A 131,885-nucleotide genomic window follows, 5' to 3' on the forward strand; every position below is an offset into this window, starting at 1 on the left:
TACGCATAGAAAATAAATCTTTTTTATTTATTTTTATTGCTGTTTCCCTCCCTGCCTCTCCCCTCCCCACTTCAACCCTCTCCCAAGGTCCCCATGCTCCCATTTTACGCCGGAGGTCTTATCTTTTTCTATTTCCCATGTAGATTAGATCTATCTATGTAATTCTCTCTTAATCTCCTCATTGTTGTCTAAGTTCTTTGGGGTTGTGATTTGTAGGTTGGTTTTCTTTGCTTTATGTTTAAAAACCACCTATTAGTGAGTATATGTGATAATCGTCATTCTGTGTCTGGATTACTTCATTCAAACTTATGTTTTCTAGTTCCCATCCATTTTCCTGCAAAATTCAAGCTGTCATTTTTTTCTGCTGTGTAGTACTCCATTGTGTAAATGTACCACATTTTCCTTATCCATTCTTCGATTGAGGGGCATTTAGGTTGTTTCCAGGTTCTGGCTATGACAGACAATGCTGCTGAGGTCTGACCTCCAAAATATACAAAGAACTCAAGAAATTGGTCATCAAAAGAACAAATAATCCAATTAAAAATGGAGTACAGACCTAAACAGAGAACTCTCAACAGAGGAATCTATTTTTAAATATTTATTTATTTATTTGTTATGTATACAATATTATGTATACAATATTCTGTCTGTATGGCCAGAAGAGGGCACCAGACCCCATTACAGATGGTTGTGAGCCACCATGTGGTTGCTGGAAATTGAACTCAGGACCTTTGGAAGAGCAGGCAATGCTCTTAACCTCTGAGCCATCTCTCCAGCCCCTCAACAGAGGAATCTAAAATGGTTGAAAGACACTTAAGGAAATATTCAACATCCTTAGTCATCAGAGAGATGCGAATCAAAACAACTCTGAGATTCCATCTTACACCTGTAAGAATGACCAAGATCAAAAACACTGATGACAACTTATGCGGGAGGAGTTGTGGGGAAAAGGGAACACTTCTGCATTGCTGGTGGGAATACAAGCTGGTACAGACCCTTTGGATGTCAGTGTGGTGATTTCTCAGAAAATTAGGAAACAACCTTCCTTAAGACCCAGCAGGGGCTGGAGAGGTGGCTCAGAGGTTAAGAGCACTAGCTGCTCTTCCAGAGGTCCTGAGTTCAATTCCCAGCAACCACATGGTGGCTCACAACCATCTGTAATGAGATCTGGTGCCTCTTCTGGTGAATATATGTTAACAGAACATTGTATGCATAGTAAATAAATCTTAAAAAAAAAAAAGACCCAGCAATAGCAGTTTTGGGTATATATCCAAAGGATGCTCAATCGTGCCACAAGGACATGTGCTCAACTATGTTCATAACAGCTTTGTTTGTCATAGCCAGAAAATAAATCTTTTTAAAAAATGTTTCTACGTAAATGTCAAAGTGGAACATAAAGAAAAGACGGGAGTGCAATGCTTCTTTAGCATGTGCAAAAAACCTAGGTTCAATTCTCCAGTAAGTGGGGTGGGGAGGAGGGTGCTTTACGAAGTGTTATGGAAGTGTAAACCATAGCTGAAGTCCTTATGAAAAGAAACTGCGAATGGCTTTGTCACATACTTCCATAGAGTATCACTTTCCCCGCGGTTGCCGGTGGGAAGTGAGATTGGAAAGCTGCATAGGAGGAAAGGGCTCATACTCATAGAGTCAGGGGCCTCTACTGTGCGAACTTTCATCGTGAACATACATTACTTAAGCAGTGGCAAAACTAATCTAATTGTTAATTAAAGCAGCAAGTGTTAAATACGCTCTTTTTAATATAAATAGCCATATCCTAATTCCATTGCCTCCAGAGAGAAGGTCGCATTTTACTACAGGAACGGAACTAAATAAGGAACTAGGGTTGTAGCTCAGGCGGGAAAGCAAGCACGCGAGCCGGGTTCGATCCCCAGTACGTGAACAACCGAAAGGCGCCCGCACGGAAAGGGCTACGTAGAATAAAAGGGTCAAAAAGTGTTCTTGGGAGCCCGGGCTCCCCCAGACCTCTCGGGAAAGGCTTGGGGACTGCAGGACCCTCCCCAGGAGGCGTCGTTAGGGGGCGCTAGCGAGGCGGCGGCGGGCATTCGCGCCTCTCCGTTACATGCCCCAGTAACCCCAGCGCCGGCGACCGAGAGTAACCTCGCGGTCTGGTGACGCCCCCGCACCCCCCCCCCCCCCCCCCCCCCGCCCCGACTCTCGCCTGCTCCTGTCTCAGCCAATGGGAAGGCAGCGAGCAAGCCGGCCGGACAGCCGGCCGACCCACTCCTTCCCGAGCCGTCCGGACCGAGTTATGCAGTCACCTCGCCTCGCGCTCCCGGCTGCTCCAATTGCAGCGGGGTCGCGATCGCAGGCCCCGCCCTGCCGCCCCGGCCCGTTTCCCTTCCCCACGGGTGTCACCTTTGCCTTACAAACGCTCGGCCCCGCCCTCTTCCTACCTTGCCGCGCTCGGCCCCGCCCCTGGCTGGCTCGACCAATAATTGGGTGGGTCTAGAGGCACTGGGCGGGCCCGCAGCCAATGCGCACGCCGTGGGCGGGCCCCCGGCCGGAATTGGGGGTGAAGCCACCGCGTTCTGCCCACATTCGGGGCGCGGAGCTGGGGGTCCCCGGGGGGCGCCCGCAGTTAAGATGGCGTCTGCAGCGGACGGGGACGTGGGAGAGGCGCTGGAGCAGATGCGGGGACTGTGGCCGGGTGTCGAGGATCTGAGCCTTAACAAGTTGGCGACGTCTCTGGGCGCGTCGGAACAGGCGCTGAGGCTCGTCATCTCCATCTTCCTGGGTAAGGACCCTCCTGTCTGCCTCTGCCCCCTCGCGGAGTCCCAGGGAAATAGGCAGAATGGGGACGGGACCTGCCTGTCTGCCCCGGACCTCTCAGGAGGGATTTGGGGGTGCGGGCGTAGGTCCTCAAGCACACCAGCCAGCTGTCGAGGGCAAGACACAAGTCTTGTCTCGAGTCTGGGGGCGCCGCACCACTTGCCATTCTCTTTGGCCCATGTTGTGCCCTTTGGCCCCTCAGTCATCTCCCGCCTTGTCATCGATGTGCCGGACCGTGGCGCGGCGACCTGTGTCTATCTGTGGTTCTCGAGAGTTCGACTCTGGCCATCAGAACTGCTTATCTGTTATTAACAGCCCCCTTCGTGCGCTCTTCTTAGAGTAGACTTATGCCCTCGAACTTAGGATATTTTAGCCCTACCGGCTTCCTCAGGCCCTTAGTCCATACTTACGTCTTCTGAGTCTATGTACATTGCCAGGTGTACTGTACTTTCATGTTTTCTGCCCGGTTTCGAATATTTTCTTATACCGTACTGTTTTTCCCCTTTAGCTACCCACCTGTCATTTGAAATGTGTTCTTATACTGGGTTGGGAAGTAGAACTATAACGCCCTTAAAAACTCCATGCTTGTTCCAAGTGACTATTATAATTCATATGGTTCAAAGGCTATGATGTGTCTGGATTTATGTCACAATCAGCCAAGTTATAACTATTTTATAGGCTTTTTTTTTTAAACCACAGTCTTGAGTGTTTTTAGTGTGTGGAGGTAGCATGGCATGATGAAAAAGGTTGACTCTGAAGTAAAGGAATCTGACCCACCCTTACCTCTGCTCACAGATGATGGGACCCCGGGCAAGCCAGTTCATCTCTCCGCATCTAGTTTTCTTATGTATGAAATGAGGACAGCTGTGCCTAGCACAGGATTGCTGTAAAGTCGTAAAACAATTCCTAAGTCAAGATCAGGGATGGCAGAGTCGATTCAGTAGATTTTTGAGTAGTTCGAACTTTTGGGGAAGGCTGTACAACTTTAACTTGAGAGAAAAGTAAGGGAGCGCTCGGCAAAAGGCAACTGGGGTAAGAGCAGAGAGCTAACTGATCTGAACTGTAGGAAGTCTGTGATAACCTGGGTGTGGTGGCTCCTGCCTGAACGTCCCAGCACTGTAGTGCTGAGACAGGAGACTTGTGAGTTTGAGCCTGGGCTCACGGTGTGAGAACTTATTTAAAAAGTTGGAGATGAGATTGGGCTGGTGCAGAAGGGTTTAAATTCCAGGAAGAAATTTGGAATTTGTCCAAGAGTCAGTAGAGATATTGACATATAATATCACCAGAGGGTGTTAACCCAATGTAGATAATGGCAGGAGGTTTAATTCATATTTAAACAACCACAGCCAATACCATCGTTATTTGCCTATTACGTCTCAGACCAATATGGCCTTCCTTTCTTCCGATAAAGGTTATCCTCTTTCTTGGTAGGATTCTAAGGTTTTAGAGACGGATGGGACCTTGACTTGTGCAGCGTCACTCAAACATTACCCAAATTTATCAGCACCCAGCATCTCTGGCTTTATGTACCATAGCCTGGTTCCTCTTTGAACCTTGCTTCTGACCCAGTTTGTTGGCGTGAAGATTGGCAATTAAGAATGCTTACATTCATTAGGTAGGAGGCCCTCCGCTGCTTTCTCAACTGAGTATTGGACGTCTAGGACAAGGAGCAACAAACTTTCAGGTCAGCCTGTTAAGTGGAAATAAGGTTGTAACTGGGACTTGGGATCTGTGTTTGTGTGCCGACATCAAATACTGCCCGGCGCTGCTTTGTACTGTTGTCGCAAAAATAAGCCGACGAGGACATCCTCTCCTTATCCTTCCCCACTTCTTTCATCTTCTGTCATTATGACACATAACCAAGTAATAAGTGCCTGGTACAGCAGCCACATTGCCAGCCTTGCCTGTCCATTCTGCCGTTCCCAGGGCCCCTCTTCCCATCGCCCTGTTTCCTTTGGTAACTTGGAGGCTTTCTCGTTTTTGTATCAACTTAGGGCTAGTTTTTTTCTTTGTGGTACTGGGGACTAAATCCAGGGCCTAAGTCATGCTAGGCAAGCACTATCCCACTGCACTGCATTTCCAGCCCAATTATGTGTCTGTCTATGATGGTGTTGTGTTTCTAGGCATAGGCTAAATATATACATATAGACACAAATTGACACGATTGGCCTGTGCGTGGAGGGTATGTTTCGCCTGTAAATACACTTTTCTTATATAGAAGTGATTTGTTTGTTTGGTTTGTTGGTTGATTGGTTGGTTTGTTTTTTGGTTTTTGGTTTTGGAGACTGTGTGTGTGTGTGTGTGTGTGTGTGTGTGTGTGTGTGTGTGGTGTGGTGTGGTGTGTGGTGTGGTGTGTGTGTGTAGCCCCAGTGTTCCTGGAACTCCAGACTGGCCTTGAACCCACAGAGATCCGCCCGCCTCTGCCTCCCAAGCGCTGGGCCACCACAACGCAGGGGCATCATGAGTTCATGGTCACTCTTTTTTGCCCTGAAAGTTTGAGTCCAACCTGGGCTGCATGGGACTCTGCCTCAAGGAACAGAATAAAAATGAACAAAATTGGGGCTAGAGAGGTAGCTCACAGGCTGGAAGTGCTTGCTCATATTCCAGAGGACGCAAGTTCAGTTCCCAGCACCCATATTATGGGACTCACAACTGTCTGTAGCAGCTCTAGGCGACCTGGCACCTCTGGCCTCAGCCAGCACCTGCACACTCGGCCAGCACCTGCACACACCCACACACAAGTACTCAGAATGAGAAGTAATAAAATCTAGTCTTATAAGGCCTCAGTGGTGAGGCTGGAGAGATGGCTCAGCGATTACGAGCACAAAACATTTTTAAAAAGTAAGAGGGAAAAAGAAAACAGTGGTGGGGTGCTGGGAACTAAACTCCAGCCCAGTTTTCTACACTCTCTACCCAAGCTCTGTGGGTTGAAGAGCAGTAAAACACTGGCTTTCTGGTCTCACCTATGGTGAGAAGTAATTTTTTCCACAGTGGATAATGTATTGGAAACAAGTTTCGGGAAATGGCGTTGGCCCTTCTGTCTTATTTTTCATATCCCTTATGCCCCTGCATTGAACTCGTGACCTATTAGTGAATACAGAGAGCAATCTGAAAAGTCCTACTTCAGAGAGTGTAATTTGGGAGAGGAAGGTGGGGAGTTTTGGGAATTGAACCCAGGGCTTCACACAAGGCAAGCAAGCGTTCTATCACCAGGCCACATACCCCAGCTTGGTTTGTTGTTGCTGTCGTTGTAATTTTTGTTTTTGAAGCAGGGTCTTACTGTGAGCCCTGAAACTCACTGTGTACCAGGTAGGACCCGAACTCACCAAGCTCTGCCCGCGTCTTCCTTGAGGTCTAGAATTAACAGTGTGTGCCATCATGCCTGGCTCACTGGTGGGCTTATAATTTTAATCTTCAGTGCATAAGGCAAGAGGAAGGCTATCTTGGAATACTTTGAACAGCCAGAAGGCCACTGATGCCGACGCTCGTGTTAAGTGTGGTTGCTATGAGCCCTGGTGCCGACACACGCTACTGGGAAACTCTCCTTCAACAGCCTGGGTCTCATCTTTCCTTCACATGATTTATACCATGAATTCTTCGATAGATTCAACAAAGTACACCTACTATGGACAAGCAGTGTTCTCTTGCGAGAGCAGTGAGAGCCGTGTGAGGCATAAAGCCGTGCACTCAGACGTTATGGACTGTCAGGATAGGGAATGGGCGTGAGATCACTGCACTGACCCCAATAAAAGGAAGAAACCTAAGTGCTATAAGAAGTACAAAGCATTAGGAGATTTAAAGATGGACTATTTCATAAATAATGAACTTTGGATATTGAGTCAGGTTTCTTCTTTAGGCTCAGGTGGTAAATGAGCACTTTGGAGCCTGCTGCAGAAGGATCACTGCTAATTCAAGGCCAGCCTGGGCTACAGACTGACAGTCTCACAAAAACAAATTTTTTGTTGTTTGATTTTTGAATGGGAATGCTGTGCCTGGAGCTATAACTGAACTGGGAAGGTGACCTACACAGTGACTGAAGGTGAGGGGCGGGGACAGTGTCCTGGGGCCAGGTGACTTAGAGGCAAGGTGGATCCCGTCCGCTGAGAGTAGAAGCTATATCTCTGACATTTGGGGAATGCAGAATTGTTTGAAGGTGGATTCTGAAAGTACTTTTATCGGCTTCGCTGCCGTTGCCAGAAACCAAAGAGTCCACCTCCGTCACTGAATTTCCACACCCCAGTCACCAGTTCCTATCAGTGCCATCAACAAGTCTCCAGTCCTCTTGATCACCACCCCTTTGTGGTAGGAACCCCCACCCCCACCCCAGCAGCTCCTAATTCTCTTCTTGCCCCTCTCCTCTCCAAAAGTAGCGGGAGTCATCCAGTCCTGTGTGTCTCCTGTCCCACACCACCATTCTGGGGCCGGTGAGTCCCTTCCTGCTGCCCCGCCTTGTTTCAGACAAGTACATAGCCTTTAGCCACACGGCCTCCCTTCAGTTCCTCAGAGAAGGTGGTAAGCCCTTCTTGCCCCTGAGCCTTTGAACACACCGACTCTCCTGACCAGGAAGCTCTGCTCACTCCCTCCGTGACACACCTATCCACCTTCTGGGTCTCTCAGCACATTGTTGCTTCCTCTGACTCGCATTTGAAGTCCTGTCCCTTGTTATGTTTGCTTAGGCCGAATGAATATCCTTCCAACCATATATTACGACAGCGTGCCCAGAGTTTGTAGCGTCGCACTTGACTCCATAAACAGTTGTTGGCTATGTGAATGTATGAAGGAAGGAGTGATTTGGAAACAGGTGAACTAGAAAAAGTAATCCCCCCTTCAAAAACAAGTTCAAGGCCAGCCTGGGACCAACAGTCTACAGCAGTACTGCCTAAGGTGCACACGGTCTTGAGTTCCATCTTCAGCTTAGCAAGCAGACAATGACTGACGGACCTAACTTTCATCTTCCGTCTAGATAGCCAGTCACAGAGATAAAAGAGAAAGTCGGGTGCTGTGTCAGTGCCAGGGTGCCATCTAGTTTGAGATTTAAATTCCAAAGAAATTGTAAAACCTGAGCATGAATTGGGGAGAGAAGTTCCGCAGGTTCAGGCAGGGCAGGGGTTGTGGCTCATTTGATAGGAGGCCTGGGTTTGATCCCCGGTCCTGCATAAACCAGGTGTGGTAGGCCACACTGCGATCCCAGCACCCAGGAGGTGGAGGGAGGAAGCCCAGGATCAGCCTCAGCTACCAAGCGGGTTTGAGTCCAGCCTGTTCTACAGAAGAGCCGGGTGGAGGAGGTGATCCTCAGGCACTTCTGAAACTTGCCAGTTCTCATAAGGTGACTGCACACTGCCATGCTTTCCCTTGTACAGACTGGAAACTGGGGATCTGGGTGAGTTACTTAAGGTCACCGTTCTTCAGCTCATGGTGGAGCAAATGTCCTCCAGAGCCTTTCTGTTGACTCTGTGGTAAGCCAAGGTGTTGTCAGCACGTGGAATAATACCTCAGCATCCAAAGCCCGAGCTGGCCAAATGGAACAGATGGCCACTCCGCCCAGCATGGGGTTCTGTGGGTGTGGAGTGGCCATAGCTTTCTTGACCAACTGCTCAGAATTGCAGTTAGGAGTAGGAATTCTTTCCTTGGAGGTTCAGGATTCGTATCTAATGCTAGTTACTGGTTTTTTTTTCTTTTTTTAAAGATTTATATTTATTTTTTATGTATAGTGTTATACCTGCATGTGTCCTTGCAAGCCAAAAGAGGGCACCAGATCTTATTACAGGTGGTTGTGAGCCACCATGTGGTTGCTGGGAATTGAACTCAGGACCTCTGGAAGAGCCATGAGTGCTCTTAACCTCTGAGCCACCTCTCCAGCCACCTCTCCAGCCTGCTAATTCTTTTTAAAATAAAAACCAAACGAGGCCCACAGGTTAGCTCCCTGTGGACCAGAGCCACACTGGTCCCCTCAGGGAAAAATCCATCATTCAGTGCTATCTTATTGGGGGTAGCATTGAAATCACAACATAAAGACATCAAAGCTAACGAGGTGGAACTTAAAACTGAATCACATTAGCTAAACAACAGGGATTTCTGACTGTGACACGTACTTCTATAAAACAGGAACGTTCACAGGCCCTGCCAATTCTAAATATCTAGGTCTCTCATCTTCTGTGTTCCTGAACTTTATGCTAATTCATAGCCACGGGTTTTACCAGCCCCTGAAACTTCTGTTTGTGACTGGCCAAGGATGACCTTGAACAGGATCCCGGTCCTGCAGCCTCCACATCCCAGGGGCTGGACTGCTAGATGGTTATGAGCTGATTAGGTGTCCCATTGTACCTCAGGCTGGCCTGGAAGTCACCTGGTAGCCCAGACTGGAAACGGACTCATAGGAATCCTCCTGCCTCAGACACCTGTCACACCTCTTTTGCCTCTTGCTTTCTGTTTTATTTGATACCAGCCTTATTACTTAACAGGTGCTAGACTATATTCACATCATTAGGAAGGCTTTGAATGGTCCTTCTCTTGCCTCAGCCTCCAGAGTATCTGGTCTCACAGACCTGCAACACCAGGCCCTGGTTGAGTAATCTGGGGCTGTTGGAGACCGCGTCTTGTCTTCAGCCCAAGTCCTCTTGCCTCAGCCTCCAGGTGCTGGGATCCCAGGCTTGTGACCACGCCTGTCATGATCTGCCTGTTCACCAGCCTTGCGGATACACTTGCTGCCCTAGAGCTTAAAGGTTGAGTATTTCATCATCTATTTTGTAATGCTTGATGTCTGGATTGTCTCCAGCTTTCTGAAATGTCAGTGTATAGTAAGATCTTTGGCAAAACAACTCTCTCGGATTCTTTATAGCTTAGTGTTCCCCACTGGCTAGCATGCCTTGTTCTTCAAATTCTCATTATTGAATCAATTTGCTAAAAGATCATGATCATCAGTGCCGTAAACATTATTGTTACCAGAGCCTCAAATGCAAGGGTCAGTTGCAAACTTCCTCATAGCAGGGTGGGGCCAGAGCTCCCCGCGTTCTGCTTTGTGTCTATCAGATCAGCCACCTTGAGCCACACAAAATTTCTGTTTCGTTTGTTTTTCTGAGGCAGGGTCCCTTTAGTCCAGGCTGACCCGGAACTCGTGACCTATACTATAGGCTTGCCTTGAACTCAAACCAATTCCTTGTTGTTCTTCAAATCCTGGGTTATTGAATCGTCTCTCAACTCAACTGATGTTACATGTATTAATGCAATTACGAAACTGACTTGTGGCTTTAACAAGAATTAGATCCCAGTTGCACCTGTCAGGGAAAGAAGTTCTGCTACCTGTTCTCAAGTCTAAAGGTTTTAGAAAGTGTGTAGGTGTGTGTGTGTGTGTGTGTGTGTGTGTGTGTGTGTGTGTGTGTTCATGTGTGTATCTGTATTTGTGTGTTTGTGTGTGTTCCCAGCAGTTAAGAAATCAAAGTCCAGGAATTTGAAGATGCATGGCGAGTTCTCTTGTGAAACAGAACTCCTTAGAGACCATGAAAGCTTATCTGTTTGTTGTTTTTTTGAGACAGGGTCTCATATTGTAACCCTGGCTGGCCTGGAACTCACTGTTGTAACTCAGGATGGCCGGGAACTCATTGTTGTAGCCCAGGATGGCCGGGAACTCACTGTTGTAGCCCAGGATGGCCTGGAACTCACTGTTGTAGCTCAGGATGGCCAGGAACTCACTGTTGTAGCCCAGGATGGCCGAGAACTCACTGTTGTAGCCTAGGCTGGCCTGGAACTCACTGTTATAGCCCAGGATGGCCGGGAACTCACTGTTGTAGCCCAGGATGGCCGGGAACTCACTGTTGTAGCTCAGGATGGCCGGGAACTCACTGTTGTAGCCCAGGATGGCCGGGAACTCACCGTTGTAGCTCAGGATGGCCGGGAACTCACTGTTGTAGCCCAGGATGGCCGGGAACTCAGCTCCCCCCTTAGCTTCAGCTGGGAGAGCAAGCATCAGACGTTACACCTTGCCCGTAACTCGTTTATTCAGAAAATGTCATAGCTGTCATTTTTCTCTCCCTGTTTTCAAAACAAGAAAGGGATATGGTGCCTAAAACACGAGAAATGAGTCATTTCTGGGCGGCAGTGTTCTTTTGGCTTGAAGTGCACTGGTTTTAGATCTCATTTCCTTCCTCTTCTAATCCCAGCCTTGAAGAACGAGCTCTGGGCACCTTGAATGCACTAGCTGTTCCGTGTCGAATCGCAGATACAGTCATTGTTAATGATAAAGGCTTCGGGTCCGCGTGTCATTGCATCCCAATTAGAGGGACGGTTTGTCAGAGGTGGGCAACTACCCGAGATAATCATACTCAGGTTTTAGTTTGGCATCAACACATGAAGTCTTTTGAGACACCAAGTAGCCCTGGCTGGTCTGGAGTTCCTGAAAATCCACCTGCCTCTAGCTCCAGCAGGTTGGGATTAAAGGCCTGTGTTACCACACCCAGCGAATAAGATAGTTTTATCACAGTTTCCAGAGCTCCTCCCAGGCCAGAGCTCTGCTTCTCTTGACTTGAAGAACTTAATGGACCTCTTTCTATTGTTAACACCCATCCCCACCCCACACACACCCTCTTAAGAGGTAACCCTAAGAACATTTAGGAGTCAGACCAGGGATCAGAGTCCCGGTGGCTTCTCTGGCTTCTGGTAAAGAGGCCGCCAAGAAACCGAAGGATGTTTCTGGCCTTTAGCCAAAAAAGAAACTGGTTCCTTTTCTTGGGGTCTTACCTTTCTAGTTTTTTATTTTAAGATTTATTTATTAATTATGTATACAGTGTTCTGTCTGCATATATGCTGCAGGCCAGAAGAGAAGAATTGAACTCAGGACCTCTGGAAGAGTAGTCTGTGCTCTTAACCTCTGAGCCATCTCTCCAGCCACCCTGATTGTTCTTAACTCCTGCTCTCATCTTTCCTCTGAAAAAGCAACCCTACCTGCCAGAGGGTGTGTGCATGTGTGTGTGTGTGTGCCAAAGTTGTGTGTGTGTTTGTGTCAGCCAAAGTTGTGTATATGCATGTGTGTCAGTCAAAGGTGTATGTGCACATGTGTGTCTCAACCAAAGGGGTGTGTGTCTGTCTGTGTCAGCCAAGGGGGTATGTATGTGTATATGTGTGTCAACCAGAAGGGGGTGTGTGTGTCTCATGGGATCCTCCAGAGCTGGAGTTACAGGTGGTTGTGAGCTTCTGTGTGGATGCTGGGAACTGAACTTGGATCCTCTGCACGAGCAGCAAGGGTTCTCGGCCACTAAGTACTCCATCTCTTCAGCCCTGACATGAAAAAGTTGTTGTTGCTTTTGTTTTTGTATGGTTTGGTTTGGTTTTTTGAGACAGGGTTTCTCTGTGTAGCCCTGGCTGTCCTGGAACTCACTCTGTAGACCAGGCTGGCCTCGAACTCAGATTCACCTCACTCTGCCCTCCATGCTGGGATTAAAGGTGTACACCACCACACCCTGCGTGAAAAGTCTTTAGTGGACTATTTAAATGTCTCACTCTAACTACATTTAAGAATAAAAAGCCTATGTCAGGCGTGGTGGTCCATGCCTCTAATCCCAGCACATGGAAGGCAGGGGCTAGCCTGGTTTACATAGTAAGTTCCAAGACAGCCAGAGCTACATAATGAGACCCTGTATCAAAAAAACAAAGAAAAAGCTAAAAGCTTTTTTTCAATTAAAGATGTTTTATTACCAAATATTCATATTGCTATGGTATTTTCATAAGAAAACCATAAAATGGGAGGGGGAGGGTAGAAACGTGACACACACCTTGGGAGTCAGTGGCAGGCAGGATCACTGTGAATCTGGGGCTAGCTTATTCTGTATATTGAGTTCCAGGCTAGCACGACTACACAGTGAGACCCTGTCTCAAAACAAACAAATCCGTATGTGGTCCTGTCTGCTACATAAAATTTATATAAAGTGAGGCGGTAATTTTTGGAAGTAATAAGAATTCACTATAAAAATAAAGGATTTATACACATATGCATATCTTGGTATTATCTTGGATCTGTTTGCATGCTGTCCTGAGAAATGGCATACTTGTAGCTCTTGAGGTTTTTGCTTTGCTATGACAGCAATTCCAAACTCAGATCAGCTGGACACCACTCTAGATTACACTCCGTAAATAGGAAACTACTGTTTCCAAGCCAGCAAGCAGAAGCCAGCAAGCAGAAGGCTCCTGGCATATACCTTGGACAAAACTGGCCAAGACTGATTGAAGCTGGAATATAGACACGGGACCTGACCAAAAGCACCGAACCACAATCGCCGCTAGAATGCTCATTCTTGTTTTTAACACAGTCTTTAGTTAAGGGATAGTCTGTCTCACTCTCTTTTTATTGATTGATTTTTGGTATTTTGAGACAGGGTTTCTCTGTGTAGCCCTGGCTGTCTTGGAACTCACTCTGTAGTCTAGGCTAGCCTCTAACTCAGAGATCCGCCTACCCCTGCTTCTTGAGTGCTGGGATTAAATTTGTATACCACCATCACCCACCAATGAACCTGGGTTTTCTTTTAAGACAGTATTTGCTAAGTTACCCAGGCTGACCTAGAATTGACTGTCTTGCCCAGTCTAGCCTCAAACATGCAGTGATCCTCCTGCATCAGTCTTCCAAGTAGGTGATATTATAGTCATGCATCACTAAACCCAACTGACTCCATTTTTAAATTCTTCATCGATTGCCCTTCTGAAAAATTAGGAAATAAAAGCAAGCGGGAACTCCTAGGTAGCTAGGAGTTTACTTTGGCTTTGTGTCCCTGAGGAATAGGACCTGGGGTCTCATTCTGAACAAGCTCTGGACCTCTGAGCCACACCCCCAGTCCACTGTTGTTTTGAAACAGCTTGGCTCTGTAGTCCAGGCTGACCTTGTACTCCCTGTGAGGTTTAGGGTGGCCTTAGTCTCACTAAGCCCTCCTTTCTCTGGCATCCTGCATGCTGGGGAGGCAAGCACCTTACTCCCAGCCATAAGCATTTATTTTTAAAATACATACAGCCAAAGTCACACATATGTCCTTCATCTCATAAGACGCTTCAGAGTTTGGGGTCTTTGTTGTTTTGTTGGGGTTTGGGACTGTTCTGGAATAGAGGATTGAATGCAGAGCCTTGCCTGTCTGTGCCGAGCAGGAGCTGTCCTCTGTCACTGAACTACATCCCACACTCTTGTTTATATTGAAATGTTATTGTACTAGTTTCTAAAATAAAGACTTCTTATACATTTTCTAAGTTTCTTTCCAAACCAAGTAATATTGAGACACTGGTATAGAAAGGAGCAAGTCATTTCTGACTGGGGCAGCCAACAGTTAGTTTGATGGGCTAAGTTAGTAACTCTTTTACATATGAAACAATAACACACAAAGCAGGAGAAAATATTTGTAAATTGTGTATTTCATAAGTGTCTAGTATATATCCACATACTCTTAGAACCCAATGAAGACTGGACAAAGGTTGCAGGTGCAGCAGCCCACACCTGTAATCCCAGCATCCAAGAAGCTGAGGCAGCAAGATTACCCAAATCTGAGTGAGAGCGTATGTCCAAAAAAAACAAGAGAAGGTAGTTGCCAAGCTGGTGGCACATATCTGAAACCCCAGTACTCAGGAAAATAAGCCAGGAGAATTACATCAGTTCTAGCCCAGCCTTTCGGTATATGGTAAAGCCCTGTCCAAAATAATAATAATAAAATAAAAGACAAGTGTGGTGTCATGTGCCTAAAAATTCCAGCACTTGATGTAATCCCATCGTTTGGGAGGTGGAGACAGGAGGATCAGGTTCCTGGCCACCCTCAGCTAGATACCAAGTTCAAGGTCAACCTGGGGAACGAGAAACTGCCTCAAAAAGGTTTTTAAATTATGGGCAAAGGTTCCAATCAGTACTAACAGCTGCATGAGGTGATAAAGCCCTATAACCCCAGACTCAGAAATCCAAGGCAGAAGGACCTGAAGACTGAAGCCAGCCTGGCCCATATTACGAGACTGTCTAAAGCAAAACAAGCAACCATGTGGACCAGCTTGAGCTGTATAGCTTGTGTCAGACAGACTAACAGAATGATGATGTCAAGGACTTGGAGACGTTGGACCAGTTTACACTGCTAGTAGGAGAGTAAAGTGCTATAGTCTGTGGAAAGTTTGGCAGTTTCTCAGAAAGTTAACTGCAAAAAGAAGTGCCCGAAGTCATTCTTACCTGTACTGCAGGTACCACCAGTTCAGTGCCTCTAGCGAAAGACCCAAGAGTGCGGAAAGCATCTCTTCACAGAAACCAAAGTGATTTATAGTAGCTGAGAAGTGGAAACAGTCCATTGCTCTACCAACTGATGAATTAATAAACAGTATTTTACTCAAGAAGTTGATAGGGTACTGACTGTGAGGGTGTGGTCAAAGTATATCATGTGTGTGTGTGTGTGTGTGTGTGTGTGTGTGTGCGCGCGTGTGTGTACGTGCTCATGTGCATCGCTCTGGCGCAATTATAAAAGAATAACTTTTTAAAAAGAGGGAATGAGAGACTACAGAGGTGGCTCAGTGGTTAAGAGCACTGGCTGCTCTTCCAGAGGGTTCAACCTAGCACCAACATGGTGGCTCACCCTGTCTGTAACTCCAGCCACAGGGGATCCAGGACACTCTTCTGGACGTGGTACATAGACATACTTGCAGGCAAAACTCTCATACATAAAATTTGAGAAATAACAGTAATAGTAAAAGGGATGAGAGAGCTATTCAGTTGTCTTTAACTTACTATATGAGATGTGAGAAAATGAAAAACAGTAATAATAGAATGTGTTCATGTAGTAAGAATAAAACGGTATTTGTGCTTAATGGGATAAAATAATCAGATAGAGCATCTCACCCCTGTGTACTCCACAAATGCCATGGTGGTGAAGGGGGAGCATTTTGTGCCACGTTTCTTTTGGAATCTTGTTTTAAAGCTGACAGGTGGTAGAGATTTTCCCCCCAGCAGCCCGAACCCACACCTGTGCATGTCTGCTGCTTCTTCCAACTGCTATTTTCCTAACCCTTGTGCTTAAACCTATATTTAAAATCTTTAGTAAGGGCCGGGCGGTGGTGGTGCACGCCTTTAATCCCAGCACTTGGGAGGCAGAGGCAGGCGGATCTCTGTGAGTTCGAGACCAGCCTGGTCTACAAGAGCTAGTTCCAGGACAGGCTCCAAAACCACAGAGAAACCCTGTCTCGAAAAACCAAAAAAAAAAAAAAAAAATCTTTAGTAAGGTCTTCCAGTCTGTTTCATTAAACAGAAGTTTGATGACAGTGTTAAATTGGGAGGATGCTGCTGACATGTCCTGGGCGATTTCTAATTAGGGCAGTTGCAAAGTTTTGGTTTGGTTTGGTTTGGTTTCTGGTTTTTCAAGATAGGGTTTCTCTGTGTAGCCCTAGCTGTTCTGGAATTCACTCTATAGACCAGGCTGGCCTCGAACTCAGAGATCTGCCTGCCTCTGCCTCCCGAGTGCTGAGATTAAAGGCGTGTGCCACCACCACAAGCTCATTTTATTTTCTATTTAAGAAGTAAGAGGAGAGTAAGAATCCAACAATTGGACAGTTCAGGCTACTTTTCCTCCTGGTAGCATCATAACTAGGCAACGCAGAGCTTACTATTTTATTGCTAAGACACCTGTTAGACATCTCACCTACCTCGTCTATGTTACAGAGGTCAGGCTTGGCCCCAGTAATGACAAGGGGGCAGTATTGGGACAGTTGGGAAGAAACCAGGTGATTCATAAATCCCAAGGCAGTGTGACCATGCTGGCCTTGAGCAGTCCTAGCCCAGAGCAGAGCGACGAGACCGGAATGGACTTTCTCTCCCCTGGAAACCAGGGCCTTAAATAAAGGGAGCAAGGCCTTGGTTAGGCTTCTTTGAGAGAGAACAATAACCCGTACAACCTGAATTGCAAAAATTGGGCACAAAAGCCGGGCAGTGGTGGCACACACCTTTAATTCCAGCACTTGGGAGGCAGTGGTAGGTGGATCTCTGTGAGTTTGAGGCCAGCCTGGTCTACAGAGAGAGTTCCAGGACAGCCAAGGCTACACAGAAAAACTTTGTTTTAAAAAAAAAAAAAAACTGGGCACAAAGGCCAGAGATGGGTCAGCGCTAAGGGGACCCAAATTCGGTTCCCAGCATCCACATTGGGTAGCTCACAAACTGCCTGTAACTCCTGCTCCAGGAAGATCTGGGCTTAGGCACCTGCACTCATGTGAATACACACAATTAAAACTAATAAGAGTAGATCTTTTAAAAATGGGATAAAGCAATTCCAAGAGAAAGAAAAGGCGGAACAAGAAGATGGGAGAGCGATGAGCAAGCAGATGTAGACTTGCACTGGCAAGTGCACTTGCTCTGTGCACTGGCAGCTCCACCCCCTTTTCCTGGGCAAGAAACTCCTAGGCTTCAGGAGTGCCACCAGTCTTTCCACTCCTGGCCTTTCTCGGTTCCTTGCTGCTGAAATTAGTCTAGGGAATGCAGCTTCCTCCATCCCGATGCCTTGTCCCTGCTCCCTGTCATTCTTGCTGAAGATGTCTGGATGTGCACAAGATTTGTTCTACACATAAACATGTTAATGACCAAGGAAGAGGTATGTTCCCTATACTAAGAAACTTTCCCATTCTGAGCCCCCTGAGCTAAAAGTAACTGTTTATCCCAAAGTCCAGCCAACTCGTCCTGCTGCCTCTCCCTTCAGATTTTCTTGGGAGGTGCCACCCACATCCCAGCTGGCTTCCCTGGGAGTCACAGTCCTGGCAGAGTCTTCTCAGCCTGGCCTCTTCTAGGGCCCGATACTGGCACAGACAGCCAGGATCCTTCCCCACCTGACACTACAGATTTATTGTGTGGTGGTCAATTTTTTTTAATACAGAATTTTTGTTACTCAAAGATTATACATAATAATCTTGGGGGGGGTTCTTTCTTTGTTTTGATTTTTAAGGAAAAAAATGTCACCTGGCATGGTGGCACACACCTTTAATTCCAGGACTCAAAGAGACAGAGGCTGGAGAAATGCTCAGTGGTTAAGAGCACATACTATTTTCGCAGAGAATCCAAGTTTGATTCCCAGTGCCCACATCAAGCTGCTCAAAACTGTCTGAAACTCCAGCTCCCAGGGATCTGACATCCCTCTGACTTCCTCCACACACACACACACACACACACACACACACACACACACACACACAAATAACAATAATAGGCATTTAAAAAAGAAATGACTTTAGAAGAAAAAGGCCAAGACAGGTGGATCTCTGTGAGTTTGAAGCCAGCCTGGTCTACAGAGTAAGTTGCAGGACAGCCAAGGCTACACAGAGAAATCCTGTCTCGAAAAACAGACAATAACAAAAGTCAGGCATGAAACAAATCAAATTTTATTTTTTGTTTGTTTTTTGTTGTTTTTTTTTTTTTTCAAGACAGAGTTTCTCTGTAGCTTTGGAGCCTGTCCTGGAACTAGCTCTTGTAGACCAGGCTGGCCTCGAACTCACAGAGATCTGCCTTCCTCTGCCTCCCAAGTGCTGGGCTTAAAGGCGTGCACCACCACCGCCCAGCACAAATAAATTTTAAAAAACATAAAATCCAAGGCAAACTGAGCATGGGAGTCACCAGGAGCTTTAAAACATTTCAGAGACTACCCAGTTTTTTAAGAAGTTGGGTATAAATATGCTTATATGAAATATTTGAACATTTATGAGTAGATATCGTCAAGTTATTTAAAGTATAATATTCTCCCATTAATCCATAGGGCTGCAGTCTAAGACTAAGTGAATCCCATCAAGCCTGTGTCTCCTGTTCTAGACATACACACTGGTAATGAAGCTTAATTGCTAAATTAGGTACATTTAGAATCAGCAATAATAAAGGAGCAATTATCAGACTGTACTGTGCCTTAGGGTTTTTATTGCTGCGAAGAGACACCATGACCATGGCAACTCCTATAAAGGAAAGCATTTAATTGGGGTGGTTCGCTTATAGTTCAGAGGTTCAGTTCGTTATCATCATGGTGGGGAGCATGGCGGCATGCAGGCAGACATGGTACTGGAGAGATAGCTGAGAGTCCTATATCTTACAAGCAACAAGAAGTTGACTGAGACACTGGGTGGTATCCTGAACATAGGAAACCTCAAAACCTGTCCCCACACTGACACACTTCCCCCAACAAAGCCATACCTCCTCGTAGTGCTACTCCCTATGAGATGATGGGTATGGCCAAGTCCATTCAAACTGCTACATGCTATACTATACAAACTACACATACTGTCATACATGTAGATACATAGAAAGGATGGAATGCATACAAGCACACTCACACAACTTTTTGTGCTGTGACTCTTCAGCCACCCGTAGTGGCTCACACCTGTAATCCTAGCTCTTGGAAGGCTGAGACAGGAGGACTGCCATGAGTTTGAGGCAGCCTTGGCTACATCGTGAATTCCAGACCAGCCAGAGCTACAGCATGAGACCCAGCCTCAATAAATAAGTAATAAGATCTCTGGCTACTCTTCCAGACGTCCTGAATTCAATTCCCAGCTACCACATGGTGGTTTACAACCATCTGTAGTGAGATGGGGTGACTTCTTCTGTATGCAGGTGTACATGCAGATAGAGCAATCATATACATAAAATAAGTAAATAAATCTTTAAAAACAGTTCCACTCCCTCGGTACCATCACACTGGGAACAAGCTTTCAACATATGGACCTTTGGGCTCGGTAATTTGCAAAGAATTAAAATGTGATTAAATGGCCCAGTTAGTAGCGACAGGAGAGCAGTTGGGCCCTCTGAGTGCCTCCAAGTCCTCTGAATGTCTGTTGTCACTCTTCTTCTAAGATGGGGAATGACTGTGTCAGCCCTTGTCTCTCGCTGTTGTAGGAGATGCTGTGCTTGTCCTCACTTTTGTCTGCTCAGCCTGGAAGCGCTCCTGAGGGCAGCCACAAGCTGATGGGGGAGTCTGGCCCCTGTGTCACCACAGTTTGCTCACTCGGCTGATACTGGTGGAGCCACCATTTCACAGATCAGCCATTAGTATTGGGGTGGAAAGCCTGGTTCCTAAGACTGCTTGGCTTGAATGGAAAAAGTAAAGAAACACTCTTGGTGAGGTTTTGGGGAAGTTGGGATTAGATTGTTTTGATGGGTTTAGGAACAAAAAAAAAAGTTCTTGTAATTGTTATTGTTTGAAACTGGGTCTCATGTAGCCCAGGCTGACCTACTCCTGTGTTGCCAAGGCTGGCCTGAAACTCCTTATCCTCTGCCTCAGCTTCCCAAGTGCTGGGATGTACAGATGTACACTATCTATCCTTGACTTTAAAAAAAAATAATAATTTTGTTTTGTTTTTCAAGACAGGGTTTCTCTGAATAACAACCATAGCTGTCCTGGCACTCGCTTTGTAGACCAGGCTGGTCTCGAACTCACAGAGATCCGCCTGCCTCTGCCTCCCAAGTGCTGGGACTAAAGGCGTGCACTACTATGCCAGGCTAAAAAAAATATTTTTTTTAACATTCACAAAAATGCTTTTTCTTTTTCACCATCCATTAGTTCATCTTCAGAATATTATTATCTTCAGCCCCAGATGTGGTGGGGCACACCAGGAGCCTCAATCCCAGCACTAGAGAGGCGGTTAGAAGTTTAGAAATAGTCTTGGCTACCTTGTAACTTCCAATTCAGCATGGGCTATATATACACAGAGATCAAAGTCATGGCCAGATCCTCCAGCCCAGAGCTGTAGCTCCGTGGAAGAGCTCACTGTTGGCCTAGCGTGCATGAGACTCGGGTTTCAATCTTCAGTCCTGGAACATAGCAATAATATCTCCTACTCCTTTTCTTCCCCAGGACGCTTGACTGCTTGTCCTAATTTCCTAGTCCCTTGTCATTGTTATCAAAATGCTGGAACTGGCCCCTGGGTATTAGAGAAGGGAATTGAGTACCTACTAATTAAACTAACAAAGGCTAGGAAAGCACTTTGTTAAGGGTGCATTAAAATGAAGCAACTTTGTTTTGAGATTGTGGGTCACTATATGTGTTGCCCACGCTGTCCTGGAATTCCTGGGTTCAAACTATTTAGCTTCCCAACTAACTGGGACTGCAGACACCTTAAAATAAGATTTTTTTTTTTTTTGGTTTTTTTCGAGACAGGGTTTCTCTGTGGTTTTGGAACCTGTCCTGGAACTAGCTCTTGTAGACCAGGCTGGTCTTGAACTCAACAGAGATCCGCCTGCCTCTGCCTCCCAAGTGCTGGGATTAAAGGTGTGCGCCACCACCGCCCGGCCTGTTTTTTTTTTTTTTTTTTTTTTTTTTAATGTTTGAAAACAGTGAGTTAAGCAAGCATAAAAATAGGGGAGGGGTGACCAAGTGTGAGAATACAGATTGTTGTCGGAAGACCAGAGAATATAGCTGTAGTGTTAAAGGAACTGTTCGTTATTACTGACACCACTCCAAGGTCACCACCAAGTTCCCAGACGCGGGCTAGAGTTTAGGTGAAGTCAGGTGCAGATTCTAATTTGAGCCTTGCTCTAGTAACTTCAGGACACCATTCATCCCCATTAGGGTTCTGTTTCTTAACTGTCTAATGAAGGGTTTAAGCATATGATTTCTAAGGTTTCTTCAGTTCTAGGAATCCATGACTCAGCTGAAGATATGCAGGGTTGCTGGAGTACGAAGGTACGGTGGCACCCTGCCCACACTACCAGGCAGGCTTAATCTGTTGATCAAAAAGCAACTGTTCTGAGCGTATCCAGAGCTGAGCTTCACCCTCTCCTGAAAATCCCTGGTCTGCCGTAACCAAAAGTAAACCAAAGAGCCAGGCTTGGTGCCTCCCTTTTCTTTTTGAGACAGGGTCTCTACATAGCTCTGCCTGTTCTTGAACTCACTATGTAGATTAGGCTGGCTTCAAACTCAGATCCATGAAGTGCTGGGATTAAAGACATGCTCCAGCAAGGAGTTAGAGGCCGGAGGATCAGGAGCTAAAAGCCCAACACAGCTATATAGTGAGTTTGAAACCAGCCTGAGGTGCATGAGACCCTGCCTCAAAACAAAAACATCAGTAGAACTTCATAAATTTCCAGCTCCAGCCTCCATGGGCATCTACACTCATATGCACATACTCCGGCTTCTACGAGTCCATTGCATCTTTATCCATTTATGTGTTGTGTACGTGGGTTTGTGTGAGCACTCGAGTGGCATGGCACGTGCGTGGAGCTCAGAGGATAACTTGTAGGACTTGGTTCTCTCCTACATGTGGGTCCCAGGGACTCCACTCAGGCCATTGGGTTACCCACTGAGCCATCTGGATGGCACCTGTAACATTTGAAAATAAAGTGTGTGTGTGTGTGTGTGTGTGTGTGTGTGTGTGTGTGTTTTGTTTGTTTGTTTTTGAGACAGGGTTTCTCCTTGTCCTGTCCTGAAACTTGCTCTGTAGAGCAGGCTGGCCTCGAACTCAGAGATCATCTGCCTCTGCCTCCCAAGTGCTGGGATTAAAGGTGTGTGCCACCACCGCCCAAATGAACATCTGAAATGGCCTTCCTTCTCACACACGTGGGAGCCTGGTTTGCCTCGTTTTTTCTGGGGGCTTTGTTTTATCCTAGGCTCTTTGGTTTCCAGTCCTTCAATGTAGGCATTTGCAAGCATTCAGCCTTTGTCTGCCTTTTTATGGTCTTGTCTTGGTGTTTATCTTTCTTTCTTGTTATCTATCACCAATTCCAAGGTAGCCAGCCAATCTCTAGCACTTTGAGTGGTACCACCTTCTTCCTAACTGCCAAGTCAAGTGACAGGGGACCTTGAGATAAGTAGATTCACGTCCAGGTGCGTTCACCTCTGTGGTCCTTAGCCCAGTGGGAGACTCCTGGGCAATCAGTTCACCTCTGTGGTCCTTAGCCCAGTGGGAGACTCCTGGGCAATTAGTTCCATACTTTTAGCGTTCGTCTGCGCCTTTCTCGGAAACTGATCTGTCCTTCCCATTCCTCTCCTGGAAAGGAAAGGACTAGACGTTAGGTGGTGCAAGACTTGAATATCAATTCTCAGGAGGCAGAGGCACACAGATCTCTGTGAGTTCGAGGCCAGCCTAGTCTGGTCTACAAAGTAAGTTCCAGGACAGCCAGGGCTACATAGTGATACCCTGTTTAAAAAAATAGGGTGATGAAGCTGGGGCTATTAGAATATCTGGGGAGCACACACAAGGCCATGAGTTCAATCCCAATCACCACAAAAATAAAGGGTGTTGTGAATTGCCTGGGCTGAAAAAGTATCCCAGGATACCACAGAAGTAAAGCAAACAGGAGCAGCACTGTGCATATGTGCACGTGTGCACATAATATATCTCTCCAAGTGACAAGCTCATGGGAGCCCTCTGCCTCATCTAGCCATCTTAAACTTGGATGCAGAAAGGAGAATATCATGAGAGAGTTATTGCAGTGTTCATTAGAACTGAAAAACACAGACCAGGCATACCTGTAATCCTGGCACTTGGGAGACTGGAGCAGGAGGATTACAAGTTGGAGCTCTATGGAGTTCCAGGCCAGCCTCAGCTAAACAACAAAAGTCTGTCTCAAATAAACAAACTTTTTTTGACATTTGATCAAGGTGACTGGTTTGCTGTGCAATCTGTCAGACAAAATTACCAGCAGTTTAGTTTGCTGTTTTAATTGCCTTTACTTTAGACTCAAAAGAACAGGGAAATCACATAGTAAAAATAAAGAATAAAATTATAAAAAGACTGGCAAGATGGCTCAGCACATAAAAGCACTTGGGGCTCAAACCTGGAAACCAAGTACAGGTAAAAGCAGAGAACTTTTCTCAGAGCACCACAGGAGCACACAGGTGTGCGCACCACCACACAAACACTCTAAACCACAGGAGCACACAGGTGTGCGCACCACCACACAAACACTCTAAACCACAGGAGCACACAGGTGTGCGCACCACCACACAAACACTCTAAACCACAGGAGCACACAGGTGTGCGCACCACCACACAAACACTCTAAACCACAGGAGCACACAGGTGTGCGCACCACCACACAAACACTCTGAACCACACAGGAGCACACAGGTGTGCGCACCACCACACAAACACTCTAAACCACAGGAGCACACAGGTGTGCGCACCACCACACAAACACTCTAAACCACAGGAGCACACAGGTGTGCGCACCACCACACAAACACTCTAAACCACAGGAGCACACAGGTGTGCGCACCACCACACAAACACTCTAAACCACAGGAGCACACAGGTGTGCGCACCACCACACAAACACTCTAAACCACAGGAGCACACAGGTGTGCGCACCACCACACAAACACTCTAAACCACAGGAGCACACAGGTGTGCGCACCACCACACAAAGACTCTAAACTGGATTTTTTTTTTCACATGGATTGTCTGGTTTATTTAACTGGCTGCAGAGACCCCTCTGCAAACGGAGGCTGGGGCGCTAAGCCAGGCAGGGAGCTGGAGGCGTCTGAAGGTGAAGAAACCAGCTGAGCATGAGCACCCAGAGAAGCACTAGGGACAGCTTCACGCTAGTGTCCAGGCCCCAGGAAGCCCAGCTCCACTCATGGCCTGGGCAGGGTTCAACCACATCTTGGTGCGGTGGCCAGCCAGCCGCTCCCTGTGCTGCGATTGTGACTTTTAGGAGTGACTCTGGAGTTCTTTGCACAAAGCAGGAAGAATGCAAATGCGAAAGGGCGCCAGGTAGTCCCAGGGGCGCTGGCTCTGCCCCGAGGTCCTGTTCCAGCCTTGTGCGATGCTGCTCTTGCACTCCAACACGGTCTTTTGGGGATTTATCTTTATGTTGAGGCGTCTTGTGCATGTGCAATGCACACCCCAATTTCCTTGTTTTTGGCTCTTCCTCCCTGGGTGTGCCTTATTCACCAACCCCTGCTCTAGCTATGATTGATGTCTTCTCTAAACCCTACGGAACTGACTTCCATACCATTAGCACTTGCCATAGAACACATCTGATTTTCTTTCATCTCTAAAGAGCAAGCTGCAAGCTCTTTAAGAGTGAAAAGTGCAGGGCGGTGGAGGCACACGCCTTTAATCCCAGCACTCAGTAGGCAGAGGCAGGCGGATTTCTGTGAGTTTGAGGGCAGCCTCATCTACAGAGCAAGTTCCGGGACCACCAGGGATACAAGAGATAAACCATGTCTCTTTGGAAAAAAAGGAAGAGAAAGAAAGGAAAAGAAAAGGTGTTTCTGACAATCTGCTGTATTCTTTTTTTTTTAATATTTATTTATTTATTATGTATACAATATTTTGTCTGTGTGTATGCCTGCAGGCCAGAAGACTGCACCAGACCCCATTACAGGTGCCTGTGAGCCACTATGTGGTTGCTGGGAATTGAACTCAGGACCTTTGGAAGAGCAGGCAATGCTCTTAACCTCTGAGCCATCTCTCCAGCCCCCAGCTGTATTCTTCTTAATGCTAATGCAGTGCGAGCCGTGTGATGGCTGCTTAATGATAGCTGCAGTAGGTACTGAGACTACTGTGTACAGTAAGGAACAAAGACTGAGAAATAACTAGTATGCAGTATGCTAACAGCAGTGAGTGCCGAGGGGCAAATTAGACAGAGCACTGGACGACTAGTGTGTGTTGCTGGAATGGCTACACGGACGGAGAGTGCATACAGTGTTAGGTAGGACACTGTTGAGGTGACTTTTACCAACATTTGAAATGCTGAGGAATCTTATGGAAAGATCATCCTATGCCGGGAACTCTTAATGTGAAGACTCTAAGGCTGACCCCATTAGGACATTCCAGGAAGAGGGCAGATGGGTGACAGGCAGGGGAAGAGATGAGTCAGAGAAAAAGGGCAGAGAAGGTGACTGGATGCTGCATGTTCTGGTTGGACAAGAGCCTTTGCTCTGAGATTGGCCTTCAGAGGGTTCCGAGCAGAAGATTTTACTAGCTGACTCAGCGCTGAATCGTCTGGGTGCTGCAATAGCATAAGGAGTCCAGAGCACAGGAGACCAGTCAGGAGGCGACTGTAATTATAATGGTGACTTGGCCGGGGGAAGCAGAAGAGGGGAAAAGAAGTAGGCAGAGTCTTGATTGACTTTAAAGGTAGGGCCTACAGAACGTGCTGGTTGTGAATAGGGAAGGACGCTAAAGATGATGGCAGGGTATTTGTTCTGAGTAAACAGAAGAGTGGGTTACAGTCTGAAATGTGGAGGAGCTAAGCATGGTGGTACACGCTTTTTAATCCCAGCATGGGAGGAGAAGCAGGTGGTCTCGAGTTTGAGGCCAGCCAAGGCTATATAGCCAAGGCCCCGAGAGGGGCAGGTTCTGCTATGCAGCAGCTCAGCTTGCACCTGGTGAGTCCAAGCTATTCCCTGGGCAGATGACAAGCAGGTACCAAATGTGAAATCAAGAGAGAGGGCTCTAAGTTAGAGAAGACATCTGATGAGGTAAACAACACACGGATGGGATTAGACTGTATAACTAGTTGAGATCACTGGACACGTCACTGTTCAGGCCGAGGTGACAGATGCAGCAGATGCTCATTTCACTAATGACATAGCACCTCAAAAAGACTGGCTCCACACAGCTCGAAGTGACAGGAAGCAGCAGGACAAGGATTCAGGTTGGTCTGTCACTCTAATGTCAGCTCCTCTACCAATGCAGTGCCTTAACTTAGTAAGCAGCATGCTCTTAGATGAAGTGTGACACAGAGCTGCAACCCCAGAAACTCCAGAGACTGAAGCAACAGGATCCTAAGCCAAGGCCAGCCTGGGCAGCACAGTGGACTCAAAAATAAAACAGGACTGCTGGGCGCTAGATGGCTAAGGGGTAAAAGCACTTGGCACACAACCTGCGTTCAATCCTTGAAACCTTTGTGAAGGTGAAAGTAGAGAACTGATAGCACCGAATTGACCCTTACCTCTGCACGAGCACTGTGGCACATGAGTGCCCACTTGCACACTCAACATAATAATGATAAGAGCCATGATAGAACGCTTGCCTAGCATCTGTGAGGCCCCAGGGTCAAACTCCAGTACCAAGAAAGAGGGAAGGGATATGGGGCTGGAGAGATGGCTCAGTGGTTAAGAGCATTGTCTGCTCTTCCAAAGGTCCTGAGTTCAATTCCCGGCAACCACATGGTGGCTCACAACCATCTGAAACGAAGTCTGCTGCCCTCTTCTGGCCTGCAGATACACACAGACAGAATATTGTATACATAATAAATAAATAAATATTAAAAAAAAGAGGGAAGGGATATTATAATTGACAAAAAGAAGCTGGGTAGTAACTCTGAAGGTAAAAGCATTTGCTGTGCAACCCTGACAACCTGAGCTTCATCCCTGGAACCTATGTCAAGGTCACATGATGTAGTTAGTGCACATCTAGTTCTGTTTGCACCCCCAGTGTGTATAAGGAAGCTGGTACAGCATGTGAGGGTCAGTAACTGTTGACCAAACACACAAAATGTGAAGTATGTGGGGCTGAGGAGTTGGCTCGGCACGTCAGTGTACTTACTGCTCTGCCATCCCTAACTCCAGTTCCTGGGGCTCCTGTACCCTCTTCTGAACTCTGTGGGCACGAGGGACACATGGTGCACATACATACATTCAGGCAAAACACTCACATACATGAAAGAAATCTTCAAACAATTTTATCTATATAAAGTACAGAGGCAAACACGTTGTCAGATCTCCAAAGGCATAAACTACGAGATGTAAGGCATGGTGTGCGGCATTGTGTAGTGACATGCCAGAGGAAAGTCTCAGCTCTGTGCCAGGCAATTAAGTCATGAGTCCATGATACATTAAGACATAAGTTCCCTACAGTCTGAAGGAGACACTTAACTGGGTTTTGAAGAATGGCCAGGATTTTGCTTTGTAGAGGTTCTTAGAAAAGCTGTTCCACACACAGGAAATGGCAGGGCCAGTGTACGGCCACAAAAGACCAAGAACATCTTTGGATAAAACCAGACAGATCTGCTTTAACTAAAGCAAAAACCATGGCAGGGGGTGGGGGCATAGGATATTAGTTAGAAATGTAGTCCAGGAAACAGTCCTTAAGAGGCTGGAGGTAGTTAAGAGTACCGCTGTTCTTCCAGAAGACCAGGGTTCAAGTCCCAGCACCCACATGCAGCTCACAGCTGTCTATATCTCCAGTTCCAGGGGATACATGTAGGCAAAACACTGATGCACATTAAATAAATAAATCATAAAGGAAAATGGCTTTAAATCACAGACTTTGGGGCCAATGTGATGGCTCAGTGGGTAAGGCACTTGCTTTACTTATGAGGAACTTCTAGGTGGCAGAGGCAGGCGAACCTCTGAGTTCAAGGCCAGCCTGGTCTACAGAGTGAGTTCTAGGACAGCCAGGGCAACACAGAGAAACCTTGTCTGAAAAAAACAAAAACAAAAAAATCAGTTCTCAGTACCCACATGGAAGCTTACAACTGTCTGCAACTCCAGTTCCAGGGATCTGACATTCCTCATCTGGCCTCCCCAAGCACCAGGCAGGTACATGGTACACATATGTACATACAGGCAAAACATTCACTATATAAAGTAAAATAATCACCTTTTTTTTAAAAAAAAAAAGTGGTTATAATAATGAAGAGATACTTTAGAAAGCAATAGGATTTAGTTTGATAACCAGATATAGGAAGCCAAAGAAAGCCAAGAGTCAGAGACCAGTCCAAGTGTTTGAATGTGGGTGTGTGTAAGAGAAGGTTGTTTTAGGTAGAAAATCAGCTCTAGTTAGATGGCATTTGAGATAGTATGAAATATCGCACTAAAAATATCCAGGGAGGAGCCAGGGCATATGGGACTAAAATAGGCGAAGTTAGGACTGGCTTGGTTTGGCATGAAGAGCATATTAAGTTGTGTGAACACTGAGGCACTATAGCAAAAATAGGTAAGCTTGGATGTTTTAGGAACCAGGAAAGCAGTCTTGGGGGGGGGGGGGCATGATTCAGCACTTAACGAGCATGTGTGAGGCCCTAGGTTCCATCTCCCCTCTCCAGGGGTGTGTGGGAGGGGGCTGTCCTGTAGAATGGATATCAGCAGCTGGCCCAGCAACACGTAGCACTTGAGCTCCATCTTCTTCCCCTCACTTGACAAACAGCTTATTTTCTTTAACCTGGGTCATGTGATCTACTGACTGACCAAATGGGGCCATATCATTCCTGCGGAGTTCATAAATGGCTGCTGCAAGTATGAAAGACAAAATGTATCAGATTTTATTGAAAACTGTTCACTTCTGTTTTCTTCAAATGAAGCCTCACAACTTTAGATTAATAAGTAACTGCACGTGTTGCACAGGAGATGCTAACATGGAGTGTGACTTCCCTAGTCTCAAGCACAACTCAGTCAGAAGCACACAGACAACTGTGACGAGGGAGCCCAGCCTGCCTGTGCTATTGGTCTGCTGTCCCCTTTGTCCCCACGCCTGGCTGCAGCCCTGGAAAGAGCAACACTGCTGTCTGTCCCAGCAGCCTGCCATACAGTGCACAGCAGGTCCTGGATGCTGCTCTTTTTAGAAGGAGTTTCTCTTCTAACAGATTCTTTGGCCTCAGGGCGTACATTAGGCCCTCAGGCTTCACCTCTGAAGGCTGACCTCAGCAGTCAGAAAGAAGAGAGACTTACGCTGCCAGGGGTGCTCAGAACCCTCTGGGTCAGCAGCATCAAAACCCACTGGGTGAGATTAAATGAAAGACAGTGGCTGTCAAACCGAGTTCAGTCTCGGCCATCTTTAGGATGTTAGCGAGGTGGTGCTGAAGCCGGGCTGCTCTAGGAATTGCTGGCAGCTCCTTTTCAAGGCTCTGCTGGGCAAACAGGTGCTGCAGTGCTTTGACATTTTTCAGCTGATTGTGATGTTGTGATGGTTGACGCTGCATTGAGCACAGGTTCCCACAAAGAATTAGGATTCAGAAACAGCTTGTAGGACACCACTCTTCCTAAAAACAGCTCTTCCCTGAAGGGATGACCCAGTCCCCAGGCTCCAAAGCCTGCTGAGTTGGGAGGCAGCCAAGGCCAAGATTTGGTGTTTACATACCCACCATGGGCCTGGGTTGTCACAGCAACGCATCCAGCACCGTCCATCCTCCCTCCCTTGGCAGCTCCTCACCGCTTCACCCTCTCTTGCAGCCTGTGTTTTCTCGGTGACCCCACTTGCTCGGTTCTTTTTATTTTCTTGCCAGTTCCTCAACTTCTTACGAGTTTGCGAGTCTGCAACAGTACTTGACCTGTGTGGGACTGAACAGCTTCCGCACTTCCCAAAGCTACCAGGCCTGTCTGCCGAGTCTACAAGAGTACACCCAAGACCATGGTTCTTGTCGTGTATCTTTTCTTGGTCTCATAAAATTATGCTTTCTGAAGCCTGTGGGAAGTTAGAAATAGGGAGAGGAACTATTCCTGGCAGGCCCGTTGAAAGCTCAAGAAGTGACTATTGAGCCCAGAATAGCAAGGGAAAGGACGGAGAAACTGTAAGAGGACTGTGCAAGAACTCAGAGTTCAGGACAGTGTAAGTCCTCTATAGTTGAGCAGCTTCCCACACTCCAGAGGGCAGAGAGTCATCAAGACCCTGCTCTGGAATAGCAGTGACCTGTATCATTAAGAAATGCTAAATTTGCTGGGCAGTGGTGGCGCACACCTTTAATCCCAGCATTCGGGAAGCAGAGGCAGGCAGATCTCTGTGTGTTCCAGGCCAGCCTGGTCTACAAAACAAGTTATCAGGATAGCCAGGACTGTTTCACAGAAAAAAACCAAAAAAGTTAAAAAAAAAAAAAAAGGAAAGAAAGAAAGGCTAAATTAGGGGCTGGGGGAGCGTATGTGCATAAAGCCCCAAGTATGATCCAGGCATAGAGGTGCAAGCCTGTAATCCCGGCTCGGGAGGTGTAGGCAGAAGAATTAGGAATTAAAGGCCAGCCTCAGCTACAGAGCAAATTCAGGCACCCTAGGATACATGAGACCCTATTTTTGTTGCCTTCTTTTTTATTGAGCTCTACATTTTTCTCTGCTCCCCTCCCTGCCTCTCCCCTCCCACCTTCAATTCTCCCCCAAGGTTCCCATGCTCCCAACTTACTCAGGAGATCTTGAGACCCTGTTTTTAAAAAAGAAAAAATATTAAATTCTCTTTAACTCAGGCCAGACAGTGGTGGTGCACACCTTTAATTAATCCCATTACTCGGGAGGCAGAGACAGGTGGATCTCTGTGAGCTTAAGGCCAGCTTGGTGTACAAAGCGAGTTCCAGGCAACAAGGGTTGTTAAACAGAGAAACCCTATCTCAAAACAACAATAAAAACTCTTCAGCTCTAGGGAGCAGAGTAATGTGTTATGTTCTTCAGATTGGGAGCATCACACGTGGTTAACGGTTTTAGTACTCAAAAGATAAATTCTCTCTATCCAGAAATGATGAGCGTTCCGACAATTAGAACCTCTTGGACTCAGCCTCCCGTCTGAATTCTGCCCCCAGAAACTGTGTAACAGTGGAAGAGAGTGAACGCCACTAAACACTCACAGCACCCATACTCTTGTGCACGCATATGTGTGTGCACACACAGACACATAGAATTAAGTACAGTTTTTAAAGTAAAAAGGCTTAAGGTATTGGATTTTCTTTCAGGCACATTTTCAGGCAGCACAGCCTGGCCTCAATTGCAGCTGTGCAGCCACAGTGTCCTTGAACTCCTGATCCTCCTCTCTGCCTCCCAGGTGCTGGGATTTCGAGTATCTGCTCTCTGTAGCCCTTGGATTGAAGAAGGGCTTCATGTGCTACCAACTGAGCTACATTCTCTTTTCCAACCCTACCCACCCTTTCCTTTTCTTTTATTGAGGCAGGGTCTCCTTATATAGTCTAGGCTGGCCTCAAACTCTGCCCCATCTCCTAGCCTCTGAGTGCTGGGACCAGTACCACCAGACTCGGCTCTGATTTGTGGCTCTTACAAGTACTTCCTTGCTGACCCATTCCTTCCCTGCACAACGTCTGTTCACATGAGACTTCATCTTGTCTCTTCACTTCACCATCTGACTGGTCTCCCTTGAGTTAGTAATGCCGTATCATGCCATCTCTGCCAATAATAAAGCGTCGCATGCCACCCCTTCCCATTAAAGCTCCATAAACAGAATGTCTGGCATAAAGGAAGCGTTGCATAAATATTTATAGAATGAGGGAATAGACCAGTAATCCTCAGGATGTTTATGGAAGTAACAAGAGCTGGCGCATGGGTTGCAGATGTGAACTGTACCAGTCCACTTATGTGCACACTTTGTGTTTGAAAGAAATTAAGAAAAAGGTATTTCGTGAGCACACAGACAGAAAGAACTGCATCTAGCTAGTAATTAGTTTTGTCATTTACTGTCACAATACAAGCCCTAGTACCTGGGAAACAGAGGCAAAGGGTCATGAGTTCCAGGCCAGCCTATACTATATAAAGACAACTGGGCATGGTGGCACCACCTTCAATCCCAATATTCAGGAGGCAGAGACAGGAGGATCTCTGTGAGTTTGAGGTCAGTATGATCTACATAGCAAGTTCCAGGACGGCCAGAGCTACACAGACCCTCTGTCAAATCAAACAGCCAACTATGTGGTAATCCGTTTGCTTAAAACAAGCAACTGGTGATGAAGCTACTCTGGGGGCTGAGGCTTACCAGTTCACAGCCTGTCACGGCTGCAGAGACTTCAGGGTCAACTTGGGCAGCTTCATGAGACCCTGTCTCAAACCAGTGAAATGTGAAGAGGGGCTGGAGATATAACTCAGTGGCAGAGGACTTTCCGAGCGTGGGAAGAGGGGCTGGAGATATAACTCAATGGCAGAGGACTCTCCGAGCGTGTGAAGAGGGGCTGGAGGTATACCTCAGTGGCAGAGGGCTTTCTGAGCGTGTGTGAGGCTCTAGGTTCAGTCCCTCATACTGCAAATAAAAACAAGCCAGGTGCTGTTGTCACACACCTTTAGTCCAGCACTTGGGAGACAGACAGACAGACGGATCTCTGCTGTGTTTGAGGCCAGTCTGCTCTACATAGCAAGAGGGCATTCAAGGACAGCCAGGGCTACACAGAAAAACCCTGTCACAGAAATCACAGAAAGGAAGAGAGAGGGAGAGAAAAGGAGAGAGAGAGAGAGGGAGGAAAAAAACATAATTAGGGGCTGGAGAGATGGCTCAGTGGTTAAGAGCATTGCCTGCTCTTCCAAAGGTCCTGAGTTCAATTCCCGGCAACCACATGGTGGCTCACAACCATATGTAATGGGGTCTGGTGCCCTCTTCTGGCCTACAGACATACACACAGACAGAATATTGTATACATAATAAATAAATAAATATTAAAAAAACATAATTAAGCATTTTGTTTGATTGACTCTTTAAAATATTAGTTATCACAAGCTCAAAACAAACCATATTGCCAACCATAAACTAACTGCATTTTATATTTTAAGTACTTTATTACATTTACTTATTTTGTTTGTATGTGTGTGTATATGTGTGTGTGTATGTACATGCATATGCAGGTCAGAGGACAACTTGCAGGAGTTGGTTCTCACTTTCCACTGTGTAGGCCCCAGAGATCAAACAAACTCAAGTCCTCTCGGGCTTACCAGCTCAGCCATCTCCCTAGCCCTACATTTTTTATTTTAGAAGCAAGAACCATGGCAGTTGTATCCTATAACCAGCTCAAAAACACTGACAGAATCTTAAGGTATCCTTCCAAAACACCAAGAGGGAGACTATTCTCCACACATGCCAGTACAAGCATGTCAGCTCAGCAGCTTGGTAGAATGTTGGGGATGAGTCTGCAGCGAAGCCATATGAATGTATGCTCCCTTTGGTTTAGGGATAACAAATGTATTGAGCCTTTAATTAAGTGAGCAGCCTAAGCTATGGAGAACTCAATGGCACTTTAGGAACACCCCCCCTCCAAAGAGTTTGCTTATAGTCCTTGGATCATATCCTGAACGGAATTGGAAAAACAGTTTTCTACTGTGCCAAAACAAGTTTTATAACTTGGTTGGTGCCCAAAGTTCGTCCAGCCCACTAGATAGCTTGGTATTAATTTATGTCTTATCTTCTCAGAAGTCTGAGGATGCTGTCCTCAGAGGACAGACCACAAGTGTAAAATACTTTTTCTGAGCATAACTGAGCATCTTCTCGTCTTTGGTTTGGAGTTTTTTGTATTTGTTTATGCAGGTTCTTTAAATAGGCTAGTCTGATCTCAAATTCAAGCTCTCTTTTCTTGGCCTCTCAACCTCCTAAGTGCTAGGATTGGAGACCTGTGCCATCATATCCAGTCCCTGTTTCTTTTTATAATTATTCAGTAAGGAGAAATTTTTTGGTGTTTTGTTTTATTTTGTTTTTCGAGACGAGACAGGGTTTCTCTGTGTAACAGCCCTAGCTGTTCTGGAACTTGCTCTATAGACCAGGCTGACCTCAAACTCACAGAGGTCCGCCCGCCTCTGCCTCCTGAGTGACGAGAGGAAAGGGAACACAGTGAGGAAATACTTGGCCAAAGCAATACCAAAAACCAGCTGGGCAACTCCTAACTCTGCATCTCTATTTCTGATATTAAAACACTCTTTAGATCTCAACTCTGTTCTGCTTTGTTGACTGTAACACACTTCTCTTGGGCTGTTTCCACTCACTGTTAGCAGCTTTCTTTGGCAGGCATCCCATGGCTCTGGCATCTCTAACATCTTGGGGTCTCCAAGGCAATACAGCTTCACGGAATGGCCTCTCTAGGTCTCCATTCAGAAACACTCCTGACACATACCTGACCTCACCTGCTTTCGTTAGTCAGGGAGGCAAATTCCATAACCCCTTTCTTGACTCTAAACTCAAAACCACTTGGCTGAAACTGCCAAGTTCTGCTGCTTGCTGGGGCTGGAACATGGCCTCCTTGTTCAAGTTCATATTCACCAGCTTTCTGTTTTTAGTGGTTTCCTTTCTGCCTGTGCTTTTGTTCTGGATCTTACTCTGTAGACCAGGCTGGCCTTGAACTCAGAGATCCACCTGCCTCTGCTGGGATTAAAGGTGTGCACCCCCACACCTGGCTCTAAACTTTTCCTCAGTTCCTTTCCACAAGTTGGAAGCTTAGCTTGGAGGTCTTGTCTTTATTCTGTCTATAATCAGGCTTTTTCTAATCTTTTCATCTTCTTGAACACAGGCTTTAGCTCCATTATACTTACTGGTGCCCCTTTTCTCCTCAAACTGTAGTTTGTAATTTTCCTTGTGAAGATTGCTCCTTCTCGTTATAGATCTGCATAAGACTGGCCACTGATAACCAGATGACAGCCAATGCTAGGCTCTTTCGAAATCCTTCTGCCAATGCTCTTAATCCATAGCTCTTCAATTTAGCCTCAGGCAGATTTTTTTGGACAAGGGCAGAAAACAGCCACATTCTTTGCCAAGGTATCACAAGAACAGTCTCTAGGCCGCATGCTAATATTCTTCTCCTCCGGAAACTTTGGAGCCAGGCCCCCCACACTTCAGACCACCACTGTCTTCCATGTTCCTAGTAGTATGGCCCATTAAGCCTCACTTAAAGTGTCCAGTTGTTTTCCTAGTCCAGGGTCCTAAGTGTTCTACTATTTCTCCAAACAAAAGCATGGTGTGGCTATGCCAGCAATACTTCACTCCTGGTACCAACTTCTCTCTTAGGGTTTATTGTTGTGAAGAGATACTATGACCTATGGGGCCATTTTCTTTCTTTTTTTGATTTTTCAAGGCAGGGTTTCTCTGTGTAGCCCTGGCTACCCTGGAACTCACTCCATAGACCAGGCTGGCCTCAAACTCAAAGATCCACCTGTCTCTGCCTCTAAATGCTGGAATTAAAGGCGTGCACTACCACCACCCAGTTTATGGGGACCATTTTCATTCAAACCAGCACACTAGGCAAGCATTCTACCAACTGAGGGAGATACCTAGTCCTTGTTAGGTTTCTTTAAAAAAAAAAAGAAAAAGAAAAAGTAGAATCTGCTATGGAGCCCAGGCCCCTGCTGGGTACCTGCTATGTAATCCACATCTGCCAGGTACTCACTGTGTAGCCCAGGGTGGCCTCGGACTTTCGGATTCTCCTGCCATAGAGCTTGAGTGCTGAGATTGCTGTTGACACTGCACTGTTTCCTCAGTCGTTGGTAGTGGAAATGGACTTGGTTTTCTATTGCCTCAATTAAAAATACTTGCGGTTCGATAGGCAGTGGTGGCACACGCCTTTAATCCCAGCACTTGGGGGGCAGAGGCAGGAGGATCTCTGAGTTTAAGGCCAGCCTGGTCTAGAGTGAGTTCCAGGACAGAGAAACTGTCTGGGGGAGGGGGGGAACCCTTGCAGTTCTAAATGTATATTTACAAAAAAAAAAAAGAAGAAGAAATTGATTTGTGTGAGTACTGTTTTGTCTTCTCTGTTGGCACCCATATAATGTATTTCTTTTGGAGGGTCAGGGAGATGATTCAGTGGGTAAAGAGCACTTGTCAAATAAGCCTGAAGACCTGGGTTTGATCCCTGAATCCTGTACCGACGTAAAATGAATGCAGGCAGATTGTAAAAAATATATACAGCTTTAATATAGAAATAGACTTACAGTACCACGGTTCCCACGGAGAAAACAGGAAGCAGAAGGGGCGTGGACTCCCACCCACCCGATTTATAAGTAAACATTCGCCCGAGGCAAGCCCGCCCCCTAAGGGGCTGGCTTAACCCTACAGAATTCCACTTACAGTGGAAGGAGAGAGCAGAGTCCACAAACACTGTGGTTTGACAGTGTACTCAGCAGCACAGATGTCCTCACACATATATATCACAACATAATAATAATAGTTTTCTTAATCCTGTATTTTTTCCTCTCTGGCACCAGGCACAAGTAACCCTTTTCCTGTTTTTCTCCCATCCAGGCTATCCATTGGCTTTGTTTTATCGGCATTACCTTTTCTACAAGGACAGCTACCTCATTCATCTCTTCCATGCTTTGACAGGCCTCTCAATTGCTTATTTCAACTTTGGTGAGTGGATTGAGCAGGACACTGCCCTAAGAGACCTGGGGTGGGAGGGGGCAGGGAGAACGGACCAAAACAAATCCTCTTAAGAGAAACTCACAAATTAGGAAGTCCTGGTTTTAGGAGGTTTTCATCTTTACAAAGGGAAGATTGAATCCATAGGAATGCACACACATGTATATTTGGGGGTCAGGAGAGATGGCACAGCAGTGAAGAGCACTTGCTCTTCCAGAGGACCCAAGTTCAGTCCAACACTCATGTCAGGTGGCTCAAAACCACTTGTAACTCCAGTTCCAGGGGACCCGGTGACCTCTGACTACATGGGCACACATACACACACACACACACACACACACACACACACATAAATAAAAATAAAGGTAAATATTTTCAAACATTCTGAAAAACAGTATATTAAATAATTCAAAATAAGGTACACTAATATTCTTCTCTGAAAACTCATGAACCAGGCCCTCTAGGTCAAATCATACTCAGTACCACATATATCAAAACATCACTGGGTACCACATAAGTATGTACATTTTTATGTACCAGTTAAAAAGTAAATTTAGTGTTACACACTGTGGCACACACCCTTTAGTCCCAGCACTCAGGAGGCAGAGAGGGCCAGTTTAGTCTACATAGTGAGTTCCCCACCAATCAGGGCTACATAGTGAGATCCTGTCTCAAAATCAATAATAATGAGAATACTTACCATTATTTAGGAGCTGCTGAGATGGCTCAGCTAGTGATGATCTTCTCACATGGAGGAAGATCACCAACTCCCTCTAGTTCCGTTTGACCTCCACACTTAGCATGGTACACTGTTGTAGAAATGTTTTTTTTGAGACAGCCTCAAAACAGTCTCAGGCTGGCATTGAACTACATAAAAGATGATCTTGATCCTCCCGCCTCTACTTCCCAAGTGCTGAGTTGGAGGCATGGAAGACCATGCCTGGTCCAGTGCACCTGGGGATTGACCCCAGGGCTTCCTGCATGCTAGACAGGCACTCTGCCAACTGAAGTGCATCCCCAACCCCCACAGCTGCTTACTGTGTTGTTTTTGTGTGGTTGGGGATCTCGGGAGGAATGACCCTAAGTGCTGCTCTCTTCCCTGCACCCAGGCCACCAGTTCTACCACTCCCTGCTATGTATTGTGCTCCAGTTCCTCATCCTGCGACTCATGGGCCGCACCGTCACCGCCATTGCCACCACCCTTTGCTTCCAGATGGTAAACTTTTCTCCTAGTAGCTCAGGCTGCATGGACAGCAGGGTGGGGAGGGGCAAGGCAGAGGGTGGTAGCATGGTGACCAGGACATCTAGTTTGTAATCCCTCCTCCTACCACAGAGCAGTCTGGCTGTGGGCAGGTCGCTGGTCACAGGCCCTGAGCACGTTGTAGCAGTAACTCTGCTGGCCTCTGGACTGTGCCATCACCGGGCTTCCTTGGTTCTCACCAGGTTTAGCCCAGCTGGCCATGAGGGCAGTCACTCAAAGGCAGGGCAGAAAAGTAATTTAGAATGTGCTGGAGAAGCTAGGCATGTCCATCTGTCTCCCCAAGCAAGCCCATCCTCACTGCGGTCTGAAAAACATTTGTAGGGTCGTCTTATTTCTATTTATTGAGGTGGGTCTCATTCTGTAACTGAGGCCAGATTCAAACTGAATAGCTCAAACTGGCTTCAGTCCCTCTCAAGTGCCAGGATTCTCAGTCTGCACCAACAGGCCTGGCTCATAAGACCCTCTTAATGTTTTAACTGATGGGACCAGGAGAAAGGAAAATGAAGGAATACAGGGGATTTCAAGTGAAGGGGAAAATTAAGAGGTCAAGCCTGGTGGCATAGGCTTGGAAGGCTAAGACCACACTATGATGTGACTGTCAGCTGGAGGTCAAAGACCATCCAAAGAAAGAGGGAGAGGAGGAAAAGGAAGAGCAGTACAGTGATGGTGGAGTAAAGACTTCCCCTCTCCCAGGCCTACCTTCTCGCTGGATATTACTACACAGCCACTGGTGACTACGATATAAAGTGGACAATGCCACACTGTGTCCTGACATTGAAACTCATTGGTAAGTGGAAGGGCCCTGCCTTCCTCCTCTACCTCACCCCCCCCCCCAAGCTAAAATAAACTAGACTGAGTTCCTGTCGGTCCTGGCTGGATGGTCTGTCCGTCTGTCCTCAGACCACACCCTCATGTCTCCTCTCCCCTTCCCCTCTCTCTGCTCAGGTCTGTGCATTGACTACTATGATGGAGGCAAAGACGTGGTAAGTGTGCACTCTGGCAAAGAGGCTAAGGATTAACCAGAGGGAAGGAGAAAGGCTACTGTCACCAAAAGACTGGACCTGCCTCTGCCTCACTCCCTAGCCTGTGAGCTACCTTTCAGGTAGCGACTGGGCAAGGACCAAGCAGGGTGACTTGTCAGAATCCAGCCTTTACACAAAGTCCAAAGCTCGGTGCCAGCGAGGCATCTGCCACAGCAGCCACAGGCAGCTGTTGATTAAGCTCCCCACATTTCTACATGGAGCAACCCTCCACCCCCGCCCCGCAAGAAGCCAAACTAAAGAATTCCAGGCAGTGGTGCAAAGGTTGGGAGTGCTCATACTGGCTTAGGGTAAGATTCAAGTCTGTTCTGAACCTTGCATTCTCTTCTCAACATAGAATTCCCTGTCCCCTGAGCAACAGAAATACGCCTTACGGGGTGTCCCTTCCCTGCTGGAAGTTGCTGGCTTCTCCTACTTCTATGGAGCCTTCTTGGTAGGGCCCCAGTTCTCAATGAACCACTACCTGAAGCTGGTGCAGGGACAGCTGACTGACAGGCCAGGGAAGACTCCAAACAGGTAACTGCTCCTCCTGGTTGAAGACCTCTGTGACTTCCGAAGTGACTTTCTTAAAGGCCGGCCCTAGCACATTGGCCCCACTACACAGTATCATGTGGGAGGTATCTACATGCTCCCCAGTGTACACTGCCCCAGCCATTTGCCCACCTTATGCCCCTCCCTTTGAAGCCTCCTCTCACATAGTAGGGAGACACTGTTCAATATATAAAAATGTATAATATATATATATACATAATATATATTTAGAACTCCTTCAGGGAACTTGGCACCTGGACTTGAGCAGGAGTGGACATTGCTAGTTGTTCTGTACATGATGCCTGGTGAGATTCGAACTCAAGCATGCTCTGAGGGTTAGGCACAAGCACCCCACACACGGCTCCCTCCGCCCTGCCCTCACTCCTGTAATGCAGGTTTGCAGTGGCCAAGCACACAGCTGTCTTTCCTGGAAACAGCTCCAGGCACAGGATCCTGGTGCCACTGCCTGCAGTAACCACACCCTGAAACACTCCTTTCCGTGACTGCAGGTCAGAGGGTGAAGGGCAAGGCTCTGCTGTGTGTGACCCCACTTGTTCCTTTCCAGCACCATACCTGCTCTCAAGCGCCTGAGTCTGGGCCTTGTCTACCTGGTGGGCTACACCCTGCTGAGCCCCCACATCACGGAAAACTACCTTCTCACTGAAGACTATGATGTGAGTGGCTGCAAGCATACCACTGTGACTACTGCCTCACCAAATGGGATAAGAGAGAAGTAGGCCATGCCATCTAGAGATGTGTGCTGGATTCTGCTCTAGGTCTGTGAGTTGACATCAGTGCCACCCAGGCCTCACCTGCACGAACAAACCTTCATGGGTCCGGGGCAGCACCTAAAACAGCCTCTGCCTTGCTTTATGCAAGAGTGCAGTGGCTGGTGGCTCTGCAGCCTGCTTTCATTTGACTGACGGGCTCAAAGAGGGAGGGAAAAGTGGCTCTTGCTCCAGTTCCCCTGAAAACCTCCCAGCAGTTCCATGTCCATTCTGGGTAGCTATCTGAAAATTAACACGGACTGTGAGCATCCAAGGACTGTGGACATCCCTGTACTGATCGTATAAATGCCCAGACTTTGCAAAGCTGGAGGCGGGTGGCTATTGGCGTCTCTCTGCTGCTTACAGATAGGTAGGGCTCTAGTGTCGTGGCACATGTGGCGTCAGGCACTGCTAGGAGCAAAGAAGCCAGCCCCAAGTTTGAGAATACCATGTAGGGGACTGTGCCGCCCCTGATGCTCATGTGCTCTCTTCTCAAGCACCACCCTTTCTGGTTCCGCTGCATGTACATGCTGATCTGGGGCAAATTCGTGCTGTACAAATACGTCACCTGTTGGCTGGTCACGGTAAGTAGGGAAGATAAGTCATATTTAGACAAGCTGGGGGTGGGGCTGGGAGGGTGGAGTGACAAGAACCCTAAGCCATCCCTCCCCTCAGGAAGGAGTGTGCATTTTGTCGGGGCTGGGCTTTAATGGCATTGAAAATGGGAATGCAAAATGGGACGCCTGTGCCAACATGAAAGTGTGGCTCTTTGAGACAACGCCTCGCTTCACTGGCACCATCGCCTCCTTCAACATCAACACCAATGCCTGGGTGGCCCGGTAAGCACTGAGGACAGCCCAGGCTCCTTCCTCCCTGAATGTGAGGACAACCATGCTTCCTATCACTCTGCTAAGCCTCTGTTCTCACCCAGGCAGCCCCACCCAAAAAAACTCTGTAAAAGTCCCTCAAGCCTTGGCTGCAGATCCTGGTCTTGCCCTTATTTGTAACCATAGTCTCTCTGTTACATCTGAACTATGGCAGCTTTCCTCCATCTCAAGCCTTCCTATCAGCACTGCCTCCTGTACCCCCAGTGGCCACAAGTGGGAGCCAGTCAGCACTCCTCTCCTGGGGCAGAGCCCAGAAGCAGGAGTCAAGTCTGAGGTTCATCCTTGCCCACCCTCTTCTCTAGTTACATCTTCAAACGCCTCAAGTTTCTTGGAAGTAAAGAACTCTCACAAGGCCTCTCCTTGCTGTTCTTGGCCCTCTGGCACGGCCTACACTCAGGATACCTGATTTGCTTCCAGATGGAATTCCTCATTGTTATTGTAGAAAAGCAGGTAGGACTCAAGGGTGGTAGGAAACGGGTTGGGGATAAGGACAAGACTAATGACCTCTACACTCCCTCCCCAGGCCGCCAACCTCATTCGGGAGAGCCCCACCCTGAGCAGCCTGGCCTCCATCACTGCCCTGCAGCCCTTCTACTACTTGGTGCAACAGACCATCCACTGGCTCTTTATGGGTTACTCCATGACTGCTTTCTGTCTCTTCACCTGGGACAAATGGCTTAAGGTAGCGAGGACCTGACTGCAAGGCTGCCAGAGTCACCAAAACCTCCAGTAGTGAGAGACAAGCAGGCTCAACTCTTTCTGCGGTCTGTCTCCACAGGTGTACAGATCTGTGTACTTCCTTGGACATGTCTTTTTCTTCAGCCTGCTATTCATATTGCCTTATGTTCACAAAGCAATGGTGCCAAGAAAAGAAAAGTTAAAGAAAAGGGAATAATAGATTTCCCTGGTAAGTAGTCTACAGGTGACGGCTTGGAATGCTATTGGAGATTCGGGTGGATTAGCATAGCTTGGCCACTAGGGAGCGCTCTGGGGTACTTCTATACTCGCTAGAAGGGACCAGGTGCTATTCTGACCACCCTTCTAACCACACACCTCGCCTTTTAGGTGGCCGAGAGCTGGACTGGTGCAGAAACTACTTGTCCCTTCTCACAGCACTCCTCACCCCAGAGCAGACACCGGGCACTGGACGTCACAGCACTCCCAGCCGTGCCTCTGCTACAGCCAAGTTCATCGGGCCAAAGGAGAAGCTCTTGTGGGAGGAGCAGAGGGGCTGCACCCCCTTTGGACTCCCCCATGCACGTTGCCTTATCTCTTCCCTCTAGCCAGGAACCTGTTGTTTCTCTTCTGCCAATCCACTACGATTGTATATGTGCCGATACCACCACCCCCCCATGGGGGGAGGGGAGGGTACAAGGCCCTGCCTGCTCCACTTTTTCTATCTTGGAACTATACCAGATAAATCACTTCTGTTTGTTCAGTTTTTCACTGTTAGCATTCCTGACTGCTTTCTTTCATACATGTTTGCTGTGCTCGCTGAAGCTGAGCTCATCGGGGTCTCTCCTCGAGAGCACAAGAATCTAAGATATCGGGAAGGCCTACCTTCAAAGTCCGGAACAGCAGAACCCAAGGGGGACAGTTTACACTACCGTGTACTGCTGAGTTTAAGAACCCTCAAAACAATCAGGTTTGCAAAAAAGAAAAAAGCACAGTCTTTATAGGAAATACAGTGTTGGCTCCCACTCTGCCATCTTGGTATAGAAGATGATCTTCCAGCAGACACATTAGGAGTCCACAGACGTAACACCAAGAGTCCTGTCTGAGAACTAGGCTCTGCTGCTCTCAGATGACGCCCCATACTTCTTCAAAGGCTGTGGTAAGTTTGGCACAGGTAAGGGCAGCAGAAAGTGGATAGTTGCTGATGGACACCATCTTCTCTGTGTACTCCACACTGACCTGAGAGAGAAGGAGCTGATCAGGCAATGCTTCCCTGTAGTGGGTTCAGACCTCATGGGTGAGCTACTGTCTCAACGGCAGTATATTTCAATCTCAAACTTCTACAAAAACTGGAGATTCTAGCTCTGTCTGTTAGAGACACAGCAGAAACATAAGAGAAGCCAGACTGTACCTTGCCGTGGGCAAAGGCCCCCACCACGAAAACAACTGGGTCACTGCTGGGTACCAGCTCTCGCACATCACTGACGTCTGCGATGGAGAAGGAAGTGCCAATTTTCATACAGCCAACTGGGAAGTGGTCAGACACTGGATTCTTAATTACCTAAGAAGAAAAAGCAAAGTCAGCCCCAGAACCAGCCCCAGAACCTACCAACAGGTTTCCCCAGCTCACCTTCAAAAGCTTCTGAGGGCCATCAGCTGCTCGGACACTGAGTTTGTGTAAAAGCTGAACTAGGAAGGGGAAAAGCGAAAGTTCAGAAGTGGGATGAAATCACATTCTCCCAGTGACCCGCGCAGAACACCCCCTCCCCGGAAACTAGGCTGTGTTTGTATGTCCCTTTACATCCGCACTGAATCCTCAAAGATGTTCCGAACAGACACTGTCAGGCTTGTCAACTTTATCCCTTACACAGAAACCGAACAGGAGTCAAATCTCCGTATATGTGGAAAAATACCAGGGGCCTGTTCTGGCAGTAGCTCCCCACTGCTGACGGACTGAGTATGTGACCCCTTTCCTCTCTTCACTTTGCCAAGTTCACTCAGAACTTAAGTCCTAAGGCTTCTCACCCATGAGGCCACAAAAGCGATCGAAGGTTCTAGGAATTCGCGTTTGGGGGTTCACTTCAATCAGCACGTTCTTCTGTGTATGGATATAAACCTGGAGCAAGCCAGCTCGGTTCAGGGGGCTGTCCATCAGCATCAGTAAGCTCTGAGAAAGGGAGACAGCAGGGCACTGTGAAGCCTGGAAAACAGCAGTATTGCTGCCTTCTGTAGACAGCTCAGAGGCCATTAGCTCTACCCAACAGTTACCTGGTGGGCGATGTCTGGTCTGACTTCCCCTGGGTCCCGTCCATTCTTCAACAACATGGACTTGTGCTTGTCACAGTTGAGTAGCTCATAAGTTTTCCCTACCTGCAGAACAGAGAACATGAGAGCAACGAGAATTCTATTATCTCGTCCAGTAATTCAAGGTGTGGTCCCTGAACAATCAGCATCAAGACAAATTCAAGCCCACTCTAGACCTAAGACAAAACACTAAGTAGGGCCAGAAAGCTTCTCAGGGCATTAGCATGTGGCTACGTTTAGCTTTATCTGTAAGAGACAGACACAGAGCCAACTATCTTACAGCCAAAAAGGAGGGGTATAAAGACACACCACATTGACTTTTTAAGGCCTTTGGCTATCAGGCAAGGTCACAGAAGTTCTAGAATCAGGAGTTCATGAAAAAGACTCATCATAAGAACAGTATGTATATGTATGTGCTAAGAACATGCCAGCCTGGGCTACAGCAAGACCCTGCCTCAAACAAAAAAACTCAATAAGCAAATCGTTGAGAAAAAGGGGTACTGTAGCTCAGTGGCAGAGGGCTCAGCACGGCCCTTATTTCATCCCCAGCACTACGAAATAAAATCATGGAAGTAAGTTAGAATAAAATGGGAAGGCGCTGGAGAACTAGGATTATATATAAAATTGCCCTGTAACCCAAGAACCCTCTCAAGCAAAGAGCCAAAAGTTCTAGTGTCAGAAGTATGTGACACCTGAGAAGTGCCCTGCATGTCCATGCATGCCATAAAAGGGGCAAGTGAGGGCTGCTCAGGGCTGGACTCTGTCAATTCCAGTTTAAAATCTCAAGGGACATGAGGATGGTCAGTAAGACCAAGTGTAGTCCTGGCTGGAGAGCTCAGCAGACAAGGAGGGAACCAACAAGCTGTCCTTTGACTTCCACACACACTCGAGTACACACACACCACATGCAAAAAGAAGTCTATAAACACGGCCATCAGCAGGTAAAGGACCTGTTGCCAAGACTGACCTGAGATCATTCCCCAGAACCCACACGGTAGAAAACCTACCCCTTACCCCCTCGGTTGTCAGTGAGTGAACACACTGGCTGGGAAATTTTTTGAAACAACCAAAAAACATAGTTATGTACAAACACAGGCTCTGCAAGATCGTGTATCACTAGAGCTTTTCATGTCTAAAGATAAAGTGACAATACATTTCTAAATATTTGGGAGAGTGAAGTTTTGAAATTAATAATCAAATAGTAGGAGAGATGACTCAGTGGTTAAGAGACATCACTCTTGCAGAGGACCTGGATTTGATTTCCTAGCACCTACGTCATGTGAGCTATAACTCCATCTCCAAGGCATCTGAACACTCTGGCCTTCAAGGGCACCCAAACACATGTGGTACGCACACATATGCAGTTAGAAATAAATAGTTTTATTTTTGTACATGCTTGCCTACATGTATGCCTGCACACCACATACATGCAGTGCCAGTGGAAGCTGAAAGAGGACACTGGATCCCCTGGAACTGGAGTTAATATGCAAGCCACCATATAGGTGCTGGGAATTGAACCTGGTCTTTTGGAAGAGCAACCACTGCTCTTAACTGCTGAGCCGTTCATTTCTCCAGCCCCACATAAGTTAGAGCAGGGACTGAGAGAGAGAGCACCTGTGGCACTTGGTCTTGCAGAGGACCTGGTTCAGTTCCCAGTGCCCACCCACAATCACCTGCTCTTGTTCCAGATCTTTGACTGACTGACCAGCTAAGGTGCCTAAACATGCAGTACACATAAACTCATGCAGGCATACACATAAATAGAATGTCAGAATAGGACCGGGTGGTGGTGGTGGTGTACATCTTTAATCTCAGCACTTGGAGGCAGAGGCAGGCGGATCTCAGTGAGTTCCAGGACAACCAGGGCTACACAGAGAAAATGTCTCAAAAAACCAAAAAAATAAAAAAAGGCAGAACAAATGATCAAGAACTTGTTCTTAGGATACCCTTAATCATAGAAGAAAATGAACCTTTTGTATGATCCAGTTTCAGTCCATTAGTATGATAAAACTGGAGGTTTTGTTCTGATTCGAGATTTACTTAGTTTTACGTGTATGAATGTTTGGCCTGCATGCCTGGTGCCTCCAGAGGTCAAAGGAAGGCATCAGATCCCTTGGAACTGGAGTTACAGATGTTTGTGAGCCGTCAAATGAGTGCTGGAACTGAACCTGGATCCTCTGCAAGAAGGATCTGCTTAATCAACTGAGCCATCTCTCCAGGCCCGGATTTTCTTTTAAAGAACCACAATAGAAAACATCAAGATGTTTCTTAAAGATACAAGGGAAATTTTGAAATGTTATAGTCTGCTCTCAGAGAAACACAGTAAACAATCACATGACTCCACAAGCTGTGATGAACAAAAATGGTTCCTTGATAATAGGAAGTATATAGGAGGTACCATTCTACTGTCACCTCTCAACTCCTGCATCAGCTGTGTGTGCACAGAAGGACAGGTTGGTGTCTGGAGTCTTCCTCTCTTCTGAGAGAGTTCCTTACTGAACCTGAGCGCACCAATTCGGCTGAGCTGGCAGGCCATCAAGCCCTAGGAATTCATCTGTTTCTCCAATGCTGGGATTTCAAATTGAGATGGACTGTTTTTCTTTTCTTTCTTTTTTGTGGTTTTTCAAGACAGGGTTTCTCTGTAGCTTTGGTTCCTGTCCTGGAACTAGCTCTTGTAGACCAGGCTGGCCTTAAACTCACAGAGATTCGCCTGCCTCTGCCTCCCAAATGTGTGCGCCACCAACCGCCCAGCGAGATGGACCTTTTTCTTTCTTTAAAATTTATTTATTTTTATATGTATTAGTATTTTGCCTGCATGTATGCCTGAGTGAGGGTGGCGGGTTCCCTAAAACCAAAGTTACAGATAATTGTAAGCTGCCACTTGGGTGCCGGGAATTGAACCCAGGTCCTCTGACCACTTGAGCCATCTCTCCAGCCCCTCTTTCTCTCTCTCTTTTTTTTTTTTTAAACAGGGTCTCTCTATGTAGCCTGGGCTGGCCTGGATCTGCCTCCCTATCTGTCTCAGCGAGAGCTGGAATTAAAGGCATACAAGAGCACGCCCAGCATGGACTGGGCGTTTTACATAATTGCTGGGGTTAGAACTCAGGTCCCCATGTTTGCATGGCAAACAATCCACTAACTAAACCATCTCCCAGCCTGTGATACAGCAGTTCCTTGGTCTAACCACTATGAAGAGGGAGCAGCAGCAGCACCAGTTAGATGTGGGAGCTCACACCTGTAATCCCAGCCTCCAGGAGGCCACCAAGTGCTAGGCTAGCATGAGGTAGAGGGTGAGGGCCTGTCTCAAAAAGTAAAACAGGCCGGGTAGTGGTGGCGCATGCCTTTAATCTCAGCATTCAGGAGGCAGAGACAAGCAGATCTCTGTTAAGTTCGAGGCCAGTCTGGTCTACTGAGCAAGTTCAGTTCCAGGACATCCTCCAAAAGCTACAGAGAAACCCTGTCTTGAAAAACAAAACAAAGTAAAGTAGAACAGCAACAGATACTCAATAATTAGCCGAATATGGTGTCCCATAACTACAATTCCAGCACTCGGAAGGCTAACGCAAAAGCAGAAGGATGGCAAGTTCTAGACCAGTCTAGGTTATATGGTAAGACCATATATCTATCTCAAAACAATAACAAAGTAAGTAGTAGTGATACAAAAGCCACTATAAAAAGAGTTTGCAGTTACCAACATTCAATATCCTTAAGGTAGAAGAGAACTTAATGCTTTCAAAGAACTTAAAGTGGGGCTGGAGAGATGGCTCAGCAGTTAGGAACACTGCCAAAATTAACATTAATAGGCAGTCAGGTGTGGTAGTGCACGCCTTTAATCCCAGCACTGAGACCCTGCCTATAATAATAATAGGGGCTGGAGAGATGACTCAGAGTAGAGAACCCGAGTTCAAGTCTCAGTACCCAATGGCATCTCACAACTGCCTGTACTCCAGTTCCAGGGGATCTGGCATCCTCGCACAGACGTACATGCAGGCAAAACCCAACGCACATAAAAATAAATAGGTGGTGTACCACTTTAATCCCAGCACTTGGGAGGCAGAGTTAAATGGATCTCTGTGAGTTCAAGGCTAGCCTGGTCTACAGAGAGTTCCAGGGCAGCCAAGACTGTTACACAAACAAACTCTGTCTTGAAAAAAACAAACAAACAGGTTTTCTAACTGCAAGTTTTAGTAAAGCACAAAGTTTTAATAAAGCACAAATGAAGCCGGGTGATGGCGGCGCATGCCTTTAATCCCAGCACTCAGGAGGCAGAGGCAGGCGGATCTCTGTGAGTTCGAGGACCAGCCTGGTCTACAGATCTACAGAGCTAGTTCCAGGACAGGCTCCAAAGCCACAGAGAAACCCTGTCTCGAAAAACAAAAAACAAAACAAAACAAAACAAAAAAAAACCCCACACAAATGAAGAGAAGATGGACAAGACTCACTTCAGTTATTAGGAAACACCACAGCTTTACAAAGTGAGGACACACTTTCCTTACCGTCACTAAGGACCAAAATTAGAATCCAGGTCAGGTCAGGAATGGTAAAAATCACCGACAAGCAATCATTACTAGTATTTTGGAGGCTGAGTATGGAGAGTTCCAGGCCAACCTTGGCTGCATGTCAAAACCAACCAATGTGTGTTTGTGTGTATAAACTTCTGGCCCTACACACTAAAGAAGTTTAGCTCTGAAAGGTGAGACACAAGAGATGGAATGAAGGGGCTGGAGATGGAGGTGGGTGGTGTTAGGAGTGAGTCATGCAGAGGACCAACTTGGGTTCCCAGCACCAATAGGTGCCTCACAATCAAATGCAGGCTTGCACACATAGATAGGTAAAAGTAAAATCAATCTTTAAAGGGTGTGTGTGTGAGTGTGTGTGCGCGCGCTATCATACATACACAAACACTACACAAAGTTTTTAGATAAGACTGCTCATTTGACTACGCTCAGGGTAATAAATAACAGATTAAAAAATAAAGGCGAAGGCTTATTAAATAATTGATCCAAACATGCTTCAAGATAGGCAGAAATGTAGAGCAAGCTGATAGAAGAGTCTTTTTACCAAAATAAAATACTAAATCCTTAGCAATAAAAGGCTGGAAAGTCATTGGCCTTTGGGATTTGAGACCTTAACAGGTAACGCCTCCCTCACTTTCCACTTTATATCACAGACTCCCTGATAAGTCAACTAAAAGGTGAAAGCGCGAATGCCTCAAGAAGAGCAAAATAAAAGATTGCCAGCCCAGGGCTCCAGCAGCCTGCGAAACTAGGTCATCCTTCACATTTCACTGCTCAGTTTTTTCCATCCATCCTGTGTCCCTGGTCCCTGGTCCCCACAGAACCTAATCGACTTACTACTCCACACTCTGTTCCAAACTACCTTGACTGTCTCCAGACTGGCGCCTTCCAGCACCACAATGAGTCTACGGCCTCCGCTCTTGCTTCCTGCCCCAAACCGGGGTCTTTTAGGCGGCGCATTATCCCAATCCTGCTCCTGCGCTGCAAAACGCCGTTCACGAGGTTGGAAACCACCACTGGGCGCAGCCATCTTGTAAGCAGACCGGAAATTGCGCTAACTTCCTTAAACCAGAACCTCGCGTCGGTCCTCACTGCCAACTTCCTCCCAGCTGCCATTTTGAACGAGGGCGCTTGGAAATGGCGATAGCAATAGTCCGGAACTACCGAAACCTCTCGAGAAGGACACGCCTCCGAAGGAGGCGGGACTTCCGGACGCGCTATTACTGTGCGCGAAGTTCGGGTCCGCCTAAGCAAAGGGGCGGGTTCAGGGGGAAGCGCACTTCCGGTGCCCTTTCTCCTGCGAGCACCACGGCCCCCAATCCTCGTGTGCAGGGCGAGGTCTGAAAACTGGAGTGGGGTAGAGGCTGGCGGGCACCCCCTCCTGACCTCCGGTGCCGCCGCCTTCGGGAGGACCAGACATGGCTCAGAACTTAAAGGATTTAGCGGGACGCCTGCCCGCCGGGCCTCGGGGCATGGGCACGGCGCTGAAGCTGCTGCTGGGGGCCGGGGCCGTGGCCTACGGCGTGCGCGAATCCGTGTTCACCGGTGAGCAACCTCCTTCGCTGGCTGCACCTCTTGGTCCCCTGCCTCACTGACCTGCCTCCCCAAGCTGTCGGCGCCTACCCATTCCCGCATCCCCGTCCCTTCTGCGCCGACCAGTACTTTCATCAACGCCTTCTCCTGATTCCCACCTCTCTTCCCACAGTGGAAGGTGGTCATAGAGCCATCTTCTTTAACCGGATCGGCGGCGTGCAACAGGACACAATCCTGGCCGAGGGACTTCACTTTAGGTAATGGCGGGCAGAGCAAACGGGCCCTGACCCTTCACCCTTGACGGCTGTAGCCAGATTTAACTGCAGGCTTCAGAGCTGCTTTTTCCCTTCCTCACTCACCCCCCCCCCCCCAGCTCCTAGGACAGTGGGTGCTCCGAAACTCCAGCAGTGCATAAAGGGCTGTTCTGCAAAGGGAAAAGAGAATCTCCTTGTCTGTGGTCATGGGGAGGAGCAGGCCCAAAGACTAGTGGAGGGGGGGAAACTGGTCAAAATCAATAAAACTGCAGTTTCCCAACTCCTGTCCCTGACCTCTCCTCTCCAGGATCCCCTGGTTCCAGTACCCCATCATCTATGACATTCGGGCCAGACCCCGAAAAATCTCCTCCCCTACAGGTTCCAAAGGTAAGTGTGGGCAATCGGAAGCTGCATGGCAGGTGGGGACACAAGTAAACAAACTGAGCCTGGCAAAGCCACCAGAAATGGTAATGTTTCTGAGGTCTTGGTTTCTGTATCTTCCAAAGAGCGAGCCTCGTGGCTTAAAACAGTAGTTCCAACACGCGGTATGCTGGCACGTTTTTGTGGGGTCAGCCACAGGTATGAACAGGTCACCCAAAGAAAGTTCTTTATTTCCAACCATTATCAGCTGCCAGAGTAGAACTCTGGCCCTCGATAAATTTAATAAGAGGTCTGAATCTCAGTAGTTTGAAGGAAATGCCTAACATTCCAACCACTGTAGATAGGACCACCTGCCAGCACACTCTCACCAGGACACCCCTAGACAAATGTCAGCCAATCAGGGGTCCTAAACCTCAGAAGCCCCTCACCCCCACCTTTACTACTATAAAAACCCAATTCTAATTGAGCTCGGGGCTCTCCGGTTATTCCAATATGTTGGACATGCGGAGAGACTGAGTTTGCAAACTTGATTAAAATAAAGACTCTTTGCTTTTACATCCGGGACTCGGTGTCCTTGTTGGCTTTAGAGGACTTCGCGGATTTGGGCAGAACAGTTTTGACGTACTTTCTGCCTAACATAAACTGGATCCTAGAATTGCCTTTCTTTATGGTCGTCCTTGCTCCCAGATGCAAGTCTTTTTAAGGCCTTTTTCTGTTGACTGGTTGAGTACATCCGCAGTGTATCTTGGCTCTGGAGGAACTCTCCACTCTTCACTGGCCGCTTCCTTGTAGACCATACTTAGGAGCCCTGCCTCATTCACGCGTACACTCAGAGGCAAGTGGCCCACAGCACTGTACTTCTTTGTGCTGTTTTTGATGTGTGTCGTGCATTCATTTGCTAAGTCATAGGCCTTGAAAATTGACAGCTCTGGTTCTCAAGTCGTTGGAGTCTAGGGGGAGACCCACAGTTGTGCCCACACTGGAGGTTGCACCCAGTACAGTAGCAAAAGCCTGGGGGTCCGCTGATGGGGAACTTGGCTTTAACCAGTCACTGTTGGCCTCGCCCTTAGACCTGCAGATGGTGAACATTTCCCTGCGTGTGCTGTCTCGACCCAATGCCCAGGAGCTCCCCAGCATGTACCAGCGCCTCGGGCTAGACTATGAGGAGCGAGTGCTGCCATCCATTGTCAACGAGGTGCTCAAGAGTGTGGTGGCCAAGTTCAATGCCTCGCAGCTGATTACCCAGCGGGCTCAGGTCTGATTCCTAGTGCTGTCTGCATGGTCCTGGGTACTAAAAGGGCATTTTATAGAAGTAGAAGGATGTGGGGGTGGAGCTGTAGTTCAGCTGGTGAGTGCTTGCCTAGCGTACATACACAAGCCCTGGGTTTAATCCTAAGCATTATTTAAACCAGGTGTAGCACACGCCTATGACCCCAGCACTCTGAAGGTAGCAGCAAGAAGATCATAGATGTTTAGGGTTATCTTTGGCTGCATAGCCAATTTGATGTGGGAAAGCTGTGCTGATTATCACTCTGGTAAATAAAGCGAAACAACTATAGAACACGATACCAGGTGTTAAGAAGGAAGCATAGGAGGAAACAATGGTTATAATAGTCTTACCCACATCTCAAGAAATTCTTTTCTTGTTTGGCAGGAAGCTAAGCCGATATATATTGCATGGAAGAAAGGGAAGATTAGGAGTCAGTGTGACATGGGGCAGTCATGCTACCTTTCTGGTCCTCTTCTGTCACATGAAGACATTGAATCAGATTTTTTTCTAATGAATGTGTGAGGACTTAAGAAGGGGTGGCTTTGCTGTTCATACTCGGGAGCTCTGGTATTCGGGTGGTTATAGCAATATCACCTTCCTTCCAGTTCTGATCCCCTCAAGCCACCCCTCCCTTCCCTGCTCTACTCCTGCCCCAGGTGTCCCTGTTGATCCGAAGAGAGCTCACGGAGCGCGCCAAGGACTTCAGTCTCATTCTGGACGATGTAGCTATCACCGAGCTGAGCTTTAGCCGAGAGTACACAGCTGCTGTAGAAGCCAAACAAGTGGGTAAGCCACCTGAGGAGTAGATCAATGGGCTCCTGGAGGTGGGGGAAGGGGACTGCATGTGGTTGGAGTCTTGCCACCCACAGCCATAACCTCATTCATTCACTTGCCACCACAGCCCAGCAAGAAGCCCAGCGGGCCCAGTTTTTGGTGGAAAAAGCAAAGCAGGAACAGCGACAGAAGATCGTGCAGGCTGAGGGGGAGGCTGAGGCTGCCAAGATGATATCCTTGTGTCGCAGAGAGCTTGGCCTGGCCTGGCCCCTGGGCTGCCCCGCCCCGCTTCCCATCCTCCCTCGTGGGCTGGCTGATGAGACCAAGGCGAATGCGACTGTGCCTGCTGACTCTTGGCTGGGGGGGGGGGGGGATGATGAGATCTGTAATCTTGGTGGGGGTACCTGAGACCTGACTTCCCGCTTTTAAACAGATCACTAGCATTGCTGGCCTTGCCTTCATGTCTGCTGCTACCACAGTTCTTGGCAGCAGCCTGCAGGGAGGCCCACAGAGGGGGGCCAAAGTGTGAGTGGCTTATGTGAGCTCAACCTTGAATCTGACAGCCCAGAGGTCAGGGCGGGTGGGGGGCGCACATTGTGGCAGGTGTAACCTGGCCTAGATGAACCCTTAACCCTGCCTGCTTACCTTGGAGAAGCACTGAGCAAGAATCCCGGCTATATCAAGCTCCGAAAGATCCGGGCCGCCCAGAACATCTCTAAGACGGTGAGAGGAAGGCCCCACTCTCCCAAGACTGCCCGCTGAGAGGGAAAGTATCCAGTTATACACAATCACACGATGGGGTTAGAGCTTGATTCTTTGGTGCCTTCCCCAAGAGTGACTCCTCAGACTTTGTGTTTGTGGGGTGTGTTACGGAAGTGTGACACCGAGGCTTCTCACTGCTGTGTCCTCTTGGTTACTGGGTGGGTCACTGAATGGCAGGGAGGCTTGAGGCCTCTAACACAGGATCCATTCCCTGTCCTGTAGATCGCCACGTCCCAGAACCGCATCTATCTCACGGCCGACAACCTTGTGCTGAATCTACAGGATGAAAGCTTTACTCGGTAAGAGATGTCGCTGTGCAGAGAGCAGGGTCCTTGGGTTCTGGAATCTGTTCATCATGGGGCCCTTGACAGTTTCCCTGAACACCAAGGTCAGAAAAGTCAGTGTCTGACTGGTTGGCAGTTCCTATGTTACATTCTCAAGGACTGACTTTACAAAACAAAATGGGATTTCTTGTGTAAAAGGCACTTTATTTATAAATACTTAGTGAAAAGTGGTGACCGACAGAGTTCCGAATTCTGGCTGGAGAACCTGAATGCTGCTTCATTGGCAGTGAAAGTATCAGGGCTGCAGAAGCCAAAAGGGCAGTCATGGGGGAGCTGGTATAAGGGTCAAGGGCAGCAGGGGCCTGAAGCTAACAATCATGTCTATCTCTTCTTTCTGTTTCCTGCTGACTCCATGCTGTGCTGGCTGTAGGGGAAGGTAAGGAACTGCATCCCTGCTGGGACATGGGGGCCACCTGCTCCCAGACCTTCCTTTGGGAAGGGGATAGTTTGGTGTGGTTTGCATCTCACATTTATGACGCCCATAACATCAGGAACATTTTTCCCTTTGTTCTACAGCGACAGCCTCATTAAGGCTAAGAAATGAGCTGTGGGCTGGAGAACTCCACCACCAGAGTGGATGCATTTCTCGCTAGTTTTGAGGAGCCAGCTAGGGAGGTCAAGCACGCCCCACCCTGCAAGCATCATGTGACAGAGTCCTCTGTACTTGGCCCTCTTGGATTAAGGAAGACTGAAGACCAGCTGTTGCTGAGGGCTTTCCTCCTCCCTGTCTTGGCCTGGGGGAGGGGAGAAGCAGTGTGATTCTCGGAGATTCCCTACACTGTTGTCCCACCCCCATGGGGGGAGATAACCACCATCCCAGAAATTCTCAATAAAACTTTTATTACTTAAACTGAAGCCAGGGTTTTGCCTGAGTGAGTTAGAGAGGGTGCACTCTGGGTCTCTGCCAGCAGGTGGCACAAGCAGTCTGGCAATACTAGTGATCTGGCCTTACAGCGGGTCCTCAGAGCCTGCTGGCTCCAAAACAGGCGCTAAGCTGGGTGGGAGCAGCAGATCTCAGTCAAAGGCCCAACTACACACCCCTTCACCGCAGCCGCCGTGTCTACCAAATGAACCTGCTGATTTAATAACATCTTTTGTGAGCTGGGGCAGCTGTGGCTTTGCTGAGCCAAACTGAAAATTTGATGACCCCAACGGGAGCTGCTTCCTTGGTTACCAGCTTCTGTGTAGCTATGGGGAGATCATGTGTGTTCTAAAGCCCAGTGGGCCATGCACACTGTTAGCACTGCTACTTAGTCCCCAGATACGATGAGCTATTTGCGTGTAGGGTTATCCCTACGGAGGTGGGCTGCCCGCCCCCACCGCCCTGGAGCCCAGCTGAACAAGAACCTATTTTTCCACAGATTGCCTCATTCTGAAGACACTACATCCAAGTACTGGAAAGTTGAAGCCATTGCTCATAACCTGCCCCTCACTAGAACCTTTGCCATCTTTTTCCTTCTGGGTAGATAAATAATGTGAAACTATCAAATGCAATAGGAGAAAAGGTGAACCTCAGACAGGGCTGGAGGGTGTGGTAGCTTCAGCTCCCTGGGTTCTCTCAGGCCGAAACCAGTATCCCTTGTTTCTCACAGACATTCAACGTTCCTAGGGTGGAAAAGCCTAGGGACCAAGTGTGTTTCCAAATCTTGCTGCTGTTCTGGAGGCAGCCATTTTGTCTCTTTCCCATTGTTCCCCTTTGCCAAGTGAGTCACACATACACACCCCATCCAGAAGGTTAAAGGTCAGAGGTTGTTGGTCTGGTGGCCTCCATGGTCTTCAAGGCTCCAGGAAGGTCACTGTTGAGGGAACTGACCCGGGGGCCATCTTTACCAGACAGTGTTAGGAGCTTCGTACTTCAACCATCCAACACTGCACTGGAAGATGGACCCAGAGCCGGCCAACGTAAAACCAGACGACAGCTGATCAGGTGCTAGAGCTGGCTGGCTGGGGGCTCTTGAGTGCGTGCTCAATCCCAAGGCCAAAGTCTGCGTCAGGTAGGTTCTCAGTCTACCAGATGACAAATCACACTGGGTTGGAGGAGGGGCCGGGGCCATTGTGTTCCTCCGGTGGGCGAGCAGCCAACCCGAGAACCATTTCTGCAGCACCCTTAACTCAGGAGAAGGGGCTTTCAGGGTATGTGGGGCAGAGGAAGGAGTTTGCTATCAGGTAGGGACCAGGGATCTGAAGCAATGGACGACGCTGACACGGGGACAGGGGCCTCCATCATTACCCGGCAGTATTAGAGACTCCCAACCAGCACCCAAACACTGCTGGGTAAGACGAGGGCCCCTGCCCAACCAGTCCACCTCCAAGATCAGTCCTGGCTAAGCCCAAGCACCCTGTGGAGAAGCCCCAGATCTCTGGCTCCCATCCCCCACCTCCGCGTCATTTGGGACACTTCCGGGTGAGCCTTGCTACTCAACACCAAGCGCACCCTGAGTTGCCCATCCTTGAGACCAAAATCAGCTTCAGCAGCCCTGCCCCCCGTACCCCTCTGCTGTCCACCTGAGAGCCAGCCCCCTACCACTCTACAGCCCGTCGCAGCCCCCAACACACATCAGTTCACTGCACTCTACAGCTCCTAGCGTAGCCCCAGGACCCCGTGAGCGGTGGCCTTTACCTGGCACCAGACCCGCCTGACCCCCAGAGTGGTGCAGAAGAAAGGAAGGGGTATCAAGGCCCGGATTCAACCGCCTAGAGCCAGCTTGGCCGCCACTCTTCCTCTTCCTTCTTCACCTGCCGGGCACCACTGGCGCCTCACCTGGGCCCCGCCCGCCTGCTGCCCTGCGCACAGGTGTGTCCTCCTGCCATAGGCTGCCCCCCTCTCCGCCTTAACTCCTTCCCTCCCAGCACCAGCCCTGGGCACCTCCTCTTCAGGCCTGGCCACCTTGCCAGGCCTCCCGCCCTTTCTGGCGGCCTTTCTTCTCCTGCCTACTCTTTCCCTGTTTCTAAAGGAATAAGGAGAGAGGCCATCTTTGGAAACCCTTCCAGCGGCTCCTTCCCCAAGCCAAAAGCCCTCTCCTCTGAGGCCGCCAACCGCGCCCTCGGGCCGAGTCGGAGGATCCTCTCTGAGGTCAGTGTGGGGTCAGCTAGGCAGGCATTGGTCTGTGTCCCTCTCCAGTGCTAAGCCAGAGTTGGAGAACTCCTTGAGAACTGGGAAGGACGGAAGCCCCACCAAACCTGTGGATCCCCTAGCCTCCGCAGCTAGCCTCCGCAGCCAGCCTCCGCAGCTAGCCTCCGCGGGTAGCCTCTGCAGCAAGCCTCCGCAGCTAGCCTCCGCAGCTTTGCTTTCCCCTGATGTTGGAGTGTCTGTCCCGATGACCTAAAGGCCCCAGCCCCCACCTAGGGAGGAAAGTGGAGACCTGTTCTTGCCCTACATTCGCTACACCCCAAGCGATGGTGCTTGCAACCCACCTCTCCTCAGAGCCCTCTTCTGTGCTGGCCCTCGAAGAAGTCCCGAGCAGTTAAGAATAGGACCTGCCTTTCTTCTGTGTGGCTCGGTGTTGCTGGGAGAGGGGCCCTGCGGTGCACAGGTGATGGCCCCACCCATTCACCCCCTGGAGGGCCACCTAGCTCCAGGGAGCTATCACGTTGCTCAATCCCAGATCCGTGGCTTCCCCCTCCTTTGTTCTCCATACTTTTCCGTTGTAATTATTTTTGTGGCCTAATTCTGGCTTGGTTTCCCAGACATCTCCCAAGTCCCAGTATGATAAGTTCACTTGTCACCTTCAACTGCCCCCAGCACGGCCCTAGAACCCGTTAACACAGGGGGTACTCAGGCCAATAAGCTATCCTTCGCCTGGTGGGAGCCAGCTCTTCCCAAGGTATGACTGGCACACCCAACTGCTCAGGAGATTCCAGTTATGTATAAAGAACCCAATTCTAGACAAAAGAAAAGGAAGGGGCACAAAAATCATAAAATGATCTTCAGTGTCCAGGACGATGAGGGCCTCAGCAATGGGATGTCCCCATGTGCTTTGGGGATTGCAGACCGGGAGAGGTTACACTAAGTCAGTCCTCCTGAAAATCTCCTAGCTGTTGGCTCTAGCAATCAACATCAGGCTGTGTGGCAAATCTGGGGTGGGCCCTGCTGAGTCTGTCAGGACATGGACTCTGGAGGCCAGGAGTCCCGGAACCTCGAGCAACCTTGCTCCTGGGCCTCACTTTCTCAGACTTCTGCACTGTAAAATAAGGATAATAGAGGTCCCCAGGCGAGAGCCAGGGGTACAGATAGCTCAGTGAGAAAGCTGCTCACTACCGGGCATGTGGGATGCTCTGAGCTTTGTCCCGTACGACAAAATAAACAAACAAATAAAATTTTTAAATTTATATATATATATATATAAAAAGAATGTATCTAGTATTAATTCATTCTATAGTCCCTTAAATAGGGCCCAGGCCTGTTGCCAGTGTGTAATGTAGTAGTGGCCACTGTTATTGGCACTCGCTATAGCAATATCTTCACTACCAAGCCGAGGAGGGCAGATGAGTCCAGATCACAGATCACCCTCTGCTGTAAGAAGGCTGGAGCACTTGCTAAGCACACAGGAGACCTAGGTGCCATCCCCGGCATGAGAGAGGGAGAACACAGAACAATCTAAGCCCTAGGAGGGCCGCAGGCATCTAGCTGTGTGAAGCAGCGTCCAGAACTGGGTCTATCTAACCCAGAAGATTGAACTTTTACACAGTCACACATGGCAACCCAGTCCCAGCCTGCCCAAAGCCTCCAGATACACGGGGCACACAAGGTTGGAGGCAACACACAGAGGTCCAGGGGCTTTATTTACAAGAATAGAAATCTGGCTTTGCCTGGGGGCTTGCTGGGTTATATACAGGTTCAGAGGATCATAGCCATTTAAATTACAAAATGATGGGGGTGGTCCCAGGGTCTGGTGTGGGCCACAGGTCTTGATCTGTCCAGTGGAGGCCTCTGCAGGGATTAAGGCTGATGCTGCAGATAAAAGAGAGGAAGTGGGTCAGAGGGTATCTGGGGCCCAGGGACACCCTGGCAGGGGAGAGTGAGATTGTGACCACCCCTCGCATGTCAGAACTGGAGCGGGGGGAAACGGGGGCAGGGGGAGAAGGGGCCTCACCATGGCCACCTGCAGATGAGTGCCCAGTTCACTTCCTCTTGAGGGAACCTTTGCTCTTCTCCTTGTCTGCTGACCGCTGCTTCTTCACTTTCTCTTCCTTCTTGTTCTTGCTATGCACGTTCTCATACACCTCCTCCTTGTGTCTGGGCATGGGGGAGGGAGAGAAGGCATCTGGACACTGCGCAGATCCCCTACTAGCAGCCCCTCCAGAACTCACTGTCACTTAGTGAAGCCAGGAAAGCCAGAGAGCCCGCTCACTGTCCATACACTAGACCCAAAGCTCCCGGGGGCAAAGACTGCACTCACAGGAGTCCACAGCTGGTCCTCAGCACAGGCCCACCCATAATCACAGTGGGCGCTTCAGAAAAAACTGAAGAACAGAGGTAGTAGGGAGAAGGTTGACCTTGAACCAGGGTCTCCCCAACCTCCACACTATTCCACTCCAGAAAGGACAGTCGAGACTGGGCAGGAGAAGGGGGAGATGCTGGAAGGACAAGCAGGATCACTCACTTGGAGGAGGTACGGGAGGCCTTGGCATGGGCACTCCTCATAGCGGGAGGGTAGGTGATATTCCCATACTCCGACTCCTGACCCTTCCGGGACTGTGGGCAAAGGTGTGGTGGGAGGATGGTGGTACGAGCAGGACTGGGTGATGCCCACTCTCCCCTCCCACCCATCAGCCCCACTCTGGACACACTTGTATGATCTCCAGCTTCTTCTTGGTTGTCTCAATGAACTGGGCAATGGCCACGTAAATGAACTTGTACTGCGCCTCCGTCTGCACCATGCCAGAGCGCTGTGCCCGTACCATCTGGATGGTCTTCTGAATGTCAATGTCACAGTCTAGTCCTGGACAAGGGTGGCCGTGGAACGTCAGGGTGGGCAAGGCCAAGGGACGGCTTGTCTCTCCCACACCTACCCACACGGCCCAGGGGTCCTCACCCTTAGTGGAGATGCTCTCCATGAGCATGTCAATAACGATGATCGTTCCTGTTCGGCCGATGCCGGCACTGCAGAGAGAAAGGATCACCATCAAAGGCGCAGCCCTTACTAGGAAATGGGAAGTCATGAAGAACCTACAGCACCAGCCACAAGGGTTAGTAATGTGTCCAGGTCATTAGGCCAGCAAAGTGCACCTCTGCACCCATTCTTCTGCCCCAGTCACAGGATGGACAAGCAGGTGCCTATTTGGGGGTACAGATACCCTTTCCCTCCTTCCCAGCATTTGTTCCCCACTTCCTGCTCCCACTCCTCACTCCTCCCAAATGATGGTTATCCTCATTCCTTGGAGAAACAGAATGTCACACCCTGCCATTGTCCTACCTGCTCCTCAGGTACCTGGGCTCCCCCCATTCCAGCCTTCAAGAGTTACATTTGGAGTGGACAGGTGGTAGTGCACACCTTTAATCCCAGCACTTGGGAAGCAGAAGTAGGCAGATCTCTATGAGTTCAAGGCCAACCTGGTCTACAGAGCTAGTTCTAGAACAGTCAAGGCTATACAGAGAAACCCTATCTCAAAAAACCAAATGGAAAAGAAATGAGTTATATTTGGAGCCAGGCGGTTGTGGGGCACACCTTTAATCCCAGCACTCGGGAGGCAGAGACAATTGGATCTCTCTCAGTTTGAAGCTAACCTGGTCTACAGAGTGAGATCCAGGACAGCCAGGGCTGCACAACACAGTGAAACCCTGTCTCAAAAAGCCAAAAAATAAATAAAAGAGTCACACTTGGAGCTAGGCATGGTGGCACATGATTTTAATTCCTGCACTCAAGAGGCCAGCCTGGTCTATATAGAAACACACACACACACACAGTTACATTTGGGATGGGTGTGATGGCTCAGTGACTATTATGACTATCAAACAAGCAAGTGGACCTCTGTGAATCTGAGGCCAGCCTGGTCTACCTAGCAAGTTCCAGGCCACTGAGCCACATAGTGTGAGACACATATACACAGACACATGTATGTGTGTGTGTGCACGCACACACATGAGTGGGTGTATATGTGTGTGTGCATGGTGGAGAGCCATAAAAACTAGGGCCTCTGACCTCCACGGACATGCCCACACGCATGCCCACACATACACATAGAGTTACATTTTGCTTAGGGTGTGCCTTGGTGGTAAAGCATGTTTTTAATATGCTTAAAGCCCTAGGGTCCCATCCCCAGCACATACAGAGACAGACAGACAGACAGACAGACAGAGAGAGAGGTGGAACTTTCTCTCTGTGGAACTTCATTTCTCTTTTCTTCAACATGGCAAAAAGGTAAGGGCTGGCCCAAGACTCAGGTGTGGAGAAAGTGCAGTAGTATGCTTCCCTTCCCCGCCCTCCCCCCGCCCTCCACCCCTACCCGTACCCCCCTCCACCCACTCTGAGCAGACAGATGATGCAGACCCCAGACCTGCCTACAGCCCAGTCCATGAGGCTGCTACCATAAGTCGAGCTGTCTAATTTCAAACCCAGATTGTCAAAAATAACCCCCCCATACCACTTCCTTCCTGTAATTTCTAAATAAAGGCTATGGGGATTTCAAGAAGTACGTGAATGGGGGAGGGGTGGCAGAGAGGTAGTTCTTGGGGATGAGCTGTCCCCAAGATAGTAGCGTGCAGAGCTTGACCCCAAGACAGCATGGGGGGTACCCCCAGCCCAGTTGCAAGACAGCTGCTAGTGAGGGAAGGAGGAAGTCTAGAAGCTTCCACAGGCCTGGGTTACAGGGACAGAGAAGGGGGGACAAAACTGGTTCCTGTTTCCTCAGGTCATACAAAAGAAGCCATCAATGGCTGGGCCGTGGTGGAGCATGCCTTTAATCCCAGCACTCGGAGGCAGAGACAGGTGGATTTCTGCGAGTTCAAGGCCAGCCTGGTCTACAAGAGCTAGTTCCAGGACAGGCTCCAAAGCTACAGAGAAACCCTGTCTCGAAAAACAAAAAACAAAACAAAACAAAAAAAAGCCATCAATGGTGTACACACAGATACACACATATACATAGACATACACACATACACGGTGAAATTTTTTTTTTTAAAGAAAGATCTTATGCCCAGTGTAGTGGTGCATGCCCTTAATCCCAACACTCCAGAAGTAGAGACAGGCAGATTCCTGTGAGTTCAAAGCCAGCCTGGCCTTCAAAGTGAGTTCCAGGACAGCCAGGACTGTTACACAGAGAAGTCCTGTCAAGGAAGGAAGGAAGGAAGAAAGAAAGGAAGGAAGGAAGGAAGGAAGGGAAAAAAGGTCTTAGTTATATGGCCTGGAACTCATGATCCCCTTGTCTCAGTGCCCAAATGCTAAACTATAGGTATATACCACCATGCCCAGCAATGAGCAGTGAGAGGTGAAACCCAAGGACCCACAAGCAGGTCCACCACAGGCCTGGAGTAGTGAGGGCTCAGAGGAAGCTGGGGTCCGGGAAGGCATACAGTAAGTCCCTAGCCATGTTGCTGGCAGCACTGCTCACCTGCCAGCTGCTGTTTCAATTTTACGTGTGCAGGTGTTCTGCCTGCATGTATGTCTGTATACCATGTGCATGCAGTGCCCTTGTAGGTTAGAAAAAGGTGTTGAATCCCCTGGGACGGAAGTTAGAGAAGGTTATACATCACTATGTAGGTGCTAGGAGTCAAACAAGGTCCTCCGAGCCATCTCTGTAGCCCCCCGCTGCTGCTTTGTAAACACTACCTTCATGTTACGCCTCTCACCTGCAATGCACAATGATGGGCCCTGCATGAGGCAAACGTTCCTGTCGCTGGTTGATCTGGTCCAGGAAGCTGAGGACACCCCCGGGCTCACTGGGAACCCCATGGTCAGGCCAGCTCAGGTACTGGTAGTGCCATATCTCCCGAACCAGGTCCCCCTAGGCCAAGGACACAGAGTCAGTGCCTGCTGCGTCCACACAATTTCCTAGTCCCACCCACCCACCCCAACTACAGAACAAACAGAAGGTGAGGCCCCTGGAGTGTGCAGGGGCTGGGGACACTCACATTGTCCAGCGGGGAGATCTGTAAAGTGCGAAGTTTGTATTCTGCTGTATCGTACTCTGCACAGTTGGTCACAGAGTAGAGCCCGTAGACTCGCTGAGTGCCCACCTCCGGCCAGTAAGGAACACATTTGTTCTGAAAGAGAGGGGGAGGGCTAAGGCACAGAGGCAAAGCTCTGGGGCTTTCTAAGCCCCAGACATAGTGAATTTTTTTTTTTTTGCACACGTGTATAGGTACATACATGGGGGCTGCATGTGGAGGCCTAAGAATGAGGATGGAAATCATCGTCCACCACTCTTCCACCTCATTCATTGAGGCAGGGTGTCTCAATCAAACCCAGAGCTCACCAATATGGCAAGCCTTGCTAGCCAACTTGCCCTGGGGATCCCCTGCATCCTCCTGCCAAAGCTGAAACTGTAAGCAAGTTTCTCTGCCCACCCGGAATGTACGAGAGCTTCTGAGGACCCCAACTCCAGTCCTCACGCTTTCATGGCTCGACGGCTGAGCCTTCTCTCCATCCCTGCCCTGGATGTCTGTTAAAAGAGGGATGAGCCAGCTCAAAATCAGACCTGGGGCCTGGCTTCAGGCTAACCACTACAAGATAGGAACTATCAACCATCTAATCTTACAACCCATTCAGTGACCACTGAAGCTGTAGCAACTGAGCTGTGGTTCAAACTCAAGAAAAACGCAGACAGTGGATGCAGTTTAGTGAGAGGACGTGTGCTTCACACATACAAAGCCAGAAGTTTCATCCCTAGCGCTACAAACCCCGGAAGACCAAGCCAGACACGGTCCGTGTCCTAGGACACAGGGTGATACACAGACAGGAGACACAGGTATACAGAGCATGTCTCAGGAGCAGGGCTAGGGAAGGAGCCAATTCTCCCACAGGGCTAAGAGGGCAATGCAGGATAGCCTCACAGAGTAAGCAGGAACGGAGCACTCCAAACCGGAGTCTGTGAGGCAAGGCGGTTCAGGGAGCCAGTTCCTGGCAAAAACTGAGCTAGTGCCTTCAAACGAGGTGGTGTGCACTACAGGGAGCCGTGAGGATCGGAGGGAAGCCACCAGGCTTGCAGGGACAGCTTTCCATCCCAGAAGCAACTGGGAGCCACAGAAGGGTTTTCAGAGAGAGCAACTGGATGCCATGTGCTTCTGAGAGGAAAACTTCCCAGTGCGCAAAGGGGGAGCAAAGGGGAGCCGCTGATGGCAAGAGGCTTGGGGCAGAGAGGACAGGGGAAGAAATGGATGTATGAAGAATGCTTGCCCTGTTCTGTGGTGCTGAGGATCGAACCCAGGGTTCCAGGACTGGGCATGCGCTCTGCCACTAGGCTATATCATCACACAGGGCATCTGGAGCTAAGGAGGGCTGGGTGTCCAGGAGTCACAGTGTATAGAGGAGACTATCTCAGGTCTCAGCTTCCCAACAGGCACTGGGCCTTTGCCACTGAGGTATGTATATGTCTGTACACCCATAAAACTAGATCTCCCTGTGAGTGTACATGTATGAACACACATGTGCATGCATGTGGCACTCAGAAGATAACTTGCAGAAGTCAGTTCTCTCCTTCTACCATGTGGGTCCCAGGGATTGAACTCATGGAGTTAGGCTTGATAGCAAATACATTTAAGCCTCTGAGCCTTCTCACCAGCCCCTGATCTTCCTTGTGTGTGGTGGTGAACAAGGACTGAGGAAGAAAATGTGAGGGACAAGAGGGTGGTGCTTTGCCCTACCCGGCCTTTCTCCACCTCACGGGTGGTCATGACGATGATTCGGGTGTTTTCCTGCCAGGTCATCTGCCAGAAGTCATTGACTGTGGCCTCCAGACAGCCCTGGCTGGCAATGTAGGTCTTAGCGTTCTCCTCTGGACCTAGCAGTTGGTTCTGGATGCAAACACAGAGAGACCCATCCCAGGACTGTAAGTGGGCATGGATGTGCTCATAGCACCATCAATCCTACCCAAGACACCAGCTCCAGCTTTTCCCAGAGGTACTGTACCCATGGACCCCAAGACACAGGGAGCTCTCAGAGACCAGAGCCTGTTCCCACATGGCTCGCCCAACTTACCTTGACATAGTTAGCGTTGATGTAGTCGGACCCAGGGATACTACTGTCTCGTCCCTGCAGGATCACTCGGCTGTGGTCAACTAGCATGGGTAGAAAAGAAACAGCTTGAGCCGGCCATACCCTGTGGCAGACCCTTCCCAAGCTAACAGATGCTCTTGTCTCCAAAACCATGAACTCATAGAGGACAGGGCAGCAGGCAGAGGCAAATGTGTCTGGGGTGGGGGCAGAGGCTTCGGGAGCAGGAGGGTGCCTGGGAGCTATGGGGAGGCTCGTGGAAAAAAAAGAGGCTTCCTGGGGGAGGAGAGCTCTGCTGGGCAGTGGGGAGGTGGAGTCTGTGGTGGGGGGGGGGGGGAGCAGTGAGGGGCAGAGGGGCGGAGCTCACAGGGAAGAATGTTCTTGTAGCGGTTCTTGCTCTTGTTCTCAGGCCGCTGCCCTTCCAGGCGCTGGTGCAAGTTTTTTACCTCCTGCTTTTGCAGACTCTGAAAGGTGAGAGAACTAAGCCCCCGCCCCAGGCACATGCACAGGTGGAGAGGTCAGAGCTATGTCACAGCACATAAAGAAGGCAAGGTGGCCTCATCTATCCCAGCTCCACTGTCCCCAGTACCCACCTCAAACTCCTCCCAGAAGCCAGCCTTGGCTGTGTCCTCGGACTCCTGCTTTTTGTTCAGTTCCAAGACCCGGTTCTCGATGTCGGCCGCGTTTACCCGAGTGGCGTAGTAAGGCTGGGGAGAGGAAAAGCAGGAATCAGAGACTGAGAGACCTCAGAAGCCCACATCTCCAACAGCTCAGGGGAAGGGAAGAGGCAGCAGGTTGGCTCCTCACCTGCCGCAGGTAGACAAAGGCACCTGAGGCCTCCTCAATGCCCGTCTTCCTGAAATGCTCCACCAGGTCTGTGAGGCTGTCAAAGGTCTCTGAGCCACCCACAGTATAGCGTCCACCCTGAAGGACACCAAGTAGGGCTACCCCTCAGGACTGAGACCCCGTCCTGGCACCCCCAGTCTTAAATCCAACCCCAGAAGACCCTCCCAACAGCTCTGGATGAAGTTCTGGCATGAGGCCGTCCCCACAGCCCAGCTGACTTACCTCACACATAACCTTGATGTGAGTGACCTTGAGGGGGGAACCAGGGCCAGCTTTGGGCTGGTCGTTGAGCACGGACAGCACGAAATCACCAGGCTGGCTGAGACTCTCACGCACAAGAAATGTCCAGGGCTCGCCTTTGGCCTGCAGCAGCGTCTCTGCCTGCCCTCCAGACATGTGGCCATGGTACCACCTAGGTACGTTGAAAAGATTGGTGACCAGGCCCGAGTGGGCACTGACACCTGCCAGATCTGAGCTATGAGCTTTCAAATCCACCGCAACATTGAGATCCATCGCTATCTCACAAAAATGCTGAGAGGAAGGAGCCAGGCTTGGAGCTCAGGAGATGTGAGAACAGAATGAACTGGAGGCCAGCATGGTCCTTGTAGTGGCGCACACCTCTAAACCCAGCACTCAGGCAGAAGCAGGTGGGTCTCTGAGGCCAGCCTGGTCTACAGAGTGAGTTCCAGGACAGCCAGGGCTACACAGAGAAACCCTGTATCAAAAACAAACTAACAAAAAGACCCACCTGCTTCTATAAATAAATAGCTGGGTTATGATGACTCACTTTTATTTTGTTTGGTTTTTCTCTCAAGATAGTGTTTTTCTGTGTAGCCGTAGCTCACATGTATAATCCCAGCATTCAGTAGGCTGGACTACCTCAGTGAGGCCAGCCTGCTCTACATGGTAAGTGCCAGGCCAGCCTGAGCTACAGAGTAAGACCCTGTCTCAAAAACAAAACAAACAGCCAGACATAGTGACACACACCTGTAATTCCAGCCCTGGGCTGACAGAGACAAGGGGATAACTGTAAGTTTGAGGGTAGCCTGGTCTACATGGTGAGTTTCAAGCCAGCCTGAGCTACAGAGTAAGATTCTGCCTCAAAAAAGAAAAAAAGAGCAGAGGCTAGCAGTGGTGGTGCACTCCTTTAATCCCAGCACTTGGGAGCAGAGGCAGGTGGATCTCTGTGAGTTCGAGGCCAGCCTGGCCTACAGAGTGGGTTGAAAGGAAGGAAGGGAGAAAAGGGCTCCGCGTGAGACGGCCGAGGGTAAAAATGTTTGCTATCAGGCCCCACAACCCAAGTTTGATCCCCAGGACCCACGTGGCAGAGGGAGATAACCAACTCCAACAGGGTGTCCTCTGACCTCTACACGTACAAATGTAACAAACATCGTTTAAAACAAAGAAACAAAACAAAAGCTGAGAGGTTGCCATTTTCCCAGAAAACAGAGGCTAAGCACTTGCACACTGGGCTTAGGTCCCCAACTAATAAAAGAAAAGGTTCCACAGAGTTCAAACCATGGAGACTGAGGTTATAGCTCAGTGGGACATGTAAGACCCTGGATTCATTCCCCAGCACCAAAATAAAGGGAGAAAGGAGGGAGGGAGGCGGGAGGAAGGGAGGGAGGGAAAAGGGAGGAAGGGAGGAAAGGAGGGAGAAGGGAGGGAGGGGGGAGGGAGGGAGCAATGAAGGAGGGGGGGTCCTAACAAAAACCTAGAGCCTCTTCTGTTTACAACAAACGGGCAAGCAATACCTAGAATATTTGGAGAAACAAAAAGAGGGGTCCCCGTGAAACACAGACTTGGACTGGGTTAAAGGAGGGACAGTAAAATGTAGAAGGACCCAAACCACAGATGGCAGTGGGTGTCAGAAGAGACTGATGTCAGGAAGGACCAATGGAAAATTCCTCAGGGATGTGGGGGCCCCAACACTCCGTTGAGGAGAGTGGTTTCAGGGTTCCAGGGAGCCCAGGATGGTGTGACTGAAGGGGCAGCAGGGGTCCAAAGGGGCTCCAAGGGGCTGCAGGGCAGAAAGCAGAACTAAGGGCCTTTCCGTGAAGCACCCCTTCCCAGGAGGAAACTGTAGCCCCACAATGCCTAGCCTCACAGGAAACCACGTGATGGAAAAAACACAAAACTCCTTCTGGGGAGAGAGTGAGAAGTGAGGTTGTGAGGGTTTCCTCAGCTCAGGGACAGGGGGGGGGCAGCATTTTCCAACCGCAGAGATGGAGGGGGAAGGAGAGCGGGGCTTAGTCCTCCTGATCCTTCTCAACTCTGCCAGGGGGACACCATAGCCTAGGGCCTGTCAGAGGCTTCTACCCCTACCCACACCTACCTCAGGGACAAGTCAGAGCCCCCAAGCAAAGTGAGGGGGTTCAGCTCCTTCCCTCAGGGACAGGATGAGGAAGTCTCCATGCAAATGTGAACTGACCACAGGCAGAGAGTTCACCATTGAGGGGACAAATGCAAATTTCCCTGAAGAGGCGGGGCAAGCACACAAGGAGTATTGGCCCCTGGCTGCCACTTACCTCAAGGTTAGGAATGAAACTCAGCTTTCTAGTTGCCCATCCAAAGTGTCTCTTGGAGTCATCTGCTACCCCCCTAGTGGTGCAGCATGCTTCCCCGCACCCCTTCTTTCTCCACTCTGTCCCATCCTGCTCCCCTGACACCCTTTCAGCTCCCACTTCCTCCCTATCCTAGTGAACATACCAGCTATGATTCTGCTATACCTCCATATTCGGCCTCCTCTAGGAGAGCAGCTCCTGGCTTGGGACAGCAACAAGGGAAGACGAGGAGGTAAAAGCGAATCTAAGAGGCCAACCCACCCTGAGAGTTGCAGGTCAGAGGGAGAAGAACAGACAGCATGAGGCGTGCCTCCCTTTCTGTCTGCCACCACATGGGAAAGTCTTCAAGGAAGTGTAGACCAGCTTCAATGAACTTGAACTCCTGGTCTTCCTGCCTCCGCCTGGGACTGCCACAGCACTGGGCTTATGCAATGCAGGGAAGCAAACCCAGGGCTTAATGCACGCTAGGCAAGCTCTCTGATCCGCTGACTCTAAGTTTTCATCAGTGACTTCAACAAAAATATTGAGCTAATGTGTAGGCACGAATCTCAAAAAAGACTAAAAACCGCTGGGAAGTAGCTCAGTGGCAAAGCACGCACTCAGCACGCACAAGGTCCTGGGTTTAGGCCCCAGCAGGGGAAGAGGGGGGTCAAGGTTCAGAATCATTTCAACAGTAAATACACAAACACAGAATAAAAACAAGTTGGCATGGCCCCAGAAGTCCAGGAGAAGCCCCTAGTGTTATTCCACTGCCCTTTACTTTAATGGGAGCTGTTACTCACTATGCTGCCCGGCTAAGATGAGCCATGGTGCGATGAGGGCATCTATCTGTGTGCCTTCTCTTGGTACACACTCTGGGGAGACCGCATGAGAATAGCCAGTCCGGTTATGGGGGCCATGTCTTTGCAGCACTAGTGGGGATGTCCGGAGTGTTTCCTGGAGCCAGGCGAGCCTGGACCCTCTACCCCTCTAGACCTGTGACCATGTCGATGACCTTGCTTCATCCAAACTCTGCAACCCATCCTCGCTGTGTTGCTGAGATAAAGCCCTGAGCATCCCAATAAAGTGATCTCTAAGGCCTTACTAACATGGGGACCTCAGAGGCCCAGACTGTGGAGAGCTGGGGAAAGGCAACAGAGTTCCATAGAAGTAAGAGCTTTCTAGCAATAGGGCCAACCTGATGGGAAACACCAGCCACAAGAAGTAGCCTTACTGTCGCTCCCAGGACTAGGTTGCTAGGCAGCATGAACCCTGCAGCAAAGCAAGGGGAGACCTTCTCTTGCTGCCTCGGGGGACCTGGGATGGGTGAGTTGTAGGAAAGAGTCTCAGAGCACTGAGCTGGAACACGGGTGGGAGAGTGGGGATGAGGCACAGTCTGTGAGTGAGCAGGCCACCTGGGCTGGGTGCCCACCTCCTTTACACTTCTCTCAAGGGCCTGGGCCAGCCTGCAATGCCCCTCACCTCTCGCTGGTGGGGTCCGAGCAGTTCAGTGGGTACTTGAGGTGGATGATGGTGCCGTCCCGGTCCTGGAGGATGCCCTGCTGCTGTGTGTAATACTCCACCAGCTCTGTCAACGTCGCAAACTTTTCCCCTCCGTACAGGTCATAGAAGTCCCCCGAGTTCTGGATCCGAATATGGGTCACCTGGTCATCCACCCTGCAGGGTACCAGGAAGTGAGGCCCCAGGTACAGGAGCAGAAGTGGGATGGGCTGGGGGACAGACAGGCTGAGGGGCCGGAATGCAAAGGCCCAGGAATGGGGTGGACACAGGCAGGGACACAGGGGGAGCAATACAACATAAGGAGACAATGCAATCCAGGGAACCGAAGAATGTGCACACATTGAGCTGCCAAATCGCAGGGAGAGCCACCCACCTGACTGAGAGGGAGAAATCACCCTGGTTCTTGCGACTGGGCCGAGCCAGGAAGCTCCCAGGGACTCCCCGGCCCTTGAGCAGGGTCTCTGCATCAGGTCCACTGAGGTCCCGATGAAACCACCTGAAGGTGCACAAGGTGGTGAGGTAACGTCCCCTGAGGGCCAGACCATCCTTCCTGCCTGCCTCCCATGGGTCCCAGGTCTTACCTCACCATCCTGGGGCTCTTGCTGAAATAGCTGCAGAGAACGTGAAGGGAACAGCCTGCCTGGGCAGGTGGGAAAACTCTAGGCCTGAGCCTCAAGCAAGGCTCTCCGAGCCCAAGCTCCTACAACCCCAACCTGCTGTCCTGCTACCGGGCTACTACTCCACTGGCCTGGGACAGCCAGTAGGGCGGAGACAGGAAGGGGCGCGGCCGACCCCTTGGGGGAACTCACTTGTACTTCTCTTTTCAAGAGCAAGGGAAGAGAAGCAGAAGGGTGGCAGGGTGGGGGAGGGCCCACTTGCCACAGTCTGCCATCAAAGGCACAGGAGTATATGGCACTGAACAGTCGCAACTCCAGAGACAAGGACACACATGTGTGCCCCTCGGGCCCCTCCAGGCCAAGATTCACACATGTGAATCCTCGTGGCCATCGGCTCATGGTTTTGTCCCCGCTTCTCCGCAGCATTCTTTGGCACAATCTAATAACGACGGTGTGCAGTGACACTGTCATTTAGTGGAGTGTTGCCACATGCCAGACTCATTGCTACAATGCTATTTACATTCCTCCCGTGAGTTACACCTCACCACACCTCATCACGCAGGCACCATCTTTATACCCACTTTACAGACAAGGAAACTGAGGCTAAGAAGTTTGAGGAATTGCCCCAGGCTTTTCACTTAGTAAATTGTAGGCTTCAGACCTAAGTAGTTTAGTTTCAAAGCCAATGATTTTTAAATACTGCCTGCCAACCCTCAGGACCCAAAGAACAGTAATCAACAGACCCCTTGTCCAAAAGAGACACTGTCACAGCAGAGCGCCCCACAGAAATGACCTCACGCAGCACCGTCAAGTGTGGGCCTTTTCTACTGGTAGGGGCTGTTTATAGGCCTCTTTCCTATACTCTGACTCTGCTAGGGCACACACGTGCACGTGCGTGTGTGTGTGTGTGTGTCCTGGAGGCTAGGGTGTTGGCCAAGGTCCCAACGTGGCAGCCGCTCACAGAGAGAGTAACCTTTAGGAGCTCTCAGACCAAAGACTTATGATGCCCTGTGTGTGTGTAATCCCCAACATAAACACAAAAACAAACAAATAAAAACAAAATGCAAACACTATCAAGTCAGGGTCAGAAGAAAAACAAGTTGCTAAGCAGAACATCCAAGAACTTTCTATTGGTGGCTGGGCAGTGGTGGTGCACACCTTTAGTACCAGCACTTAGGCAAGGGCAGGAGGATCTCTGAGTTCAAGGCCAGCCTGGGCTACCTAGCAAATTTCAGGACAGGCTCCAAAGCCACACAGAAAAACTAAAAAACAAAACAAAAACTCCTATTGGTGTCTCCCTTCAGGAGGAACACAGCTGCTAGAAAGCAGAGCTGAGACAGAGTCCTTTATAGCCTTTGGGGCATATTTGTTTGTGGTGTTTTGATTGGTTAGTTTTGGTATTTTTGCCATGATGGAATTAGAACCCAAGCCCTAGCCATGCATGGTGGCACATGCCTTTAATCTTGGCACTTGGGAGGCAGAGGTAGGCAGATCTCTGCTTGAGGCCAGCCTGGTCTACATAATGATTTCCAGGACAGTCAGTGCTATATAGTGAGACCCTGTTTCAGATAGATGGGTAGGTAGGTAGGTAGATAGGTAGGTAGGTAGGTAGGTAGGTAGGTAGACAAACAGACAGACACAGATAGAACGAACCCAGTCCCTTCACTCTGCAGGCGGCAAGCATCACTGAGGCAAATCCTCCACCCTATTTCTTTTTCTTATTGATTTGATTCCTTTTATATTCCTGCAGTCCTAGGGACTGAACCTAGGACCTCAAACGTGCTAGCCAAATGCCCCATACTGAGCTACACCCCAGCTCTCTTTTTATTTTTTATTTTGAGACAGGGTATCAATCACTAAGTTTCCCAGGCTAATCTGGAACTCACTCTGTAGTCTTGAACTTGCAATCCCCCTGCCTCAGCCTCTCTAGTAGCTGGGAGTATAAGCATCACCAGCACATCTGGTTCCCTTACACTTTTTTCAAAACTGTATGATGCTTGAGGTGTAGTTCAAAGGTAGCTTGCACAAGGCGCTGGATTCCATCTCTGTGCCAAACCCAAAGTCACGAATTAGTGGAGAGTTAGCTGTACACTTAATATTTATTTATAGTATATATGGTATGTATCAAAAATAGAAAAGAATAAAAGAATATGAAAACCAGCAAGGGCTAGAGTGTGGCTCTGGGTGAAGCGCTGGCTTAGCATGTAGGAAGCCCTGGGTTTCACAGTCATGCTAGGTACAGTGATACACACCTGGAATTCCAGTACTTGCAAGACAGAGGCAAGAGGATAAGTACAAGTTTGAAGCCAGCCTGAGCTTCATAGAGAGTTAGTTCCAGACCAGCCAGGGCTACATAGCAAGACCCTGTTTTAAGAAACAAAAAACAAACAAACAAAAAATACCCTCTATGACAAGTCTTTTGTCATTCTTGGGGATATCAAGTATCTAGAACTCCCATGGACCCAGCTCACCCCAAGAGTCAGGAAAACCACATGCATAGCTGGTTCCAGCACAGGGATTCACAAGCACCCTGGTTGTTCCCATCCCAACCTTCAGAACCCAGGAAAGTATCCAGTGAGAAGACTCGTGAATACACTTACACAGTCAAGGTTACATGGATGCTTCCTGGTTTGCCCCTGCGGGCAGATGAGTAAGGATTCACACAGCCATATCCAAGCAGACCTCATAAAGAAGCACAACTCACAGGCCCCCCATCATGTGTCCATCCATATACATACCTCGCTGGGGGCAGACCCCCAACACACAGGGACACAGGACGTTCCGGGTACCTGCTTAACACCACACTGACCGCACCAGACCTAGGATTCTTCCTTCCAGGGTTAAGCTCACTTGTGCAAAGGAACTTAGAAGGCACCTAATACTCCTGACCCTTTAAGTGTATCTAAAGAGTGTCAAGCCAGAAAATGAGACACTCCGATAAGACGGACCACCCCTGCTATCCTCTGGCAGGAAAATAATGGCAATCCCCTAAGAAGCAAGGCACAGGACCCTGGAATCGGAAGAACATTAGGACAAGATACACAATCATCCCATTTGAGCCCTTGACCACCAAGGATGTAGGGATTTTGTCTTTGTTTTCAACAGGCGCAAGGAGGCTGACAGTCCTAAACGCCAGTAAGTGCCTGGTATCTAGAAGAGAAAGAAATTCCTCTGGGAAGCAGGGTGTGAAAGAAGACAAGATCAAGGCGATGCAAGAGACGGGTCCTGGGTACAACGATCTTACATAGTTACCGGACGTCTCTGGGCCTTGATCTTCCCACCTAATAAATAAGCTTAACAAGATTTCCTAAATTCTGACCTAAAAGGCTAATAAAGCAACCAGGTGTGATGGCTCACGCCTAAAATCCCAGTGTTCAGGAGGCTGAAGCCTGGGACAAAAGGCCAAGTGTGACGGCACATGCCAGCCTTGGGGAGGTCATTCTTGCCTAAGTGGTATAGTTTGATGTCATCAGCTTTAACATTTGACAGTGGTTTTTGTCTTCCAATTTTGCATCTGTGGAGTCAGCCAGCTGCACAGACCTTTTTTCCTTGCCGTAATTTCCTCAATAATACAGTATAATGATTTGCATAGCATTTACATTGTGTCAGGTAAATACTTGGAGAGGATTGAAAATATGCATTAGTACATTACAGGTTAAATGCAAATACATCTGTACAGCTCGATATCTTCTGGTTTCCCTGGAACCAATCCCTCAATAGATACTGGCAGGTGATTTTTTTGGGGGAGGGGGGTTCAAGACAGGGTTTCTCTGTGTGGTGATTACTTTTATTCTACTCTATTTTGTTCATTTATTTCTCCTTTCTTTCTTTCTTTCTTTTTTGAGATAAGATTTCTCTGTGTAACAGTCCTGGCTGTCCTGGAATTCACTCAGTAGACCAGGCTAGCCTTGAACTCACAGAGGTCCACCTGCCTCTGCCTCCTGAGTGCTGGGATTAAAGGCAGGCGCCACTACCGCCCCATATTTACTTATTGCAAAAGAGATCAAACTCAGGTTTTTATGTTTGGCAAGTATTCTACCGCTGACAGTAACCTATTCTTTCTTTTTATTATTTATTTATTTAAACAGGATCTTACTGTGTAGTTCAGGCTAGCCTAAACTCAAAAATCCTCCTGCCTCAGCCTCCCCAGTGTTGACATACACCACTACACCCGCTGAGACAACTGCATTATGGTTAATTTTCATGACAATACTGTTTACTTGCTACTATGTGAATTTTAGAAACAAAAACAGAAACTCAAGACACATTAAGTAACTTGCCCAGAGTCACAAGCTTTGAGTGAGCGGTGGGTTGAGTGGGAAGGTGAAAAAAATAAAGCTGTCTGTGGCCAGAGAGTTGTCTGCCACGGCACTGCCACAGCAGGCTAGGCAGATAACTGGCACAGCAAAGCATGCTGGGAGATGGCAGAGCAGGTAATTGCCACAGGCAGATGGACCAGGACTCAGAGGTGCGTGCATGACATCACCACTTGGGCTGTTCAGTGTAATCCCATCAATGCAGCTGAGCCTAAGTGTTCAAGGGGCTGGACCCCAGCAACAGAGCTCTTGGCTGAGGAATCAAGCAAAGGTTCTGTACCAGGAGATGCTGTGCCAAGCCCGCTGGGAAGACTCAGTACCGCCCTCACACATGGGAGGAAGAGTGCAAACAGAGCAGCTCCCGGGAGCAGGAAAAGCAAAAACCAGTGGGGACTTGGTACAAACAATGTACCAGCTACCCAAATCCCACCCAGGTCTAAGCTGCCCATGGCTCTCTCTGGAGTGAACACTTCCTATTCTGGCTTCACACTTGCTATTTCTGCTGGTCACAACATGGCTGTCTCTATCTCATTACTGGGTCTTAACTCAAATGCCACCTCATCAGAAAGCTCCCCCTCCCCCTTTCAGCCAGTAATGTCTCCAGCATGCATTACCTGCCAGCACCTTTCTGTGTTTCTTTTGCCGGGCGTTAACCCGTCAATCATCTGAAATAATCCTAGCTATGGCTTAGGTATCCATTCTATCACCTCAGCCTGGCAGCCGGCTCTCTAAACAGAGACCACATCTCCCCATACAGCAGCATCTTCAGCAGTACCCAACCCCGGGGAATTCTCAATTTATCTACTTAAGTCTGCTCCCTTTGGGGAGCAGGGAAAGGACACACAGAACCAAGGCTCAGAAGTAAGGGGGAGTTTGCCTAGGAGTGGCAGAACATTCTCAAATGTGCCTCAGTCATGTCTGAGGTGAAGTGAGCTACCCAGTGGGGATAGGTCCCAGACGGGGCAGAAGCAGAGGACCACACGCCAGAGGTTACACATTTGGGGGTGGGGGGCTGATGAAAGAAAAAGGGAGGCAGAGGAATATGAATGAACCCTGGGAGGGGGTGGTCCTGAATCTTGTGGGAAGGAGTTGACAAAGACAGGAAGCTGACCCAGGGCAGGGGCTGATGGTGGTGACAAGACCGTGGTGGCAAACTCCGCCCAGACTAACAGGAGTCTGTAGGACACAGGTGGCACAGGGGACTTACCCGCGGGACAGCATCTCCCTGGAGGAGTGGGGGAAGTCACAGGAAAAGGGCGATGGGGGCGGGGCCAATCCAGTGGCACAGCTGTCCAGGGATCCAGACCAGACCTTCAGGAAGAATATTCTGGTTGTCACCCACTTCCTCCTGTCTCCAGTCTGTCAGACTTGTGACACTTTGAGGACAAGCCCCCGGATGGCAGGTCTCCTAGGGAAGGTCAGGTGGGGCGGGGCTGGCCCGCGACCGCCCACCACAGTCAAAGTCCCCAGAGGCCCGAGGCAGGCCAGCAGGCTTCAGGCCTGCCAGGGCCTACTTCTCTTGGAAGGGGAGGAGCCACCTGCTGTTCCACCTGGAGCTCAGACTGACAGAGCAGCAGGAGGGCGGGTAGGGGCAAAGACCAGGAAGTAACCCTAGCCAAGGGACCGCCCCCAGCACGGTACCTCTCAGGCCCGGGAAAGAAGAGGGCTCAAAGAAAAGCCTTGAAGCCCACTGTTCGGAGGAGGTACCGCCTTTGTGAACAAACCTCCCAGGATGCCAAGAGGCCCCTGGGAGGACAGGAGGAAAGGGGCTCTTGAAAGCAGGGTTGGTCCCAGCAAAGAGTATAGGAAGGAAGCTGAAGCGGGGGAAAGGCCGGAGGCAGTGAGAATCAACAAGTGGGGGTAGCCAAGACTACAAAGGACCGACACAAAGGTTTAGTCACAAGCATTTATTATCTTCTGGAGAGCAAGGTCGTCTTCCCTGGCGGTGGCACACGCGCAAGAACAAATCTCAGGAGGCTGCCACACTGCTTCCGGAAGCCTGCCCATGGGGTGGCAGAGTCATAGGGGGCAGGAACAGGGCCTTTAACTTGCCGGACAGGCTGGCAATCTCAGGATCCTGCGCTTCGTAAGACTTGACTAGGCGGGCAAACTTAAGGACACCTGCAAGAGGGAGCAAGGAAGGACGCCTGCTGGAGGCCAGTGTGCCAAGGCAGGGAACGGACGCCCGATAGTAGACAGACACAAGTGGGTAGCCCTCGGCAACGCAGGACAGATCGCACCCGTCCTGCATGGCTTCCATCAACCCCCACCCCAGTTTCCACTAGGCACAACTGGATAAATGTGAAAAAGTCCTAAAGTGCCCAGGCATGGTGGTGCACGCCTTTAGTGCCAGTACTTGACAGGCAGAGGCAGGTAGCTCTCTGAGTTCGAGGCCAACTTGGTCTACAAAGCAAATTCCAGATCAGCCAGGACTATGCGGAGAAACTCTGTCTCAAAAAAAAAAAAAAAAAAAAAGGTGATGGCACACACCTTTAATCCCAGCACTCGGGAGGCAGAGGCAGATAGATCTCTGTGAGTTCGAGGCCAGCCTGGTCTACAAGAGCTCCAGGACAGGCTCCAAAGCCACGGAGAAACCGTCTCAAAAAACCAAAAAAGAAAGAAAAGAAAAAGTCCTAAAACAGAACGTTCCACTCTTGGGTGAGCCATGTTAGCTGTTTTGTCCTCAAGCAGCCTAAATAAGAACAAGATCCCAGATCTACAAGCAGCCCCTGGCTAGCTGGGCCAAATCAATCAATGAACATATATAATTCCTGGAAGAGAGATCTCAATCCCCTACACCAAACTGCAGAAGCCTGTTGTCAGGCAGACAAGAGCTCACGTTAGACTTAGGCCTGGTGACTCAAGCCTAGTCAATACCGCCTACTCAGAAGGCTGATAAAGGAGCCTTTTGGTTCAAGGCCAGCCCGGGCACCTTGGTGAGTTCCTGATTCAAAGCTGAGTAGATATAGCTCAGAGGTGGAGAGCTTGCTCAACATAAGGCCTTGGGTTCAAGAGTCAATACTTTAAATTTAGAGTGAAAGGGGAAAAAAAGCTGATAGGTAGGCCCTGAGCTCTGAGTACCAATGTTTGATGTGACTGCCGCCCTGTGGCGAGAAAGAGATCGACTCGGGGGCCACTGATCATGAGCCCCACCCCCAATCCATCCCACCGCCATTCCAAGTGGGACCCACCTTCCCCGTCGCAACTGAAGCCATAGGCTTTAATAACCTCCTGCTGGATCTGTGTGGCTACTGGCAGCACGAACTGCAGCATCTTGCCCATATCGTTGCATGCATTGTCTCTAGCCTCGTCCATGCGCACGGCGTTCTCTGGGGCCGAAAACGCTTGGATCACCTCCGCCAAGACCACTGCAAGACCGAAGCATCCCAGAGAGGTCCGCGGAGCAGGGCGGGCGAGCCCAGAGGAGGGAAGAGGCAGGGAATTAGTGGACCGAGGAGATCAGTAACCCGATAAGCTCGTCCTCCCAACCCTTCGCCCTACTGGGCAAAGGCCCCACTTGGAGAAGGAATGGGTAGTAAGGCCCTCCCCCTAAAGGCGGCCCACGCCTGGACCAGGCTCACCCTTGGCCTGCTCTGCGCTCAGGGCCGCGGGCTGGGCCGAGGCGGACGCCATAGAACGCCAGTCGCTACTTGACTATGGGAACACCGAAGAGATCTGGAGAAGCCAGCAGCCTCCTACCACGGCTGCGGGCCAGCGGAGGCGGAAAGGAAGCTATAGCGCGCGAGGCGGAAGTCTCCGAGCGTGGACCTAACACACACGCACGGAAGTCCTAGAGGAATAGGGGACCACAGCGAGAAAAAAACACCACCAGCCGCCAAGCTGGGCCCGTTGCTATTCTTGTTAACCAGTGAGATTGGGAGGGGTTTTCCGGCAAGAGCCAGAAAACCTGCTAGACAAATTCTAAAAGAGCTGTAACACTCACGAGCATCGTTAGCAGCGAGCCCGGGAAAGGCACAAACTCCACTTTCGGTGAGGGTGAGATCAGCGTGCCATCTTCCCACCCCCAGAAGTATACAGATAGCAAAGCACACTTTTATTATCCAATTCGGTAAATAATATTCTAGAAGACTACTAAAACCGGTCGTTTCTTGAGTTTGTCACCGTCTGGTAGAGGACTATGCAAATAACCCGATGCTGATTGGCTAAGAACAGCCAATCACAGCTCCTTCGTTGCTGTGAGCAAAAGCAGGACTTCGCAATAATAAAAGCTTGGAGCGAAAGCCGGTGTAATCGGCCTTATGGAGTGGTAGGCGATGTGGCCCGATGCCTTCTAGGCTCTTGTCACCCATCCCCTCCTCAAAATGCAAGGGTTATCCAGAACGTCAGGCCCTAAGGGGCATAGTACCGCACTTCTGTGGTACTAACACAAAAACTAAGAGGTAGGAAAGCCACAAGTTCAAGGGCAGCCTGGGTTACGTGACCTTGCCTCATTAAAAATAGAGGGGCTGCAAAGAGGGGTCACCCTGCCTGACAATTCTCAACTGCCTGTAACTCAAGCTACAGGGGATTCAACATCATCTTCTGGCCTCTGTTGGCTCTTGCATTCATGGGCACAGACATGAACCTATACATATAATAAAAATAAATCTTTAAGAAAATCAGTAATACATATCTTCTTGGCCTACTGAGGTTATGTAAATTCAACTGTTTCAAAATCATTTATCAAACTAGGCTATGGAAAGGGAGTTAGATCCCTGAAGTTGTTTCTGGAGCAATCTGGTCGGGTCGGTGACAGGGATGCTTCCAAGGTGTGAGCAGGTCAAGTTCACTGTGGGCCTGTTCTTACTCTCAAAGGCCTCAGCTGCCTTAACTTCCCAGTCTTAGGAGAAACCAGAGAAATAGTGTGAGGTACCCCCATAAGCATGACTGGGGATGCATGGTCAAGCCCCCCACATCTCTTCCCATTTCCCCTAAGACAATCAGACCTCCCACCCCACCAGACCCACACCCCCCCCCCCAAATAAGTCACAGACAAATTCCTGGGGAAGTGTGAGGATGTTTTTGTTTGGTTGGTTTTGGTCAGGGTGTTTTTTAAAGAGCATCATATAGATATTTATATATATAAATTATTAATGTGGGACGGGCAAGGGGCACACATCGCCGAGGGGGGTGCACACAGGGGGATGGGGCAGGGGCAGCACACAATGCTACGCAAAACAGCCACATCTAACAGATGAAATAATCACATCAATGGGTTAGGGGAGGAGCAGTGGCACCAAGGATTGGGCATGGAGGAGAAGAAAAGCAGGGGATAAGGAAGAGGGACCTGGTCCAAGATACTGTGCACTTTCTGTCCCCACCCTTGCCACTTCCCACCTCTGCACACAACCCTGGGCCTTAACCTTGTCTGTCCCTTCTTCCCTCCCTCCCTCTGCCCAGCTGCAGAAGCTCTGCCAGTGGGCAGCACCCTCTCCTCGGCTTTGGGGTGGGGGTGGGGTGCGGCAAAAGAGTGGAGGAGTCCTCCAAGGTCTGGGTAAAGGAGCAGTGGGCGCTCTCTGGATCGCAGGTTCTACAGCGGCTTGTCGCTCTCCTTCTTCAGGTGACTAATAAGAGGCAAAGCATCAGAGAGATGAGACTGAGAAAGGAGGGCCCCTCCCACGGGCCTGGTATCCTCTTGGTATACCCATACCCACCTCCCCTTGTGCTCTGGGAGCACCTGCCGTACCTGTAGTAGTCCTCCTGGGCGGGCAGTGGCACGCTGTGCAATGGGTGATGGGCGTGCAGCCACTGCTGCTGTTCCAGCGCCAAGCGCTGCAGCTCAGCTGACTGGGCGTGCATGGCCTGCAGCTGATGAGCTGCTGACATGGGAGCAGAAAGGGAAGCTGGCAGGTCCCGGTAAGGGGCAGCTGTGGGAAGGAAGGACAGGAGCATGTGATGGGTGGATAGGGATGGTCAGCCACTTCACAGACCGGAAACTAAGGCTAAGCTGTAAAGTTACACCGCCTGCCCTACAATTGGCCAGGGCTAGAATGGAACCAGAAGTGCCAACTTCTCTCTGCCTGGGCCTAGAACCTGAGCCTCTTTTAGGAGGACCTCAGCCTCTGTTTCTACCATAGCTCCTCACCTCTCTCTCCAAACTCTACAGGCCCACTCTGCCACCCTAATCCCTCTGTTCTGGCCTTCCCTCACGTGAGTTTCTCCATCCCAACTTCCATCCTTACCAAAGAGCTGGTGACGAAGAACTTCGTTCTCGTGCAGAGGGTGAGGAAGAAGGGGATTAGGGAGGGTCCCAGCTGGGTAGGGGATCCGGGTAAGGTGAGACCCTGAGGCCAGGGGGTCAATGAGAGGGTGCACCGAGGCGGAGGCTGGAGGGCAGAGAAAGGAAGGTGTCACCAGGAGGCAGGGTTAGGAACAACCATGCATTGGGGTGGAGGGATTTCGCCTGTGAAGACAGACCCAAGGGATCCAAAGCAGAACAGAGCATAATGGGAGCTAGAGACTCTGAGATGAAGAGAAGAAACTGCTGGTAAGAGGGACGTGTAACTGAAAACAGATCACAGTTAGCAGAGAGGACTGAGGAGGAAAGAAAAGAACACACTGCTCTGAAGGGATGAAGGATACTTTTAGAAAACTGGTCATTTTTTGAGTTCAAGAACTGAGACAGGAAAAATATTAAGAGGTGGAATGAATATGAGCAGAAGGCACTATATGAGAATGCCCAAAGCCTGCTATGTTGTATACTTACTAAATACATCAATCAATGCTCTAATGAGGGAGAACGGATGAGGGCGAGAAGAAACGAGCAACTCAAAATAAACGAGTCTAAAGCCAACCAGGCAGTGTTCTGGGCTATAAGCGCTACAGTTGAGCACTTATATATACAGTATGGCACCAAAACCAAACTTACATGGGTTTCTCTAAAAGATTCTAAATCTGCAGATGGGCAGAAACACAGAAGATCCCTAGATGTAAGGGAAGGAGATGCTGGCAACAAACGAGATTTGTATACAGAGGAACAAGAACGCTGGCATGTGAGGGGCTTAGAGAAAGAATATGAAGACAGAGAAGAGGCGATCCTTCAAAAGGCTCCGGCTTTGTGCGTTATCAAGAGCAGAAGGCTGGGATAGGAAGAGGGCATGAGAAATGGAGGGAAGTCCAGCAAAGATGAGAACGGTAATCTCAGGAGAGGGTGACTGATGCCTGACCAGCAGGAACGGAAGAACGTTATGGGGTACAGCAGAGCCGCAGTTCAAAGCGAGGACAGAGAGCGTCTTACCTGCATGAATGGCATCCTGCTGGTGCAGGTGAAGGTGGGAGTGGATGTGGGAGTGCTGGTGGTGATGGGGAGTCACGTTGAGCATCTGCAGCCGGGCCAGAGGGTCATTGCCCAGGGCTGCCACCCTTTCTGCATGCTGCCTTTCTGCTGCCAGCCGCTCAGCGTAAGACATGTCAGGACGCAGGGCTGGCCCAGCTGCCAGCGCTAGCCGTTCTCGCTCTAGAGGCCCCAGGCTCGGATGGAACGGGAAAGGATGCAGGCCAGGCGGCCCAGGCTGTAGAGCCAGGCCCCCATGTCGGGGGAAGGGATCCAGGCCTGGCCCGGGGACCCCATGTAGGGGTTCCAGCTCACTAGGCTTCACCTCAAAGCCAGGCTTGAGCCGGTCACGGAGGTCACGTTCACGGGCTTCCCGCTCCCTTTCGCGGGCAGCTGGGTCGCTGCTGTACAGGGCTGGGACATTGTAACCCAGAAGCCCCGGGTCCACTGCCCCCAAGGGCACATAGAATGGGTGGTTGCGATTGCCAGGAGACATGACGTGAGGTCGGGCGTATTCGCTGAGAGTGCGCAGGGCAGGAGTATCAGGACCCAGGTAAGGGGGCACTGTAGCCACAGCGCTGCCAGGCTCAAAGGGAGGCCGATGGGGCACTGGACCCAGAGACGGGCACTCCACTGGAGCACGGCCCTCCTGGGCCAGCTTCTGCAGGATACAGAAAAGAGGGGTCAGAACTGCAGTTCCGGGAAGTCTCAGCCCCACGTCGCCCGACTATCTCAGTGGGGAAAAGCCAAAACGCCTCACCCCACTCCCAGCTTTCTTTTCCTCCTGCCTGGAAGCCTGAGCTTTCGGGGCTGCAGTGGCTCCTCCCCTCCGCCAGGTGGCGAAGCGACCGGAGTGGCGAAGCCCGGGACCGGGAGAGGCGCGCGGCGCACCTTGTGACGCACTCACCACACTGCGCTCCAGCTCGCGCTCTTTCTCGCGCTCGCGCTCCTTCTCGCGCTCCCGTTCGCGCTCGCGCTCCTTTTCTTCGCGCGCGCGCTGCTCGGCCTCGCGCCGCACTTTCTCCACCAGGTCCGCGCGCTTCTTGGCCAGCTTGGATCCCTCCAGCGGCACGAAGTACAGGTCGCTGCGCGCGCACGAGTTGAAGCCACGGTCCAGGTGCTTATTGAACCTGCCGGGCGGGCGCAGGGCTGTGAGCCCGAGCCTCAAGGGGAGCCCCCTCCAGCCCATGTCCCTAAAGCGGCCCCCACCCGCGTGTGTCCTTGATGTCAATAGCACGGTGACCGTCGTCCCTTCGTCTTCCGCTTCCAGACCCACCTGCACCCAACCCCACGGCTGCTCACCTGGCTGACTGGCTGGCGTGGCTGGGCACATCCACCACCTTGGGAGGGGGCGAGGGGCTTCGGGCCGGGGGCACCGGACTCTCAGGAGCTTCATACTCTTCAGCTGGCTCCTGTTTGATCTGCGTGGCAGTCAGGGGCGGCCCTGTCGCTGGGGCCGCGGGTGGTGGAGGCAGAGATGACAAACTCGAAGGCCCCGCAGGTGGCAGGGGCCCTGGCCCCACAGTGGGTGAGCCTGGCTTGAAGGTCCCTGGGCCTGCTGGCGGAGAGGTGCCTCGAAAGCCAGGCGGGGTCCCTGTTCTGAAGGAGGGTGGTGACCCCGGTTTGTATCCAGGCGGGGTGGCGGTCTTATAGGACCCAGGGGATGGGGCTCTCTTGCTGTACTGAGGGGGCCCAGGTGGTGAGGCCGTCTTGTAGCCTGCAGGCGAGGAAGCCACGGTAGCGATGACAGTAGAAAGCGTAGCTGAGGAAGTAGTGACTGGAGGAACGGGTGGGAAGGGGTAGGATGCCCCTTGGGGACCCTGGGATGAGGAGGGGTGCGAGCAGGAGTAGGAGGCTTGAGAGGAAGAGCCTGAAGCGTTGGAAGAAGAGGAAACTGGGGGGCCATTGGGACCTGCTTGACTATAGGACACCTGGCCATGAGGTGGAGGCAGGTGCGCTGGCCCCTGTGGGTAGGGCCTCAAAGACCCCAGGGAGGGAGACATGTTGTAAGGGTGTGCATGGTGGGAGCCGCTGCTCTCTAGGGGGTGAGGATATGCCCCAGGTGGAGGGGGCCCAGAGTTTCCAGGATGGTGTTGTTGCTGTTGCTGCGGCTGCTGCTGCTGCTGGTGATGGTGATGTGTAGGGGCTGGTGGGTGGGCTGTGGATTGGCCCCCAGCAGGAGGGTAAGGGCCTGGATGGGTGTTGTTGTTGGCCAAGAGGCGGCCATAGGGAGGAGGAGGTGGAGGAGCCTGACTCCACACAGCCTGGGACGGGAGGGAAGGCTGGGTATACTTGGGTGGCTGATTAGAGACAGATATACTTGTAGGCGGAGGGAAAGAATGGGGATAACTGGGCAGAGCTTGGGAAGCTGGGTACTGGGAGGCCGAGGAGGAGGAAGAACTAGAAGCTGCTGCAGCAGAGCTACTGGAGGATGAATATGGATACCGCATTGGGGGCCCAGGGGCAGAGGAGGAAGAAGCTGGAGGTAAAGGGTGGGGTGAGGGAGCCAGAGTTGGACCCTTCTCTGGGCCAGGAGGAAGTCCACTCATACCCTGACCCATGGCATGGGGAGAGGGCAGATGCCCAGGGATTGGCTGAGCCCCTATGCCAGGAGGAGAGGCTGAGGCATTGTTGAGGGGTCTTAGGGCAGGTGGAGGAGGCAGGTTTGGGGTCACGTGGGGGAAAGTAGCTGCTGGTGGAGCAGAAGGTAAGTTCCCACCACCCACTGGAGCATTGGGTGGCTTTGTTGGAGGGGGACCACTGGCCCCAGAGCTTGATATTGGAATTGGGGTGGTGGGTGGGGGGTGCTGCTTGCCTCCACTAGGGGTACCCACTGAAGAGGCAGCTGCTCCCCCTTTGGGACCCATGGAGGGCCCAGATAAAACACCTGCACTAGCATTCCCAGGGTAGAGCTGTGGGTGTGGGGGAGGGGCTCCAGGAGGTGGGCCCTGGAATAATCGAGATGTGGGTGGCTCCATTGGAGCATGATATCCAGTAGGTGTCACAGAAGGATGGGGTTCAAAGCCGGGCTCTGGCTGTCGGGGAGTGCTGTCTGGTGGTGGAGGGGAAGGAGGAAAGAGTGGAGGTGGGTGGTAGGGGCGGGCTGGGCCCTGAGACAGGCCGGAAGATGAGTCGGAGTCGTTCTCCACACTTCCAGGGCTGTAGATGCTGGGAGATGTGCTTCGGTTATCCTGATCTATGTCCCTAGGGTCACTGCTGCCATCGTCATTAATGCTGCGCCCATCCAAGCTGTCCAGATCCGATGGAGACTGTGGTCGAGGGAGCTCCTGCTGTCAGGGAAGAGGGCTTGGTTTTCCTCTCTTCCTTTACTGCTTTCCCAGGATTCACGACTGACTGCAGACCCTTCTTGCCATCTCTTGTGTACCCTACGCGCATCCCTGATCTCCTTTAGCTATCCCCCAATGCTTGGTTTCCTTTTGTTTTCTTTCTTCCTTGCTTGCTTTTTTTAAAGAAAGGGTTTCATATAGCCCAGGCTGACCTCCAGATCACCAATAGCACAGGATGACCTTGAACTTTTTATTTTTTGAGATAGGGTTCTCTGTGTGGCCCTCGCTGTTGTAGAACTAGTTTTGTAGACCAGACTGGCTTGGAACTCACAGAGATCCACCTGCCTCTGCCTCCCTGATGGGATTAACAGTGTGTGCCACTACTGCCTGGCTAACCTTGAATTTTTATCTTACTGCCTCTGAATGCTAGGGTCAGAGCTGTGCCCAGCTATTAAATGCGTGGACTGAGCACTATGTACTAGGAACTCACTCTACCAAGTGAGCCACATTACCAGCCCCATTTCTGTATCCTAATAACTTACTTGTCCCTTCCACAAAGGAGGCTGTGATGCCTTCCCTACCCTCTTGGCCCTGCCCTGTCACCTACTGTTCTAACTGAAGCCTACCATATTATAGACAGGACCACTACAAATAAGCACCCAACAGGACTTTTCTATCTGAGCAGAGTCAAAGTAGGCGTGGTGCACAAAATATGCTTAGAGAAAGAACAGTCAGAAACAAGTCACAGTAGGCACCAGGCCTCTCACCTCAGTTTTGGTCTTTTTGGGTGCACTGGTCTCCTCACTTTCGCTCTCTGAGATCTCCTCACTGCGGCCCTGCTTGCTGGCCTTTGGGGTAGAGGTCTCCTCTACTCGCGCCTTCTGTGAAGGAGGAAGAGCACGCTGTCGTCTTCTGTCTCTTAAGCCCCCGCCAGAGTTACTCTCTGCCAGACCTGAAGCCCCCCTCCAAATCCCCTTTCAGCTGTAGTGCTGTGGCATCGGTGGGGGCCAGAGGAGGAATAAATACCTTGGCAGTCTGCCTGGACTTCTCAGCTTTGCCATCACTGCTGGACGTGCTGACCCCTCCAGGGGAGGCCCGGCCCCTTGATCTCAGCTCTTCCCGGGGCCCAGGGGCCTCTTTCTTCCGTCCACTCCTCATTGACATCTGTGAGCAGGATGGAGTCAGGTAGTGGGTAGTGTGTTCCACTGCACCTGACTTTAGTCTATACATTGTTTCTATTCTCCACTTTATACATTGTTTCTGCTCTCCACTTTAGTCTATACATTGATTCTGCTCTCCACTTTAGTCTATACATTGTTTCTATTCTCCACTTTAGTCTATACATTGTTTCTGCTCTCCACTTTAGGCCCCTCCCCCTAGCTTCCCTGCTCCTGCCCTTTGACCTGTCATACTGCTCACTAGAGCTTCTACTCACTGAGTCTTTATTCTGTCGTGTCTTCATTCTTCAGGCTGTGGAGACCCCATTCTCCTCTGCCTGGGCAGCTTAATACAGAATCTCGTATGCTGTACCCCAAGCTCCCCACAGCTGTGGTCTGGGAAGCTGGGAGCAGTTGTAGGCACGTGGTACTCGCAGGGTGTTCTCTGTGAAACCTGTTAGGAAAAACCATCAACATCTCCATGTTACAGCAGAAACAGCAGGGGTCTGAGAAAGAAGCAGAGTCCTAAGCCTTGGGGTCAAGAGGCACAGGCATGAGAGACTGCCACTGTGGCTTGCTCCATAGGCTGCATCAGCTAAGTGATGGGGACTCACAATATAACCTCTTTCACCTCTAGGGAAGGCAGAAAATTCAGGTGTGCCTATGAACCCCACCCTAACACAGCAGGATTTTACCCTTCACAAGTCCTAAAGAGAATCTGTAGCCTGGTATGGGGAATGCGTATAGTGCCAGCACTCAGAAGGCTATGGTATGAGCATCATATGTTCAAGACCAGCCTGAAAAAGAACAAAATCCTGCCTCAACACACAAAACAGCAGCAGGAAAAAAAATTCCACTCTTTAATTCTAGAGCCTTACAAATTCAAAAGCAGCATAAAGAAACGAGGCTGAAGTATCAGTTTACTGAGTATCTTCTTTGTGTCAAGCACATTACATACGATTTCCTGTCACATCTCCAGCACACTCTAAAGGGGGACTAATAGGTAAGGGGACTGAGGCTCAGAGACTGACTGTGACTGCGGCCTGCCCCACCTTCCACAGGGACAAACCAAGCCCTCTGCAATCTGACTTCAAAGGCCACACTTGCTCGCCCACTCTTCTAAACTCTCCTCAGAAGGTGTAGAGAATTCTAAGAAGCCTACATCACTCGCTCAGATAGCAATCTTGATTCACGTCAGACAATGTAGACGAATGTCCCATACTGAGCAGCACAGTCTCACCAGCCTCAACCCCAAATCAAGGTATCTTCAAAACTGCAGAACATTCTAGACAGCCTCCTAAGGATCCATCCTCTAGTAGTTAGCCTTTTCCGCTTACAGGGATTTTGTCCAGAGAGTTAGTCAACCTAAACTGACAGTATTTGGGAGGAAAAATTCCCAGAAAGTTTCAAACAATTACATTGCCACCCCAGGCTCAATCTACAAGAATGATGTGCAGACACAGCCTGCAGTAGGGGCCACCTTTCCACGAGTCCTAGGTCCCCTCCAGCTTTCACTGCTCAGCCATTGTCTACCTTCTTTGCATGGCTTTGAACAGGTACATGTTATCAAAGATTTACATGGAATTTACTGTACCCGATCTACAGGTGACTTTAAAAGCACGGGAGAGTGTGTATAGGTATAAACAGACACAGCATCATTCCATACAAGGTACTTGAGTATGTGCTGATGTTGGTGTCTGTGGAGTACTGGAACAAAGCCCCCAGGGATCAAAGGGATGGCTGTATTGGGGTTTCCTGGGCTCAAAAGAAAAGTCAAAGCTTTTACAGTAACCAGACTCAAAATACCCTGACTGGCTGAGGGGAGGGGTGTGCATGTGTGAGGGCAACCTGTTAGTCAGTTCTCCCTTCTCACCATGTGGGACCCAGGGATCAAACCCAGGTCCCTCTACTCAGTGAGCCATCTCACCAGCCCAACTTAAAATATTTTTTAAATTTTATATTATGTACATTGGTGTTCTATCTGCACTCATGTGTGTGAGGGTGTTGGGTCCCCTGAAACTGTTAATACAGACGGTTGTGAACTTCCATGCAGGTGCTGGGAATTGAACCCAGGACCTCTAGAAGAGCAGCCAGGGCTCTTAAGAGCTGAGCCATCTCTCCAGCCCCCTCCAAAGATTTTACTACCACAAAAAGACAAAATGTCAGCGAACATGCAATACAGACTTACAAAATCAAGTCTGCTTCTCACTTGGCATGGGCAGCCTTCCTGGCTGTATGTAGCCATACAGACATGGATAGTGTCATCTACCTGTGCTCTCACTTGGCCTGAGCAGCCTACCTGTCTCTAGCAGTACAAACACGAAATCGCCAGCTACCCATGTATCCAGCCAGACATTTTTATCTGAACTTCAACTCCTGATCTTCCAGTCTTCAGTCCCCGGGTGCTGGTGCACTGAGCTCAGGGCCTCAAGCATGCCAGGCAAGTACACTGGATTTGCCCTGTGTTTCTTGCTAAGAGGCAAACCACGCCGTAAAACCATCCATATTTTTTTTTTTTTTTTTGATTTTCAAGACAGGGTTTCTCCGTAGCTTTTTGGTTCCTGTCCTGGAACTAGCTCCTGTAGACCAGGCTGGCCTCGAACTCACAGAGATCTGCCTGCCTCTGCCTCCCGAGTGCTGGGATTAAAGGCGTGCGTCACCACCGCCCGGCCCCATTCATAATTTTTTAAAATTTAATTTGCTATGTATGAATGTTTTGCTTGAATGGATGTGTACCACGTGTGTGCCTGGTCCCTGGGGAGGTGGGAAGAGGGCAGCAGATACCCTGGAACTAGAGTTAGTATGGGTGTGAGCTATCATGTGGGTGCTGAGAATAAAACCTGGGTCCTCTGCACGAGTCACAAGTCCACAGGTGCTCTAAACCACTGAGCCATCTCTCCCGACCTTTTCTCTTGTCTGTTTCTCTATTGTTGTTGTTTTAGTTTTTCAAGACAAGATCTCTCTGTGGAGCCCTGGCTGTCGTGGAGCTCACTATGTAGACCAGGCTGACTTTGAACTCACAGGGATCTGCTTGTTTCTACTTCCTGAATGCTAAGATTAAAAGTGTGTGCCACTATGCCCATTAAGATATTTTAAGAGCAAAAACTGTTATGGTCATAGTTTTTTCCTTTCTATATTTTCCACTGATGTTGTGTGCACACACATATAGGGTCTGTGTTCCTTATCTGAGACAGCGTCACACTATGCTCTTTGTGCCAGCCTTAAACTAAACCCAGTAGTCTTCCACTTCTGTTTGCCAAGACCGGGTTTGTAAGTGAGCAGCTCATCCAGGCAAGTGTACTATTGTCAATGACCTTTAAACCAAGTGAATGTCAGCAGGTTCATCTGTTATCGTTTTGTTTTGAGGGAGGGTCTCAAGTACAGGTATACCCCAGGCTCGGCAGGTCCTTTGAATCGGCTGATATTAACCCAGGTGAAAACAGACTAAATTTACCCATCTACTCTGAGCTGGAAAGTGCAGTTCTCCACAGAATACAGAGTAATTGCTTTTGCCCAACCCCACTGAACCATACTGAGGCAGGCAATGAGGAACACGTAAGTCTAACATTTCCAGGGAACTTAATAACTTACACTGAAGGGGCACAAAATAGATGGGACTGAGCCCCAAGTCTAAAGTTTCAACTGGCCAGGCGATGGTGGCACACGCCTTTAATCCCAGCACTCGGGAGGCAGAGGCAGGCGGATCTCTGTGAGTTCGAGACCAGCCTGGTCTACAGAGCTAGTTCCAGGACAGGCTCCAAAGCCACAGAGAAACCCTGTCTTGAGAAAAACCAAATAAATAAATAAATAATAAAAAAATAAAGTTTTAACTGATGTTTGCCCAGTAAACCAGTTTACTTCAACTACAGCTATAGCCACATTTTTAAAAGTTGTTTTGTGAATTGGTTTTAAAATACTATGCATTACCAGGCACGGGGACAACATCTGTAATTCTGTCACTTGGGAGGTGAAGGCAGGAGGACCCAGCCACCCTCAGCAAATAGCAAGTTCAAGGCCAGCCAGTTTCATAAAATCCTGTCTCAAAAAAATAAAACTACAAATGGGAAAAGAGAAGGAGGGGGAGTAAACAAATGTCCAAGAGCAGAACCGAACCGAAGAGGAGCAGACAACAGTGTCAGCCATGACAAGAAGAACACTACCTGTGGCTGCATCTGTCGCCCTCCCCCTCCCATCACAGGACTGGTTTACCAAGTCAGTTTGATTCCTAAAGGATCCAAAAGGTCAAAAACTATACTAAAGTTCCTTGGAGAACAGAGCAATCACTGTGTGCCTTTCTTACCTTTTTAATCAGCTGAGATCTGATAAAATTTGCAATGAGTAGCTTTGGAAGAGAAAAAAACAGCATCAATGGGGCAGTAATTTCCGGGATGAGGAGTGGCAGAGGGGGGATGGAGTTGAGACTGAGGTCAGATCATAGTTAAGTCTGGGCTTGGGTGGTATTCTAACACCAACTGACCAAGTGGCACTCCATTCTGCCTAGAAGGCTGTTGCTAACACTTACAGGGCATCTACCATGGACAACAGCACCCATCTACTGCCATTTCCTTACTGCAAAAGAAAAGCATGGGAGACCAAACTCAGCAGGCAAGGAAACAGAAACCAAGAGTCTCTCAGTAAGCACAGGAGAGGGAAGGAGAGGGACTAGGAATGCAGATCAGTGTGCAGAGTGCTGGGCTAGCATGCAAGAAGCCCAGGGTTAGATTCCAACACCACATAAAACAGGGTGTGGCTCATGCCTGCAATCTCAGAGGTACAGGTGAGGGGGATCACAAGTTCAAGGTCATCTCCTGTAGTGAGTGAGTTCAAGTCAAGTCAAGCCAGCTTGGGCTATAGAATAGAAGACCATCTCAAAAACCAAAAACATAGATTACTACCAAACCAATGCCCGGAATCAAACCATGAAGCTCACATGGCGGAAGAAGAGAATCAACTCAACACCAAGATACCCTTTGACCTCCACATGTACACCAGGGTACACACACAAAATAGATAAATGCAATTAAAAAAATTTTTCAAAGAAAGAAAGTAAGAAACAATACAAGAATGTCAGAAAATGACCACATCACAGGCTCCCTGGGAAGAGCTTACAGAGTATATTTTTTTCAGGGTCACTGAGTAGGCTCCATCATTTCAGACCTGCCTGCCTGACAATCACTTGAAAATAACCAAGATATGGATGAAGCACAGACCAACCAGCAGCTAACAATGCGGTAGCCTAAGTCTTGTTAGAACCCAGGACTGCTGAAGGAGCCACAGAGGCCATTTCATCAGACAGTGAAGGTGGTGCTCAAAGACAAGAGAAGTGACTTGCCCAAGGTCACAGAGACACAGCCAGAGTACACCCTGGTCTTCCAGCTCTGTTCCAGAGCATCCCGTTCTGCTCCAGGTTGTGCCATAGTCCTCTCCCCTGGGTGGCACTCACCTGAGACAGGCATGGAGAGCCATGCCATTTCTGTGAGTTCAGGAAAGTAAAAGGTCAAAGATTGGTTGAATGAAGGGGGTCACCCTGGGAACTGACAAAGAGGAAAGAAATCCAAAGAGGACTTCAAGAAAGTAAAATCGTGTGAAGAGTCAACCACGTATAAAACACAAGGGTGGGAGAGGCCAGAAGAAACTGCCCAGGATGATAGAACTTGGTTTTTTATTCTGTTTGTTTCTGGAGCTCAAACCCAGAGCCTCTGTATGTATATTAGGAACTAACATACCACTGAGCTACCTCCAGCCCAAGACCATATAGTATGAACAACAGTATATTCGTCTTCCCACCATACCCAGGTAGAGGCTTGAAAGAATGACCTGCAAGCAACAGTGCTACCTGTTCCAACAGATCGCTGGAGGAGAAAGGGTGTACCTCCTCAGGAAACCCCTACTTGGGGCAACACCAGAAACATCTCCCAGAACCCCTCCCAAGAGCCCATAGGACATAGCTACAGGCTGAGGCCTGATCTATGTACTGAAACCCCACCTATAGAACTTCCCACTGGATCACAGCCATGGCAACAAAATGGGTGAAAAAAAGTGCCCCTCCAGAGACCATCCCAGGGGTCCATCTGGCAGCCACTATTACCACCTCAGTTGCCAAAGCAACTCCGACCTTCTTACAGTACCCTCTGGGAAGGGAGCTTTAGGGTAACCTGCCCCAGGCACAAAGGGAGACCTCCGAGATCAAAGCAGTAACTTAAGGCCTCCCAGATAGAGCCCTGCTGTGGGGCAGCTAATGCTGAGGGGATGAGGGTGGAGGTCACAATTCCTTGGAATGCCTACAAGATTGCCCAATTCTCTCTTCTTTCCCAACCTCCCAACCTTTCTAATTCTCCCTTCTGTATTCCTGCCTTTCTTATTAGTGTTGGGAGACTCACACTGCCGAGCCTCAGTGCCCCCTTCACGAAGTAACTAGGTCTGGGATTAGGAAAACAGGGTCAGAGGTGACCTAGAGTGGGGAAAAGAAAACTGAGTCACAAAAGATACGGCCTTCCCATTTCCACCCCAGGCTTCTCAAAGATGGGCCTCTCTTGGTCCTTCTTCATTCCCCCAGGTTCAGTCCCCCCCCCCTCTCGGCAGCAACAATCCTGTTCTTACCACCCACCACACCCCTTTCCCGGTTCCCAGTTCCCTTCGGTTCCTAATACCCGCAATCCTGGGTTCTGGAACCCAGGTTCTGGGCCTGTGGGGCTTCTGGAGCCTTCACGCCCCACCTCGCTGCCATCTCTCCGATCCGTCCTGCCTTCTCCGCGAACCACCCGCACAGCATCCCCCGTTTTACCTCCGCCAAGTCTCCACCTCGGCGTTCCTCCCCTTTAGGCTCTGGTCCTGGCGACGCTCGGCCCCATCAGCCCTCCTCCCGAGACACCCCCCCACCTCCTGAGCTCGCGACTCCCGGGCCCGCGTCCCTCCTCCGGGCGGCCCCACCCCCTGAGCCCCCAGCCTCGGGCCCGGCCGTGCCCGCAGTGAGGGAACGCGACCGGGAAAATAACAAATGGAGGCGGCGGCGGGAGGGGGGGGGGGGTGGCGGCAGGGGTGGGGGCGGGGAGCCCAGGGCCAAACGGGGCGGCCCGGGCGGGCGGCAGCAGACCTTACCTGCGAGCGGCTCGGGACGGCAGGCTGGCTGCTAGTGCAATCGGGCTCCGGCGCCTCCCGGGGACGGCGGCGGCCACTCCCCGCCCTCCTCAATGCGCGGCTTCAGTCGCTGCTGCCGCGGCGGCGGCGGCGGCGGCCCCGGCCCCCCCGGAGGGTGGCCCCCATGCCTCGCTCTCCGCGCAGCCCCGATCGGTTCCTCGCACTCCCCGCCCGCCCGCCCGGAACGCGCCGCCCGCCCCCGCCGCGCCGCCCGCCTCCGCCCGCACTCGGCGGCCCCAGCGAGGCCCGCGACCCCCGACCCTCCCGCCGCTCGTGCCGCGCGCCCCTAGCCCGCCCCGAGGCCAGCCGCCCACAAACGCGTCCTGGCCCGAGGCCCCGGCCCGGCGCCGGGCTGCGGGCGGGCGGGCAGGCGGACGGGCTGGGCGGCGCGTCCGGCGACTCGCACAGGAAAGCGGACGGCGGAGGGAGGGCGCTCGGGAGAGGGGGATGGGAGCAGGGAGGAAGAGGGAGAAGGAGGGAGCGCGGAGGAACGGAGGAGAGAGGGGCCCGGAGGAGACGCGAGGGAGGGAGCGCGCGGCAGTCGGGGGGCGGAGGATCAGGGAAGGGGAGGCGCCGGGCGAGTTTGGCCGAAGCCGGCCGGGGCGCGGAGGGAGAGGGCCTCGCGGTGCCGAGCGTGGGGAGCTCCCGGGCCCCGCGCGCGAGAGGGCTGGGTGGGAGGGGCTGTAGACTGTGAAGGCAGACATAGGGAGGCTGAAGAAGTTTGGGGACAAGGGGCTGTGGCAGGGGTGAAGTGGGAGGAGTTTGGGGGGGGGGGGGTCCTGAAGTAGAGACTGGGATAATGGGGCTATATTGGAAAGATGGGGAGGAAAGGCCAGAGCCTTAGACTGGAGGTGTTTAGGGGCTGTTTCGGAGAGAATGCGATGGAAGTTTGGAGACCTGGGCGGAAAAAGATGAAAAGATGAAGAAGACGTACTCGGGAATGGTGTTTCGGAAGAGATAAGAGTTTAAAGGGGGTCGGTGTTGAAAAGAATGCAAACCTCGAGGATTTGGGAGTGATGGAGTGAAGCTGGAGGGAGTCCAGATACCTCTGTGGGAGCGCAGGCATGAGAGGTCCCAGAAGAGATTTTAAAAGGTGGGACCAGATGCCTATTCTAGAGGGAGACTGGGTTTGGAGTGGATTGATCAAACCCGAGGGTGGGACTTTCAACCGAACTAAGAACTGCTTCCTTTGGCAAATAAATTGGAGGAGAATGAATTAGAGGACTGGAAGGAAATACAAGATAAATAGGGTCTTTGTGGCATCGTGGAGGGAGGGTCAGTGATGGGAAAGAGAAGAGCTAAAGATGGAAACGGAGAACGGCGCGCAGAAATGACAGAATGGGGAGGCAGGCCCTGGCATGTAGAGGTAACTGAGGAATGGCACTTCATATTCGGGCCCGTTTTCCTTCTCAAGTCTGTTTGAAGTCACTACTGGCTTCTTCGGTCGTGGTCACAGAAGGGACGAAGTGGAAAGGACCTCTACACACTCTTAGGTGCCCTGGGTTCCCTCTAACAATCGTTGGAATATGGAGGTAGTCCCCCGCCCAGACCACAGCGTGATCGAGTCCTGTCAGTGTGTCCGTCGTGTCCAGTCTCCAGCCATGAAGTCAGCACCCCCCGTCAGTCCACAGGGGCCTTCTTCTGGACTCCCTGTCTGGCCCCGCACCAAGCAGCAACGTCTCTCAGGACAAAGGACACTAGAGACAGGGCGATTTTTGGCAGCTGAAATTGGGAAGGCTAGAGAAAGGGAGGGAGGCGGGCCGGGAGGTGGGAAGAGCTGGAGCCGGAGTCTGGATTGGGAGCCCTTAGGAGTTCACCAGATTTGGAGTGGGGGTAGGGCATTTGTGGGGCCAGTCTAGCTGCAAACCAACTGGGTAGAGTAGTAGGCACTGGACGGGCAGACTACCTTCGGGAAGGAAGGAGGAAGGCTGGCCTTGTATCAGCTCACTAGGTCCTGTGTCACCATTCCTTAGGCCAGATTCAGCCAAGTTCTTGAACTTACCCCAAAGCTCCAACAGATTCCAAAGCACTAGGGAAACCGAGCAAGAATCCTCCCACCATCGCACCACCCTGAAATCCCTGCCTCTGCAGGGACTCACTTTACCCCCATGCCCATCTTCTTGTCCCCTTCCAGGGCCTCCCAGAGACCAGGTCAGCTCCCTGGCCTCCTGTGGCCCTGGCTTCTTTTCCTCGGTCCTCCAGGAAAGCCTCTGCTCCTTCCCTCCACCAACTAATTTTGCTCCAAGACTCCTCCTCCCTCTTCCCTCTCCCCATTGCATTTACTCTCTTTAGTTTCCCACTGGGCCTGGCCCAGGCCCTTTCAAAATCTTTTCTAGACTGAGCTTTTCTCCTTGTTTAACTACTAAGGCAAATGCCTGCATGATAACTTATCTAAGTCTAAAAGAAAAAAAAATCAGGCCTAGATAAAGACAGGGAATGAGAAAAGAAGCCAGCACTACCCCTTCTAGTTCCTCTGGTACCCAAAGCCAGGCTCATAGCTAGGCTGCTGGGAGCATCACACATATACCCCACCCCCATCTTTCACCCCAGCTCCTTCTCTGGCCCCAGCCCCCCACAATCCAGTGGTCTCCAGGCAACGGCACAAAAGGAAAGTAGAGAGGGGCCTTGGAGGCCCAAACAGAGCTAGCTGTAACCCAATCCAACCCAGTACCTGGAGGGGGTGGGAGCGCTGTCAGAGAGACACCTAGCTAGGATGGAGGAAAGAAAAGACGGGGTTAGGGAAGGTGGCTGCAGCTACAATAGCCCTGGCCAGCCTGGGAGCTTCTGAGAAAGCAATCTCAGAGAAAAGTGTAGTGAGCCCCATGGGAGACATAACGGGGTGCTAGGAGAGAGAGGAAAGATGAGATGGTTACATAGAAATTAAGAGGTACAGGGAAGGAGAGAGGGCAAGAAGTTCTTTGAACGGAAAATAGCTGAGGGATACAGGAAGAAGAGCAAAAAGAGTGTGGCTCCTGCCCATTCGCCAACGAAAGGTTAACCCTAGAGGATGAGTGAGAGAGGGTGCAACCTTGAAATTCTTCCCACCCCAACTTCACCTTGACGTCTAGTATGGTGTCCTGCAGGACTTGGGCTCCCCCTAGTGGCCACAGCTACCCATGGGCAGATCCTGCGTGCAAGCGTGAGCCCTGGCACCCAAAGCATAGTCATCTTTAAGAGGGTTTGACCCCCCCAGGGTGGTCCCTAGGCTGAGTGGTCAACACCACAGTCCCACTGGAGCTGAAAGGTTAGAGGGCCTCTAGCCACACACTGATGTCCTCCTCATAGGGGAGCTGTTGAGTCCTTCAGGCGTCGTGTCCGGTTTACTAAAGAACTCGGATTCCTCAGGCCCACCTTTATACCCAATACCATTCTTCCCTCCCCTTCTTCCCCCGTTCCGTAGTCCAAAGAAATTGGTTGCCTTGAAGTCCTGTCTTCAGAGCCATCCAAAATTCTGTTGAGGAGGCCTGTACAGGAATGCTTTAGTTGCTAGTCTATCACTCACCCCAACTCTGGTCTAAGACTTTGGGAACCAAAAATACCTTACTCCTCACTCCAGATACACACTAACCCTTGAGGGACTCCTGGACGGAAGGTGAAGAATCCTTAGTTCATGAGAGAAAGGAAAAAAGGGAGGGGGAGGAAGAGGAGGAGGAGGAGGAGGAAGAGGAGGAGGAGGAGGAGAAGAAGAAGAAGAAGAAGAAGAAGAAGAAGAAGAAGAAGAAGAAGAAGAAAAGGTAAAATCAGATCTCTGTGTTTGTGTGTTTGAGGCTAGCCTGACCTACAGAGCAAGTTCCTGGACAGCCACGGCTCCACAGAAACCCTGTCTCAAAACAAACAAACAAACAAGGCAAAATCAACATGGATTCCTACCTAGATAGAGATGCCACAGATTTGGTCATATGTTCAGTGGCTTTCTTTCTTTCTTTCTTTTTTTTTTTTTTGGTGCCCTCCCCAGCTCTGCTGTCTCATTTCACCAATATCCAGTCCTTTTGTCTTCCCTCCTCTCATATGGAACAGAGAGTACAACTCCTCGGACACGGGGGTGCACTGTGATTCAGACTTTAATGGTGGTTCTCATTTCAAAGCCACAGAGACGGTGGCAACTGTGGGACATGGCGTGGGGGAGTGAGGCAGTGCTCTGGCGCAGCTAGGGAAAGACTAGGGAACCAAAGGCTGGGGAGAGAGCCGTGGGGGGAAAAAAACCCAGGGCATACAGTGGCATTCTGTGAAGTACCAGGCTTCAGTTAGTACACCAAATGAAACAATTGCTAAGGCCCTTTTCTGTTACCTTCCCATGCTAACAAAGCCTCCCATCCTGGGTCATGTTGGGATGCAGCCACATGAAAATACAGTTGCCGAATCCTGTCAAGTCACGTCAGTTTCAGACTATAGTTATAGGGAGCTGACTGATTGACAAGCTGAACAATAACAAATAAATAAATAAATAAATAAATGCGAACGCACACACAAAAGCCTTGCCAGGCATGATCACGCATCCAACACTCCCCAGACACCAAGTCTATACATAGTTCATGGCTGCTACACAACATGAAAATGGCAGAGAGGCACACATGCCACACGGTCCCATCCTAAACACCTCAGCACACCGGTCCTGAAGCTCCTGTCAGACGCTGATGGCTCCTCTGTGGACTCCGTTCTAATCTTCATTCTCATTTCCAGTTTTTTTTTTTTTTAAGAGAAGAGAGAATAGACAGGCAAGTGGGAAGGATGGAATCCCAAAATCTGGGGCCCAGAGAAGAGGAAGAACAGCAGCAGCAGGGGACTGGGGAAGCCAAGAACAGCCAGAGCAGGTGAGTTGAGGTGTTCTGGGTGACTCTGGGCGCAAGGTATCAGGGTGAACCATGGCAGGTCAGGACAGCAAGAAGGCTCCAGGAGGATGAGACAGAGATGCCAGTCTTCAGGCAAGCGAGGGTTCACAGCACACTGGGATTTCGGAAATTATGTCCCGCAAAGCGAGCTTCATCCCCCAGCTCTTCCTCAATTCTGAGAGATGATCCATAAAGTGGCAGTCAGGGGAACAGGAGGGATCTGCTTTCCTCTCTGGGTCCCCCCAGGCTCCTTCTCTGAGGACTGCCCCAGGGTGAGCATTCCCTGGTTTATAGTGTAGCCTTAGTGATCTGTCAATCAGACCCTCCCTAGCCCCACTAAGTGAAAGTCTTCCTGGCATCAGCTACTCGTCAGGTCCTGGATGCTAGAGATGGGATGACGGCCTAACGGGGCGTTCAGTCCCAGACCTGGGGTTCTTGTTTTTCAGGGACCCTCCTCACCTCATGAGCTGGTTGTACTTCGCCAGACGTTCAGATCTGCATGGGGCACCAGTCTTGATCTGAAACATCCAGGGGATATACAGCTTAAAGATTTCCTTCCCCTGGTCGGACAAACCTACCCCCTCTCCCACCATTTTTTACTTTGAGACAGTTTCATTGAGTGCCAGGCTGCCTTAGATTCCTGTTTCTCCTGCCTCTACTTCATAAGTGTTGGGACTATAGGCATGTACCACCAAGTCCGGGTCATTTGTTTGTTGATGGTTTATTTATTTACTTTGGTTTTTTAAGTCAGGGTTTCTCTGTGTAGCCCTAGGTATCCTGGAACTCACTCTGTAAACCAGGCTGTCCTCAAACTCAGAGATCTGCCTGCCTCTGCCTCCTGAGGGCTGGGATTAAAGGGATATGCCACCACTGCCAAGCTTGTTTATTTGTATTGAGACAGGGTTTAACTATCTAGCTTTGGCTGTCCTGCAACTCACTATGTAGACCAGGCTGGTCTTGAACTTATAGAGAGCCTCCTGCCTCTGCCTCCCGAGTGCTGGAACCAAGGACCTTGCACATGTACTGAGGTTAGCAACTGAGCTAAACCTCCAGACCTGAAACTTCTACTCTGAGGTTGTATTAATTAATTGTAAAAATCAATACTTTATTAATTTTGTGTCTGCGTACATGTCTGTGAGTCCGCTCATGCCACGGTGTGCACATGGAGGTCAGAGGACAGCTGGTGGGAGTTGGTGCTCTCCTCCAACACGTGGGTCCCAGGAATCACACTCGAGGTGTCTGTCAGTGAAGCTTGGCACCAGGCACCTTCACCTGCTGAGCCATCTCACCAGCTCAAAACCACCCCCTTTTCCTCTTGTTTGTTAAGACAAGGCGCAGCCGGGCGGTGGTGGCGCACGCCTTTAATCCCAGCACTCGGGAGGCAGAGGCAGGCGGATCTCTGTGAGTTCGAGGCCAGCCTGGTCTACAAGAGCTAGTTCCGGGACCGGCACCAAAGCTACAGAGAAACCCTGTCTCGAAAAACCAAAAAAAAAAAAAAAAAAAAAGACAAGGTTTCTCTGTATAGCCCTGGCTGTCCTGGAACTCATTATATAGACCAGGCTGGCCTCGAACTCACAGAGATCCGCCTGCCTCCCGAGTACTGGGACAAAAGGTGTGTAATGCCAATGCCTAGCAACACTTCTAGCTTCAAACTCCTCTGACTGTCAGTCTTCCGGCAGGACCACCTGGGCCTAGCACCCACCAACCCTACGGAGACCTCTCCGAAAACTGCAGACTGGCTCCACTCACCTGGCCCGTGCACAGTCCCACTACCAGGTCAGCAATGAATGTGTCCTCTGTTTCTCCTGAGCGATGACTCACCATAACCCCCCAGCCGTTCTCCTGGGCCAGCTTGCACCTGCAGGACACACCAGCACTGACCTGCTGCCCCGAGGCGCAGGCATTCCCTACCAGCCCCAGGCTTGCTCCGAGTCAAGAAACGGCTGGAGGAGGAAAATGACTAAGCGGAAAGGCCGCGGGGGCGGATCGCGAAGTGCAGAGAGAAGAGGAGTGTGAGAATTGCAAAGGGTACCCAGCTTTCACCAACACTCCAGGGCAGACGCGGGCTAGGAGGCCTTGGAAGAGGGAGCCAGAAGGAACAAGGGCCAGGCCGGAGAAGGCCGCAAACCACTCACGCTTGGATGGCTTCCGTGACCGAGCCGATCTGATTGACCTTGAGCAGCAAGCAGTTGCAGGCTTTTTCCTCCACGGCGCGCTCGATGCGCTTTGGGTTGGTCACTGTCAGGTCATCACCCACTATCTGGATGCCAACGTTGGCTGTGAACTTGGACCAAGCTGCCCAATCATCCTGGTCAAATGGGTCTTCGATGGAGACCACTGCCGAGGGAGCAGGGAGGGACCATTAATGCTGCTTGAGCTCTGCTCTGGAGGGACACCCGCCTTTGACTTGCCCCCTGACAAAGCCTCCTCATCCTTGCCCCCCCCCCCCATCTTCCCAAGCCTGCTTGGACTCCTGTCATTTCATAGTTTTGTCGGGGCCCAGGGAGCTGTCCTTCTCATACCCTCTCTGAGTTCTATTCTTATTGCCAGGGAGTCCGCCCTCATTCCTACTCTAACTCTCCTTCTGAATTGCTATCTATTTTACCTTGCCCTCCCTTACGAAGATGGAGGCCAACAACCTCCATGGAGTGTGGTAGAAGCCCTTGGTAGATCTGAGGACTCTGTAACTCTTTCCAGGCAGCAGTGCCAACTTCAGTATCTACCTTCATCAAAGACACTAAAGCCTGCCACTTTCCTCTTACATCCATCCATGTCTCCCCATCCCTGCTCCTTCCACAGCCCACCCCCCACCCCCCCGCTAGGACCTAGTAGCTCTGAGAGCCCAGTTTCTGAACCAGATGGAGGAGACCCATTACAGCTACAGGACACTCAAACCTCCTTCCCCTTCCCCTGCTTCTCGGGTTCCTCAGGACATTACCTGGTACCAGAATGTACCTGGTAAGGTTCACAGTTGCCCTACAGGGTCTCTACCTCTTTCTGCTCTCCCCTCTTTCTCTCCCCCACATCCCTCGCTCTCACCAGGATAGTTCCGAACAAAGTCCTGGTAGAGTGTCCCCAGCTGGTCTCCACTGATGTATCGGGAAGGATCAGCAGGAGACTTGAAATCCAAGTCATATTTGCCATCACGGTAAAACTCAGAGGCAGCGACGTCCATGCCAATCACGATCTTTTCTGTGTAGCCAGCCTTGTCAATGGCTTCCTTCACCAGCTCCAAGGCTAGAGACAAGCACAGTGAAGTTATGGGTAGGAGAAATGGGTTGGAAGGAAAGAAGGAGGAGAAAGGACTGGAAGGGGAGGTGTGGCTAGGGTCTGGAGAGAGGCTAGCCAGGGAAACAGAGGAGTGTTAATCTGTTACTAGTAGTGCTGGTTCCCCTCCCCCACACCCCTCGCCCACACCTCTTCCTGGTGCTGCTTCTTGAACCCAAGGCCTCATTCATTTGAGGCAAGATGTCTGCCCCTGAGCCACATTCCTACCCCCTTTTCTTTTTCATTTTGAGAAAGGGTCACACTAAATTGCCCAGGCTGGCCTTGAACCCAGTCTGTAGCTTGGGCATACCTTGAACTTCCAATTCTCCTTCCTCAGCCTCTAAGTAGTTGAGATGATAGGTCTGCACTACCAGCCTGGCTAGCAGAGTGTGTGTGTGTGTGTGTGTGTGTGTGTGTGTGTGTACACGTGCATGTGTGTATTCTGCCTGCATGTATGTATCTGCTCCATGACCATGCTGGTGCCCACAGATGCCAGAAGAGAGTCTTAGATCCCTTGGAATTACATGGGTGCTGAGAACCAAACCTGAGTCCTCCACAAGAGTAGCAAATATCCTTAACCACTGAGCCATCTCTGCAGCTCCTAATAGCGGTTTCTTTGGTACCACATCATAGTAGTCTTTTTCATATATTATCTCATTTAGTCCTCAATGATATTTGTAGAACTTGGATTATTACTTTTTGGGTTTGTTTTGAGACTGGTTTTCACCCTGTAACCCTAGCTAGCCTGGAATTCTCTGAGCAAACCAGGCTGGCCTTAAACTCAGAGATGTACCTGCCTCTACCTGAAATTAAGGGTGTGCACCTCCATGCCCTGCTCAAATGCTTGGTTTTTCTTTGTTTTTGTTTTCCGTTTTCTGGTTTTTCAAGACAGGGTTTCTCTATATAGCTCTGACTGATCTGGAACTTGTTCTATAGATCAGACTGGTCAAGAATTCACAGAGATCTGTCTGCTTCTGCCTCCCAAGTGCTAGAATTAAAGGCATTATCAATCCCACATCCTCTCAACCTCACCCCCGGCAAATAATTGGATTTTTTTGTTTTGGTTTTTGTTTTTTTCCTTCTTCTGTGAAACAGTCCTGGCTGTCCTGGAACTCACAGAGATCCTCCTGCCTCTGCCTCCCGAGTGCTGGGATTAAAGGCATGCGTCACCATCACCTGGTAAATACTTGGTTCTTTTTTTGTTTTGTTTTGTTTTGTTTTTTCGAGACAGGGTTTCTCTATAGCTTTGGAACCTGTCCTAGAGCTAGCTCTTGTAGACCAGGCTGGCCTTGAACTCATAGAGATCTGCCTGCCTCTGCCTCCCGAGTGCTGGGATTAAAGGTATGCACCACCACCTCCTGACCAAATGCTTGGTTCTTAAAAAACCACTTCTGCATATTATTATTATTATTATTATTATTATCATCTTTTCTTTCTTTTTGGACATGGTTTTATGTAGCCCAGGCTAGCTTCAAACTCATAGCAACCCTTAGGCCTCAGCCTCCCAAGTGTTGGGTGTTTCAGCCAATAACTCTTCAGTGTTCAAATAAAGTCAGAGACTCTAATTCCAGAGCAGAGTCTGTGTATGTTGTGCACCCATCTGCATGCATTTGCATGCGTGTACATTTGTGTGTGGTGTGGTGGCCTCAGCTTGAGCAGGTGCTCTACCCCTGAGCCATACCCCTCCTCCAGTACCTCCACTTATAACCATGACTTTTACAGTCCCCTTCTGCACCACTGAACATGGCCCCTGGGAAGGGGACGGGACTCATGTGGAATTACCTCCCTAGAGCATGGTATATGTCCTCTAAGTCTGTTGTGTTATAGGATGAAATGGACCTTACCCAGACCGTGTCCCAATAGTCTCTGTTCCAGCGAGGACCTATGCTAACAGTTTGGGCTGGGCAGGTAAAAGACTGATATCCAAGGTCTCTGTGTGACATCCGAAGGCCCCCTGGAGCCCACCCTAAGGGCTGGTACCTTTTGAGATTTTCAGAAGTTCAAGCACCTGCCACCAGTCCCCTCAGGACCCATGTGTGCCACCTTTCCCAGCGTGAGACTCAGAGCTGGGGTACGGGCTCCAGGCCTCACCTTCGCTGTTCTCCAGGATATTGGGGGCAAAGCCACCTTCGTCCCCCACATTAGTGGCGTCCTTGCCGTACTTGTCCTTGATGACCCCCTTGAGTGTGTGGTACACCTCTGCCCCAAGACGCATGGCATCCCGGAAGCTCTCAGCACCCACTGGGAGGATCATGAACTCCTGCATGGCCAACTTGTTCCCAGCATGAGAGCCGCCGTTGATCACATTAAAGGCCTGGGGAGCCACAGATGGTCAGGGAGTCAAAGCCTTCCCTCCTGCCCCTGGGATGGGATCTCCAGCTCCCCCACATGCCAGGCTCAGGTTCCACATCCCCACCCTTTCTCTCTAGCTGCCCCTTCCCCTTCTTCCCCTCACCCCTCACCAGCATGCACGTCCCCTCCTCCTCTGGAAGAGACTAGGCTCACCGGCACAGGCAGGATGAGGTCTGAGTTCCCAGCCAGTTGAGCAATGTGGCGATAGAGGGGTAAGTCTCTCTCGGCTGCCCCAGCCTTACACACGGCCAGAGACACACCCAGGATGGCATTGGCCCCGAACTTGGCTGGGAGAGTAGAGAGGAAGGCACTGAGCAAAACTGTCTCTCCCTCTTAGAGCCCCTGCCCCTCCTATACTCCCAAGGAAAGTTAGTTAATGAGATCCCCCCCAACCTCCCGCAGCAACTTATTCATTTTCTACGACAAATAGAGGGGTTGGGGGAGGAGGTGACAAGAAAGGGAAGGCCTCACCTCTTCCTAAACACCCATAGACGATCTCGTGCCAACTCCTAGCTTTCTGTCTTTCTGTCTAATGTTGTTCCCTCCTTCTGCAGTGGCTTTGGGCAAGGGAGGAGGAGGTCCCCTGACAACCACTGTGCCCCCAGCACAGCCCCTTCCGTTCTCTGTGCTTTCCCTCTCCTCCCAGCCCACCCCCTGCTTACATTTGTTCTCAGTCCCATCCAACTCCAGCATCAGGTTGTCCAGTTTCTCTTGCTCCACTACGGAGAGACCCTGTGGGCAGAGCCCCCATTACCCAGAGCCAGGATAGAGGCTGGGCCCTAAGACAGAGGGTCCCCTCCTTCACACACAGTCTTCTGGGTGAGCAGGGTCCCACCAGATCCTTGACAGCATCCTGCTCTGCCAGCTTTAGGGACCTTGAGTTCCTGCTGGGGCAGTAAGCAGTATTTCCCTCCCCTCCCCTCTGTAACCACAATTCCTAAAACATGGGCTCTTTTTGCCTCCCCTTGTCCCTCCCTGGGTCCAAGATTTCTTCTAGGATTCAGGTCTAGCCACCACCCCCAGGAAAGAGCAGGGCTCACTGAGCTGATGAGGGCTGGTGCAATGGTGGTGTTGATGTGGTCCACTGCCTTCAGGACACCTAGAAAGAGGAAGAAGGGCTGGTCAGTCCAGGAGGGGGTGGAGAGGAAAGGAGGGGGACGTCATCTAGGGGGCTGGGGCACGCTAGGAGAGGGCCACCATCACCTTTGCCTAAGTAACGCTGTTTGTCCCCATCCCTTAGCTCCAGGGCCTCATAGATGCCAGTAGAGGCTCCGCTGGGGACTGCAGCCCGGAAAAGACCTGGAAGAAGATGTACGATGAGCAAGGAGGGAGAACACTCTGGGCCAAGAGCTCTTTGGACCTTCCAGCCTAAACTCCTACATCCAGACTTCCCTGCAGACTGCTCCTCACATACACCGAGCCAGCTACACAAGCAGGGCCTCCTCACCCGCCCATCTGAGGCCTCACAGACACATGTGGGAGGCCACAGAAACAGCGCTATGCTAGGCAGAGCATGCGTGCTCCTGCGCTAGCACAGGCACACAGATACAGAGGCAGGGCCGTTCCCACTCTGAACTAGAACACAGACCCATCTAGCCCGGCTCTACAAGTTGAGGAAGATCAGACTCCACAATTCAGCTATGGAAACCTGGCCTAGCACCCCCTGGTCCCTGGGCATGAAGGAAAACCTCTGAAATCTGCCAGACCCAGCACAGGGGAAGTGGGGGCTGTGGAAAGCCCATGCCTCGCCCATCACCTTTGGCAGTATGGAGATCCACCTCCACGGTGGGATTCCCACGGGAGTCCAAGATCTCTCGGGCCCAGATCTTCTCTATAGACATGATGATGGTTGGGATCTCCTTGGATGGAAGAGATGGGAGAAAGATTAAGAGGCTTGGAAGGGTGGAGCCTGAGACCAGTGGGAGGGGCCGGAGGCTGGGAGGGCTGGGAAAGAGGTTACTGCAGTGGCTGGGGGTGGGGAGGAGCAAACTGCAATGGGCCTCTGTAGAAGGAAGGGGTTCTTCCTCCCCCCCCCCCCCCCCCCCCCCCGCTCCCCTCCCGTGGAGATAGGGAAAGGTCAAGGCAGTGAGGAAGGGAAGCTCGCTGCAGCAGGGGCGGGGTACATCTCCTGACAAGCTGGGAGAACCCCGCAGTGAAGAGGGGAGGGGCACGGCAGCTATTCCTTCGCCCCTCAGCAGCTTCACCGACCAGTGGGGTTCCCCTAGACTTCCCCAGGAGGGACGGCTGCCAGGCTGGTATTTTTTCCTTGGATCTTGGAACGAGAAGATGAGAGGTTGTCTGGGCAAGCAGAGCCCCAACTTGACAGCCCCCATACGCAGGGTCTATAAAACACTCTCCGGGGTCGTCACCTCTCTCCCAAATATGAGTTCCTCCTCTTTTCAAGAGGAGTCTGGCTGGGGACAGCATCCTGGGGTCAGGCCTCCAGACCCTAGGGGCTGCAGTGGGGAATGGTGAGGGGGTCCAGGCTGAACCCATCGTCTTCCCTACCCTCAGACAGATTCCCACTCCTCTCACCCCTCCCCCCATGCATCGGAGAAAAGGAAATGTCAAAGGAGAGAGGCGAAGAGAAGGAGGGACAGAAAAACGAGTCTAGAGCAAGTCTGAGGCAGCCAAGGAAGGGTGAGAACGGGTATCTTCCCAAATGCAAAGCAAAAAGGACGTGCCAGGCAAACACGCGCCACAGGCCGAGACATCGAACTTAAGAAACAAATCGGCAGGACCCTAGGCGAAGACCGGCGTGGGGAGAGGGGCAGGCGAGGGTGGAACCGTGCAGTTAGAGAAGCGGGTGCAGAGAGCTGGTACCTAAACTGGGAGGAGGTAAGAGCCAGAAAGCTGGGAGCTGTCCGGAAAGGCCTGGGATGGAGGATGCTGGGGAAAGCAGGTGACAAGCAGGTCTGCAGCGTCACCCGCCCGGTGCGCCAAGCCCAGGACAGAGGGGAGTGAACACGGCAAGGAGCGAGTAAGGGGGATGCGGCCCGATGCGGGCCTCACCTCGAGGACTGCAGACTCAGCCGGTGGCGGTGGCGGTGGCGGTGGTGACGGTGGCGAAGCAGAGAGAGCAGGAGTGGCGGCGGCTGCGGCTCCCAGCGCGGGCGGGGGGCGGGCAGGGGGCGGCGCCTACAGAGCCCGGCTGGCGCATGTGACCCGGAGCCCCCGGTGAGTCAAAAGCTGCAGGCGGAGACGCACGTACGAGCGCGGGTGGTGGTGGGGAACGGGTGGGGGAGGGGAGGGGCGATCCAGGACCAGGATGGCCACCCCCTAAGCGCACTTGCGCTCATAACCCACGTCCAGCCAACTCGAGGGAAGCAGGCGTCGCCTCACTCCAGCACTGCGGCAGGTACTGACCCATGCTGGTGGAGAAGCCCATCACGCGGACCCGTGAACTCGGTCAGACTCGAGAATATCAAAATACTGTTTTATTTGAAACCTGAACTGTCACACCACAGTCCACCTCCTCAGCTCCTTTCTCCAGACAACCCCTACTCCATCCTGGTTACCCCAGACCTGCTTGAGGGCTGTCCCCGATCTAGGCTCCAGACAGAGCTTAGGAGTTTAGGCACATAGAGCAAGTCACACAGAGATGACCACCAAAGAACCTGGGCCTTGGGATATGATGAATTTTTAATTCGGAGACAAAAGACAGCAAGTATCTTCCGCTTCCATCACAGGGCCATGAATGTTGTGGTCCTCCACTGGAGTCTTATCAATTCTTGAGGCCAGCCTCATTGGTCTCCTGGAAGAAGAGGACAGAAGGGCAGCTTGTGCCCCACTAGAAAGGCCCACATCCCTGGGCTTCTCAGACTCTCTGCTTCGCTGCCCTCCTTTTGCCTCCCCACCCATGTCCTGCTATTTTTAGATTCAGATTCAGTGCAGGATCTTTTCCCTGGCCCAGCTGCATCCTCCATGTACCTCCAGTCACCTCTCCTTTCCCCACGAGCTCCTCCATGCCCCAGACCTATCCCTTTGTAACCATCCCTTTGCAGGGTATGATTACCTATCAGTTCCTCTGCCTGCCACTCACTTTTCTGGTCCCCCATGTCCTTTATCAGCTCTTCCTGGGCCTCTCATCTTTTCTTCATACCCAAGATACCTCCAACCCCTAAGTCTGCTCTCTACTAAGGGTTCTCCTAGCCTCCTCTGTGTGCACAACCTTTGACCTGCAGTTGCCCTTCCGGCAGCATCTCCCTTACTATGGGTTTGGGAAGAGCTCTAAGACGGTGGCTGGTAAGGTTCCATGTCATGGTCTACATCCAGGTCCTGTTCCTGTTCTTCCTTCAGCCTCTGACGGATCTCCTCTGCCTCAGCCCGGTCCTCATCCTCAAAGAACTCTTTGTCTAGGCGCTCTAGGTTTGCCATCTGCACCAGGGCCTCCTGGCGGTAATCGGTCTCGTCTGCGCACGGGTTGTCCAGCATCACCAGGGCTCGCAACATGGGCAGGTCCCGCAGTTTGGCCAGCTCCCCCAGGTCAGCAATCATATTGCTCCTGTGGACGAGGTCACGAGGGCTTACCTCAAGAGCATGGGCTTTGATCGCTAGCCAGGAATTGGGCTTTCTCTGCAAGAACACTGCCAGCTGGGCCCTAAAAGCAATGACTGTTGAGGGTTGATCTGCCAAGTGTGCCTCTACTTCTCCACTACTGGGATTAAAGGCGTGGGCCACCACGGCCAGGCTACATTTTATCCTTAATATCAGTGAAGGGCTATCCTCTACAGGTGATGCTCAGCTCAGGAGCAAAGAAACCAGAAATGGAAAGGTAATGGGGCCTAGGAGAGAGAGAAGGGCATTTATATAGGATACAGACAGGAAAGTGGCATTGGAGTCAGATCGAATTGCTTAAAAACAGGAATTAGAACATAGTGGTGAATTCCTATAATTTAGCTCCGCAGGAGTTCAAGAGGTTGGGACCAGCCTGGTTAATGTAGCAAGACCCCATGTTTGAAAATGAGAAAAAAGCCAGATATGGTAGTGAATGCCTTCAATCTGAACCCTCAAGAGGCAGAGGCAGGAGGATCTCTGAGTTGAAAGCCAGAGAAACTCTGTCTCGAAAAACCAAAACCATTAAAAGAAAGAAAAGAGAGAGAGAAGAAGAAAAGAAAAAACAGATTCTTTTAGATGTTCAGAGCTCAAGAAGATCTTTGTGTTGCTCTATGAACCAAATGCAGAAGAAAGAAAGGAAAGCAGAGGGACTAGGGAGATGGCTCAGTGGTTAAGAACACTGACTGGTCTTCCAGAGGATCTGGGTTCAATTCCCAGCACCCATATGGCAGCTCACAATTGTCTGTGACTCCGGTTCCAGGGGACCCAACACCTATGGCAAAACACCAATGCACATAAAATAAAAGTAAATGAATTAAAAATATTAAAAATAAATGAAAGAAGGAAGGAAGGAAGGAAGGAAGGAAGGAAGGAAAGAAAGCAGAGGACAGGACCCAGAAGGAGAACAAGGGAAGGACCGAGCTGTGGGGGTTACTGGGAGGGCCATTGACTCAGAAGCTGCTGTTGGTGATGGCTGGGTGCAAGGTGGGTGTTAGAGAGGCTGTACCCCGTACCTCAAGTTCAGGTACTGCAGTGATTTCATCTCCTTGGAGAAGCCATCCAGAGTTTCAATCTGGTTGTCTCGGAGATGCAAAGTGGTCAGGTTGCTGAGGTTCTCCAGGCCTTCTATCCTCTTCAGCATGTTCTGAGCCTACACTCAGCATGCAATACAGTGACTCAGAGAGGGGAGCAGAGGGTAGAGAAGGGGCAGATAAGAGAGTGTGGTATAGAGAATAAGGAAGTACAAAAGTAGGTGAGGTGGCCCACCCCTAAAATAAGGCAGGAAGGTTGTCATGAGTTCGAGGCCAGCCTGGTCTACAAGAGCTAGTTCCAGGACAGGCTCCAAAGCTACAGAGAAACCCTGTCTTGAAAAACAAAGCAAAAAGAAAAGAAAAAGAAAGAAAGGAAGGAAGGGAGGGAGGAAGAGGAAGGAAGGAAGGAAGGAAAACAAAAGAAAAAAGAAGCTGCCACTACGACAAGAGCTCAGTTGTAATCTCCTGCTGTGTTCTCAGAGGTCTTCTCCATCTTCAAGGTCATCTCTAATTATGGATGAACTGCTTGAAGCTACCATTGGTCCAGGAGCCCCACTCACCCATGGAGCAGTGGCTGTAGTACCATTCTAGAAAGCAGCATGTCCAGCCTAAACAGATACTTAGAGCCTGGTTTGGCGGTGCACAGCTGTGATCCCAGCACTCACTTGCAGGGACAGACAAGAGGACAAATCTGAGCTATGTAAGGAGTTCAGACTAGCATACAGGGAGATCCTATCTCAAAAGTAAAGAAGACTTGGAGTCAGAGCAAATGGCTCAGCAGTTAAGAGCACTTGCTGCTGTTTCAGAAGACCTAGGTTCAGTTCCTAGCACCCACATGGCAGCTCCAATTTCAGGGAATCTGACCTCGTTTCTGATCTCCAAGGGCACCACACACACACACAGCACGACACGTACATACATACATACATACATACATACAGATAAAACACTCATAGACATAAAAATAAATAATCATTAAAAGTAAATTAATAGAACAAAATAACAAGATATTGTGACATACATTTGCAAATCCCAGCACTTGAGAGACTGAGGCAAGACGATTGCTATGAGTCCTAGGCCTCCCTGGGTTACATAGGCCAGTCAGGACTACATGGTATGACCCTTAAAAACCGAACCATGCCTGTCAGTAGTGGTGCATGCAGGAGATAGGGACAGGGACAGGCCAGAGAATTCGAGGTCAGGCTCCAAAGTTACAGAGAAATTTTGTATTGAAAAACCAAAAAACAAACAAACAAAAAACAAAAAGCCCAAATCAAAAACAAACAGACAAAACACAGGCTATGGAGATGGCTCCGTCAGTAAAATTCTTGTCATGCAAGCATTAGCACCTGTGTTCATGCCCCCAGCACTCATATAAAAAGCCAAGCTTGGGGGTGTTCAGTCTGTCATGCCTGCTATTGAGGTAGGGACAGATAAATCCCTGGAGCCCACAGGCCAGGCAGACAAATTAATCAGGCGTTTCAGGTTCTGTGAAAGAGCCTGTCTCAAAATACAAGTTAAAAAGCCACTGAAGAAGATGCTTGAAGTCTACCTCGGGCTTCCACACACAGCATGCCTGCACACCTGCACGTTCTTGTGTGCACACGCAGACCAGAACACACAAGTCGATTATAGCTGGGCAGTGGTGGCCCAGGCCTTTAATCCAAGCACTTGGGAGGCAGAGTCAGTCACATCTCTGAGTTCAAAGCCATCCTGGTCAACAGAGAAACTTCCAGGACAGCCAAGGCTACAAAGAGAAACTCTGTTTCAAAAAATTAAAACCAAAAAATATTTGATTATAATGGTCCTTCCTGGAATCCTGGCACTTGGAAGGTGGCAGTGGGAAGATCAGGAGGAGTTCAAGTTCCTCCTCAGCTATGCAGTGTGTTCAGGTCAACCAGGGCTACATAAGACCCTGTTTCAGGTTGGACACTGGTGATGCACACCTTTAGTCCTAGCACTTGGGAGGCAGAGGTCGGTGGATCTCTTGAGTTCAAGGCTAGCTTAGTCTACAGATGGAGTTCCAGAATAACCAAGACCACAGTTTAAACCTTGTCTTAACCACCCCCAGCCAAAAAAGACTCTCTCTCGATAAATAAATATTTAAGTGGCTTCCTTGGCCTGCTTTCTGTACTTGAATAGCACATTTTGCAACAACCTGTACCAATACATTTTCTCTATATTTTTTACTCATCATGTATTGTATCCCTGCTAGGTTGGAAGCCTACCTCTCTTGTTCCCTCCCCCCTTTCCTCTGAGAGACAGAGTCTTATTCTGTAGCCCAGGCTGGCCTCTAACTTTCAGCAGTCCTCCTTCCTCAGCCTCCCAAGTACTAGGAATCTAAGCATAAGACTGTACGTATTGTCTTGTTTTGTTTTGTTTTGTTTTGGTTTTGGTTTTTCAAGACAGGGTTTCTCTGTGGCTTTGGAGCCTGTCCTGGAACTAGCTCTGTAGACCAGGCTGGTCTCGAACTCACAGAGATCCGCCTGCCTCTGCCTCCTGAGTGCTGGGATTAAAGGCGTGTGCCACCATCGCCCGGCTTGTATGTATTGCCTTAGCGTTATATTTCCACAGCATCAGTCATCATGCAAGGACGTGTCATCCTCATGGTGAGGAAGCTAGGTAGAAGCCAAGGCTGTGATCCCTTCCCTGCACCACCCTAGGGCCCAGTAAGCTACCAGGAAGAGATTCTTCAGTTTAGGAAGGTTGATTCCCAATGTGCTTTCTAGCTGGTTCCCCCGAAGCTCCAGGGTGTGCAGGCTCGTCAGTCTTTCCGGGTCCAGACCACTCACATGACGGATGCGGTTGCCTGCAGAAAAGGACGTAGTCGAGTGCACAAAGGTCCCTTCTGGATGTTCAGCCTTAGAAATTTTGGCGCCTCTGTACCCTCTCTCCCTGTAATGCAGGGTGGAGGGGAAGGAGCAACCCCGGAGCAAGATCTCTGGAGCCCCGGGGCAAGTGGGCCTGGAGGGTTTGTCTGTCAGTGCTTTGAGAATGAATTAGTGACCCCTAAGCAATGCACTGGCCTGACTCCTTCCCTCCTGCACATTTTTGGCCAAGTGATGTTTTCCCTAAACAACCAGTTTGAAATTGTCATCTGTGCTAGGCCTAGTGGTTCTAGCTACCGAGGAGCCTGAATTGGCAGAATCATAAATCTAAGGCTTTCCTAGACTACTATTGGGTGAGTGAGTTCAAGCCCAACTTGGGAAACTTATGAGATCCTGTCTCAAAATTAAAAATAAGTCAGGGATTGAGAGATGGCTTAGTGACTCAGAGCACTGACTGCTCTTCTAGAGGATCTGAGTCCAGTTCCCAGCACCTGCATGGTGGCTCACAGTCATCTGTAATGAGATCTGGTGCCCCCTTCTGGTATGCAGGTGTACATGAATACAAAGCACCCATACATAAGATGCATAAATAAACCTTTTAAAATCTTATAAAAAATAAAATTAAAAAGGTTACAAAAACTGGGGATATGGTCAGTGCAAGAGTGCTTGCCTGGCATGCACAAGGCCCTAGATTCCATCCTTTGTAACACACACACACACACACACACACACACACACACACGCACACACACGAACACACACGAGAGAGAAGAGAGAGACAGACAGACAGAGACAGAGAGACCAAAAGAGAGAGATTGCTACCTGTGCCTTTCACAATAATATTTCCCCAATCTATTTTTCTATAGAATTTTCTCCTTTTTGAGTTTTCTGTTTTATTTTTTGAGACCCAGCTGACCTGTAACTCCCTGTGAAGCCCAGACTGGCCCTGAACTCTACCTGTAACTCCCTGTGAAGCCCAGACTGGCCCTGAACTCTAACAATCTTGCTTTGGTCTCCAGCATATACGAATTAGAGTTGCAAACCACCAAACCTGGCTTTTATTTATTTATTTTTTTTTTTTTTCGAGACAGGGTTTCTCTGTAGCTTTGGAGCCTGTCCTGGAACTAGCTCTTGTAGACCAGGCTGGCCTCGAACTCACAGAGATACGCCTGCCTCTGCCTCCTGAGTGCTGGGATTAAAGGCATGCGCCACCACTACCCGGCTTTTATTTACTTTTTAAAAAAAAATTAGTTATTTATTAAAGATTTCTGCCTCCTCCCCGCCACTGCCTCCCATTTCCCTCCCCCTCCCCCAATCAACTCCCCCTCCTCATCAGCCCAAAGAGGAGTCAGGGTTCCCTGTCCTGTGGGAAGTCCAAGGACCTCCCACCTTCTTCCAGGTCTAGTTAGGTGAGCATCCAAACTGCCTAGGCTCCCACAAAGCCAGTACGTGCAGTAGGATCAAAACCCAGTGTCATTGTTCTTGAGTTCTCAGTAGTCCTCATTGTCCGCTATGTTCAGTGAGTCCGGTTTTATCCCATGCTTTTTCAGACCCAGGCCAGCTGGCCTTGGTGAGTTCCCGGTAGAACATCCCCATTGTCTCAGTGTGTGGGTGCACCCCTCGCGATTTTACTTACTTTTTAAAAAAGATTTATTGATTTATTATATAGACAGTGTTCTGACATGTATGCCCACACATCAGAAGAGGGCACCAAATCTTGTTATAGATGGTTGTGAGCCACCATGAGGTTACTGGGAATTGAACTCAGGACCTCTGGAAGAGCAGTCAGTGCTCTTAATCTCTGAGCCATCTCTCCAGCCCCAATTTACTTATTATGCTCATTGTTAGCTGCCCCTCACCCTAAACTAGAGTGAATTTGCATAAGAATAGAGATTTTTGGTTTTGCTCATTTCTGTATTCCAGCATGAAGAACTGTCATAAAGAATATTATAAGGAGGGGTCGGAGAGATGGCTCAGTGGTTAAGAGCACTGGGTGCTCTTCCAGAGAACCTGAGTTCAGTTCCCAGCACCCACATCAGGCAGATCACAGGAGTTCTGACACTTTCTTCTGGTTTCCGCAGACACCTGCACATATGCACACACACGTGATTAAAAATAAAATTAAAAAAATATTATAATGAGCTATAGTAAGTGTCTTTTTTTGACCAGGCCTCATATAAGTATAGGCAAGGCTTTAATACTGAGTTATACCCCTAGTCCTGCACGTCCTACACACTATGAGTGAGTCCAGCTGAGTGGGTCAGCCAAGAGTCATATACTGCCTACTTCCATCAACCCCGCGCAAGGAAGGGAAGTTCTCTGTGTTCCTTCCTAAGGACCCACCTTTGAGATCCAGGCTTACTAGCCGGGGATGAAAGATGCCTTCTGTGTCCACGATCTGGTTGTAGGAGAAACTGGCGATCTGCAGGTAGGGCAGCTCGTTCATCCGGGCACTTCGCAGCTGGTTGCCACCAGCCTTGAGCCACAGGAGGTGGGTGAGACTGTTGAGGGGCGACAGGTCTGTAATGTGGTTCTCAGAGATGTCCACGTAACGAAGATGGATGTAGGAGCACAGCAGGTTGATGTCCGTGAGGTCCCTAGGAGATGGGGGTGGGGGTGGGGGGAGATTCACCATAAAGGATAAGAACCCAGCAAGAACCAAGAAGAGATGCTGAGCCGAGGGCAGCAGAGACAGTTTATAAAGGGATGACAGAGTAGGTGGGGGAAGAGGAGGCAGGTGGGGTCTTGTTCTTGCTTCTCAGTGCAGCAATCAAACCCAGAGCCTTTTACATGCTAGACAAGCCTTCACTGTGGAGTCTCCGCCTGGGCTTGGAGACGTAGCTTCGTGGTAAAAAGGCTTGTCCTGACCATGCACACTGAAGACGCCTTTCTTCCTTCTCTTCCCATTAGATCAGATGAGAGAGTCACCAGGTCTAGCCAAAACACTCGGGAATGAGAGAGGGGAGGCTGGCGGGGCTCCAGCTTCTTGGTCCTTACCTGTCTTTAGCCTCTAGCTTAATGTATGCATGAGCCAGTCCGCTGCCAGTCTTGCAGAGTAAAGAAAGCCCTTCCTTCATCATGGCCTCCGTGAGGGGGGTGGGCATCCACTGTAAGAGGAGGGCAGTAAAGACATCTCTTTGCAGCTCTTCTCTAGCCCTCCCCCCAACCCCCAGCCCCGGGACCCCTCCTCCCGGCTCTCACTTCCTCAGAGACTTCTTCCCCATCCTTCTTGTAGTCTTCCCACTCCTCCATTTCCTTGTCCTCATCTTCCTTCTCCAGATCATCCTGGTCCGGCTCAATGTCGTCCAGGTCATCTTCATCCGACATCTTGCTCCCCTCTGCCCTCTGGAGTCAGCTGAAACTCAGTCCTGGCACCGAGAAAAGAGGTCTTAGTTCCCACCCCATCACACCCTCCGGTTCCCTCACCTTCATTTACAGGTACCCTGTACAGCGGGCCACCTCTGACCTCCCACCGTGCAGCTTTCCTCATCCTAGAGAACATGTTTGGGTTCCCAGCCTCTGTTTGGAGGACCCCGCTCCCTCCGGGACACCCTCCCAAACTCCTGACCATTCTGGCCTTCACAGTGGCTCCAACTCTGACCCAGCAACCCATGTTCCTGCTTTCTGGATTCCCTTCGATAGAGTTCTACATGTCCTCCTAAAATCTTCCCCCACCAGACCCTCCTCCCCTCTTTTACCTACCTACACCTCACCTCCGGGTTCCCTGCCACCCCCAACCCCGTCTCCATTCATTTCTTCTAATGCCATCTCTCTGCTTAACACCATTGCCCTAAGGCGCAGTCTCCAACTCCCCCACCCTGCTCGCCTTCGGAGGGGGTGCAGACCCTGGTTCTCTTCCTCTAGCAGTAGTTACGGAGAGGATTTTGATGCTGAGAGGCCAGGACTACTTTTTTGTTGTTGTTGTTGTTTTGGAAGACGCAACTGGGGGAGGGTAGTCGAAGCTGTATACCGTTGTTATGGCAACGGGGGCGGGATCGCTTGGCTTTGCAGCCTGCTTCCGTTAAGAACCCGGAGTAACCCAACCGTAAAGCACCAACCCCAGTGCCCCTACAGGCACCTTCAACCGGTAGTTCAATGGTTGCCAAGTTACGAGGCCAAATTCCCACTCCCACGAACCTGGAGGAGACAAGGAGAGTGTCACGCGGCTAATTGTCCGAGGACATTAAACAATGGTCCACTTAGAACAGCATTGCAGAGAGGTGGGAGGGAGGCGGGGTTGGCCATTATGTCCTTAAAGGGACCAGATGTCCGTTGCAGAGGTTCTTATTGTGCTTTAAGACTATCCCTAAGAAGCAAAGAGGGTTTGGATGAATGGAGAAGCACGAAATGCCAAGGATGGGATCTGCTGCTGCTCGAGTTCAACTCGTTTGCTATTTTCTGGTAAGCCTCGGAAGGTGACCTGACAGAGCAGAAGCCCTGCCTTAAGAACGCCTTGCAGGTGACAGAGAGATGGCTCAGAGATTAAGAGCGGTGGCTATCCTCCCAAGATTCCCAGCACCCACACACTCCAGCTCTAGGGAGATCTGATGCCCTCTTCCGACCTCCAAGGGCACCAGGCAAACACATAAAACAATACACATAACATGATAAAATTAATAAATCTAAAAAAAAAAATGGAGGCCCGGCTTGGAGCCTTGGCAGATGTGCAGTTTAGAAGCCATTTAGCTACGATTCTGTAGAATAAACTTAACGTCTGTTGAGTAACTGGTCTTTTTAAGTAGGCCGGGTTGTTTTGAAGTCACTTTTCCTCCTTAGCCTCCCAAGCACTGGAATTACAGGTACGGCTACCAGAGCCCGGCTAATGCTATCTTGTGGAATCTAAAGAAAACAGAGCAATTAGGTGATACAGGAAGATAGGGGACTATTTATCTTGTTACACGCTTTAGATAAAATGCAAATTGGAGGCTGGGTGGTTAAGAGCTTTGGGTCCTTGCAGGGGACTCAGGTTTGATTTTCAGCACCCACAAAAGGGGGCCCATTATCCTAATCACTCCATCTCCAGGGGAGTCAATGTCTTTGGCCTCCGCTTCCATACCCCCGCCCTCACAGGCAAATAGTTAAATCTTTTAAAGATTGCAAAGGGGTCTGATTCTGTGTGGGCTGAAAGTCAGGAAGTGTTCCTTTGGATCAGTCTAGATTGAGGAACAAAATCTGTCCATTTGTTGTCAATGAACTGGGGCCTTTGGGACAGCAGGGACTTCAGAGTATGAACACTAGGTTCCCAACAGCTCTATCACTCAATCGCTGTGCGTTCTTCAGGTCATGCCTCACAAGCCTGTATTATCTAAAAATACATATTGTTAATGATGCATGGTGACATGCAGCTGTCAACAGTAGCTCTTGGAAGTTGAAGCTCACTAGGAGGGGTTACAGCTTGGACTACCTCAAAATGAAACGGCACACACCTCGAAGGATTAGAGAATTTTCAATAAATGGTTTTTCACTTGGTTTCTTCAGTAAAGAAACTCCTGTCCCCGATTCTCTCCTCAGTATTCTCAGTACTGAGATGGTCAAGAAGAAGAAGAAAAAAAAATGAAAAACGATGTTTTGAGATAAGATGTTGCTCTGTAGCCCAGGATGGCCTGGAATTCACTGTGTAGCCCAGGCAGGCCTCAAACTCACAGCAATCCTGCCTCAACCTCTGGCAAGCTGGAAGTAGAGCTGAAACAGTAAAAGTTAATATTCTGAAAGCTGGAAGTGCTTTGCAAAAGGAAATGATTACATTAAGCCAGCCATGGTGACACAGTCTTGCAGTCCACAGCACTTTGTCACTGAGGTGTACCAGGTTTTTCTTTTGAGCCACCAATCAGCTCCCAAATCATGACGCAGAGACTTCTTAATAGTTTTGAATGTTTGGCCTAGTTTAGGCTCATTTCTGGCTGGCTCTTTTAGCTCAACCTGTTCCTCTTTATCTACCTTTTGCCTCAGGGCTTCGTGCTTCTCTTTTCTTCTGCGTCTCTTCCTTTCACTGTTGCTCACAGTTGGCTGGTGTCTGCTGGCTTTGCCCCAGGCACGTCGCTGCCCCCTTCTCCCGTCTCTTCACATTCCTCTCCTCCTAGAGCCTAGGGCCTAGGTTCTCCAATTTATTCTCTCTGCCTGCCAGCCCCACCTATCCTTTCTCTGCCTAGCTTTTGGTCATTCAGCTCTTTATTAGACCAATCTGGTGCCTTAGGCAGGCAAAGTGAAACAAAGGCAATACAAATTAAACAAATGCAGCATAAACAAAGGTAACACATCTTCACAACTTTAACAAAGGCAACAGAAACAAATGTAAGACACTTTTAGTTGTTAAAGTAACATTCCACAACATAAACAAATGTAACACATCTTTGTCTAGTTAAAATGTTATTCCACAACACTGAGGCAAAAGGATTGCTAGTAAATTCAAAACCAGACTAGACCACACAGTAAGGGCAAGGTTAGCCTTGTCAAGGGTACAAGAGCGGAGACAGTTGCTTCCTGTTACCCTCAGCAATCTGAGGAATTCCCTTAATCTCCTAGGGACACAGTGACCACAGGTCAACCCCTGGATTCACGGCTTCAATGGGGAAAGTAACCTCAGGCTATCACATGAAATCTCAATTAATCTTAATTTAAGTATAGCAGCTTAAATTAAACAAGACTCAAACATTGACAGCAACAATTGATAGGCCAGGTGGATGAGGATCATCTCACACGGTTCTGAGAGAGAAAACTAGTCTTCCCCAGGGATGAGCCTCCTAAAAGGTGGTCACCAAGTGGTCAGTCCCAGAAACATACAAGTACCAGGAACATTAAACAGACCCAGCAGGTTGCATTGATATATTTATCTGCATATATGTATCTATATAATGGTAATAATTAGAAAAAGAGGCCGTAGGAGAGATGGAAGAAAGTAAAGGAGGTAGAAACTGTATAATTATATTTTAATAAAATAAAAATTAATTTAAAATTTATAGCTAGCTATTATGAAGCAGTGTTTAAATTTTTTATTATTATTGAAAGATATTTGGAGGTGGGAAGTAGCTGGAAAGATGGCTCAGCAGCTAAGTGCACTGGCTATTCTTCCAGAGGACCCAGACTTGATTCCCAGCACCCACATGGCAGCTCACTGCATGTTCCAGGAGAGTCAATGCTCTCCTGTTGCTTTCTTGGGTACCAGGCACATATATGGTACACATACAAACATACATTCATGTAAAATGCTCATCCACATAAAAAAAAATCCAAAAAAGATATTTTGGGGACTGGAAAGTTGGCTCAGTGGGTATAATGCTTGTCGGGCATACATGAGGCTCAAAGTTCAGACTCCTAACACTGACGTTAAAAAATAAAAGTCCAGCCGGGCGGTGGTGGCGCACGCCTTTAATCCCAGCACTCGGGAGGCAGAGGCAGGCGGATCTCTGTGAGTTCGAGACCAGCCTGGTCTACAAGAGCTAGTTCCAGGACAGGCTCCAAAACCACAGAGAAACCCTGTCTCGAAAAACCAAAAAAAAAAAAAAAAAAAAAAAAAAGTCCAGCCAGGCGGTGGTGGTACACGTCTTTAATACCAGCACTTGGGAGGCAGATATTTGAACTCACTTGGGATCTCTGTGAGTTCAAGGCCAACCTGGTCTACAGAGCAAGATCCAGGACAGGCTCCAAAGCTATGAGAAAATCTGTCTTGAAAAACCAAACCAAACCAAACATACACAACAAAAACAAAAGTTCGAATGTGGAGGCACACACCTGTAATCCCAGTGCTGGGGAGGTGGAAACAGGAGGTTCACTGGTTAACTAGTTTAATCAAGTCATGAGTTCTAGGTTTAGAGAGAGACCCTGTCTGAAAAGATAAGATAGAGAACAGAGAAAGACACCTGAGGTCCATCTCTGGCCTCCTACGAGCATGCACAGAAACACACTCACTCACACACACACACACACACACACAGAGAGAGAGAGAGAGAGAGAGAGAGAGACAGAGACAGAGACAGAGAGACAGAGAGAGACATTATTTTAATTTTTTAAGACAGGGTTCTCTGTGTATCCTTGGCTGTACTGAAACTCACTGTGTAGATCAGGATGGCGTCAAACTCACAGAGATCCACCTGCCTCTGCCTCCCGAGTGCTGGGATTAAAGGTGTGCTCCACCACAATGCGGCTAACCTTTTTAATACAAACTCTAGGCTTGCCGGTTAAGAGGGAAAGAGGTCTTTGAAAAGAAAGGGTAAGCTCACCTGAGAGCTCCACCCTTACAACTCTTTACCACAGTGGTAGAAAAGATGTTGGTGGTTTGAAGCCATTTTCTTCAAAGGGTCAACAAGGAAGCTAAGCAGGTGGATCCTGGAGCCCCTGAGGGTATTACAGTGGCTGGATCTCACAAGGATGCAGGAAGGCAGAATATCTCTACTGCAAGCCAAGCTAATTCTGAGATACCCAGAAATTGTTACCTCTGTCAGCAATCTCCACAAAGAATGCTGTCAATAGTGTTGGACAGGAATAAGAAAGGATGCGTCTTTGCTGGTGAGAGAGACTTCAGATTGTAGGGAGAGGAAGACTTTGTGTTGTAATTTGAATGTAATTGGCCCCTATAAACTCAGAGAGTGACCTGTTAGAAGATGTGGCTTTGTTTGGAGTGGGTATGGCCTTGTTGAAGGAAGTGTGTCACTGTGGGGGTGCGTTTTGAGATCTCATATATGTTCAAGCCACACCTCACTGTCTCAGTTTCCTTCCTGTTGCCTGTGGATCAAAGATGTAGAATTCTCCGCTTCTCCAGCACCACGTCTGCCTGCCCGCCACCATGTCCCACCATGATGATAAAGGCCGGAACCTCTGAACCGTAAGCTTCTCAATTAAATGTTTTTTTAATAAGAGTTGCTGTAATCATGATGTCTCATCATAGTAATAGAAACCCTAATTTAAGACACCCTGTCCTCATAATTTCCCCATCTCTCTACCCTGCTCAGGTTGGGCTGCATAGCAAGACCCTGTCTCAAAACAACAACAAAGAGATTAATTCATTGGAGAAGGGAAAGACCCAAGTGATGGGAAAAGGTATGGGTTTTGTCTGAGGAGAAACAGACATTTTAGATCCATCTTTGAGTGCACTTTTGTTAGACTTAGTTACTCTGGGACAGGTTTCAAGGGCTAAGTCCCCAGGGCCAAGCCTCGTCTAGTCTCTGCCTTTTCAAGGGGTTCACAGTGTTGGGGTTAAGTACACATGTAATTCAGTATAATGAAACAGGTGCTATCATACATAACACTAACCAGCAGAATGGGGCTTTTACTGAGTGGCAGGAGAGTTTCATTATTGTTATTATTTCTGTTTTTCATGCTAGAGATGGGACCTAGGGCCCTAAGCATGCTAAGCAAGCATTCTCCCACTGAGCCGCACCCTATGCCCACGGAGATCATTTTACAGTATTTGTGTATATACAATATTATATATTTGGGGCAGATTCCAGACAGCGGATGTACCTGTATCACAGGCCTGCTCAAGGAAAGCAGGTGGTTCTCCTGGCTGGAACAGTAGGTGAGTGTGGGGGTGTGTACAGCGGGAGGGAAAACAGAGCTGGATCCCAGCCGGGAACTTGGCCTTTATCCTGGAAGCTGTGGGGAGCCACTGAAGGTTTTGTTCTGTGTTTCGCTGGCAAGGGCTACACGTACACTATGCAATCAGAGCTAGATTCTCTACCATGCTTGATAGCCTTCCCCCAGTAGCTGGTCAAGTCAGAGTATACTTCAGTTACGATGACTCTCATTTATAATTCTAGCACTTGGAAGACTGAGGCAGGAGGATTGCTTCAAGTTCCAGGTCATTTTGTTTGGGCTACTTATTGAGATTATGTCTCAAAAAACAGACTAAATGGGGCTAGAGAGATGGTTCAATGGTTAAGAGCACTGGCTGCTCTTCCAGAGGATCTGGGTTCAAACCCCAGCTACATGGCAACTCACAACTGTCTGCAACTTGAAGATCTAACACCCTCTCACAGACACACATGCAGGCAAAACACCAATGTACAAAAAATAAAAAATAAAATTGATTTTAAAAAACAAACAGACGGGGCTGGAGAGATGGCTCAGAGGTTAAGAGCATTGCCTGCTCTTCCAAAGGTCCTGAGTTCAATTCCCAGCAACCACATGGTGGCTCACAACCATCTGTAAAGGGGTCTGGTGCCCTCTTCTGGCCTGCAGGCATACACACAGACAGAACATTGTATACATAATAAATAAGTAAATATTTTAAAAAAAAACAGACGAAATAACAAAAAGTAATATATTTTTCAACCCCCAAATATATTTACCAGCTCATATATTTTGAGAACATATACATTTATCTTTCTTTTATGTATCCTTAGCAGAATGTATCACAGGTGTTAATAAACAAACTGCTGTAAATATCTAACAGAGGAAAACAAAATTTAAAATATGAAAAAGCTGGGGACTGAAGAGATGGTTCAGCACTTTGATTGCCAGCACCCACATAGTGACTCACAGTTGTCTGCAACTCCAGTTCCTGGGGCTCTCATGCCCTCTTACCTCTTCAGGCACCAGACATGCTGTGGTGCACAGACACATGTATGAGCAAAACATAAAATGAACCTTTTAAAAAAATATGAAAAAGGTAAATGAAGTCAGATCTATCAACCACTACAAGGACTCTGGTTTTAGATTCCTGATCTGTTTAGAGATGAAGCCACTGATGCTGTGACCCTCGAGTGGAGGTCAGAGATCCTCTCCCTCCCCCTGGAGATTCAGTCCTGGAGACTGAAATCAGGTTGTCAGGCTCAGCCTTAAACGCTTTTACCCACCAACCTGTGTTTCCAGTGCATATATGTTCCATTATATATGAATGTGTCACCGGCCTGTGTCACCAGCACATATACATTCCATTGTATTTTAAATTACTCTCTGCACAGCCGGGGACTTCTAGAGATAGCTAGTACATGCATGGTCTGTTTTGTTATCTCTCTCTCTCTCTCTCTCTCTCTCTCTCTCTCTCTCTTTTTCTGAGACAGGGTTTCTTTGTAGCTTTTGGAGCCTGTCCTGGAACTAGCTCTCGTAGACCAGGCTGGCCTCGAACTCACAGAGATCCGCCTGCCTCTGCCTCCCAAATGTTAAGATTAAAGGTGTGCAGCACCACATCCAGTCTTAAAATATCAGATTTTATTTATTGTGTGTGTGGGCATGTGCGTGCCACAGGGCAAGTGTTGAGGACGCCTCACGAGAGTCTGTTTTCTGCTTCCACCATGCAGGAGACTGGAGTCAGGTAGATGTCAGTCAGACTTGGTGTCAAACAGCTTTACCTGCTGAACCATGCCACTGCTTCCACATTTTATTTACTTAAACATTGTCTTGCCAGGCAGTGGTGGCACATGCCTTTATTCCTGGTACTCAGGAGGCAGAGGCAGGCAAGGCAGATCTTTGTGAGTTCAAGGCCAGCCTGGCCCACAGAGCTAATTCTAGAACAGCCAGTGCTACACTGAAAAACCCTGTCTTGAAAATATAAAAACAAACAAACAAAACACATTATCTTTGTTTCTCTGTGTCACAATCTGAGAGTGGCCTTGTTGGGTTGCAGCCAGACTGTCAGCTGCGGCTGCCATTGTCTGGATGCAGGACTGGAACTGAAAGACTTGCTTCTGGGCCGGAGAGAAGGCTCAGAGGTTAAGAGCACCGGGCTGCTCTTCCTGAGGTCCTAAGTTCAATTCCCAGCAACCACACGGTGGCTCATATATACTCTATAATGAGAGCTGGTGCCCTCTTCTGGAGTGCAGGCAAACGTGGGTGCGGACAGAACACATAATGAATAATGCTTCCATGATGGCACACTCATACAGCTTTGCCAGATCGTTTGTTACTTCTGGCCTTTTCTCTAGAAGCTGAGCATCCTTAGCTGTGACAGCAGGTTCACACAGACCCAATGATCCAAGAAAGAGAGGGAACAAGATTAGAAGTCATTCTGCTTTTATAACTTCATCTCCAGGACTGGGCTGTAACTCAGTAGGCAGAATGCTTGCCTAGAATGTCTAAAGTCCTGAATTCGATGCTGACACCCCATAAACTTGGCATGCTGCACATCTGTCATCCTAGCGCTGGTGAGGCAGGGAATCAAAGGTTCAAGGTTATCCTTGACTACATAGATTCTGAGGCCAGTCTGTGATACAAGACAAAACAAAAACAACACAACCGTCAAACACGCTGTCTGGAGGTGCAGGTCTGTAATCCTTGGGGAGTGAGGAAGGGGGATAAAAGGTAAGCCTTGGGGTACAGCATGGAACTTACTGAGACCCTGTCCAGGGCCGAGGGTGGTGGTGCACACATTGAATCCCAACACTCAGAAGGCAAAGACAGGTATATCTCTGCTAGTCCAAGACCAGGTCGCTCTACATAATAAGCCAGACCAGCCAGTATTACATAGAGAAACCCTGTCTAAATAAATGTCAAAGCACACACACACACACACACACACACACACACACACACACACGCACACACGCACGCAAGCAAACAAATAGAAAAAAGAAACAAAGCAAAACAGAAAGCTGGGCATGGTGGTGCATGCCTTTATTGGAGGCAAACGCAGGTGGATTTCTGTGAGTTTGAGAGCAGCCTGGTCTACAGAGCGAGTTCTAGGACAGCCAGGTCTGCAGGGCTGTTACACAGAGGAAACTCTGTCTCAAAAAAAAGAAAAAGAAAGAAAAAAGAAAAAATCAAACAAACAAAGACAGAAAAAAAAACCAAAACAAAACATAAAAACAAAGCTTTCAGCTTTCATAATACACAGCGTGATGGTATAGGTTTATAATCCCACAACCAGGAGGTAGAAACAGGAGGATCCCTGGGCCAACAACGCTAGCCTAACAGGTGAACCCCAGACCAATAAGAGATCTGGTTTCACAGAAGGTGAAGTGGCTAGCACCTGTCAATGACAGCTAAGGATGTCCTCTGGCCTAACTGTGCTTACACAAGTGCTTACCCCACACACTTGAACACACAAACGTGCACATGTACACATGTAAAAAAATTCCGCGTCATCACTTCTACTTTATTAGAAGTGTCTCACTGAGTTTGTCTAGTCAAGAGGAAGGGAGTTAGGCTTTCTTTTCTTTAGGAGGTTGGGTTCGTTATTGACTGTGGCTAAGGGGACAGCAAGGCAGTGGAGCCCTCAGAGCTGCAGAAGGACTCATCACTTGTCCGGGGGAGTGTATTCCATCCACTTTCTGAACACTAGTGAACTTGCCATGTGTAGGACATTTTTAAGGGTCTCATGTACCTGAAGTTGGTCTAAAATTCACTATATACATTTGCTATGTAGCTGAGAATAACCCTGAACTTTATTTTTTGTTTACTTACATTTATGTGTCTAATTGTTTGCTTGTATACACACACACACACACACACACACACACACACACGCAACACATGTGTATCTGGTGCCCAGCGAAGAAATAAGAGGGAACTGGACTCCCTGGAACTGAAGTTATAGGTGATTATGACCCCACCATAAGGGTGCTGGAAACCAAACACTGGTCCTCTGCAAGAGCAAGAAGTTCTCTTAACCACTGAGCCATCTCTCTGGCCCTAACCTTGAACTTTTTTTTAAAAAAAAAACAGGGTCTCTCTGTATAGCCCTAGCAGTCCTGGAACTCACTGTGTAGACCAGGCTGGCCTCAAACTCAGAGATCCATCCTCATCTCTCTGCTTCCCAAGTGCTGGGATCGAAGGTCTAGGCCACTACCACCCAGTTAACCTTGAACTTTTGATCTTCCTACTTCCTACCTGGCAGGATAGACATTAGTCACCTTGTCCGGTTGCCTGTCTAAGACTTTGATAACACTCTGTTCAATCATGTGGACTTAACCTGGCCAATGTGAACCCTGGCCATTGTGCCCCAGGGCTTCCCAAATGTACTCTGTATAACTGTATATTTGGTGGTGCTGGTGCTGGTGTCCCATAAGCCAAGGCCAACCTCACACAGTTGGTCCTCCTGTCTCCACCCCATCTGTCCTGGAATTACAGCTGTACAGCACCACAACCAGACGCCTTTCCTAAGTTCTCTAGCCTGGGAACAGCATGAGACCAAAGTCTCATTGGAAAGTTCTGATTTACCTACCTGCAACCATTGACTCTCAGAAGAACTTCTTTGTATTGCTATCAGCCACGGTTCATTTTTTTTTGTTTTGTTTTGTTTTTCAAGACAGGGGTTCTCTGTGTAGCCCTAGGTGTCTTGGAACTTGCTTTGTAGACCAGACTGACCTGGAAAACCACCTGCCTCCGACTCTCACGTGCCAGGATTCATGTAGAACACCACCACCACCAGGCAAGTTTATTCAACTTTAATTCAACAAGAGTAACAAGTACTCTTTTTTTTTTTTAAAGATTTACTTATTATGTATACAGAGTTCTGTCTGCATGTATGCCTGCACACCATAAGAAGGCACCAGATGTCATTACAGATAGTTGTGAGCCACCATGTGGGTGCTGGGAATTGAACCCAGGATCTCTGGAAGAGCAGCCAGCGCTCCCAATCTCTGAGCCATCTCTCCAGCCGGCAACAAATACTCTTAACTGCCAAATCATTCTGTTCAACCTCTTATAGAAACAATTTGAGGGAGCTGGGTATGGTGGCAAATGCCTTTAATCCTGGCACTTGAGGGGCAGAGGTAAGCAGATCTGGAGTTTGAGGACAGCCTGGTCTATGTATTGAAAGACCACTGGTGTGGGGAGACTCTCACTCAAGTCTCGGGATAACACGATCCCCCCCCCAGTAACTCACGAGAGACCATCCTTGCTGCAATCACACGAGGTTTATTGACAGGACAGGAACCAGTGCACTGGGGCCAAGACTCATAACCCACGCAGAGGAGGAGTTCGACCACAGTAACTTGGGAGAAGGGGTTTTTAAGGGAAGAAACCACAGCCCAGTGATCCGAAATGGGTAGGGAGGGTGTCATAGAAAAATCTGAAAATACCAGTGATGATCACAAGGGGGCAACTCCCTGTTTCTCAAGGTTATTCTCAAGATTACAATCTAACTTTATTTTTTTGTTTGTTTGGTTTTTTTTTTTTTCGAGACAGGGTTTCTCTGTGTTTTTTTTTTAAAAAACATTTTTTTAATTTATTTATTTATTATGTATACAATATTCTGTGTGTGTGTATGGCCAGAAGAGGGCATTACAGATGGTTGTGAGCCACCATGTGGTTGCTGGGAATTGAACTCAGGACCTTTGGAAGAGCAGGCAATGCTCTTAACCTCTGAGCCATCTCTCCAGCCCTCTCTGTGGTTTTGGAGCCTGTCCTGGAACTAGCTCTTGTAGACCAGGCTGGTCTCGAACTCACAGAGATCCGCCTGCCTCTGCCTCCCAAGTGCTGGGATTAAAGGCGTGCGCCACCACCGCCCGGCGTACAATCTAACTTTTATCTTCAGCTATTTCCTGAAACACAGTCACTGAACCAGCTAATCCTAGATTTTTGATTCTTCTCTTACTGCTGGTGGGGGGGAGTTCTGGACTTATCCAGGTCTTTCACCATCATCTTGTGCTAGTGGATTTGGATGTAAGCTCACCAGTTTCTGCTCCAGTGCCATGCCTGCCTGCCTGCCTGCCTCTGCCTGCCTGCCACCATGCTCCCAGCCATGGGGTCATAGGTCCTAACCCTCTGGGACCCTGAGTCCCCAGTTAAACTCTTTCTCCTCTATGTTGCCTTGGTCGTGGTGTCTGCACAGCAACAGAACAGTGACTAAGACAAAGTCTAACATCAGACTCCACGGGAAGAACAGACGCCTGTGTGTGGAGTGTAAAAAATGGCTGATCTCAAACTGTGACTGAGTTTGGAAACGGGAGAATATGCGGCATGTACCGTGACAGCATTTCCACTATATATGCAATGAAGGCAAACCACCTCAGAACAGACTATAAAGTGGGCAGTGGTGGCAAAGCCTTTAATCCCAGAACTGGGGAGGCAGAGGCAGGCGGATCTCTGTGAGTTCAAGGCCAGCCTGGTCTACAGTGCGAGTTCCAGGACAGCCAGGACGGTTACACAGAGAAACCTTGTCTCGAAAAAATGGAGATTACAATAAATTTGTTATTGTTAGTTGGGGTCTTGGCTGCTCTGACAGGCTGGGCTCTACACCCGCCCTCACTATGAGAAGTAGTAATGGTAAGCAGAGAAAGCTTTATTTCAACGCTGGGAAGAGTAAATCCGAGGTCCAGGTTTCCGGTCTCAAGTTAATCTTTGAGGTCCTGACAGGAGGATTAAAGAGAGAATACTAACTATGAACAGCCAAAATAATGTGTCTGCTCAGACGCTCCAACAAGGTGTTGTGACAGCCTGGCAGAATTGCTGATCTCTTCCTGGGACACAGCTCCTCCTCTGATAGGTACCAGACTTCATCCGTTCCTCCCTTTTCATTGAAACAAACAGGGACACACACAGAGAGACACCAGGGACACTGTCAGGAGGCTCTGAGGCCTCACATAAGGACACACGTGGCTCTCCGCAAGTCCAGAAGAAGAAGCACTTAGAAGAAACATGTCAACATCTTGTGTGCATTTTTCATTAGGGTGAGTATGTAGCAGGAGCACATGTCTCTGCCTTCAGAGACCAGAGCAGCACACGGGATCTGACCTCCAGTCCTCATGATTATGAAGCAAGCACTCAACTGCTTCATCTGCTGAGCCATCTCTCCAGCCAAAAAGTGTGTGCTGGCATTCTTTTTATTTTTTATTTACTTATTTTGTGACAGGGTTTCTCTGTGTAATCCTGACTGTCCCGGAACTGGCGCTATGTACACCAGGCTGATCTTGAACTCAGAGATCCACTTGCCTCTGCCTCCCGAGTGCTCGGATTAAAGGCATGTGCTACCACGGCCCAGTGTCATTCTTTTTTGTCCACAGAATTCTGAAGAGATCAGAGAAAGAAGTACTAGTGGAGACAAGACACTGAGCAAAGGGAGCCTTACACTATACACAGGGGCCGAGGAGGCTAGATTTAAGCCATGGTTCATTGGTTTTTCTGTTGATTTTTAACTTCGTGGCGTGTGTGTGTGTGTGTGTGTGTGTGTGTGTGTGTTGGAGAATGCTTGCCACAGTGCACATGTTGGGGGGGTGGGATATCTCCCTTTCCATCATGCGGGTTCCAAGAATCTAACTTAGGTGGCAAGCTTATTGGCAAGTTGCTAACCACTGAACAACCTCAATACCCTTAATATGCTATCATCTACTGTTCTTTTGTGACAAGGTCTTTTATGTAGCCCAGGCAGTCCTCTCCAACCCTTAGCCATGCTCCTGTATGGGTCTCTAGATTGCTGAGATTTCAGATGTGCTAATACACATACACACACACACACACACACACACACACACACACACACCCCTAGTGGGTTTTGGGGTTTTTTTGGACCGGTGTTTGTAGCACTTTTCTCTGAGATTGAAACATCCCATCCAGAAAGGAAGCTCCTAGGGCAAGAATGTATACAACTCAAAAAGCTCCAGTAAGTCCCTGAAACTGATCAGATTCATTAGGCCTCTCCCTGACTGCATAAACTATAAAAGCTGAGAGATGAAGAAAATTGATGAGCTTCAAAGAAGACTCTGAGACCAGTCAACAGCCTGGAAGGGGTCTAGACCAGCTGTGTACCCAGGAAGAACACCCTGGAACCTGTTGAGCTGCCTGCAGGCTGTACAGTGTACCCCAGGTTTCCAGTTTAGTGAGCTGTCACCCATGCTGGGGTGGGCATTGGTGATGCAGCTGTCCTTGGGTCATGTCTGCTCTTGTAACCCCTCACCCATACTTCTGTATGTAACCCCCAAGAAAACACATTGGTTCACTAAACTGGACTCTGATAGCGTTCATATTTTGGTCTGTCATGGGTTCCCTAGCTGGTGTGCGTAGATGTGTGTGCTGCACACAACAAAGGGAGGGGGATCCTGGAGACTGAACTAGAGCCTCGCATATGCTAGGTAAGTGTTCTACAAGGGAGCTACTAGTGCGCTCTCTGTCTGTCTCTTTTTCTTTCCAGGGTCTCACTATATAGTCCTGGTTGTCCAGGAACTTGCTATGTAGGCCAGGCCGGCTTCTACTTGCCTCTGCCTCCCAAGTGTTGGAATTAAATGTACCACAACACCTGGCCCTTGTTTTGAGACAGGGTCTGACTAAATTGCCGACTGTAGCCGAGACTCTTCTTCTGTTCTCCTAGGATTGCATATCTGCACCAGAGTTGGCTTTTTAATGTGGCTCATTTAATTATTTTTAAAAATGTGTTTGGGGGTTTTACTTGCATGTGTGTCTGTGTATATCATATATGTAAAAGGGACTGCGAGGTCAGCATAAGACACCCAAGACCAAGTTCTCAGCACAAAGGAGATGTATTTGCCCCCTGAGTCCCTTCAATACATGCCTAGTAACCACTGAAGTCAGAAGGCGTCAGATCCCCTGGAACTGGGCTTACAGAAGGTTGTGAGTTGCCACGTGGGTGCTGGGAATCAAGCCCTGGCCCTCTGGAAGAACAGTCAGTGTTCCCAACTCCTGAGCCATCTTTCCAGCCACTTTGCCATACTTTGAAAAAGTAATCACTGAAAACCCTCCTTCCATTTGGATGAGCCCTTGCTAACAAAATGCTCCTCCCTCTTCTTGGAGAAGCACTATGGGATGAAATGGCGATCCTGGAAGGTCTCCAGTCAGGACCCTTCAGAAGGAAACCCAGGTCCTGAAGAATACCAACGGTAGAAGAAAACTTGAGTATTTCAGTCATCACTGTTGATAAAGGGTACCCCAGGCTTTCTCTTGGCCCCCTTGTCTAGGACTCTTCAATGCTAGATTACACAGCATTTTATTGGTTAAATTAAGGTTTCTGGTGACTAATCTTGGTAGAGTTGGCAGAGCTTAAGAGGGTATGGCTATTGTAATGGGTGTGTTCCTTTACACTTCACAATTTGGGTGGTTGTGGATCCAGTGAGTTTACTTAGGGTAACTTACAGGAGCATGCGTGGGGGACTGTTAAAGGGACACTGGCAATTTACTAAGGTCTGTACCACAGAAGAAACCGTCCTCCCTTTCCCAGTATCGACTGCCTACAAATTCACAAGGAAGGTAGGGGGGGTCTCCTGAGACCTTCCTCTGAAGTTTGGTTTATTTGTTTGTTTTGTTTTTTTCCCAGTTCCAGGAATCAAATC

The 131,885-nt window shown here is 49.6% G+C and overlaps 8 protein-coding genes and 2 non-coding genes across 20 annotated transcripts; 3 read left to right on the forward strand and 7 right to left on the reverse strand.

Annotated features, from left to right (window-relative positions):
* The first annotated feature begins 2,517 nt into the window (after positions 1–2,517).
* Lpcat3 (lysophosphatidylcholine acyltransferase 3) lies at positions 2,518–42,658 on the forward strand. The gene is made up of 13 exons (XM_041634587.1): positions 2,518–2,755; positions 36,604–36,711; positions 37,830–37,936; positions 38,675–38,768; positions 38,927–38,964; positions 39,359–39,537; positions 40,118–40,226; positions 40,817–40,903; positions 40,995–41,158; positions 41,509–41,656; positions 41,730–41,888; positions 41,985–42,113; positions 42,272–42,658. Exons 1-12 carry the CDS (start codon positions 2,605–2,607, stop codon positions 42,099–42,101), a joined length of 1,461 nt encoding a protein of 486 aa, XP_041490521.1. The 5' UTR covers positions 2,518–2,604; the 3' UTR covers positions 42,102–42,113; positions 42,272–42,658.
* A 194-nt stretch (positions 42,659–42,852) lies between these two features.
* Emg1 (EMG1 N1-specific pseudouridine methyltransferase) lies at positions 42,853–49,769 on the reverse strand. Its single transcript, XM_041634596.1, has 6 exons — positions 49,565–49,769; positions 44,150–44,251; positions 43,907–44,048; positions 43,512–43,570; positions 43,293–43,442; positions 42,853–43,120 (listed from the first exon to the last, which is right to left on the reverse strand). Exons 1-6 carry the CDS (start codon positions 49,730–49,732, stop codon positions 43,007–43,009), a joined length of 735 nt encoding a protein of 244 aa, XP_041490530.1. The 5' UTR covers positions 49,733–49,769; the 3' UTR covers positions 42,853–43,006.
* A 186-nt stretch (positions 49,770–49,955) lies between these two features.
* Phb2 (prohibitin 2) lies at positions 49,956–54,875 on the forward strand. Its single transcript, XM_041638330.1, has 10 exons — positions 49,956–50,247; positions 50,408–50,492; positions 50,797–50,876; positions 51,941–52,125; positions 52,797–52,926; positions 53,042–53,145; positions 53,560–53,637; positions 53,899–53,975; positions 54,391–54,396; positions 54,537–54,875. The coding sequence occupies exons 1-10, from the start codon at positions 50,121–50,123 to the stop codon at positions 54,562–54,564; spliced, it is 900 nt and encodes a 299-aa protein (XP_041494264.1). The 5' UTR covers positions 49,956–50,120; the 3' UTR covers positions 54,565–54,875.
* On the forward strand, positions 53,224–53,476 carry LOC121443669. Its single transcript, XR_005973683.1, has one exon. It is a non-coding gene; the product is annotated as a small nucleolar RNA U89 (small nucleolar RNA).
* A 3,907-nt stretch (positions 54,876–58,782) lies between the features above and the next one.
* Ptpn6 (protein tyrosine phosphatase non-receptor type 6) lies at positions 58,783–76,545 on the reverse strand. Of its 2 annotated transcripts, none has more exons than XM_041635326.1 (16): positions 76,221–76,545; positions 70,454–70,576; positions 70,042–70,236; positions 66,239–66,428; positions 65,978–66,094; positions 65,764–65,877; positions 65,538–65,634; positions 65,156–65,235; positions 64,822–64,971; positions 63,091–63,222; positions 62,809–62,963; positions 60,056–60,123; positions 59,811–59,962; positions 59,624–59,715; positions 59,114–59,256; positions 58,783–58,971 (listed from the first exon to the last, which is right to left on the reverse strand). In XM_041635326.1, the coding sequence occupies exons 1-15, from the start codon at positions 76,232–76,234 to the stop codon at positions 59,142–59,144; spliced, it is 1,794 nt and encodes a 597-aa protein (XP_041491260.1). In that variant the 5' UTR covers positions 76,235–76,545; the 3' UTR covers positions 58,783–58,971; positions 59,114–59,141. The 2 variants fall into 2 exon arrangements, with proteins under 2 accessions (XP_041491260.1, XP_041491269.1); XM_041635335.1 differs by lacking the exon at positions 76,221–76,545 and adding an exon at positions 70,662–70,846.
* A 360-nt stretch (positions 76,546–76,905) lies between these two features.
* On the reverse strand, positions 76,906–79,083 carry CUNH12orf57 (chromosome unknown C12orf57 homolog). 2 transcript variants are annotated; one of them, XM_041640155.1, is made up of 3 exons: positions 78,957–79,083; positions 78,205–78,381; positions 76,906–77,134 (listed from the first exon to the last, which is right to left on the reverse strand). In XM_041640155.1, the coding sequence occupies exons 2-3, from the start codon at positions 78,326–78,328 to the stop codon at positions 76,983–76,985; spliced, it is 276 nt and encodes a 91-aa protein (XP_041496089.1). In that variant the 5' UTR covers positions 78,329–78,381; positions 78,957–79,083; the 3' UTR covers positions 76,906–76,982. The 2 variants fall into 2 exon arrangements, with proteins under 2 accessions (XP_041496089.1, XP_041496086.1); XM_041640152.1 differs by lacking the exon at positions 78,957–79,083 and adding an exon at positions 78,595–78,935.
* On the reverse strand, positions 78,893–78,954 carry LOC121443903. The gene has a single exon (XR_005973723.1). It is a non-coding gene; the product is annotated as a U7 small nuclear RNA (small nuclear RNA).
* A 935-nt stretch (positions 79,084–80,018) lies between the features above and the next one.
* Atn1 (atrophin 1) lies at positions 80,019–94,294 on the reverse strand. Of its 5 annotated transcripts, none has more exons than XM_041633786.1 (11): positions 93,829–94,294; positions 93,111–93,181; positions 87,009–87,184; positions 86,600–86,737; positions 86,341–86,454; positions 83,589–85,573; positions 83,194–83,416; positions 82,251–82,947; positions 81,196–81,339; positions 80,700–80,880; positions 80,019–80,577 (listed from the first exon to the last, which is right to left on the reverse strand). In XM_041633786.1, the coding sequence occupies exons 3-11, from the start codon at positions 87,033–87,035 to the stop codon at positions 80,544–80,546; spliced, it is 3,543 nt and encodes a 1,180-aa protein (XP_041489720.1). In that variant the 5' UTR covers positions 87,036–87,184; positions 93,111–93,181; positions 93,829–94,294; the 3' UTR covers positions 80,019–80,543. The 5 variants fall into 5 exon arrangements, with proteins under 5 accessions (XP_041489720.1, XP_041489702.1, XP_041489714.1 ...); XM_041633768.1 differs by having other exon boundaries at positions 83,589–85,576; positions 93,829–94,293; XM_041633780.1 differs by lacking the exon at positions 93,829–94,294 and adding an exon at positions 93,515–93,556 and having other exon boundaries at positions 83,589–85,576.
* Positions 94,295–97,910: 3,616 nt separating this feature from the next.
* Positions 97,911–107,451, reverse strand: Eno2 (enolase 2). 2 transcript variants are annotated; one of them, XM_041638471.1, is made up of 12 exons: positions 107,328–107,451; positions 106,072–106,174; positions 105,519–105,614; positions 105,356–105,414; positions 104,978–105,047; positions 104,469–104,602; positions 104,055–104,277; positions 101,736–101,933; positions 100,832–101,033; positions 100,446–100,554; positions 99,156–99,214; positions 97,911–98,871 (listed from the first exon to the last, which is right to left on the reverse strand). In XM_041638471.1, the coding sequence occupies exons 2-12, from the start codon at positions 106,154–106,156 to the stop codon at positions 98,802–98,804; spliced, it is 1,305 nt and encodes a 434-aa protein (XP_041494405.1). In that variant the 5' UTR covers positions 106,157–106,174; positions 107,328–107,451; the 3' UTR covers positions 97,911–98,801. The 2 variants fall into 2 exon arrangements, with proteins under 2 accessions (XP_041494405.1, XP_041494414.1); XM_041638480.1 differs by lacking the exon at positions 107,328–107,451 and adding an exon at positions 107,139–107,276.
* Positions 107,452–107,605: 154 nt separating this feature from the next.
* Lrrc23 (leucine rich repeat containing 23) lies at positions 107,606–116,951 on the reverse strand. 4 transcript variants are annotated; one of them, XM_041638511.1, is made up of 8 exons: positions 116,869–116,951; positions 115,933–116,099; positions 115,729–115,838; positions 115,075–115,328; positions 112,582–112,712; positions 109,886–110,022; positions 108,527–108,819; positions 107,606–108,069 (listed from the first exon to the last, which is right to left on the reverse strand). In XM_041638511.1, exons 2-7 carry the CDS (start codon positions 116,056–116,058, stop codon positions 108,546–108,548), a joined length of 1,032 nt encoding a protein of 343 aa, XP_041494445.1. In that variant the 5' UTR covers positions 116,059–116,099; positions 116,869–116,951; the 3' UTR covers positions 107,606–108,069; positions 108,527–108,545. The 4 variants fall into 4 exon arrangements, with proteins under 4 accessions (XP_041494445.1, XP_041494426.1, XP_041494436.1 ...); XM_041638492.1 differs by lacking the exon at positions 116,869–116,951 and adding an exon at positions 116,558–116,679; XM_041638502.1 differs by lacking the exon at positions 116,869–116,951 and adding an exon at positions 116,434–116,521.
* Positions 116,952–131,885: the final 14,934 nt, after the last annotated feature.

Source organism: Microtus oregoni, unplaced genomic scaffold (assembly GCF_018167655.1).
Source record: "Microtus oregoni isolate MIOR12 unplaced genomic scaffold, Mior012 000002F_ref0000024, whole genome shotgun sequence".
NCBI lineage: Eukaryota > Metazoa > Chordata > Mammalia > Rodentia > Cricetidae > Microtus > Microtus oregoni.

Coding starts and splice junctions, on each gene's coding strand:
- Lpcat3 (XM_041634587.1), top strand. CDS start 2,605: ATGGCGTCTGCAGCGGACGGGGACGTGGGAGAGGCGCTGGAGCAGATG. Junction 38,769..38,926: donor CCTGACATTGAAACTCATTG/GTAAGTGGAAGG, acceptor CTCTCTGCTCAG/GTCTGTGCATTGACTACTAT. Junction 41,159..41,508: donor ACCAATGCCTGGGTGGCCCG/GTAAGCACTGAG, acceptor CCTCTTCTCTAG/TTACATCTTCAAACGCCTCA.
- Emg1 (XM_041634596.1), bottom strand. CDS start 49,732: ATGGCTGCGCCCAGTGGTGGTTTCCAACCTCGTGAACGGCGTTTTGCA. Junction 44,049..44,149: donor GACCAGACATCGCCCACCAG/GTAACTGTTGGG, acceptor TCCCTTTCTCAG/AGCTTACTGATGCTGATGGA. Junction 43,443..43,511: donor GCCCTCAGAAGCTTTTGAAG/GTGAGCTGGGGA, acceptor TTTTCTTCTTAG/GTAATTAAGAATCCAGTGTC.
- Phb2 (XM_041638330.1), top strand. CDS start 50,121: ATGGCTCAGAACTTAAAGGATTTAGCGGGACGCCTGCCCGCCGGGCCT. Junction 50,248..50,407: donor GCGCGAATCCGTGTTCACCG/GTGAGCAACCTC, acceptor CTCTTCCCACAG/TGGAAGGTGGTCATAGAGCC. Junction 52,927..53,041: donor TGTAGAAGCCAAACAAGTGG/GTAAGCCACCTG, acceptor TTGCCACCACAG/CCCAGCAAGAAGCCCAGCGG.
- Ptpn6 (XM_041635326.1), bottom strand. Junction 70,237..70,453: donor GATTTCTCCCTCTCAGTCAG/GTGGGTGGCTCT, acceptor GGTACCCTGCAG/GGTGGATGACCAGGTGACCC. Junction 62,964..63,090: donor AGATCTCCCCGCTGGACAAT/GTGAGTGTCCCC, acceptor TCCTTGGCCTAG/GGGGACCTGGTTCGGGAGAT.
- CUNH12orf57 (XM_041640152.1), bottom strand. CDS start 78,646: ATGGCGTCCGCCTCGGCCCAGCCCGCGGCCCTGAGCGCAGAGCAGGCC. Junction 78,382..78,594: donor GAGCGCAGAGCAGGCCAAGG/GTGAGCCTGGTC, acceptor TCGGTCTTGCAG/TGGTCTTGGCGGAGGTGATC. Junction 77,135..78,204: donor CTTCAGTTGCGACGGGGAAG/GTGGGTCCCACT, acceptor TCCCTCTTGCAG/GTGTCCTTAAGTTTGCCCGC.
- Atn1 (XM_041633775.1), bottom strand. CDS start 87,035: ATGAAGACACGACAGAATAAAGACTCA. Junction 86,455..86,599: donor AGTCCAGGCAGACTGCCAAG/GTATTTATTCCT, acceptor CCTCCTTCACAG/AAGGCGCGAGTAGAGGAGAC. Junction 85,577..86,340: donor CCAAAAAGACCAAAACTGAG/GTGAGAGGCCTG, acceptor CTTCCCTGACAG/CAGGAGCTCCCTCGACCACA.
- Eno2 (XM_041638471.1), bottom strand. CDS start 106,156: ATGTCTATAGAGAAGATCTGGGCCCGAGAGATCTTGGACTCCCGTGGG. Junction 105,415..105,518: donor ACAGCGTTACTTAGGCAAAG/GTGATGGTGGCC, acceptor TCCTCTTTCTAG/GTGTCCTGAAGGCAGTGGAC. Junction 101,034..101,735: donor CTTTGTTCGGAACTATCCTG/GTGAGAGCGAGG, acceptor CTCCCTCGGCAG/TGGTCTCCATCGAAGACCCA.
- Lrrc23 (XM_041638511.1), bottom strand. CDS start 116,058: ATGTCGGATGAAGATGACCTGGACGACATTGAGCCGGACCAGGATGAT. Junction 115,329..115,728: donor AAGCTAGAGGCTAAAGACAG/GTAAGGACCAAG, acceptor CCCATCTCCTAG/GGACCTCACGGACATCAACC. Junction 108,820..109,885: donor CTGCAGTACCTGAACTTGAG/GTACGGGGTACA, acceptor CCTCGTCCACAG/GAGCAATATGATTGCTGACC.